A 143,358-nucleotide genomic window follows, 5' to 3' on the forward strand; every position below is an offset into this window, starting at 1 on the left:
CCTCCCACACCCACCCCCATCTCCCAAGTCAATTTGTGGGAAATATGGCTATGGTGTTGTCTATGAATGAATAAATTAATAACCTCTGCTTCCAACAATCAATTGTGCACAAATCACCAGCCCTAGCTAGTGGTTGGAGAGGTCAGCAGCAGATAAATCTCACACTGCAACTAAACAATGAAGGCTGCAAGCAAAGGCTTACATTAAGCGATTGTTTTATTTTTCACTCTCACCCTCCCCTCCCTCCCCTTCTCTTCCCTTTCCCACCACCACCACCACCACCCCCTGTTCAGGGTGGGGAGGGGGATGGAGGGAATAGAGAGATCGCTTTGCATTTAACACACACAGACACACACACACACACACAGAATCATCTTCATCATCAAATACAACTGTGCTTCAAAATAAAATGGTTCCAAACCTGTCTGTCCTTTCCCCAGAGTCTTTTCCAGCTGGTACGGTCCCACATATTGTGCGCAAACACCTTCTTTTGTGGATGTTGACATTGTCTTGATGTAAGATCCCTTTTTGCTTTCCGCCCAGAGATTTTAATTTGCGATTCGGTGTCACACACATAAATATATAAATATATATACACACACACACACATATATATATATATATATTTAAAATGCACCCCTCTTTTTTCCCCCCTCTTGCTGTGTTTCCCAAACCCCTTCCCCCCCCCCACCCCCCACCCCACACACCACCCTTCCTAAAGACCCTTGGGCTGGTGACACAAGTGATGGTGGATGCGTTATGACCCTGGGACCAGCATCATCCCTCTCTCTCTCTCTCTCCCTCTCCCTCTCTCCCCCTCCCTCCCTCTCTCTCTCTACCGGTACTGCAAGTACAGCCCTTGCTCTGGGATAATCACACAAACCAACCTGCTCTTTTTTTCCTTTCTAAACCTCCATCCGGGAACCCTCAGTGATACCCAGTCCCTCGTTAACCCCTTAGCGACCGAGCTGTGTTGAACATTGTGCCCAGAGTCCAGAGAGTTTCATTGTCATGTGTCCTGGACAGAACAATGAAACTCTTCCTTGCTGCAGACAACAGAATATGTAAACATGGTGCACTGTAAACAACATCATAAACGAGGGAAACTAAATGTTCAGTGTGTATATACACAATATACACACACACACACAGATATATATATTCACACACACACACACATATATATATATATATTCACACACACATACACACACACACATATATATATATATTCACACACACATACACACACACATATATATATTCACACACTCAAATATTCACACTCATATTCACACACACACACATATATATATTCACACACACATATATTCACACACACACACATATATATATATTCACACACTCACTCACACACACACACACACACACACACACACACACACATATATATATATATATTCACACACACATACACACACATATATATATTCACACACACTCAAATATTCACACACACTCATATTCACACACACACACACACACACATACATATATTCACGCACACATATATTCACACACACACATATATTCACACACACACACACATATATTCACACACACACATATATATTCACACACACATATATATTCACACACACACATATATATTCACACACACACACATATATTCACACACACACATATATATTCACACACACACACATATATTCACACACACATATATATTCACACACACACATATATATTCACACACACACACATACGTATATATTCACACACACACACACACACACATATATATTCACACACACACATATATATTCACACACATATATATTCACACACACATATATACACACACACACACGTATATATTCACACACACACATATATATTCACACACACACACATATATTCACACACATATATATTCACACACACACATATATATTCATACACACACACATATATATTCATACACACACACACATATATATTCACACACACACACATATATATTCACACACACACACATACGTATATATTCACACACACACACACACATATATTCACACACACATATATTCACACACACATATATATTCACACACGTATATATTCACACACACACACATATATATTCACACACACATACGTATATATTCACACACACACACATATATACCAGTTACGTGAGGTTTGTTTATTATTGCCGTGTGTACACTGTGAAAAGCTTTGTTTCCTATGCTATCCAATCTGATAAAACGCTTCATGAATATAATCGTCAAACAAGGGCAGCACGGTGGAGCAGCGGTAGAGTTGCTGCCTCACAGCGCCAGAGACCCGGGTTCCATCCTGGCCACGAGTGCTGTCTGTACAGAGTTTGTTCCCCCCGTGACCGAGTGGGTTTTCTCCGGGTGCTCTGGTTTCCAACCACATTCCAAAGTCGTGCGGGTTTGCAGGTTAATTGGCTTTGGCAAAATTGTAAATTGTCCCTAGTGTGTGTAGGATAGTTAGTGTACAGGATGGTCGCTGGTCAGCATGGACTCGGTGGGCCGAAGGGCCTGTTCCCACGCTGTATCTCTAAAATCTTTAATAGGTAGAATAAATGGAGAGAATCGGAGTGCAGAATATAGTTCTCAGCATTGTAACGCACCAGTTCCACAGACAAAGTCCAATGTCCACAATGGGGTAGAGGTGAATCGGACAGCACCCTAGCTTATGGAAGGGCCGTTCAGAAGCCTGATAACAGAGGGGAAGAAGCTGTTCCTGGGTCTGGTGGTGCGCGCTTTCAAGCTTCTGTACCTTCTGCCGGACGGGAGCGGGGAGAAGAAGGAATGACCGGGGTGGGACAGGGACAAGTCTTTGATGATGTCGGCTGCTTTCCCGAGGCAGCGTGAAGTGTAGATGGAGTCGATGGTGGGGAGTGTGGTCTGTGTGATGGACTGGGCTACATCTACAATGGTGGGGAGTGTGGTGTGTGTGGGACTGGGCTACATCTACAATGGTGGGGAGTGTGGTGTGTGTGGGACTGGGCTACATCTACAATGGTGGGGAGTGTGGTGTGTGTGATGGACTGGACTACATCTACAATGGTGGGGAGTGTGGTGTGTGTGGGACTGGGCTACATCTACAATGGTGGGGAGTGTGGTCTGTGTGATGGACTGGGCTACATCTACAATGGTGGGGAGTGTTCACCTGTCGACACCCACTTCCTTTTTCATGGCACCTTCCCTGGGAAACCGCAGGAAAAGCAACACCTGTCTTTTCACCTCTTCTCTCTCCGAAGCCTGAGACACAAACACAGCTTCCAGGTGACGTAGCAAATCACTTCCAATTCAGAGTGTTGCAATCAGGTGGCGCTGCAGTAGAGTTGCTGCCTCACAGCCCCACGGGTCTGGGGACCATCCTGACTGCGGGTGCTGTCTGTGCGGAGTTTGCACGTTCTCCCGGGGGTTTTCTCCGGGATCTTCGGTTTCCTCCCACACTCCAAAGACGTGCAGGATTGGTGTAAATGTAATTTGTCCCTGGTGCATTATAACAACACAAACCGTGTTTACGCTTCTAATTAAAATAAAACATTTTTTAAGTTTCCTCCGCCATTCAATCATGGCTGATCTATCTCTCCCTCCGAACCCCATCCTCCTGCCTTCTCCCCCTTAACCCCTGACACCTGGCCTAGTGCGCTAGTGAATGGCTGGGTAGACAATTGCGTCCAATCTTCCCCAACAGAATTGTTCACCCGATCAATAAAAATCCCAATCTGTGCGGCCATTCCACCTCTGCCCGCTGCAACCCAGTCATTTACCACCGCTCCTCAAAAGGTAATCACTGGGACTGGCAAGGGACCATTGTATCTGCCATGCAGCATGTTACTGAGGAACAGGGTGGGGTGAAGAACAAGTCTCGTAACGATGATCAACGTTTCACCGAGATTGCCCGCTCGCAACCCGGTGAACGGGACGTCGAGAACCAAGACGGACACGATGATGATGGCCGATGGCCGATGCTGACCGCCGATGGCATGAGGATTTGAGTATAGGAGCAGGGAGGTTCTACTGCAGTTGTACAGGGTCTTGGTGAGACCACACCTGGAGTATTGCGTACAGTTTTGGTCTCCAAATCTGAGGAAAGACATTCTTGCCATAGAGGGAGTGCAGAGAAGGTTCACCAGACTGATTCCTGGGATGTCAGGACTTTCATATGAAGAAAGACTGGATAGACTCGGCTTGTACTCGCTAGAATTTAAAAGATTGAGGGGGGATTTTATAGAAACTTACCAATGTCTAAGCCCTCTTGGTCCGAGGAACCCTAGGTTACGAGGAGTCATCCAGGGGTATTCTACCACCCCCTTCCACAAAGCAGGTCAGGGTGGCACATTGGTTAGACCTGTTCTCACAGCGCAGGAGACCCGGGTTTGATCCCCATCTCCAGTTTCCCCCAACATCCCAACGACGTGCGGGTTTGGAGGTTAACTGACCCTCTGTGAAACTGTCCCTAGTGTGTGGGGAGTGGATGAGAAAGTGGGATAACATAGAACTGGCGTGAACGTTACTGGGGAAAAAATTAATACTAAGATTTTGGAAAAATCCAACAACCCCCACAATTGAAATGTGGATTACAGAAATGTCAGAGACCTTACACTTGGAAAATATGAGATTTGTCTTAATTGACAAACCAGAATTATTTGTTAGAATATGGTCTCCATTTATTGATTTTTTAAAGAGGTAAACTGGTTCAACACAGAAACTGGACTGAAACTTGAGCTCAGGATTGGATGAATAACTACGCCTTATATCTCCAGACATATCTCCAAAACTGTTATTGGTCATTTTCTTTGTTTTCTTTGTTTTTCTTTCTCTCCTTTTTTTCTCTTTATCCCTTCCCTTCTATTAGTTTATAGGTCTTCCTTTTCAGTTCTATCTTTTAAAAAATTCTATAAAAAGAACAGAAGCTTTGAAGAAGAAAAGAACCAGACTGATTCCTGGGATGGCAGGACTTTCATATGAAGAAAGACTGGATAGACTCGGCTTGTACTCGCTGAAATTTAGAAGATTGAGGGGGGGATCTTATAGAAACTTACACAATTCTTAAGGGGTTGGACAGGCTAGATGCAAGAAGATTGTTCCCGATGTTGGGGAAGTCCAGAACAAGGGGTCACACATTTTAAGGATAAGGGGGAAGTCTTTTAGGACCGAGATGAGAATTTTATTTTTTTACACAGAGTGGTGAATCTGTGGAATTCTCTGCCACAGAAGGTAGTTGAGGCCACAGTTCATTGGCTATATTTAAGAAGGAGTTAGATGTTGCCCTTGTGGCTAAAGGGATCAGGGGGTATGGAGAGAAGGCAGGTACAGGATACTGAGTTAGATGATCAGCCATGATCATATTGAATGGCGGTGCAGGCTCGAAGGGCCGAATGGCCGACTCCTGCACCCATTTTCTGTTTCTAAGCTTTGTATGAATGTAATTGATAAACAAACTGTGTTGCTATTATGTGTTTACGCTTCTAATGAAGATATTTCTTTTTTAAAGAACTAGCGTGAACAGTTGACCGATGGTCGGTGTGGACTCAGTGTTGCCAAAGGGCCTGTTTCAACGCTGTACGTTTCAATTCTAAACCCCCGCTGTTACTTTGCTTCATTTAATATAACAGCAGGAATAATTTTCCTCAACACTCCGCGATCACCTGCAGCTGATGCCCTTTGCCACTGATCTCAGAGGGTGAATGAGAAAGACCCAATTCCTCATCACAATTTTGAGCTCCTTGATTAAATCTGCCGTGACTAGACAACACGCCAATCTTTCCTGAAAACTGCAATTCTCAAATCCTGTCAACATCCTCGTAAATTACCCCTTCCTCACTTTAAACTTCACAGGACCAGGGACTGACGTTACACATTCCAACAGTTACCCTGGCCCTTTGCACAGAGCTGGAGCTGCAGACAAGTCACAGCAGGCCATTCGGCCCATTGGAGGTGCCAGGGAAGAAACAGAGAGAAAGGCACAAGATGCTGGAGTAACCTAGTGGGACAGGCGGCATCTCTCGAGAGGAGGAATGGGTGACGCTTCGGGTCGAGACCCCTCTTCAGACACGGTCCTGAACTGAAACATCACCGGTCAATGTTCCCCAGAGATGTTGCCTGACCCTGAGTTACTCAAGCACTGATACTTTCAAGAGAGAGCAAGATGGGGCTCTTAAGGATAGAGAAGTCAGGGGATATGGTGAGAAGACAGGAACGGGGTACTGATTGGGGATGATCAGCCATGATCACATTGAATGGCGGCGCTGGCTCGAAGGGCCGAATGGCCTACTCCTGTACCTATTGTCTGTTGTGCCTTTTCTTTGTAAACCAGCATCTGCAGTTCGTTGTGGTTACATTGTGATGTGTTGACATCTTCTTTAGAAATTGGTGAAGCGACTTCAGCCTTGATCATCAACTTTTTTCCCTCCATGGATGCTGCCCAACATGCTGAGTGTTTCTGACATGTTCTGCTTTTTTTTACCAGGACAGCAACTACTTTTGTTTCTCCCCCGACTTTATTTTTAGATCATGCTGTGGGTGGACAAGAATAACCATTGGAAGAATTGATGCACAGAGAGATATAGCATGGAAACAGGCCGCTTGGTCCATCGAGCTCAAACCGAACATCAACCACCCACTAACACTAGCCGTATATTAATCTAACCCAATTTTATTCTCTCCATACTGTGATCAATTCCCCCTGGATTCTCTCATCGACACACAATGGACAATTTATACTGGCCAAAGTACCTACCCACTGTGTGTGTGTGTGTGTGTGTCTGTGAGTGTGTGTCTGTCTGTGTGTGTATGTCTGTGTGTGTGTGTCTGTCTGTGTGCGTCTGTGCGTGCGCCTGTTTGTCTGTCCGTGTGTGTGTCTGTGAGTGTGTGTCTGTGTGTGTGTGTATGTCTGTCCATGTGTGTCTGTGTACGTGCGCCTGTCTGTCCGTGTGCGCGGATAAACAGAAGAACTAATTGCAATGCTCTTCAATCAAGATACCATTCACCAAACACCATAGGCAGCTATCCAGTCCACCTGGGATGTGGAGAGGATGTTTCCACTAGTGGGAGAGTCTAGGAGCAGAGGCCACTACCTCAGAATTAAAGGATGTTTCTTTAGGAAGGAGATGAGGAGGGATTTCTTAATTCAGAGGGGTGGGGAATCTGCAGAATTCATTGCCACAGACGGCTGAGGAGGCCAAGTCAGTGGATATTTTAAGGCAGAGATAGATGGATTCTTGATTAGTACGGGTGCCATGGGTTATGGGGAGAAGGCAGGAGAATGGGGTTAGGAGGGAGAGATAGATCAGCCATGATTGAATGGTGGAGTAGACTTGATGGGCCAAATGGCCTTATTCTGCTCCAATCACTTAAGTTATGCATTCTAATTTGGCCTGTAACCTATTGATTGATTAATGGATTGAATTGATTTCAAGTTGCAGCCTGGAAACACATCCTTTGCCCACTGAGTCCATGCCAACTGCCTACCATGTTCACCCATGTTCCATCAATTTCAGCCATCAAGTGCTATTTACAGCAGCCTATATCCATCCCAACCCGCACACATTTAGTCTGAAGGGCCCCAACCTGAAATGTCACCTATCCATGTTCTCCAGCGAGGCTGCCTGACCCGCTGAGTTACTCCTGCGCCTTTTGTCTTTGTTTGCACACATTTAGGATGTGGGAGGAAACCATGCAACAACAGAGAAGGTGTAAACTCCATGCTTAAGAAGGAACTGCAGATGCTGGAAAATCGAAGGTAGACAAAAATGCTGGAGAAACTCAGCGGGTGAGGCAGCGTCTATGGAGCGAAGGAAATAGGCAACGTTTCGGGCCGAAACCCTCCTAGTAAACTCCAAGTGGATTGTGTTTTGAAGTTCAGGGTTCAACAAATTGAGAGGAGGAAGCTCTAGCAGATGTTATGTTTAGGAAGGAACTACAGGTGCTGGTTTCAACCAGAGATAGATACAAAAAGCTGGAGTAGCTATGCGGGAGAGGCAGCATCCCGAGAGGACATCTTCAAAGTAGAAAGACCATGAGGAGATTTTGCCACGGAATAGACAAAATGTGTAGGAAGGAACTACCAGATGCAATGGTGGCTTCCACAAGTCATTCATTCCTAACCAAAGTGAAGACAGAGCAGGTACTCACCTCAATGGTTACTCAGGAAACCAAGAACATGGCTCTCCAAAATAAGTGTAGGAAGGAACTGCAGATGCTGGTTTACACCGAAGAGAGACACAAAATGCTGGGGGAACTCAGCAGGTCAGGGCTGAGGTCTGAACACCTGAAACGCCATCTATTCCTTATCTCCAGAGACGCTGCCTGACCCGCTGAGTAAAAACTCCAGCATTCTGTGCCCATCTCCAACAGAGGTATTGCCCACCCCACCTCTCACCCTATGTTGGTAGCTCACAAAGAGCCAAGCCTTCCAGATGAAGGCCCATAAAGACCATTTTACCCCTCCTCAATTTCAACTGAATTTGTCAAAAAACAAAACTCAGCCAAGGGGGAAGGGCAGATTGAATAAAATAATTAAGCTGTAGATACTGGACTTCAGGGACGAGATTTATCGACCACCTCCAATTCTCATCTCCTCCTCCCTCTCGTCAACGGCATGTAATTATTTCACCCAAACGATTGACTCCAGTAAAACCGTGGGCCTTTTACATCTTGCAACAGAGTAAATATTCAATAGCCCTTTGAAATTGATAGAATATTTTATTACAACAATCAGGTTTGTACAGCCCTACTAACGTGTTCAAGTCTGTACAATGCCGGTATATAAACAATAACATTTCTCCTAGAATATGCGGTTACTTTTACAACAGAAGGGAAAAAAAAAATGCTTTGAATAGACTCTATCTCTCTCTCTCTCTCTCTCGATCGAGTGCTGTCTTCTTTTTTTTTTTTTTTTTTTCAGTGTTTGTTACCAAAAAAGACAGTAATCAGCCAGACAACTGCTGCAGTTTAAATTTTATTACAATTTGCTGCACACATCAAACAACAATCATCTTAAAAGAGACAGGGTTTGCCTTACTTCAGCCCATCCCCTGGCTGGATTTCAAACCATTATTCCGTGCCAATTAGATATGCCCACTGCCAGCCCCACCGCGTGTATTCAGCCAGTTCACACATTAATCCAGAACGAACACAGTCCAATTAGTTGTCCACCCTGGAAGTCACAAGCCCAAATGCCCTAGTGCCTTGCACTGTGCCAAAGGAGGAAGGGGGGGAAGAAAAAAGTGACTGACCTATTAACTTGTTTCTGAAACGTTCTCTTTGAAGGTGGAATTTTTTTTCTGAGAGGGCAAGGCTTTACAGTGGCTAAGCATTGAAAGGCTACCACGTTCTGGAGAGGGGGGGGGAGCGGGGAATCTGAGCAGGAACCGTCCCTCCCTCCACATTCCAGCAGCAAGGGCTACTTCCTTGAACAGCAGACAGAAGTGGGTGACCCGGGACTTGGGACACCTCCATGGTAACGCCACCTCGTGTGACAACACTGAAGACCCACCGAATCTCACCAGCCAACTACTGGAATAGAATAACCGCCAGGCTTCCCTCAGCTGCAACCTTACTTTGGCCACAAAACCCTGCTGAACCCTCGTCCTTATGGCTTAAGACATCGTTTGTAGATTTTGGGAGTATTCGTTATGCTGTTAATATTTGTTACAAGGAGGAAAAGCTTCCCAAAATAACAAAAAAACTGCTCCAAAGATTTAAAAAAAAACTTTTACGCGGTGAGGTGTTGGTGGCAGGAGAGATATCTGGTCTGGCATGATAACAATCTCTGGCAAACTGTTTGGATTCAGGGTCCTGCCTCTCACATAGCTCACTAGCAGCCTCTTCTGGAAGCGATGGGCGCCTGCATCAGCATAGCTAAATAACTCGCTCTCCCCGAGCCAGGTGGTGCTCAGGGCAATGAAGCTGGCACGTCTAACGACAGCACTTTGAACATCCAGCACCCAGGTGGTGGGTTGATTTGAGGGCCTTTTGCCCTCAAAGTTCTGGACACAACTTAAACCTGCAATCTTCCTGGGATTTCTCTGGCATTGGCCCAACTTAAAACTCAAAAACAAATGTTGTGAGCAAATTTTAACGAAAGAAAACCAAAAACATCCTCAATGCCGGCTTCAACCTTCTTGAAGTAAGAGAAATAGTCTAACGCAGTATGTCAGAGAGGAGAGCTTGCCTCTCACAGTCAATGGCAAAGGATGGTATGCAGCTCATCGCCGTTTCACGGAGTATGAGGGGGTGGCTGGGCTACCGAGGCTTTTTGGGAAGGCTACCAATAAAATACCACGATAAGCGAGACTCCAGTTGCCGAGCCAATCTGCCATTAGCTTCAGGTAACCTTCCACACCTGCCCAACACACCTGCCAGGTGCAGAACACAAGCTCGCAGTTATCTAGGAGGATAAGCCGCCTGTACTACCTAACACTGGCTGCGAGTTTAGACAAGAAAGTGCAATTTCTTCATGGTCCTATTGGGTTTAAGCCACTTCAGTACAAGAATAAAATAATGATCACCCCCCCCCCCTCCACAATTTCGCGTTTGAGATTTGCAGCTCACCTGACGTTTACGGGACATTTGTCCGCTGTTCGAGCAACCCCCCCCCCACACTGAACCCCCACCCTCAACAGCCCACAAACCCCATCTCCACATAGGCTATTCTCCCTCTCGCTAACACACCCTTCTCCCCCCCCCCCCCCCCCCCCCCCCCCCAAGATACTGAAGCATGTGGCAGGGACTCAAGTAATGGGACCCACTCCATTTGGCTTGCCAAAATGCACTAAAACCATCACCCTTCCAACCCGAGACCCAAGCAGGCAACCAACCAACCAACCGCGTCTACGAAGCGAATGGGCCGAATGGCCTTCTGTGCTGTAACGTGTCCCAGGCCCCACGAAGCACCAGCAACAATTTCGCCGCTCGCCTTTCAGATCTTTTTTTTGTTTTTTGGAATCCAGCCAATATTGGGCGTGGAAGATTAAGTCCACCTCTTCCTACAACATCATTTTGCACAAAAAAAAAAGTTTTCTCCATATGAAAATATAGATAGCTCACCATTTAATATTTAACACTGATCAGCTCATGGCATCAAAGACCCCAAAAAGTTTTGAAACAGTCGCGAGGAAGAAACCAAATGAATTAAGTGAAGCATTTTTTCTTAAATAAAAATAAGATGAACCGTAGCTTACAGCTACACTGGCACTGTGTTGAAGGAGCCTGCGTTGCTATAACTATCTTCAGGCCAGTGTCCAGACACTGGTTACATGCCTCTCGTCAAGGCAGAGGCACTTCCACAGCATTGGAAGAGTACAGGACTTCCCGGCCAAGTAAAGGATGACCTCCCAGACGCTCCTGTGATGGACGTTTACCTTGGCTTGCCCCCCAAAGACAACTCCAGTTGGAAGAGTTTGGAGTGAGCAGGATCTCCCCCCCCCTTTTTTTTTTTTTAAACCGTCACGGGTGGAACTATTAAGTCTCAAACGCGACGGAGGTCCAATTCCCTGAAGTGACCCTCATCGCTGAAGCTTACATGGGCAGAACAACATCATGTCTATAGCGTAGTGGTTGCAACTCCTTGCAATAAGCAGCTGCCTCTGTTCTGGCAGCGTACAAGCATGAGGGCGGAGAGGGGTGGTGTTGGTGTGTGAGCCGGCACGCTGACATTAAATACAAACGTTTCGGCGATTTGATTCAATCGCAACGTTGAGACGGTAGGGCAGAGAAAGTGACCTGTTGTAGGGGAGGGTGGGGGGGACAATCCTCCCCGGTCTTTCAGTTTTACTGGCTTTACACAAAAATGTACATCTACGGCAAGATTCAGCAGCCCCCCAGCCTTCACCCCCCCCCCCCCCCACCTCACCTGCAAACGCAGGTCATCCCTACTTCCGGGAGAACTTTCGAGAATTCTAGAAACGGTTTCATGTCACTCGTCCCACAACGGGGTCACTTTTAACAGCGAGCGGGTGAAAGAGCTGGGGTTTGTGGAGCGGTTATTGCTGAGCTACCACCGTCTGGGTATGTCTCAATGAATCAAAGAATGAAAGGTAAGAAATGCCAATAATCCCCGTGGTAAGAACCAACAGTTCCATGTACTTGGGGGGGCTTAGGGAGGAGGGGGGGGGGGCTTTAAGCAAATTATAAATCTCTACACTAAATTGTTCCTAACAGTCCAGGACCTGAAAGGACAGCATAAAAGATGCTGCTGGCCCCTCAGAACGTTTTTGTTTAATTCATTGTGTTTGTGGTATGAGGGGGAGATGGTGAGGGCCTATAAGGACTGGAGGCCAGCAGTTCACCTTTACCAAGTAAAATTTTTTTTTTTTAACCTACCATCCCAACCCCATGTCCTGTATTAGAGAGAGTACATTTATCCCATTTACAACCCTATCTGACTCATAACAGGGAACATCCCTCTGTCCACACACACACACACACACACACGTGCGCACGCACACACACACACACAGTTATAAACAAACATTTCCTTAGATTCCATGAGCTGAGTTATATATATTGTATTGCTGGTTTATAATAACTCTTTTCCCTCGCCCGCCTCCCCCCCCCTCCCCAAACCCCATTCTCCCCCCCCCCCCCCCCCCCACCCCACCCCACCCCTCCCCCTTGTTTGTTTTGTCGATTCAGTGCGGCCAAGAGGTTGTCCCGGGAAGGTGAAGTCTTGTCGGCTTTCGCTGCCGTTCTCCAGCGGGTGACAGAGTGTGAAGAGACCAGCTCCCAAACTGGAGTGGGGTTACGGTCCGGAAGGAGAGGGGGGGGGGCGAGGAGGGGAGGGGGGGGGGGGGGGGGGATAGATGGGGAGAAGGGGGGGGGCTTTCATTCAACGATGCACCGAGATGGACCTTCCTCGTCGCCCTCCGCAGTGCTACCTAGAAGGAGAGAGAAGAGAGGAAAGAAAGAAAATGAACAGACAGGTTCAAGTTCCACCTAACATTCAACCTGCATTGTTCCCTGCAAAGATAAATCTCCACACTAAATTGTTCCTAGCGGTCCATGATCAGAAAGGGCAACGTGAAAGATGCTGCTGGTCCCACAGAACGTTTTTGTTTAATTAATTGTGTTTGTGGTCTGAGGGGAGGTGATGAGAACATATAAATGTCTGGAGGCCAGCAGGGTCATCTTTACCGAGTAGATACATGAAAGAATTTTACTACCAGCCCAGCCCCATCGCCGGTATTAGAGAGAGTGCATTCATCCCTTTTACAATCCTATCGGACTCACAACAGGGAACATTCCTCTGTCCATACACACACACACTCACTCCGCAGTACTAACTACGAGGAGGAGAGAATATAACAACATCAACAGAAAGGTTTAAGTTGAACCTAACGTTTAACCTCTGGTGGTCCCTCCTGGACTCTTGCTGGGGTGAGGGTCTGCGAGTACGAGCTGCCTGTTAAAACACCACAGATTTCAGGGGAAGACACAGAATGCTGGAGTAACTCAGCGGGTCAGGCAGCATCTCTGGAGAACATGGATGGGTGATGTTTGGGGTCGGGACCCTTCTTCAGACTGATCAAAGTCTGATCTCAGGGATAGGCACAAAGTGCTGGAGTAACTCAACGGGTCAGGCAGCGTCTCTGGTGATGTTTCGGGTCGAGACCCTTCTTCAGACAGAGTCAGGGGAGAGGGAGGCCAGAGATATGGAAGGGTGAGGTGTGAAAAAGTCAGATCAAAGCAGATGATGATGATGAAGGATAGAATGATTCATTGTTGGCTGAGGGGATGGTGACATAAGTTTGAAGAAGGGTCTCGACCAGAAACGTCACCCATCCCTTCCCTCCAGACATGCTGCCTGTCCTGCTGAGTTACTCCAGCATTTTAGCGTCTGTCTTCGGTGTAACCCAGCATCTGCAGTTCCTTCCTACACAGTATTGAGGAGGAGTCAGGCGTTTTGATTAGAAACCTAACTTCAAGCGTAGGAACTTACCACATGCCATCACCAGTGCTTTGTGGATTAGATCTAGAGACAAGAGACATTTATTCATCACGTGTACCAATTGGTACAGTGAAATGTGTGGTCACTATAGGACTCAGTCACCCACCAAGCAAGCTCCACCACCTAAAGCTTCCACCACCAGGCAGATAAGGATCCAAGATGCAAGCGAACCTCACCTCCAGTACAGGGAAGCACCCACTGACGGAAATATTAAATGCTGTTTGTTAGATGTATGTGGATGTACATCCTGGAACCCCTCACCCAAAAGCATGGAGAAGCCCTTTCACCAGGAGGATTACAGTGGTTCAAGGTGGTTCATTACCACCTTATGCAGGTCAATAGGGAAAGGGTAATAGATACTCAATCTGCCAGCAATCTACATGCCCTGCCAACCATCTCTCCCCCCTACCCAAGTCACACCAGCTTCTCGTTTTCACCCAACAAACAGCTAACAATGGCCTGCTTCCTGCATCATCGTTACCTTTTTGCACATCTTTCATTCATTGTTCTTTATCTCTCTACATCATGGTCTATATCTCTCGTTTCCCAACTAGTCTGAAGTAGGGTCCCGACCTGAAGCGTCACCCATTCCTTCTCTCCACAGATGCTGACTGACCCCGCTGAGTTACTCCAGCATTTTGTGTCTATCTTTACAGGTCTCAATAAAAAATCAATTAAACAACTGCAGCTTATCCAAAATGCCGCTGCCAGAGTCTTGACCAACACCAAGAAAATGGACCACATTACACCTGTCCTTAAATCTATGCACTGGCTCCCTGTGTGTAAGAGGATAGATGTTAAAATTCTGTTACTGACCTACAAGGCACTGAATGGTCTAGGTCCAAAATACATCTCTGACCTACTTGTTGTATATGAGGCGCCTAGACTCCTCAGGTCTTCAGGGACAGGTTTACTCTGTGTTCCCAGGGTCAGAACTAAAAAGGCTGAAGCAGCATTGGGTTTTTATGCTCCACACCTGTGGAACAAGCTCCCTGAACACCTGAGGTGTGCACAGACTGTAAGCGCATTTAAATCAGGCCTAAAAACACTGTTTACTATAGCTTTTCCATAACCCGACATGCAGGTAATCTTAACCGTCTAATTTTAACCCTTTTATGTGCTTTTTAAAATCGTTTTATTGTTTCATTGACGTTGTTTTATTATTCATACATTTGTCGTATTGCTTATTTTGCAATTTTTAATTATTGACTATTTTATTTTTTCTTTCCTGTAAAGCACCTTGAATAGCTGTTTGCACCAATGGTGCTATACAAATACATTTGCCTTTGCCTTTTGCCTTCAGTTCAAACCAGCATCTGCAGTTCCTTCCTGCACATTCCCTCGAAACCCTCCCTGTCCGTGTACCTGCTCAAGTGTATTTTAAACTATGTTATTGCACCCGCCTCAACTACCTCCTCTGGCAGCTCGTTCCATGCACCCCCCACCCTCCGAGTTAGAACGTTTCCCCTCAGGTTCATATTAATCCTGGCCCATTTCACCTTAAACCTATGTCCTCCGATTTTGTAATTCCCTTACCATGGGAAAGACTCAAAGCAGATGTCAGTGAAAGGTCACAGGGATTAGGAGAGGTCAATTGAAAGCCTGAAAACTATGACTGATGGGTTCAGTCGGTAAGGACAAAGAAAGACAATAGGTGCAGGAGTAGGCCATTCGGCCCTTCAAGCCAGCACCGCCATTCAATGTGATCATGGCTGATCATCCCCAATCAGTACCCCGTTCCTGCCTTCTCCCCATATCCCCTGACTCCGCTATCTTTAAGAGCCCTATCTAGCTCTCTCTTGAAAGCATCCAGAGAACCTGCCTCCACCGCCCTCTGAGGCAGAGAATTCCACAGACTCACCACTCTCTGTGAGAAAAAGTGTTTCCTCGTCTACGTTCTAAATGGCTTACCCCTTATTCTTAAACTGTGTGTGGCCCCCGGTTCTGGACACCCCCAACATCGGGAACATGTTTCCTGCCTCTAGCGTATCCAAATCCTTTATAATCTTATATGATTCAACAAACCTTATATAGGGCAGAAGCAACTTCTACTTCATGGACCACCAACACCAATACTGGGGAAAGGGAGATCTGTATCTATAAAGGGGGGTCTTCCTCTGAACCACACAGGAACCACAACTTTAATAACTGGGTAACATTGTTAAGCAGAAAGGATTTAAAGCTAGGTACCGACGGGCAAGAGATCAAAACACCAAGATGGTAAATAGCAGAGAAAAAAAATAAACTAGAAGGCTGTCAATAGTAGACACAAAATGCTGGAGTAATTCAGCAGTTGGGAAAGATTAAAGCTATCAATATTGTGAATTGGAAACAGTCTGTGACAGGAAGGGACCGAGATATACCAATCTAAAAGTAATAGCCCTGCCCTACGGTACGAGTTCATTCCAAGAGCTCTCCCGAGTTTGCCCTGATTCAAACTTGGAGATTTACGGTAATGGCCGCTCGTCGGTACTCGGGGCTCTCGTGGACATTTTTCATCATGTTGAAAAATCTTCACGAGCTTACCTGCCGTTAGCGAGTCTTCCCGAGTACCTGCCTTTAGCGGCACGAGCCTCTAAGAGACGTCCCCGAGCTCCGACGTACCCGCTATGTTCATTCTCCGTGCTTACCACGAGCTTGATTTTTTTTAAACTCGGGAGAGCTCTTGGAATGAACTCGCACCGTGGGACAGGGCTATTAGTTGCAGGTGAGGTGAGTGATTACAAAAATAATAATCGATAAAGACTAGAGAAGACAACAGTGGCCTGGATAGAGTGAATGTGGAGAAGATGTTCCCACTGGTGGGAGAGTCTAGGACCAGAGGCCACAGCCTCAGAATAAAAGGACGTACCTATCAGAAAGGAGATGAGGAGGAATTTCTTTACTCAGAGGGCGGTGAATCTGTGGAATTCATTGCCACCGACGGCAATGGAGGCCAAGTAATTGGGTAATTTTAATTGATAAATGTGGAAACGATACCAATATTATAACCTTTTCTCTGAGGTGTCATTAGTATTGTTCAGAAGAGCAGCTGCCACAGGTTGACTGGTGCTAACTCCCCCTTCCATTCCCACACTGACCTTCCTGTCCTGGGCCTCCTCCACTGTCAGAGTGAGGCCCAGCGCAAATTGGAGGAACAGCACCTCATATTTGGCTTGGGCAGCTTACACCCCAGCGGTATGAACATTGACTTCTCTAACTTCAAGTAACCCTTGCTTTCCCTCTCTCTCCATCCCTCCGCCACCCTAGTCCTTAGACCAGTCTGCCCGTCTCCCTGGTTACATTTTATCTCTGCATACTTCGTAGTCACCTTCTCCCAGCTAACAATGATCTATTCTACATTTCCCTTGAACTGCATCCCCTTTGCTGCCCCGTTTTCACACCTTACACTTCCTTATCTCTGTGCCACCCTCTCCCCCGACTCTCAGTCTGAAGAAGGGTCTCGACTCGAAACGTCGCCCATTCCTTCTATCCAGAGATGCTGTCTATCCCACTGAGTTACTCTGGTATTTTGTGTCTATTTGTGATGTGTGATAAAATGGTGCCAAAATCTGTCAATTGTTGCATGTGGGCTGATTCTTTGCATGGAATCGATGATCTGGGATTTTCTTTGCCCACGGCAACAATGGTACTGATCTATTTGCGAAAAAAGTATTTGACTGAACCCTCGGTGCGGGTGACAATAGAACCATCGAACCATTGAAATCAAGGAATTAAAATTGCAGGGAAAAAGATCTTTGAAAAATACCCCAAGTTTGTTCAAAACAAGAGGACAAACTTGGACACGATCGGCGGGCCAATTGATCCACTAGTGCTGTGAAAGGCGCTACAATAGTCCAGGGCAACGTAAACAAGCTCTTGGCCCAGTAGAGACCAACAAATGAGATCCAGAACAGATTTAGAGGAGAATGGTAGGATACTGGTTTAGACCAAAGATAAACGCAAAGTGCTGGAGTAACTCAGCGGGTCGGACGGAATCACCGGAGAAAAGAAATAGATGACGTTTCGTGTCGCGTTTGAAGTCGACCCGAAATGTCACCTATTCCTTTTCTCCAGAGATGCTGTCTGATCCGCTGAGTTACTCCAGCATTTTGTGTCTATCTTGAGGAGAATGGTGTTTGATTAAAGTAATTATTTGATTGTAGGGTGTGGAGGGAAGGGACCATGGCAACACAAACATTGATGGAATAATTAAAGTCAATTGATAAAATGTCACACATTAGGCTCGCCAGCAACTAATTTAAATTGCAAGAGATTAAAGGGCCTGTCCAACGTAGGCGATTTTTTCGGCAACTTGCCGGCACCCGTCATAGTCACAGCAGGTTGCCGAAAATTTTCAACATGTTGAAAATCCAGCGGCGACCAGAAAAAGTACGACTCTTTGGGCGACTGATCACCATGTCGACACGTGAAGCCTGTATGGTCGTGAGTCGCCCAAAGAGTTGTACCTTGTTCTGGTCGCTGAGGGATTTTCAACATATTGAAAATTTTCGGCAACCTGCTACGACTATGAAGGGTGCCGGCAAGTCGACGAAAAAATCACGTAGGTGGGACACCTTTTAAGGGGCAGTGCCAGTGTGAAAACAAAACTGGTGGATTATTGTAAAACAGCTGTGGTGAATGAATGGCAGTCTCTCAGACTAGAGTGAAATACAAAGAAAAACTCAAAAACAACACCAGATTGTCTACAATCAGGGCATAATTTTACAAATGAAACAAAAACAGCGAGAAAGATAAAAGTAGACTTTGTCAAATTAGACCGTTAAACTGGTGGATAACCTGAAGCTTTGGAGATGGTACAATAACCTTGTACAAGGGAATGAAATATAGAACAATACAGCACAGGAACAGGCCCTTCAGCCCATAATGTCCATGCTGTACATGATGCCAGGTTAAACTGATCTTTAGCTGTAGGCAGGCAGTCCATATCCTCCTTATCCGTGTGCCTATCTTGTCATAGAGTGATACGGTGTAGAAACAGGCCAACTTGCCCACACCGGCCAACATGTCCCAGCTACACTAGTCCCACCTGCCCGCGTTTGGTCCATATTCCTCCAAACCTGTCCTATCCATGTACCTATCGAACTGTTTCTTAAACGTTGGGATAGTCCCAGCCTCAACTACCTCCTCTGGCAGCTCGTTCCTTACACCCACCACCCTTTGTGTGAAAAGGTTACCCCTCAGATTATTGTTCAATCTCTTCCCCTTCACCTTGAACCTGTGTTAAACTCCTCTGGCAGCTCGTTCCTTACACCCACCGCCCTTTGTGTGAAAAGGTTACCCCTCAGATTCTTGTTCAATCATTTCCCCTTCACCTTGAACCTGTGTCAAACTCCTCTATTTGTGAATGACTCCACCACCTCCACAGGCAGCGTGTTGCAGATGCCCACCACTCTATGAAAAAAAGGTGACCCGCATATTCTCCTTTAAACGTTTCACCTCTCACCTTGCCTGGGGTAATCAGACCACATGTTCTTCTGTGAGCTCTGGGCTGGCCTGTAAACAAACCCCTTGTTACTGCGAGTAATTCACCTGTGACATTGGCTCAGTTCTCGCTCCATCAACGCAGCATTACTTGCCAGGCGTGACCCACAGCAGACTTTAAAGACACTGCGCGGAAACAGGTCCTTTAGCCCACGCCGACCAACAATCACCCCGTAGACTGCCACTGACCTACACTCAAGGCACAATTTACATTTTTTTTAAAAACCAAAGCCAATGAACCTACAAACCTGCACGTCTCTGGAGTGTGGGAGGAAAACGAAGACCTCAGAGAAAACCCACGCAGGTCATGGGAAGAAAGGACAAATTCTGTGAAGACAGCTCCCGTGGTCAGGATGGAACCTGGGTCAGTGGCATAGTAATGCCCCTGTTCCACTTAGGAAACCTGAACGGAAACCTCTGGAGACTTTGCGCCCCACCCAAGGTTTCCGTGCGGTTCCCGGGGGTTTTTGTCAGTCTCCCTACCTGCTTCCACTACTTGCAACCTCCGGCAACCACCTGCAACCTCCGGGAACCGCACGGAAACCTTGGGTGGGGCACAAAGTCTCCAGAGGTTTGCGTTCAGGTTTCCTAAGTGGGACAGGGGCATTAGGCAGCAACTCTACTGCTGCACATCACATTGCTGCTGCCCCATTAACGTAGGTGATCCTTACAACACATGGCCTCACCCGATCAAAGATATTCAACCCAAAACGTCACCTATTCCTTTTCTCCCAAAATGAGTTACGCCAGCATTTTGTGTCCATCTTCAGATATACGCTATGCCACACCCACCCCTCCCAACACCTATTAGGCAACTTTAAACTATCCTTTTGTTTCATCTCTCACCCCTTCTGAACAATCAGTCGAAAGGTTTTACTATATTTTTCTTTCCAGGGAAACCGTCTGACCTGGCAAATGTATTCAGCATTTTCATTTATCAGCTCCAGCATCAGTTTTAAAAAATAAATTTGTCTATTTACTCCAGTTGCACAATATCTTGAAACCCCATCTAAATGCTTGGAATTTAAACTCCCATTGTGTGATCTCTGCCAATAATTGAACTATCATTGTGCAGGGACCATTGTGCAGTGACTCAGCGGTAGAGTTGCTCTCACTGGCAGCACCAGAGACCCGGGTTCCTTCCTGATTACAGGAGACCTGGGTTCCATCCTGACTACGGGTGCTGTCTGTGGGGAGTTAGTACGTTCTTCCCCCTGGGTTCTCCCCCACCCCCCCCACACTCCAAAGACGTGCAGGTTTGTAGGTCAGTCAGCTTGGTATAATTGTAAATTGTCCGTATGTTAGTGTGCGGGGATCGCTGGTCGGCGCGGATTCGGTGGGCCGAAGGGCCTGTCTCCGCGCTGTATCTCTAAACTAAACTTAAATTCAAATAAAGGGAAATGTCTCCTTTCCACGGGAACGCTCACAAAGCTTCCAGTGTGGCACCAACATGTAATGCACAGCTGCAGCAAAACAATTCCTCATTTGTTCTCTGCTTCTCCACGTATAAAGGCTAGCATTCCATTAGCTTTTCTGATTATATTTTCAATCTAGGCAAGCTCCTCTAATAAACAAGAGCACATCTCCACTATTTATTTTGGGGGGGGGGGGGGGGCTTCCAATGCTTCTAGCTTTTCACAATTTATACAATGATGGAACCTTTATTTTTCACCGGGTGATCTTACAATTGCTGACGCTGCAATTAATTCTGCAGAGCTAAGCACATTGGATCTTTCGACCTGCTATGTAAGGCTTCCATTTCGCCCTCTTACAATCTGCCTGGTTTTCTATCGCATCTTCGGAGTCATTTATAAATCTGATGATGAAATGGTTTCCCAAACACTGATCCTTGCACGATCAATGACCCCACCTAGCCAGTCACACACTACCAAATCGTGCATCTGCCCCAGGCTTGCGGGACAGCTGACGTTATCCAGCATGTTGTCAAGCTGGAAAGGGTACAGAGAATTGTTTAAGAAGGAACTGCAGTTGCTGGAAAATCGAAGGTACACAATAATGCTGGAGAAACTCAGCGGGTGCAGCAGCATCTATGGAGCGAAGGAAATAGGCAACGTTTCGGGCCGAAACCATTCTTTCGGGTACAGAGAAGATTTATGAGGATGTTGCCAGGATGAGAGGGTGTGAGACTTAGGGAGAGGTTGAGTAGACTGGGACTCTAGTCCTAGGAGCGCAGGAGGATGAGGGGTGATCTTATAGAGGTGTATAAAATCATGATTGGGAAAGTTTCTTTCCCAGAGTAGGGGAATCGAGGGCCAGAGGGCATAGGTTCGTGGTGAAGGGGAAAGGAGTTAATAGGAATCTGGGGAGTACCTTTTTCCACACAGAGGGCTGTGGGTGTATGGAACGTGCTGCCAGAGGAGGTAGTTGAGGCAGGGACAATCCCAACGTTTAAGGAACAGTGAGACAGATACATGGACATGGACAGGATTGGAGGGATAAGGGCCAAAGGCGGACAGGTGGGACTAATGTAGATGGGACATGTTGGCCGGCGTGGGCAAGTTGAGCCGAAGGGCCTGTTTCCACGCTGTATCACTGTATGACTCTATGAGATATATGGACCGAAGATAGACACAAAATGCTGTCGTAACTCAGCAGGACAGGCAGCATCTCTGGAGAGAAGGAATGGGTGACATTTCAGGTCGAGACCCTTCTTCAGACTGCTCACTGCAAAAGGATCTCGACCCGAAACGTCACCAGAGATGCTGCCTGACCCGCTGAGTTACTCCAGCATTTTGTATCTATCTTCGGTGCAAACCAGCATGTGCTGTCCAGTCCGACAGGTACATGGACTGAATGGGTGAGCTGAAATCCTCGTTTACATGAAAGAGAAAGTTAAAAGGAAAAACCTGAAAGACAAAGTAACTAATGCGAGTGAAGTGACGACAAGAACATCGCTTTAAATGTATGCAACCAGGAAATAAACAGAGGCAAGATAAGGAATAGCTTATGCAAATATTGATTATGACTTTCAATGCACTGATGATATAGGGTGATGGAAACAAATTCTAAAGTGGATTTGAAAACTATTTAATGGAAAATAATGATAAATGTGATAAGCTAGGGAGTAAAAATAATTGTACTTCCATTCAAAAGAAAATTTGGCACAGCTCAACGTGCAGAATGGCATTCTACGCTTTGCTTTTGGATCCAATTAAAACACTTCTTGAGTTCTGGGCAGCGGTAGAATTGCTGCTTTACAGCGCCAGAGACTCGTGTTTGATCCTGTCTTCGGGTGCTGTCTGTCCGGAGTTTGTACGCCCTCCCTGTGACCATGTGGGTTTTCTCCGGGTGCTCCTCTCACACTTCGAAGATGTACAGGTTTGTAGGTTAATTGGCTTCGGTAAAATTGTGTATGTAGGACAGTGTTAGAAAACGGGGGCTATCGCTGGTCAGCGCGGACTCGGTGGGCTGAAGGGCCTATTTCTGCGCTGGATCTCTAAAGACTATAGTACGGAAAAAGGCCCTCTAAAGTCTAAAGATGCACTCATAGGGTGCACAGAGATGAGCAGTTCAGGGCCAGGCAGTCTGTGGAATTCTCTGCCTCGGGTGGAGACCGGTTCTCTGAATCAGGGGCCACACAGTTTAAGAATAAGGGGTAAGCCATTTAGAACGGAGACGAGGAAACACTTTTTCACGCAGTGTTGTGAGTCTGTGGAATTCTCTGCCTCAGAGGGCGGTGGAGGCAGGTTCTCTGGATACTTTCAAGAGAGAGCTAGATAGGGCTCTTAAAGATAGCGGAGTCAGGGGATATGGGGAGAAGGCAGGAACGGGGTACTGATTGGGGATGATCAGCCATGATCTTATTGAATGGCGGTGCTGGCCCGAAGGGCCGAATGGCCTTTCCTGCACCTATTGCCTATTGACGTAATTTACGACCACGACTCTCATGAGAATCAGTTGATAACAAAATAATTAAATCACTATGCTGATTGGGGCAGGGCACCAGGGTCACCTTCTCACTCCAAACTCACTTGGTTTCCGTTTTTGCTGACGTTTCATCCACTGCACCATTTAAAACCGGAGAGAACGTCTTCTGACTCCTCGCCTCATCATCAGATGCCTTTGACGTGCTAATTGCAACAGAAACCAAGTCATTAGGGTGTGGGGTTAAAGGAACAGATCACCCACTAACTAAATGCACCCACCTCCCTGATCCTTGCCAAGCCAATGACCAGCCAGGTGGAAGGAATCTTCTATCGATAGACACAAACTGCTGGGGTAACTCAGCGGGACTGGCAGCATTTCTGGAGAGAAGGAATGGGTGAAGTTTCAGGTCGAGACCCTTCTTCAGCCTGAAGAATTAGGCCATTCGACCCATCAAGTCTACTCCACCATTCAATCAAGGCTGATCTATCTCTCCCTCCTAACCCCATTCTCCTGCCTTCTCCCCATAACCCCCGACACCCGCACTAATCAAGAATCTATCTATCTCTGCCTTAAAAATACCCATTGGCAGGCTCAGGGACTGAAAGATCTTCTCAGATTCCTTTGCATCAAACTCATCCATTTTCACAACTAGATGCAGAATAAATATTTTAACTTCCTACACAGATTGCAGATCTAAAAATTGTATTAGAAGTGTTTAATCTTAGAACAAGCCAGAAGTTGGCAGCAGAGTACTGTACATCTGTCTCAATTTCCAACATCACCTTCCAGAGTAAGTCAGTTAATGATATTCAGAAGTGATAGGAGTTAAGTCATAAGGAAAGAGTAGAATGAGACCATTCGGCCCATCCAGTCTACTCCTCCATTCAATCATGGCTGATCTATCTCTCCCTCCTAACCCCATTCTCCTGCCTTCTCCCCGTAACCCCTGCACTAATCAAGAATCTATCTATCTCTGCCTTAAAAATTTCCACTGACTTGGCCTCCACAGCCTTCTGTGGCAAATAATTCCACAGATTCACCACCCTCTGACTAAAGAATCCTCCTCATTTCCTTCCGAAAGGAACATCCTTTAATTCTGAGGCTGTGACCTCTAGTCCTAGACTCTCCCACTAGTGGAAACATCCTCTCCACATCCACTCTATCCACGCCTTTCACTATTCGGTAAGTTGTCCAAGCCTTTCACTATTCGATAAGTTTTAAAACACAAATAAATTCAACAAAGCGCCCGAAACAAAGTAAATAAACCACTCTCAGTTGAAGTGTCAAAGTGATGCTGTTTGAAGATTAAATGTTAGTAGGGAGAGTGGAAGAACTCCACCATGCCATAATTGGGTGGGACACAAAAAACTGGAGAAACTCAGCGGATCAGACAGCATCTCTGGAGAAAAGGAATAGGTGACATTTCGGGTCGCGACCTATCTTCAACCCTGTATACTTGTATACTCTGGAGTTTAGAAGGATGAGAGGGAATCTTATTGAGACATATAAGATTATTAATGGTTTGGGCACGCTAGAGGCAGGAAACATGTTCCCGATGTTGGGAGAGTCCAGAATCAGGGGCTACAGTTAAAGAATAAGGGGTAAGCCATTTAGAACGGAGACGAGGAAACACGTTTTCTCACAGAGAGTTGTGAGTCTGTGGAATTCTCTGCCTTAGGTGGAGGCCGGTTCTCCGGATACTTTCAAGAGAGAGTTAGATGAGGCTCATAAAGATAGCGGAGTCAAGGGGATATGGGGAGAAGGCAGGAACGGGGTACTGATTGGGGATGATCAGCCATGATCAAATTGAATGGCGGTGCTGGCTCGAAGGGCCTACTCCTGCACCTATCGTCTATTGACCCGAAACGTCACATTTTCCTTTTGTCCAGAGATGCTGTCTGACCCGCTGAGTTACTGACACCTTATTTGTGCCTATCTTCGGTTTGAACCAGCATCTGCAGTTCATTCCTACATAATTAGATGGGACCTTGGTGTCTCCCAGTGCAACACTGAAATGTAAGCGTAGATTGTGTTCACAAATCTCTTGGGTGGGGCTCAAACTCACTTATCCAATTTTCTCCAAATAACTACCTCAGCCACTTCCTTTGATAAAACATCCCCCAATGCCACGTGCGAAGTAACTGAACTCCTTGCTCTGTGTTGACATTACATTACAAATCTTTCGCCACTGATTCACCCTCAGAAGAAAATGCTTAGATCAAACCGAAACAGTGAACAAATGCATTTTAAACCTTCCAGTCAACTTAGCTACAGAATTTCAGGCCTTTCCTACCATTTTTCTTATTGTGAGTTCATTTATAGTTTCTTAGCCCAGTTCCAAATGATTCTTACATACAAGACATTCAAACTGACCTAATACTTACACCAACAGTATGTTTAAGAAGGAACTGCAGATGCTGGAAAATCGAAGGTAGACAAAAGTGCTGGAGAAACTCAGTGGGTGCAGCAGCATCTATGGAGCGAAGGAAATAGACGTTGCCTATTTCCTTCGCTCCATAGATGCTGCTGCACCCGCTGAGTTTCCCCAGCACTTTTGTCTACACCAACAGTGTACCTGGTCTAACCTTTCTCCAGTTATGAACAGCATTACCAGACGTATTTCTGCGTTAGGAAGTCAGGGTCACTTTCTATTAGTGCTGCTGCATTGTCTCACACCATGGCTGAATTTTTCTGACTCTCACGTGACACTGTACCAAATACCACCAGGAAATCTTGTATAAATTCTCTGTAATAGTCTGACAACCAATTACCTCTCCAGAAAGAAGTTTTAAAATGAGTTAAACATCACCTTAATCAGTGTTGGCATCAACCCGATTAACCTATACATTGCTGGACAATTGCAAACCGCATTCGGGAAACAATAGATTCCCAGAACTTCCCCACAACCAAATATTCAAAAACTTTTACTCGTATCCTGATGGAAGATTGTTAGTATCGGCTCCGACCTTCCTTCCATCGAGGGGATTTATCGCAGTCGCTGCCTCAAAAAGGCTGGCAGCATCATCAAAGACCCACACACCATCCTGGCCACACACTCATCTCCCTGCTACCTTCAAGTAGAAGGTACAGGAGCCTGAAGACTGCAACGACCAAGTTCAGGAATAGCTACTTCCCCACAGCCATCAGGCTATTAAACCTGGCTCGGACAACACTCTGAACATTAATAACCCATTTTCTGTTATTTGCACTTTATCAGTTTATTTATTCATGTGTGTATATATTTATATTATGGTATATGGACACACTGATCTGTTTTGTAGTAAATGCCTACTATGTTCTGTGTGCTGAAGCAAAGCAAGAATTTCATTGTCCAATACAGGGACACATGACAATAAACTCACTTGAACTTGAACTAGTAACTCGCTTAGATTACAGCGCGGAAACAAGCCTTTGGCCCACCAAGTCCGTGCCGACCAGCACCAACCGGCTCCTCTCCCTGCGCTGTAGAACGGAGCGGTTCAGGAGATCCTTCACCCCTGCAGCCATTAGATTTTATAATACGGCTGCTTTGCATTTTTTAAAATTGTTAATTATTGGTCTTTTTAAGTATTTATTGCTCTCAGGTAGTGTCCACATTGTATTTTATGTTTTTTCTGTCTGCGTTCGTTTTGAATGTGTGGGTTTGTTGGTTGGGGGCATCTGGACATCTGAATTTCCCTGAGGGGACCAATAAAGTATTTATTATTATTATTATTATCCCGTACACGAATACTATCCTACACACTAGGGACAATTTGCAGAGCCAATTAACCTACAAACCTGCACGTCTTCGGAGTGTGGGAGGGAACCGGAGCACCCGGGGTGAAAATCTACGTGGTCATGGGGAGAATGTACAAAATCCACACAAACAGCACCAGTGGTCGGGATGGAACCCATGTCTCTGGTGCTGCAAGGCAGCAACTCTACCACTGCGCCACTGTGAAAACCTCAACTCAACAGTCAATAGACAATAGGTGCATGAGTAGGCCATTCGGCCCTTCGAGCCATCACTGCCATTCAATGTGATCATGGCTGATCATCCCCAATCAGTACCCCGTTCCTGCCTTCTCCCCATATCCCCTGACTCTGCTATTTCTAAGAGCCCTATCTAGCTCTCTCTTGAAAGCATCCAGAGAACCGGCCTCCACCGCCCTCTGAGGCAGAGACTGAGGCAGTGCCGAGACTCAAAGAGTGCATAATAAGTAATAATCGAGTAGATAACGCCTGCCTCTAACACAAGCTTGCTGACTTTTCCCGAGTTCTTTCCACCTGATGTACCAAGTTCGTACCTCTGTTCGTGCCGTTCACATTCTGAAGCTTGGGGGGCAACTGGATTAGCTTTGGAGGCCTCACAGCTGTCCCGTACATTTCCTGCAGTAGGTCCATCTTCGGAGGTAGTTAAGAGTTCTTCCTCACTGCACAAGAGATTTAAACAAGTCAGCTTCCCTAAGGAACGGGAATGTCATCTTCCTAATCCCTTTTTCGGAAACCAAATAATTGTGACATTTGTTCAATAGTGATTAATAATAAAATATCACAAGTGCAGAGTAAGTGCTTGAGCAGTTAAAAGCAAAACAACATTGCACTGCGAATGTTTCAATTGGAAGTGTTCAAGTGGAACCTGCTTCTTCCATAAGTCCACAGGTTAAGTCCACAAGAGCAGAATTAGGCCAATCGCCCCATCAAGTCTACTCCGCCATTCAAGTCATGGCTGATCTTTCTCTCCCTCTCAACCCCATTCTCCTGCCTTCTCCCTATAACCCCCGACACCCGTACTCAAGATGTATTCAAGAGAGAGTTACATTTAGCTCTTAGGGCTAACGGAATGAGGAGATATGGGGAGAAGGAAGGAACGGGGTACTGATTCTGGATGATCAGCCATGATCATATTGAATGGCGGTGCTGGCTGGAAGGGCCAAATAGCCTACTCCTGCACTTATGTTCTATGTTTCTAATCAAGAATCTCTGCCTTAAAAATACCCAACAGCCGCCTGTGACAATGAATTCCACAGAATTCCCTTTCAAATAGTCAAAACTTCTTCCCAGTAGTTTTCTCTTTTCTTCCAAGTCTATTCTTTGTTAAACTTTTTGCACTCACTAAAGTTGCCCTTGCCTTAATTTGGAATTCAACTTTCTTTCTCCATAACTATCTTAAAGCCATGATACATGGATTTCAGTAACTCGCATTGTTTAATGCAATTAACCCAATATAACATTTCACAATTACCTTGTGCGTGTTTTAGCTTCTGCATTGTTCACCTCAGGGGGCAAGACTGCTTCCGGCACCGAGCCGTTGAGAATCGCCGCGTTTTCCGCTGCTGGTTTCTCCGTGTCGGCGTGTGACGTCATACCCGTTTTTGTGGCGTCTGGCACTTTAGCGTCTTCTCCGCTGCTCAGCCCGCCCATAGACTCTGCACAGTCAACGTGGGGACAAGATTGAACCATGTCAGTGCTGCCCTCTTGCTTGTGGACACTCTTCCCTTTCGACTTTAGACACACAGCGTGGAAACAGGCCCTCCGGCCCAGCGAGTCCGCGCCGACCAGCGATCACCCCGTACTATTCTACACACTAGCGACAATATACAATTTTGACGAACCTGCACGTCTTTGGAGTGCAGGAGGAAATTGGAGACGTTTTTACTGTAGTTAATTAACCTGCGATCTTTGGGGTGCGTGAGGAAACATAGAAAATAGGTGCAGGGGGAGGCCATTCGGCCCTTCGAGCCAGCACCGCCATTCATTGTGATCATGGCTGATCGTCCCCTATCAATAACCCGTGCCTGCCTTCTCCCCATATCCCTTGACTCCACTAGCCCCTAGAATCTGGAACACCCGGAGAAAACCCACACGGACACAGGGAGAAGGTACAACCTTCACACAGACAGCACCCGCAGTCAGGATCAAACCTAGGTCTCTGGCGCTGTGAGCCAGCAACTCTAACGCTGCGCCACCCCCTGAACCTCCATCACCTTGAGGGGGTCCGATACCAGAATCATCGGGTGCCGTCAGTGCCTCGAGCAGTGAGTGTTGGCAGCTCTGTACAAGAACAGACTGCATCACAGCTTTACTGCACTTCTTTTGGAAATGTCCCCGGGAGAGCACGTCGTATAGTCATTACATTTATGAATAATGCCTGATTTATCATCTCTCTGGCCCAGTCGGGTCTACAGTAATCTTTGCACGCTCTTATTATTCTAACCACGGTTATATAATTGGCCACAGACTGTGCATCAAATTTAGATTTTCCTGGGTTAGTGTCGGCAAGCTCTTAATCTCCTGAGTCAAGACAGCTCGGCTTAAATTAGTCAGGTGATGCATTTTTTTATTCCTTTGCCAAAATACTCTTGCCCCAGCTTCAATTATTAGTGTCCATTATCTTCATGGTTATAAGGTTATAGATATATCTGTCCACCCTCAATCAAAGAGCTACTATTTCACAGATGGCGCAGCGTTGTGGACAGTGACAGATACCAGGTCTTGGCATCAGCACCTGCACACGTGCGAGAGGGCAGTGAGGGGGCTGAGAGATCAAACTAAATCATCAACAACCCATCGTGTGTGTGTGTGTGCGTGCGCGCGCGTGTGTGTGCGTGTTTGGGTGTGTGTGTGTGTGTGTGTGTGTGTGTGTTTGGGTGTGTGTGTGCGTGTGTGTGTGGGGGTGTTATGTGTGTGTGTGTGTGTGTGTGGGTGTGGGTGTGGGTGTTGTGTGTGTATCTGTGTGCGTGCGCACGTGTGTGTGTGTGTGTGTGTGTGTGTGTGTGTGTGTGTGTGTGTGTGTGTGTGTGTGTGGGTGAGGGTGTGTGTTTGTGTGTGTGTGTATCTGTGTGCGTGCGCGTGCGTGCGTGCGTGTGTGCGCACCTGTGTAGATAGAAGAGAGGAGAGGTGGAAATGGACACAAAAAGCTGGAGTAACTCAGACAGCAGACAGCATCTCTGGAGTAAAGGAATAGATGACATTTTGGGTCGAGACCCTTCTTCAGACGGAGGGGAGGGGACAAAGGGGAGGGGGAAAAGTGGGTTCAATGACCTTGCAATGATTACCAATGCTCATTGTTTTGCAACCAGCATTGCCGGAGGCAACCACACAGCTTCAATACTGAATGGACGGAGCTTTGCATCTGCTCCAAGTACCCTCCCAGTCCCCTTTCAACCCAATAAATGACTCAGCATCCGGGTCTGATGCTCTGACGATAAGACCCAGGGGACTGTCCGCGTGCAACCTGCAAAGTTGCGGGTTGATTGAGCAACTGCAAAGGGGAAGTTACTGAACTCGTCAGCACAATCCACCTGGTCGCAGTTTTGCATCGTGCATTAGTCACACAAAGGACTCATAGTCCAAGGTGATCCTTCTTGACGACGCCTCTGCCCATAAGGAAGTACATGACACGAACATGGTCTTGTTCTTGGTTTCTTGGTCCTCCAAAATATTCCAAATGGAATTTAAACTGGAGGTGGTGGAGGGAGGACTTAAGCCAGAAAGGGTTTTTGGGAACAAAAAGAGCTTCCTTAAATTTAGTTGCATCTGGTTGGGTAACTATGGTAGGGTGGAGATTATTCCATGCTTTAATTGTGCGGAGGAAGAACGAATTGCTGTACACATCTGTCTTGGTAGCTGGGATCTCAAATTGGATCGAATGCCCTCGATGAATGGTGATTCATCTCAAAGTTCTGGATGGTGGGGCCTTTTCCACCGCCAGGTATGTTGGTTCCAAGTTCCTGGTTACACCAATCCCGATAACATGGCGCCTCGCGCACGCGGGCTCAGTGGACTATTTCTGTACACTTGCTAATCAAGGATGTGATTATGGATGGGAATACTGTGCCAGACTTTGTGTAGGGAAAGGATTTCACTGTGCGCGTTTGCATACGTGACAATGAAAGCACCATTGAATTAGGTCTAAAATTCTCATTTAGAAAATAGTACATTTTATTCAAGCTACTAAAAATAGGCTTCAGGCACAAAAGGAAATCAGTGTCGATGTTTCACCTTTGAGTAACGCAATTTAAAATTCAATTTAATCAGAAAGTAAGAAAAACTCCGGTTGAGGCACATCGGTAATTCCTTGGAATATTAAAGGGCCTGCCCCACTTACGCAATTTTTTCGGCGAGTCCTGCAGTAAAACGTAAAATCCACACTGACGTTTCAGAAAGTACTCTCATGAGAAGTGGATTCCTTGTGAATTGAAACCATGGAGCAAACTCATAAAGTCATCTATGTCCATTGTTCGAGCTCGTTTTTCACGGCACCCAACATAGTCGCAGCAGGCTTCTGAAAATTTTCAACGTGTTGAAAATCCAGCGGTGACCAGAAAAAGGTAGGACTCTTTGGGCGACTGCTCACGACCATGCAGGCGTCACCCCGCGACACGTCGACACATGATGCCTGTATGAGTACAGTAGTGAGTAGTCGTGAGTAGTCGCCCAAAGAGTCGTACATTTTTCTGGTCGCCGCTGGATTTTCAACACTTTTCAGAGACCTGACGGGTGCCGGCAAGTCGCCGAAAAAAAATCCCGTAAGTGGGACAGGTCCTTTAGGAACATGAAAGCAGCATGCAAACTCTCGGTAATCCCGAAATGTGCAACCGTGACAATGTCCTGTTGATACTCACTTTCTTCTGACGCTTTGCTATGTCCGTCACCACTACTCTGGAGCTCATCGGCTGGAGCGGAATTTGTTTCCATAGACACAGGAGAGTTTGTTCGCAAGCGTCCAGAGGGGCTGGAAGAAATTTAATTCCAATTAACTGAAGCTTGGATGGGTTCCACTCGCGCTTCTTCCCAGCAGAACCAATAAGCACTCCCACCGCTACTCTGTTCTGCCTCTGTTTGTCTGTATAAACATTCCCAAAAATACAAAAAGCGGCAGATGTTGTAAATCAAAATGGATAGTCATTCTGGCGGGCTTTAGACTATCAAGGTCGAACCACAATCTTTTACTTTAGTTTAGAGATGGAGCGCGGAAACAGGCCCTTCGACCCACCGAGTTCGCGCCAACCAGACATCATCCGTGCACGAATTCTATCCGACACACACACACACACACACACACGGAACAATTTCACCGAGCTAATTAGCCAACAAACCGGTGGTACGAGAGGGGTGACGCCTATTTGGTCGTGAGCAGTCGCCCAAATAGTCGTACCTTTTTCTGGTCACCGCTGGATTTTCAACATGTTGAAAATTTCCGGGAACCTGCTGCGACTATGACGGGTGCCGGTAAGTCGCCGAAAAAAAACGCATAAGTGGGACAGGCCCTTAAGGGGCAGTGCCAGTGTGAAATCTAAACGGGTGGATTATTGTAAAACAGCTGTGGTGAATGAATGGCAGTCATGTTAGGGGTGGAAGCAGATAGTGTTTGTGTTGGAGCATAGGTCAGGAGTTCAACCCAGTCACTTTAAACTGTACGATGAAATGTGCCATCTCATGCTCATACAAGAAAATGTTCTTCCTGGAAGCATAGCTACAAGTTTAAAGTGTGACGACATTGGAATGTGTTTTTACTCAGTGCCGGGTGTACTAATATTTGCAGCTGATGAAAGAATCAATAGTTGCGCTGAAATTTAACCCCGCTGAAACAAGGAGTTGCCACTGTTGGAATAACCTTCATAGGTGATAGGAGCACAATTAGGCCATTTGGCCCATCAAGTCTACTCCATCATTCAATCATGGCTGATCTATTTTCCCCTCTCAACCCCATTCTCCTGCCTTCTCCCCATAGCCCCTGACACCCGAACTAATCAATAATCTTTCAGTCTCTGCCTTAAAGAACATCCATTAACACTCCACAGTAGTCTGTGGCAAAGAATTCCACAGATTCACCAACCTCTGGCGAAAGAAACTCCTCCTCATCTCCTTTCCAAAGGCATGTCCTTTAATTAAGAGGCTATGGCCTTTGGTTTTAGACTCTCCCACCAGTGGAAACAACCTCTCCACATCCATTCTATCCAGGCCTTTCACTATTTGGTAAGATTCAATGAGGTCCCCCACCATCATCCTTTGGAACACCAGTGAGTACAGTGCCGCAATCGTGTGTTAACCCAATCAATAGACAATAGACAATAGGTGCAGGAGTAGGCCATTCGGCCCTTTGAGTCAGCCACGCCATTCAATGTGATCACGGCTGATCATCCCCAATCAGTACCCCGTTCCTGCCTTCTCCCCATATCCCCTGACTCCACTATCTTTAAGAGCCCTATCTAGCTCTCTCTTGAAAGCATCCAGAGAACCGGCCTCCACCGCCCTCTGAGGCAGAGAATTCCACAGACTCACCACTCTCTGTGAGAAAAAGCGTTTCCTCGTCTCTGTTCTAAATGGCTTACTCCTTATTCTTAAGCTGTGTGGCCCATGGTTCTGGACTCCCCCAACATCGAGAACATGGTTCCTGCATCTAGCGTGTCAAAGCCCTTAACAATCTTTCCTGGAAGAACCCTCTTGGTCAATCGGATCAATGCTACGATCTGAGCAGACACATGAAGCAAAACCACTGGGGGAAGGAACGGAGAAGACAAGTGGGGGGGGGGGGGGAATGCTTTCCTTGTGTAGTTGCAACACTTACCCAGCCTGAGAGGCAAAACTGGCAAACACCGCCCATCCTTCTATCGGAGGCAGGGAGGTTGTGGGTTCTGGGCTGTCCCACGCACTGAAGCCACCGTCCACCGCGCCCTGGCTCACACCACTGTTAGTCAAAGGTGCGTCGAAGTTGGCTGTCCACCCAGCCTCTGAAGATCAAACCAACACGTTACTGGTAACACATTAGATACGTATTTGGTAACACTGGTAACATTAGATAGGACTCCCCGAATGAAAAACAGTGCTCAGTGAACTAGAATATTCCCAGTGTAAGAAGGAACTCCAGACGCTGGTTTCAACCGAAGATAGACACAAAAGCCGGAGCAACTCAGCAGGACAGACACCTGGAGAAAAGGGATAGGTGATGATTGGCTCGACCCGAAACATCAGCTATTCCTTCTCTGCAGAGACGCTGTCTGAGCTGCTGAGGTACTCCAGCTTTTTATAAACAATAGACAATAGGTGCAGGAGTAGGCCATTCGGCCCTTCGAGCCAGCACCGCCATTCAATGTGATCATGGCTGATCATCCCCAATCAGTACCCCGTTCCTGCCTTCTCCCCATATCCCCTGACTCCGCTATCTTTAAGAGCCCTATCTAGCTCTCTCTTGAAAGTATCCAGAGAACCTGCCTCCACCGCCCTCTGAGGCAGAGAATTCCACGGACTCACCACTCTCTGTGAGAAAAAGTGTTTCCTCGTCACCGTTCTAAATGGCTTACTCCTTATTCTTAAACTGTGGCTTTTTTGTGTCTATCTTTAGAATATCCCAAGCTTGGTTCCATGACCAACAGTCTGTCATGCTCCAGTATAACATCAAGGGCTCGCGATCTCGGGAGAGACCGAGTCGGGAGCTCCAGCGACACAGGTTTGACCAGCCCCGAGGCGGCTTGAGGGAGCTGAGATTCCCCCACCCCCCCACCCGGTGGGCCCAACCGCCGGCTACAGGAGTAAGATCGCCCCGTCCACAGAAGGCTCGAGGCCTCTGACTGCGGGAGAACAAGGAAGGGAAGAGATTGAACTTTTGTTTCTCGCCTTCCATCACAGTGAGGAATGTGGAGGAGTCACTGTGTTGGATGCTTATGTTAAAATGTATTTTGTGTTGCTTTTTATTTGTGTGACTGACTTGGCAAATGAAATTCCTCGTACGTTTCATACTTGGCTAATAAAGTACGATTGAGTGAATGAATGAAAAAGTTTATTGGCCAAGTATGTGGGACGACAGATGGCACAATGGGCTAAGTGTTCGGCTGGCGACCGGAAGGTGGCCGGTTCGAATCCCGCTTGGAGTGCATACTGTCGTTGTGTCCTTGGGCAAGACACTTCACCCACCTTTGCCTGTGTGTGAATGTGTGTGAATGTGTGTGAGTGATTGGTGGTGGTCGGAGGGGCCGTAGGCGCAGAATGGCAGCCACGCTTCCGTCAGTCTGCCCCAGGGCAGCTGTGGCTACAGAAGTAGCTTACCACCACCGAGTGTGACTGAGGAGTGAATGAATAATGCGATGTAAAGCGCCTTGAGTATTAGAAAGGCGCTATATAAATCCCATCCATTATTATTATTATTATTATGTACACATACAAGGAATTTGCCTTGGTGCTCCGCCCGCAAGTAACAACACGACATACAGTAACAATTAAGAATGACACATAAAACATTAAATATTAATAGTAAAACATTATAGTTTAAACGTGAATGAAATAAAATACCAGAGCAAAAGTATTGTATTGTAAATCGTATTGTATAAAATGTATTGTATTGTAAATCAACTACAAGCCCCATTATTCAAGTACCTTTGTTTGGGTCTATTTCCATCCTGGAGTCCGTGGGCTTTATGGCAGTCTGTCCCCCTTCTTCATCTTCATCCTCTTCGGAGTCTCTGCTTCCTTCACTGTCCGTACTCCCTGAACTCCTGCAACAACATTATGTTTCATGATTCTGGCAGAAGTAAAATGAAATGCTGGGAGAAATTCTTCAACCAGCGACGGTGGTCTCAGCTAAGATGTCACTTGCTGGGAGAAATCGCTGCCCGGTCAGCACCTGCCATGATTGAACAGCACAGGGACAGGCCTCTCAGCCCACAATGTCTGTGCCAAAGCCTGATGCCAAACGCCTTGCTAAATTAAACCAGTTCCCTCTGCCTGCACGTGATCCATATCCCTCCATTCCCTGCAAATCCATGTCTCTTCTAAAAGTCTCTCAAATAATAATCATAATAATATCTTTTATTGTCATTGCACATAGGTGCAACGAGATTTGGAATGCAGCTTCCATCCGATGTCACAACTTAAACAACTAAAATTTAGATACTCCGAGAAACATGATTTATAAAAGAACAGTAAAACAGTAAATGCCACTACTGTATCTACCTTAACCAGACTCTGTGTTAAAAACGTTGCCCAGCCATCTTAGCCCAAACGTTGCCCCTTTCTCAGCGGGACAGGTAGCATCTCTGGAGAGAAGGAATGGGCGACGTTTCGGGTCGAGACCCTTTTCAGACTGATGTCAGGGGAGGGGGGCGGGACAGAGATAGTAAATTATGTTGTGTCTTGGGTCTATTTGTTTGTAATGTATGGCTGCAGAAACGTCATTTCGTTTGGACCTCAAGGGGTCCAAATGACAATAAATTGTATTGTATTGTATTGTATTGTAGTCGGAGACAGTAAGACTAGTGGGAGAACTGGGAAGGGGATGGAGAGTTGACTTCAGGTTTGGTACGAACATTGTGGGCCGAAGGGCCCGTTCCTGTGCTGTGTTGTTCTATGTGCTCAACCAAAAGTCTTACACAGCCGCATCGCGACTTGCTGACTCTCACACTCGATGCCCCAACAGACTGTGAATGAGGGAATATCAGGCTTGTCAAATGGACAACCTCTGAGCCTAAGCTTGTGCAGGCGGCTTTATGTGTGTTTACAGAATGGTCGTTGGAGCTCACAGAATGGCTCAGAAATGGAAGGTGAGAGAGCTAGGGATAAAGAACCAGAGGACATAGGTTTAAGGTGAAGGGGGGGGGGGTGGGGGGGGGGGAGATTTAATGGTAAAACTGAGGGAGAACTTTTTTTTCCCTACACAAAGGGAGGTGGGTGTATGGAACGAGCTGCCAGAGGAGGCAGGTACTGTCGCAACTTCTTTACAGGTACATAGATAAGGTAGGTTTAGTGGGATCTGGGCCAAAAGCAGACAGGTGGGACAAGTGTAGATGGGGCATGTTGGTCGGCTTTGGGGCGAAGTATCTACGCTGCACGACTCTAGCTCGGGCTCACAAACTCCCCACGATACCTGGGAACGCGCTGGGCATCTGCGGCGAAGTGCAGGTCCTTTTCCTGCCACACTTCATCCTCGTCGGAGCCTTCGTCGTCATTGAACGGCCTTATCCGCTCCTTCCAACACTCCTCAAACAGACTGGTGTTTGGCTGAGAAGCAAAACGGAGAAAACCGTTGGAAAAAAGGGAACCGCAGATGCTAGTTAACACACGAAAGGACACAAAGAGTTCATAAGTGATAGGAGCAGAATTAGGCCATTCGGCCCATCAGGTCTGCTCCACCATTCAAACATGGTAATCTATCCCTCCCTCCCAAACCCCATTCTCCTGCCTTCTCCCCATAATCCCTGACATCAAGAGGCCTTTCAGAGTAAATCAGCGGGTCAGGCAGCATCTCTGGAGAATGTGGAATGTGGGCGGCTGTTGGGAATAGGTTTTCAGTGACAGCAAGAGGAAAAAAGGGGGGGGGGAGTGATTCGGAACTTGTCACATTGGCTAGCATATTAGCATATATAGCAAAGATGGCGGACTGCAGGAGTGGGGCGCCGTTGTGTATGGCTGCTCTGCCTGCAGTCCGTCCTTTCACCCTTTTTTATTTTTATTTTTAGTCCTGTTACTACAAAATGTTTGTTGGAGGTCTTCTTTTATGTGGTGGGTGGGGGGAGGGGAAGGGGGAAACTTTTCCTGGTCCCTACCTGGTCGGAGAGGCGGTTTCCCTTCCTCGCGGCCTACCATCAGACTGTTGCAGCGTTTCCTGTCGGGATCGGCCGGGACTACAGCTTCGGCGGCGGTGCAGCGCTGGGACACCAACACGGAGCGGGCGATGCCTTACCGGGTCACCGTGCGGTAAGCTCCGGAGTACTGTGACCGCCGACCAACATCCGACGAGCTGTGGCTGCGGAGCGTCCAGTCGCAGGCGGCGCTGGATTTAAACACCGCGGAGCCTGGGATTCGAGATCACCAGAGTCGGATCTCCAACCAGCGCGGTCTGAAGGCTTCGGGTGCCGCGGTCTCCGGGGAGGAAGCGGCCGCTCCAGACAAGCCGCCGAGGAGTGTTCACCCGATGCCGGCATTCCAGCTTTCTGGCAAGAGGGCCTGAAAACATCGGACTGGCTGCGGAGGCCACAAATAGGCCCCGACCTCGGGTGATCACAGAGGGAGAGGACTGAACTTTCTGATGCCTTTCCCCACAGTGGAAATTTTTTATTCTGTTGCGGGGGGACGTTTGTGTTGAATTATACAATATGTTGTGTCATTTTTCTTAATTTTAATTTTTCTATGGATGTACGGAAGCTTAATTATTTTTTTTCTATGTAAAGCACTTTGGTCTCAACGCGAGTTGATTTAAACGTGCTATATAAATAAATTTACTTTACTTTACTTTATATTATGCAAAATAAAGGTAATATTGAGTGAATGGATTATCTTAATTAGTTGAGACACAAAGTGCTGGAGTAACTCAGAGTAGGTTCATTGGCTTCTGTAAATTGGGTATGATGGAGTAACACACAACTTGTGTACGGGTGATCTATGATAGGCGTGGACTCAGTGGGCCGAAGGGCCTGTTTCCGCACTGTATCTCTCAACGAAACTCTGTAAACTCAGCGGATCGGGTAGCATCTCTGGAGAACATGAATAGGTGATGTTTCAGATTGGCCAGAGATGCTGCCTGCCCCGTTGAGTTACTCCAGCACTTTGTGCTCTGTTGTAAAGGTAATCGTTCCTGCATTCCAGTATTACTTTGCAAAAGTATTTTAATGAAGCAGTGAGGCTGTTGTTTATTACTTGGATAAACGCTATCACTTGCTAATTGATTTCAGACTACATCATCCTCACTGATGAATCAACGCACCAACATGCCCCCAGTAACTAATTAAGCTTCTGCTGTAATTTCCACTACCTAACAGCACAGGCGAGATGCTGGAACTAAATTGAAAGCTACATCTTGGTTAATGAGGGTAGGAGACAAATGACTTTGAGGTTTATCCTCTTGATTGCTATGGAGACATCATCAAAGCTTAACGAAAGCCTCTGTGGTTGGACGACTTGAAGCCTTTCATCATCCGGGGCTTGCAGTCATGCAGTGATCATTTACAAAGCACTTGCAGCTGAGTCTCTTCAGCCACAAGCAACTGCATTGGTCTCTTCAGCATCAAGCGACGCAGCTCCAGCCGAGGTTTGGAGCAAGCAGCCAACAACTAGGATGCATGGGGTGGAAGATTGCAACCTTCACGTGGTCCGCCCTGTTTCGACTAATGTAATCAACTCGACGTGCACAAACGGAAGATCAAGTAGAACAAGTTGTCCAACAACTTTAGGCTGTGCACGCCACACGAAAGAAGAAGTTCTAGGATGCATCACCCATGGTCAGTCATGACCGAGGGGGGCCTACGATGCAACTGAGGAAATATACCCTTGCATTGATCAGAGTGGACGTCACCTTGCAAAAATGTTATCATGTAGCTGAATCATCTTACCAGAACTAGAGACCAATCCTGAACTACTATCTACCTCATTGGTGACCCTCAGATTATCCTTGATCAGACTTTGCTGGCTTTACCTTGCACTAAACGTTATTCCCTTAACAAGTATCTGTACACTGTAAATGGCTCGATTGTAATCATGCATTGGCTCTCCGCTGACTGGATAGCACGCAACAAAAGCTTTTCACTGTACCTCGGTACACGTGACAATGAACTAAACTGTAGACATGTTCATTAGTTCTAGGAGCAGAATTAGGCTATTTGGCCCATCAATAGACAATAGGTGCAGGAGTAGGCCACTCGGCCCTTCGAGCCAGCACCACCATTCAATGTGATCATGGCTGATCATCCACAATCAGTACCCCGTTCCTGTCTTCTTCCCATATCCCTTGACTCCGCTACCTTTAAGAGCTCTGTCTAGCTCTCTCTTGAAAGCATCCAGAAAACTCGCCTCCACCGCCCTCTGAGGCAGAGAATTCCACAGGGTCACCACTCTCTGTGAGAAAAAGTGTTTCCTCGTCTACGTTCTAAATGGCTTTCGTTCTAAATGGTCACAACTCTCTAGGTGAAAAAGTTTTTCCTCATCTCCGTTCTAAATGGCTTACCCCTTATTCTTAAATTGTGGCCCCTGGTTCTGGACTCCCCCAACATCGGGACCATGTTTCCTGCCTCTAGCGTGTCCAAACCCTTAATAATCTTATATGTTTCAATAAGATTCACTCTCATCCTTCTAAATTCCAGTGAAGGCCAATTCTCTGGATGTTTTCAAGAGAGAGCTAGATAGGGCTCTTAAAGATAGCGGAGTCAGGGGATATGGGGAGAAGGCAGGAACGGGGTACTGATTGTGGATGATCAGCCATGATTACTGTGAATGGCGGTGCTGGCTCGAAGGGCCGAATTGGCCTACTCCTGCACCTATTGTCTATCTAAAAGATATTAAGACGCGTCGTCATATATATTAGTCGTCATATTATCCACTGCACATGTAAGTAAGTGTACATTATATAAGGGCATTATCGACAGCATTAACAGGCGATACTCACACTGTCACTGTTGGCATCGAACACAAAGCTGATGTTAGCTGCTCTCTCAAATGGGGAGCTGTTGATCAAATAGAAAACAAATCATCAATTAAACACCATCTACCACCTTCTGCTTCCATAAGATTCCAACTGGCTACTTGCACAGTGTCATAGATATAGACGTACTATTTAACACCTGCTTCCCGACGTCATTCTACGTTCCACCAACCTCCAACACCTCTTAATCACCTGCCAATGCCCCACTGGTAAATGCCAGGACTTTATCTCGACCTGTCCATTTGGGGTGGTAGAGCTGCTGCCTCACAGCGCCAGAGGCCAGAGTATGATCCTGACTACAGGTTCCGTCTGTACGGAGTTCGTACGTTCTCCCTGTGACCGCGCGGATTTCCCCCACACACACGCCAAAGACGTGTAGAACAGCCGGTTGCCTGTCCCAATTGGCGATTTTTCCGGCTACTGCCGACGTCAGTGACTGGCATATCAGGGTCGCCGAAAGATTTTGTACAATTCAAAATCCAGCGGCGACAAGAAAAATGTTGCGACGCCTGAGGAAACGCCGCGCGTCAATTTCGTCGTCACGCCGCAACTTTTCCGGTGACCTGATACGCCAGTCAATTATGCCGGCAGTCGCCGAAAAAAATCACCAAGTGGGACAGGCCCTTTAATTGACTTCAGTAAAATTGTAAATGATCTATAGTGTGTAGGGTAGTGCCAGTGTAAGGGGTGATCACTGGTCGGCACAGACTCGGTGGGGCCGTAGGGTCTGTTTCTAAAGTGCTGGATATCATGTGCGTTTCTTCTAATAATTTCCTGCCCGGGTTATTCTTCTGTGAGAGTAGTCACAGCAAAGAATAAAACTCACTTGACACTTTCTTCCTGCTCGGCAAATTCCTCATCATTGAAGCCAAACTGGTCGATGAAGTTTGAGGTCATCTGTTGAATCTGGTAGTCGGAGAACGCCTGAAAGGTCAGAATAGGGAGACGGGGTCATAAGGTCATGAGTGTTAGCATGCAGAAATAGGCCATTCGGCCCATCAATGATGGCTGAACTATCTCGCCCACCCAACCCCATTCTCCTGCCTTCTCCCCACAACCCCCGACACCCATCACGCAAATGTTTAAGAAAGAACTGCAGATGCTGGAAAAATCGCTGTGTGATTTCTGTTCTGGTGGTCTGGCGATCATTTGTGTAATGGGAGGTAGACAAAAATGCTGGAGAAACTCGGCGGGTGAGGCAGCATCTATGGAGCGAAGGAATAGGTGACGTTTCGGGTCAAGACCCGAAACGTCACCTATTCCTTCGCTCCATAGATGCTGCCTCACCCGCCCAGTTTCTCCAGCATTTTTGTCTACCTCCCATTACACAAATGATTGCCAAACCACCAGAACAGAAATCACACAGCGAATATGACAGCACTGAGATAGCACGAGAAAGCCTACTTTTTGTATAATTGGCCTCAAGAGGCTGGTGGAATGGAGAATCTTAGGAGATGAAGTTTCACGAGGGGGAACTTTCTTGGCACATTATACGAGGAAGAATGAAGAGACGCAATACAAACTTCGTAAAAAGAATACAAAACTTAGGGAGGCAAATCTCTGAAGGTGGCAAATCTGTGATAGGGTAATGAGGCTGCACAAAGCACAAGAGATCACAGGTTGAGTAAACAGAGGGACAAAGTAAATTAAAAAAAGGCAGAAATTTATTAAAAAACGACACACAATAAAACACCGCTCCAGTTGGGACTGTGCTAACATGTCCAATTCTTGGCATAACTTTAAGAATAAGGAGTAAGCCATTTAGAACGGAGACGAGGAAACACTTTTTCTCACAGAGAGTGGTGAGTCTGGAATTCTCTGCCTCAGAGGGCGGTGGAGGCAGGTGCTCTGGATGCTTTCAAGAGAGAGCTAGATAGGGCTCTTAGAAATAGCGGAGTCAGGGGGTATGGGGAGAAGGGAGGAACGAGGTACTGATTGGGGATGATCAGCCATGATCACATTGAATGGCGGTGCTGGCTCGAAGAGCCAAATGGCCTACTCCTGCACCTATTGTCTATAACTCTTGATGAATGAATACGTTTATTTCCAAGTATTCACATACAAGGAATTTGCCTTGGTGCTCCATCCGCAAGTGACAACGTGATATACAATGACAGTTAGGAATGGCACATAAAACATTATTAATAAAACATTATTGATTAAACATGTGAATTAAATAAAATACCATAGCAATAGGAGGCTACAGATTTTTGGTTATTGAGCAGAGCAATAAATAAAGAAAATACAGGGCAAAGAAAAGAGAATTGGTAAGGGAATCGGAAAAGATATGAACTGATAAAAGGACATAATATTTCTCTCTCCAAAGATGCTCTCGAACCTACAGACTTCATGTGTTAATAGGATGAGATGCAGCCCATTCTGCCCCTGGATCTTACCTGCTGCAGGACAGCCTCCTGAGGGAAGCTGAATTCTTTCAGATCATTCTCATCGTCATCGCTCGAGGAGTGTAGGTTCCGCATATTCACCTGAATAATAAACACCAGACGCTATTCACAGTGAAACTAACGAGCCAAACCCTTTCAGTAAACCAAAAAATATATTCCAGAAATATTAGAGCACTAAATATATGTGTTTGTTCTAGAATCACAATGCTGTCAATGTTGGTGACTCACAGCAACAGAGCTCCGAATGGCTGAAGCTACTCTCAATGTCAGAGAGGACAGTTTATCCTGGCAAAGCTGAAAATAGAAGGAAACGTTGCTGACAACATTGGAGGGGGAGTAACGCCTCCTAATTGTGTAGTCGGAAGTAAGGACCAGCTTCAAATAGGTCCACGCAGAAGTACATGGACAAGGTTTACGAGGATGTTGCCAGGACTAGAGGGTGTGAGCTACAGGGAGAGGTTGAGTAGGCTGGGTCTCTATTCCTCAGAGCGCAGGAGGATGAGGGGTGGTCTTATAGAGATGTACAAAATCATGAGAGGAATAGATCGGGTAGAGTCTCTTGCCCAGAGTAGGGGAATCGAGGACCAGAGGACATAGGTTTAAGGTGAAGGGGAAAAGATTTAATAGAAATCTGAGGGGTAACTTTTTCACACAAAGGGTGGTGGGGGTATGGAACGAGCTGCCAGAGGAGATAGTTGAGGCAGGGACTATCCCAACATTTAAGAAACAGTTAGACAGGTACATGGATAGGCCAGGTTTGGAGGGATACGGGCCAAACGTGGGCAGGTGGGAATAATGTAGCTGGGACATGTTGGCAGGTGTGGGCAAGTTGGGCTGAAGGGCCTGTTTCTACGCTGTGTGACTCCAGGTGCACAAGGTTCCATCTGCACGGCATGTCCCCAACAACTCTCACCAGCTTCTACAGATGCACCGCAGAAAGCATTTTATCGGGATGCATCAGGACACGGTTTGGGAACAGCTCCATCCAAGACCGCAACAAATTGCAGAGAATTGTGGACGCAACCAGCTCAGACCATCGCCCAAACCAACCTCCCTTCCATTGACATCCATCTACACTTCACGCTGCCTCGGCAAGGCCAGCAGCACAATCAAGGACCCTGGTTACTTCCTCTTCTTCCCACTCCGATCAGGCAAGAGGCACAGAAGTGTGAAAACACACACACACACACACACACATCCAGATTCAGGGACAGTTTCCTCCCAGCTGCGATCAGGCAACTGAACCGTCCTACCACCAACGAGAGCGCGATCCTGATTAACCTCAACGGAAACCCTTGGGCTATCTTTAATTGGACTTGACTGGACTTTATTGCGCACTAAACCACATTCCCTGTATCTTGTGCCTGTACATGTACTATGTTCTGATGTTTGGCGAGGTGGTGGACTGTACCCTGTCGAGTTAGCACTTTGTGGAGCAATTGGTCAAAACAAATTCATCTTGTGGCACACAGAATCTCCAGCGAGAAGTTAAATGGACAATGTTGATCAGCCACAAGAGGTGGCATTGACTGTCCAGGCACCGGCACCTCCCAGTCACACAGTCAAACTCACCAAATCAACAGTGTTCTTCTTGTTCATGTCAGTCAGTGACCCCAGCACAAACTTATCCCACCGCTCCCGATCTTCCTCAGGCAACTCTGAAAATGATAAGCGTCAGTGATGTGAACCATGAAAGTGGCGTATAGTGTACATCCATATATTGTGGCAGCAATGTCATCCCATTGTCCATAAACTCTTCTTCCTGCCAACACTCATTAATATCAGGAGCAAGCCATTTAAGAATAAGGAGCAAGCCATTTACAACGCAGACGAGGAAACACTTCTTCTCACAGAGAGCACCTATGGCTGGCATAACGAGCCGTTACGATATATCTACGGCCTCCTTACGGACATTCTCCGAGTTTGAATCAAGGGGAAAACTCGGGAGAATTCGTGAATAACTTGGGAAAGTGGGACAGGCCGTTAAGTCGCACTTTCAGGGAAATCTGCCCGTTCTTATTTCCAGCCTCTATGGATATTGTCACCCTTGACCATTTGCAACCATACTGAGAAATTTAGCCACTCAAGAAAACAATGATAACAATTTTGTTTTACAGCTTCCAGCTTTTTTTTAACTGCTGTGCTAACAAAGAAGAGATGCTGGTTTATACCAAAGATAAGACATAAAGTGCTGGAGTAACTCAGCGGGACAGGCAGCATCTGGGGAGAAAAAGGACTGGTGACGTTTCGGATCGGACCCTTCTTCAGTCTGACAGAGGGTCCCGACCCGAAACATCACCCGTCCTTTTTCTCCAGAGATGCTGCTTGACCCGCTGAGGCACTTTATGCCTATCTTTCTTTTAAACTGCTATTGTGCTTGCAGTTCGCTTTTCTCTTTTATTTCTGAATTAACGAGTCCCATTTGCTACGCTCCAATCTTCAAGAACGGTTCGAGAGTGTATAGAAAGCATGTCATTTCTTGATCATCCTTGGCCAAATTCTAAAATACCCCATCCTCAGACTTTTTCAGCTACTTTAGGCATTTTGTTAGATATAATACTTAACCTCCTCCCCTAAATCAGTGGTTCTTAAGCTTTTTGGCACCAGTATGCGAACAAAATACTGTATGTGGTATGTACCTTTGTTAGGTACTTAAACATGGGCTCAACAAATTGATATGTTATTTGTATCCTCTTCATGCTCTTCCAGGGAGATGCTAACTGCATTTTGTTGTCTCTGTACTGTACACTGACAATGAAAGTTGAATCTGAATCTGATCTGAATGCACCCTGGCAAAGCCCAAAACGACCCCCAGGTTAAGAACCACTGCCCTAAATCCATTTTTGAACGAGTTTTTTTGGTTGAGCTTTGTGTGCCTCCCCATAAACTCTCTGTCACCTGCAGCCTCATAGATGCCCAATGTTTAATTATAAACTAATTTTAGACCATGTAACATTGTCTATTAGGAATACAATCTGTCGGGGGGACGACGACAGATGGCACAATGGGCTAAGTGTTCGGCTGGCAACCGGAAGGTAGCCGGTTCGAATCCCGCTTGGAGTGCATACTGTCGTTGTGTCCTTGGGCAAGACACTTCACCCACCTTTGCCTGTGTGTGAATGTGTGTGAGTGATTGGTGGTGGTCGGAGGGGCCGTAGGCGCAGATTGGCAGCCACGCTTCCGTCAGTCTGCCCCAGGGCAGCTGTGGCTACAGAAGTAGCTTACCACCACCGAGTGTGACTGAGGAGTGAATGAATAATGCGATGTATAGCGCCTTGAGTATTAGAAAGGCGCTATATAAATCCCATCCATTATTATTATTATTACAATGTGATAGCAAGGTTTCCCTTTCAGTAACTTCTCCAAGAGGTGGTAGCATTGTCAACATTCAGCAATGGACAATAGAAATAACCATTCACCTTCAATTAATAAGTGCTCTAGAATTAAAGTAGTTAGTGTTGAGGCAAGGAGCTGATGAACTCAAGTATAGAACAGGTGGAAGGAGCAACAGATTAACGAGACAGTCAGAAGAAGAGTCTCGACCCGAAACGTCGCCTATATCTTTTCTCCAGAGATGCTGTCTAACCCGCTGAGTTCCTCCAGCACTCTGTGTCTATCAACAGATTATCAGTTTGGATATTGATCTCTGCTGTCAGACGGCCGAATATGAATTACCTTTGATCAGCTGTGCTATCGAAGTTTGGTTAGGACCATTTTCCGAGTTCTGTGCCATGGCATTTGCTATTCTTGTTAAATGACCCATGTACCCTTTCCGCCTACCACCTTCTGACCTAAAGAGCAAAGACAAGCAGAATACAAATGAGACAGATTATTAACTCAAATACTTCTATGAAGCAACTCGAGTTCTTGCTTCCTCCCACGCTAATGCGAATGGGGATGAGAACAAATCTTCGACATTGCAACATGTGTTGCTCTTCCCGAAAGGACAGAGGAAGTGGATTTAATGACAACATTCAAAAGGGAATTTTAGTTTAGTTTAGAGGTACAGCATGGAACAGGCCCTTCGGCCCACCGGGTCCGCGCCGACCAGCGATCCCCGCACATTAACACCATCCTACACCCACCAGGGCCAATTTTTACATTTATCAAGCCAATTAACCTACAAGCCTGTATATCTTTGGCGTGTGGGAGGAAACCGAAGATCTCGGAGAAAACCCACGCAGGTCACGGGGAGAACCTACAAACTCCGTGCAGACAGCACCCGTAGTCAGGATCGAACCCGGGTCTCCGGCGCTGCATTTGCTGTAAGGCAGCAACTCTACCGCTGCGCCACTGTGACTGCCCTGTGCCCCCCAAAATTAAAGAGATGGCCAAAATCTTTCCAGGAGGGGGAGGCAAGGTCGTGCATTAACAAGGCAGCCCCTTCAAATAGTGGCTATGGACCAGAATGGCACCTTGAATGTTTCAGATTTCAGTTTCAGTTTAGTTCATTGTCAAGTTTACCGAGGTACAGTGAAAAGCGCTTGTCGGGTGCTATCCAGTCAACGGCAAGACAATACATGATTACAATCGAGCTATTACCGTGTATACATAAGGGAATAACGTTTAGTGCACGGCAAAGCCAGCAAAGTCCGACCAAGGATAGTCTGCTGAGGTAGATAGTAGTTTAGGGCTGCTCTCTGGTTGTGGTAGGATGATTCAGTTGCCAGATGCTACAGAGAGCCCACAGTCCTTGGGGCAGTTCTGAGTGGATGGAGCTATTCAGATTAACCATCTGTCATAGGGTTCAACATACCCAAGTCCTCTTTGCAATTTATGCCATGGATCTAAATTAGCCACTTCCACGTGATCCTATTTTTAGATTTCCATATATAACAGATGCAAAGGCAATTTTTATTTCTTCCCAGAACGTGCGTCATTGCAAGTGGTTTTACTTAATTGATCCATTTTAAGTACACTGTAATTTTCTGCTTTCTGCGTTCTTCATTTCGCCCGTACACCACTCCCAGCGTGATGTTGGCAATGCAACCAAAAGCCTGAGCGGGAACAAATGGAAACAACTTTGGGTGGCACAGCGGCCGCTGCCTTACAGCGCCAGAGACCCGGGTTCCATCCTGACTACACGTGCTGCCTGTACAGAGTTCTCCCCGTGACCTGCGTGGGTTTTCTCCGGGTGCTCCGGTTTCCTCCCACACTATAAATAAGTGCAGGTTTGTCGGTTTACAAAAGCGCTGGAGAAACTCAGCGGGTGCAGCAGCATCTATGGAGCGAAGGAAATAGGCAACGTTTCGGGCCGAAACCCTTGGGTTTCGGCCCGAAACGTTGCCTATTTCCTTCGCTCCATAGATGCTGCTGCACCCGCTGAGTTTCTCCAGCACTTTTGTCTACCTTCGATTTTCCAGCTTCTGCAGTTCCTTCTTAAACAAAAGGTTTGTAGGTTTATTGGCTTCGGTAAAAATAGTTTTGTTTTTTTAAAGTCCTCAGCGTGTACGATAGTGTTAGTGTAAAGCGGTGATCGATGGTTGGCATGGACTCGTTGGGCCGAATGGCCCGTTGCTGGATACTTACTGGATTTTTTCATTTTCCTCCCAGGCAGACACTACTCTGTGCATCAATTGGCACTTCTCGAAGAGCTGACGAGGAAAAGAAAAAAAATGGATTAAAGATTAGAAACTCGAGGTGCGCATGTACGCTGAGAACACCCAACTTCACTTCACCACCTGCTCACCTGATCCTGTTGCTGCCTCTGGGGTATCTGCCTGGCCTTTCTGACATACCCACGTGGGCCACACATGCCTCGTGAAACGTCACACAAAGACCTTGGTTCTCCCACGAAAACATATCCTTGCCACCAATGCCCGGCCTGCCCCATCCCGAGCCACCATCTCTGGTTAATCCCCACTGTAAATCTCCATCCCTTCCCAGTTCTCCGACCAGTCTGACTGTTCACCTGATTACATTTTATCCGTTTGCTTTGTTGTCACCTTCTCCTAGTTAACAGTAGACAATAGGTGCAGGAGTAGAGGCCATTCAGCCCTTCGAGCCAGCACCGCCATTCAATGTGATCATGGCTGATCATCCCCAATTAGTACCCCGTTCCTGCCTTCTCCCCATATCCCCTGACTCCGCTATTTTTAAGCCCTATCTATCTCTCTCTTGAAAGCATCCAGAGAACCTGCCTCCACCGCCCTCTGAGGCAGAGAATTCCACAGACAGGCAGAGAATTCCACAATGATCTACATTTTCCTAGAACTTCATCGCCTTTGATGTCTCATTCTCACACCTTAAACTTCCTTATCTCTGTCTCCCTCTCTCCTGACTCTCAGTCTGGAGAAGGGTCTCGACCATTCCTTCTGTCCAGAGATGCTGCCTGTCCCACTGAGTTACTCCATCATTTTTGTGTCCATCTTCAGCATCTGCAGTCCCTTCCCACACAAGCTTCGCAGCAGTCTGATTATTATGCATTTAATAAACGCACGCCTCTTTGTTAATCACGGTCTACATACATGTCTGATGAGTGTGTTATCTTGAGTGGACTCAGAGTTGTTCTCAGTGTGCTTTTCCATGTTGCTTTCAGTGCTGTCTTCTGCTGGAGGGTTGCCCAGTGCCGTGCTGATACACAGCTCCACTTGCAAGTGAAGGAAGTTATTCCACACGTATTTGAAGAAGAGATCCTGGTGACAGAAAAATAACAAATATGGGTGTGGAGTGAAAAGAAAACACACAAAGGTAGGATTATGACAACCGGTCAACTGGTCAAGAAATTGTGGAGTGTTGTGGACGCAGTCCGGACCGTCGCACGAACCAACCTCCCTTCCATTGACCACATCTACACTTCACGCTGCCTCGGCAAGGCCAGCAGCATAATCAAGGTCCAGTCGCACCCCTGGTAACTCTCGCTTCTCCTCTCTCCCAATAGGCAAGAGATACAGAAGTTTGAAAACGCACGCCTTTCAGATTCAGGAACAGTTTCGTCCCAGCTGTTATCAGACATCAGAACGGTCCTGTGATCAGTGGAGAGCAGTCCTGACCTCCCACCTAACTCATTGGAGACCTTTGAACCATCTTTAATCAGACTTCATTGGACTTCAATGTTATATCTTACACTGGGTGTTACCCTTTATCCTCTATCCGTGCACTGTGGACAGCTTGATTATATAGTCTTCTCTTTGACTGGATAGCATTCAAACAAAAGCTTCTCTTTGTGTCTCAGTACACGTGACAATGATAAACTAAATTACACTAAACTTGCTCTGAGCTATAAGGGGGGGTTGGGCAGGCTGCTCCTTCATTCCTTAAGGGCCTATCCCACTTAGGCGACTGCAGGAGACTATGCGGTCGCCACATGTTCGCGGGTGGTTGCCGGGGAGTCGCCTTCATGGTCGTGAGGAGTTCCTGCATTCTGGGAACTAGTTGCGGCCTCATTATAGTCGCCATGAATTTTTCAACCTGACAAATCGCCTAAGTGGGACAGGCCCATTAGACTGACACAGGGTGGGGGGTGGGTTGATCTCATAGAGGTGTATAAAATCTTGAGGGGAATAGATAGGTGAATGCAGTCTTTAACCAGGGTAGGAGGATCAAGAACTAGAGGGCATAATTTTAACATAAGAGGGGAAAGTTTTATAATGAACCTGAGGGATAACTTTTTCACACAGTAAAAGTAAAAGTCAAGGTAAATGGAGCGAGTTGCCAGAGGAGGCGATTGAGGCAGGTACTATAACAACATTTAAAAGATATTTGGACAGGTACATGTATAAGAAAGGTTTAGAAGTATATGGCCAAATACAGGAAAATAGTATAAGCTTAGATGGGGCAACTCAGGCAGCATCTGTAATAATAATAATAATACATTTTATTTAATGGGCGCCTTTCAGACATCTCAAGGACACCTTACATAGTAATCGGAATAAAAACATATAATCGGAACATAACAAGTAATAAAGACATCACAGAGACACAAATTAAAAACAGAATTCAACCCAAAAACAGAAAATCAAAAACACAGTGTGAAGACACTGTACCTGTCTAACTGTTTCTTAAACGATGGGATAGTCCCAGCCCCAAATCCCTCCTCTGGCAGCTTGTTCCATACACCCACCACCCTTTGGTGTGAAAATGTTACCCCTTGGATTCCTATTAAATCTTTTCCCCTTCACCTTGAACCCATGTCCTCTGGTCCTCGATTCACCTGTTGTGGGCAAGAGACTCTACCCGATCTATTCCTCTCATGATTATGTACACTATGAGAACGACACTAGTGCCACTGTATTATTCATCAGTTTCTTGTGCCTCGAATAGATAATACTTATCATGGCTTTGCAATGTTCTCCTTTTCAAGAAATCATCCAGCTTTTTTTGAAAATGCTACACGAGTCCTTCTTCGACAAGGAAATTGATTTTATTCAGTCCAAAGATACGGTATTTTATGGAACTTATGCAGTACACTCTCTGCATATGTTAGAACATGGATTAGTTTCATTCGATTACTTGTTTCTGCACTGGGCAGTACAGGAGAGACCACCTCATACTCACCAGAAGAACGTCCAGTGTGTTTAAATCCATCAACTCTTGATTCACAGTGCCGTTGTTCACCTGCAAGATGCTAGTGACGAGTTTGACCACATGAAGCCGTGTGTTTCCCAGTGGTGGATCCAGGGTGCCCCAGGTCGTCACCATTTTATTTTTCTACGAAAAGAAATAGAAAAAAAAAATTTAAGCGGAGGCAAGAATGAGGCCACAAAATCAAACGTGCGTTGTCTCCATTCAGAAGCTGTTTTTTTTTTCAAGTGTCCTGTAGTAATTAGAGGAATCCTGGTCCTCACCTACAAAGCCCTCCACCATCTGGCCCCCCCATATCTCACTGACCTCCTCTCCCCCTACCAACCCTTCACGGTCCCTCAGATCCACATCAGCCGGTCTCCTCTCCATCCACAAGTCCAACCTCCGCAGTTTTGGGGACAGAGCCTTCTCCAGGGCAGCTCCTAGGCTCTGGAACTCCCTCCCCCAACTGATCCGCATTTCCGTGTCCCTCACCATCTTCCAGTCCCGCCTCAAGACCCATCTCTTCACCTCTGCCTATCCTTAGCCCCACGTCCCCGTCCCTTTTCATCTGTGCATTAATTGCCTCATACTGTGTTTTGTATTGAATTCTGTCTTTACTTTGAGTACTAGTCATGTCTCTACTATTTATTTCGTTCCCCTTACATGTTTTTCCTCTACATGCTCAATTTTTGTAAGGTGTCCTTGAGACTCTTGAAAGGCGCCCATAAATAAAATGTATTATTATTATTATTATAGAGAGATACAGCATGGAAACAAGCCCTTCGGCCCAACTTGTCCACACCAGCCAACATGTCCCAGCTGCATTAGTCCCACCTGCCCGCGCTTGGTCCATATCCCTCCAAACCTGTCCTATCCATGTACCTGTCTAATTGTATCTTAAACGTTGGGATTGTCCATGCCTCAACTACCTCCTCTGGCAGCTCGTTCCAAACACCCACCATCCTTTAGAGTCCAATTCTGAGTCTTTTTCATGCCCTCTGCATGAAAGGGAGAGGAGTGAGCCCATTGCTCTCAAACTGTTATTAGTCTATAAGTCCTGTTGAAATGACAGAGTTTGAGGGGAAATCTGATAGAAGTACATACTGTCACTGCATGTCATGTTGTCACTTGCGGGCGGAGCACCAAGGCAAATTCCTTGTATGTGAATATACTTGGCCATTAAACTTATTCATTCATTCAAGAGGGAGAAACATGGTAGACAGTCAGAGCTGATTGGGGATGATCAGCCATGATCACATGAATGGCGGTGCTGGCCCAAAGGGCCAAATGGCCTACTCCTGCACCAATTGTCTATTGTCTATGACCTTGTTATAAAATGATCTTCCGGCTTACCTTTGGTGGGTCAAGGAGGAGCTGATGGAAGTCTCGCAGCCTCAGCTTGATGGCCTGGAGGGTTCCCGTGCTAACCTGGCTACAGGCATGGTCCATTCCTGGGGGGCACAGATCCATCTGCCCATCGATGTTGCAGAAAAGCCCACTCATACCACCCAGATCAGACCTAAGGGAAGACACATTGACACTTTTAAAACACACTGAAAAAAAAAAGACGAAAAGACAGACACACTGTTGTCGAGGCAGCCATCGCTCGGCGCCCCCTGGTGGTATAATGACTGGCTTCCCTTAGGTGGTCAAACTTCAACTTTGTTCATCTAAAATTCACGGGACGGGCGACACTAACGACCCACTGCTTCTGTCCACGCGCGTAGTTTTATATGTTAAAAATCACAACATTTGAAACATCAAAAATCACGGAAGCGGCAGGAGTTTGAGCGATGAGAATTTACGGGCCGCGCCTGGTTTTCAACATACGTACCGGGGTCTGCGTGTCTCCAACAGCGTCAGCAATACCTGGATCCCGTTAACAATCACCGACTCATTCTTCTCGCCCTCAAACATGTTGCCTAGCAGCTGCTTGATAGTCTCCTGCCTGAGGAAGCAAATCAAATAGAGGTTGTGACATTTAAAAAAAAATCTAACACTGTAGAAACAAACCAGCTAGGTCTGAAAAACACTGCTCCAAATTTGCAGCACTCGTGCCCAATTCTCAGTTGGGACACGAGGAACTGCAGCTCCACCACTAGACCATCCATGAAAGTATTTACAGTTTCTTATCTCGGCTTCTTTCAGAGGCTCCCAAACCCGTGGTTTCACTCCAAACTGGAACATATACATCCATTTCTTCAGTGTCATTTGATCGAGATCCAAGAGCTCCATCCAACTTCTAACACATAGATTGCAGCAGTTCAGGAAAGCTACAGCACCACCATCGTAAAGGTGGACAAAGCTCGTGACATCCCATCAACGAAAGCAAAATGAAGACCCTGTTTGCTGAGATTTTATGTTCAGCAACAATGCTGTTCATTAAGGATAGAGCAGGCATACTAACCCAGTGAAGCATACTAACCCAGTGAAGAACACAACCTCAAAAGTGATACCACCGCCTCAAATTGAAACAAAAATCATGAAGCTTACTTCTCAAGTGTAGCGAGCAGCTGGTCTGGTTCGGGACTGTCCTGAATTTGGATCATTTGCTCTCGGCTTAGTCGGATGATGTCACAGAGAGACTGGGACGCGTTAGAGTGTTGCTGAGTAGAGGGAGGCAGAGACAGAGAAATTAGGAGGTGCAATTTCACTGATTCACACCGTACTGCTAACGAGGTCACACTTCTACAATGCCCTGCCTGGACCTCTGATTCAGTGGCAAGTGTTCGGATCCCTTTAACAGCAGCTGGGGAATGTAAATCCATGTTAAAAAAATGTTTCAGTAACAGGGACAATAGAAAAAAATCAATCAGATTGTTCACCTGCTTCATGAGAAGGAAGTCTGCTGTTTTTAGCTTATATCTGACTAGATTTACCAATGAGTTTTGAGTTTAGTTTATTGTCAGCAATGATCACATTGAATGGCGGTGCTGGCTCGAAGGGCCGAATGGCTTACTCCTGCACCTATTGTCTATTGTTATAAGGAATAGGAGTAGAATTAGGCCACCCGGCCCATCAAGTCTACTCCACCATTCAATCATGGCTGATCTATCTCTCCCTCCTAACCCCATTCTCCTGACTTCTGCCCATAAACCTCTGACACTTGGTACTAATCAAGAACCTATCTATCTCTGCCTCTGTTCTCAGCAGCAATTCATGCCAGCAGTGACCACATGCCATGAACAAATAAATAACTGCAAAGGATATTCGAAAGCTTCATGAACAATGAATGATTTTAAAGTGCACTCATTAGGTGATTAGGAGTAAATATAGCGACTAGTTTGCAGATAACTGAAATGTGCCTGGGCTCTGAGAAATGAGGTCGGTATTTGAGCCAGGGAAAGGGGCTCATTTTCTGCTTCCTCTTTTAGTACAGCATATAATTCAATGTTCACCTAAATAGACAGCTGGAGCCTTAAAGATGCAAGTTAACATCTGTCAAAGCAATATTAGTTCAGAAGGTTCAAATGATTAACTCAAATCTGTAGAGGGATCTTGAAGCTATGGCCCAGTTCAATGGGACAGCTCCAATGGGGCCTTACGCTACAGACCTCGAATCATTTTTCTCCAAACACCAAAATCAAAGATCCCCCCCCCCCCCCCCCAAATAAACAAAATATATAGGTATGATAATTAAGCTTTAACATCAATAATGGAAAGGGAAAAAAAAAATCAAAACCGATCAGGAGACACCATTTACAATATAATACACTACAGTTTTATTCGTCACATTGCACATAAAGTGCAAGTGAAATGAATTAATGATCATGAATTAATGGATCATGAAAATATAAAGATAACACACAGAATGGTCGAAGGCAGACAAAAATGCTGGAGAAACTCAGCGGGTGAGGCAGCATCTATGGAGCGAAGGGAGAGGCGACATTTCGGGACCCGAAATGTCGCCTATCCTTTCGCTCCATAGATGCTGCCTCACCCGCTGAGTTTCTCCAGCATTTTTACTTGCCTTCGATTTTCCCAGCAGCTGCAGTTCTTTCTTAAACACAAAATGCTGGAGTAACTCAGCGGGTCAGGCAGCATCTCTGGGAGAAAGGAATAGTTGACGTTTCGAGTCGAGACCTTCTTCAGAAAATTGTTCCACAATGAAAACGGGACCAATGCAGAATATGGGACTAGAGATACACATATGCTGGCAAGATGAACCCCCCACATTGATGTTCGCACATGGGGTCTCTGAACAGACCGTCCACACACACGCGGTGAATACCCAATTTTGCCTGGACCGTGGGAAGAAGATTTGGCTGGAGCTAGTGAAGCTACAGAGAAGAAAGGGTAGATCCAGTCAAGCAACTTCAGGATTCAAAAAAACACACAAACAGGTCTCAGTTATCTTGTGGAATTGTGGATATTTCTTGACAAATGAGCAATGCAGCAACACATCCTTAGTCATGAAAATCTCTGCAAAAGATTCATTTAATCACAAGCAAGTCTCCTGACTGATAGTGTACAAATTCAACACTTGAATTTTGTTTGTGTTGAATTGGTTAAAATCATATTAAAGAATGTAAAGGCTAGCATTTAACTTAATGTCATTAAGTGCGGAGCATTTTTCTATCTAATTAAGAACCCCCGTGGTGTCACTGATCTAACGACACAAGCACACCAGCTGGTTTGCAAAGCAAGCTCCCATAAACAATAATATCATAATGACTAAATAACATGTTTGGTGATGTTGCCAGAAAAAAAAAATATTGCCTAGGACTCCAGTGATCAGTAGAAAAATATAGATTGTTACACTGTCGTAGTACTGTGGGCGTCCTGTATTGTGGAGATCCTATCATCCAATTCGGACAAGTCTCATCTACTCACTCTGCAGCACAAACTTGCTGCTGCAAGTAAGAATGTCATTGTTCTACCTGGGACATATGACAATAAAACACTCTTGACATAATTGATCCCAAGTTGTCATTTTTTAAATCAGTTAGTTCTGACCATCTGGAAAATATTAATTTCTCAATATTACAGGAAGTTGGGCTACATACACACATCATTCATACACACACATATACATGCATACACCACACATATATACATACACCACACATACATACACCACATATATATACATATTATATATACATATACATACGCACGCATACATGCATATATATATACACACGCGCACACACGTGTTAAGAAACATTTAGGTACACGGATAGGACAGGTTTCGAGGGACATGGGCCAAACATAGGCATGTGGGACTAGTGTAGATGGGATGCATTGGTCGATGTGGGCAGGTTGGAACGAGGGGCTTGTTTCCACACTGTATAACTCTATCTGATCCTGCTTGTCTGAAGAAAGTAGCATTCTGCCACACCTCAACCATGTTGCAATCTTGCATCAGCGGGCATGGATATTGGGTGTGGGATTTTCAAAAATAGCACACAGTAGTTTGAAAGTAGCACACAGATGTCTGCCTTGGCATGATGACATCAGCACTAACATCATTCCCTTCAGTTAAACAATAGCCTGCTTAAAAGCTTTAAATTGTGCCGCATCCCGGCATGTATAAGCATGGATTCTTAATGGTGCAGAATAAACTGATATCTGCTACTAAAATATTGTAATCAATTCCTTTACCCAAGGAGGATTGAGCATGTGAACTTTTTACCTTCATAAAATTTCACACTGGTGGCTTTATTTTAGAATTATTGTTAAATATTTTTATCTTTTATTTTTGAATGATTTGCATGTTCAGAGAACCTTCTCGGATTGCCAAAAACACGTAGAAAACGCATAAGGAGGGCTTAATTTGAATAATTTGTAAATATTTGTTATTAAAAAAGGGGGGATTTATCGACAGAGCTAAGTTAGTTTAATGATCATCCTCGGCCTTGGGACAATGCCAGTGTCTCTGAGACAAGCAGCACCCTGTGCTGGATCAATTTCTAGTCAAACAGGAAGCCAATTACAGTGTGATATATCAACGATCTGATTCCCAGCAAAAATATTGACATGATAATGGGCTGAGCAGTAAAACGGCTCTGCACAATTTAGCAGTAACTCAACACCAGTTAGGTCACTTGAATGAATTAGCTGGTCAGCTTATTCTACATTTCCTGGGCTTTATGGGATGCTGGCACTTACATCCTCATCTTTGGAATGGTAGATCATCTCGATGAGTCTCTGGATAATTTTCTCCTCGTTTAGCCACTGTGGGAACACAGAAGTGGTTAGAGATGAAGAATAAATGCAGCTCTTGGCACAGAGTCAAAGCGAATTCATCCCAGCAGGCAACCCATGGGAAAACTGGAATCACAGTCTGGGCACCAAGCTGTGCATTTTCCACATTGGCAACTTCTATTTAGAGGATCAAAGCATTAGACGGTGCCATTCATCCCACCATGCTAACTCTCTGGATGACCCATAAAATGAATCACAATCCACAGAAAGTCACCAAAACCCCGCACAACTGCGATCTTCCCCACAAATATTAACCTTCTGTTATCAAAAGAGGGAGCAGGGATGCTAGGATTGCACAGCTTAAAAAAAACCAATTTGAGTCAATGTTTGTTATTATAATAATAAAACTAGTGGGGGGGGGGGGGGGGGGGGGAAGAGCATAAAACAACTCTCTCTTAAGCAAGCAGAAAATGCTGGAAACACTCAAGATCAGGCAGCACCTGAGGTGAGAAAAATACTTAGCATTGAATCGTCTTCAATCAGAATTAGGAAAAGTTGGAAATAAAAGAACGGTGAAATTGCAGGGAAGAGTGAAGGGTGGAGAGAACCCTTGCCTTTTGTTCTGTCCTTCCCTTCCCTGTCCGCTATCTGCTTAACACCCGTTCCATCTGGCAATTTCCAGTCGCAATGAAGGATAGCAACCCGAAGTCTTAAAAATCTGACTGTTTTTTTTGTTTTTTTTAAGCTTACCTGCTGAACATTCTTCAAATTTGTGCAATTTTAAATTATGCCTGCCTAGCGCACGCTGCATTTTACTTTTCTCGAGGACCGAGACACCCCATGTAGAAATATCACAGGTGGCTGCAAGGGGGCTTGCCATCATGAAGAAGGTACAGGAGCCTGAAAACTGTAACGCCCAGGTTCAGGAACAGCTTATTCCCTACAGCCATCAGGCTATTAAACACGACAACAAATAAGCTCTGAGCTGCGAACTGCAAAAGACTATATTATTATTTGTTATTTGCACTATATTTGTTATTTATTGAACTTTTTCTTTTTTTCCCTGTTATGTACTATGTGTACATATTCACATATTCTGTTGCGCTGCAGCAAGTAAGAATTTCATTGTCCCGTCCGGGACATATGACAATAAAACACTCTTGACTCTGGAAGGCAAAGTTTCCAATTCCACATGCCAACTCAGGACACGTTCTTCGCAAGCGCTGGGTCCCACAAGCAACTGGAGATGGCTGAAGGCAGCATAAAATACCTGAATTCAACTTACATTCAAAACATCCTGCCTGAGATGAGGCTGCTCCACACACGTCAGAAGCCGCAGTAGGAGGTCCATAATGGCCGAAGTCCCTATATGTTTCAACAGCAAGCCTACAAAATCATCCTTCTTCCGTAGAAAATCCACTATCTGTCAAGTAGAAGAAATTACAGAAGGTAATGCATTATAATTTTTGTTAGGGTTTATACTTAAAAATCATTTATACTTCCAGGAAGGCAATAACCAATAACAGAACGCAACTCCCATTTCTTTTTGCTACACAATCCAATTATCGGCACTGCCTCCAGATTTGAACCTAACCCTGTCTGGCGTTTCGAATTTTGTTTTATTTAATACTAAAATCAAATATTAGGACTAGATTTCAAAAGATAACAATTGGAGATAATTGAAAGCTCGAAACATTATGCTGATATAGTGTTTAGGAAGGAAGTGCAGATGCTGGTTTAAACCGAAGATAGACACAAAATGCTGGAGTAACTCAGCGGGACAGGCAGCAGCATCTCTGGAGAGAAGGAATGGGTGACGTTTCCGGTCGAGACCCTTCTTCAGACGGAAGAACTTCTTCAGACTTCGACAGACTGAAGAAGGGTCTCGACCCGAAACGTCACCCATTCCTCCTCTCCAGAGATGCTGCTGCCTGTCCCGCTGAGTTACTCCAGCAATTTGTGTCTATGATGTGGCTTGTCTGCAGCGTTAAAAATAATGTTAATGATCACATTTTACAAAAGGTTCACAATTCACTCCCAGCAATTAACTGAAAATCCCTCAAGAAACAAAACCAGAAGCAAACTTAATGTCTTTTATGTTTATGTATATTTTATATGTATTTTATGGTGTTATTATATGCAACGTATTTTATGTAATGTTGTCTCTTGTCTGGACCATTAGTCTGAAATAAAGTTTAATAATAATAATAATAATAATAATAATAATTTACTGTACAAACTATTTTAAAATCTTTTTTTTCTGGTGCCTTTAATAAAAAACAGTGTCTCCATCAGAAACAACAGTCTGGTGCAGTAATGGGATGACATGCACCTTAAACAATGAGCACCCCCATCAGAAAACACAATAATAAACAGACTATTTTTCTTCAGTAGACACAAGGAACTGCAGATGCTGGAGTCTTGAGCAAAACACAAAGTGCTGGAGGAACTCGGTGGGTCAGGCAGCATCTGTGGCGGGAATGAATAGGCACCTTCTTAAAACGTAACCACAAACTCCTGGTTTGAAGAAGAAGGGGCTCGGCCCGAAACGTCGCCTATTTCCTTTGCTCCATAGATGCTGCCTCACCTGCTGAGTTTCTCCAGCATTTTTGTCTACCACAAACTCCTGATTGCTTTTATTGACAAGCAAATTGTGACAGGACTCTCATCTTCTTGCCATAGACCAGGGTTTAATACAATTCTAATAACAAGGAATTGAAGATGTTAAAGAAGGAACTGCAGATGCTGGAAAATTGAAGGTACAAAAAATGCTGGAGAAACTCAGCGGGTGCAGCAGCATCTATGGAGCGAAGGAAATAGGCAACGTTTCGGGCCGAAGCCCTTCTTCAGTCTGAAGAAGGGCTTCGGGCCGAAACGTTGCCTATTTCCTTCACCCCATAGATGCTGCTGCACCCGCTGAGTTTCTCCAGCATTTTTGTGTACCAAACATTTATACCAAAGATAGACTCAAAATGCTGACGTAACTCAGCAAGTCAGGCAGCATCTCTGGAGAACATGGATGGACAACATTACGAGTCAGACTAATTTAGGGGGCAGGAAAGAAAGCTAGGAGAGGGGGGACAGGACAGAGCATAATGTTTCCAATATAATAACATAATATATGCTCTGTCCTGCCCCTACATACTCTCAGCTTTCTTTCCCAACCCCCCGACAATCAGCCTGAAGAAGGGACCCGACCTGAAATGTCACTTATTCTCCAAGGATGCTGCCTGACCCACTGAGTTGCTCCAGCATTTTGTGTCCATCTAATCACAGTTCTGTTGCTTGCATTGACACTCGCATGGTCCCTCTCACCATCTCTCCTGTGCTTGGTGACCTGCACAGGTGAACTTTCCCAACGCACAGTACTAAAAGGACAATGCCAAAAAATGTTTGCCCACCAACGATAGACTCAAAGTGCTGGAGTCACTCAGCGGGTCAGGCAGCATCTCTGGAGAACATTGATAAGTTGAGGTTTCAGGTCCGAAGTGAACCCTTCTTCAGACCAGACCCGAAACATCACCCATCCTTTTTCTCCAGAGATGCTGCCTGACCTGTTACTCTGTATCTATCTTCAGTATAAACCAGCACCAACAGTTCCCTCCTACACAATGTTTGCTCACCTATCTTAACATCCATTTCCTTGCCTCTGTACAAATTCCAGGTGAATTACAGCCTAAACATGCTATTAGTTGATGCTATTAGTTGAAAACGCACTATTAAACACAGACACTGGTACATCCAACCCGGCAGCTTTCAGCACATGAGAGGAACATTCAGATGATGAAAGAGAATCCAGCGACCTACCTGTTCGCTCTTCCTGTTGATGAGGATGCCCATGACTTTACTGAAGAAGCTTGCCAACAACGGATTAAGAACATTGTCATTCTGCAGAAAGGCATAGAGGCGGCTCAGCAGCGACTCGTCCTCGCCCAACGCATCGTTAACCTGAGTCACGTCGGCTGTCAGGATCTCACAGGATATATTCGGGTACCTGGGGCAAGATAAGTTTTAAACAGTGAGTGGAAGTCATTCACCTGGAAATAATGTGCTCCCGTCTGCTAACCATATCTACTGTCCCGATGAATTTGAAACTTTACAAAGGTTTCAACATCCTCATTCATGCCCTTCAGAAAGACAATACTAACAACGCTCGGTGCAATCAAGATAGCAGTAGTGTGGGAGGGCCAGCATCCTCTCACTAGAAGTATGCTGAGAGATAGTAAGAGTGAGCATACAGCTCTGTTTAGGAAGGGACTGCAGATGCTGGTTTAAACAGGAGATAGACTGGAGTAACTCGGCGGAACAGGCAGCATCTCTGGAGAGAAAGAATGGGTGGCGTTTGAGGACGGGTCTCGATTCGAAACATCACCCGTTCCTTCTCTCCAGAGATGCTGCCTGTCCCGCTGAGTTACTCCAGCATTGTGTGTCTATCTTCTGTTTAACTCACTAGTGAGATGAAATTATAGCATTTTGTTTGTGGCAAATGGAAGAGGAATAGTTCCTAATTTATTTAGTGTCAGCACCAGGTACTTCCACTTTGGCTGACCGCACAATATTACGTAAAGCACACCAACAGTGCAGGCATGGGTGGCCATGCATCAAGGGGGCTTCGTGGGCTGCAGAGGACGGGGTGTGCATATTTTAAAATACAGTTTTCATTGCACTGCTGCGACAGACATTCTCGGGCATGTTGCGAATTACTTGATGAGTAGACTTTGCTCTCATGCTCAATAAGCACTCAAAGGTCAGAGCCAATGTAGCTCAAATGTGGTGAGCAGCTTCTCCACCGATTCACAGACTGCCTTAACCATACTACAAGGTAGACAAAATTGCTGGAGAAACTCAGAGGGTGAGGCAGCATCTATGGAGCGAAGGAAATAGGTAACGTTTCTGGCCGAAACCCTTCTTCAGACCATACCTTAACCATACTACACCCAATTGAAAAATGAAGAAAGGCTGTGTTGGTTAACGATGTATCCACCAGACTCCAACAAGATTCCCACTCTAGGTTCGAGGAGCGAGTTGCCTCCTTCCAGCCTGAGGGTTCAACGAGTAGTGGATTCTACCCGCTATGTTAGTCACACGATACAGCAAACCTCAACTGTTGTCGTTCATTGCAGAGCTTCCTCCATCTGACGAAGCCCAGGTATGGAGAGAGGGTAGATATCCCTCTGCAATTGAAGCAGTCAAACTACTCAACTCAGTGCGATTCCCTGTCATGTGGCGCAGCAGTAGAGTTGCTGCCTTACAGCACATGCAGCGCCAGAGATCTGGGTTCGCTCCCGACTACGGGTGCTGTCTGTATGGAGTTTGTACGTTGTTCTCCCCGTGACCTGCGTAGGTTTTTCTCCGAGATCTTCGGTTTCCTCCCACACTCCAAAGACGTACAGGTTTGTAGGTTAATTGACGTATAAATGTAAAAATTGCCCCTAGTGTGTATGTGATAGTGTTAATGTGCGGTGATCGCTGATCAGTGTGGACTCGGTGGGCCGAAGGTCCTGCTTCGGGCTGTATCTCTAAACTAAACTAAATGTAACCTGCTAGAGTCACACAGCAGAAGGGGTGGCCATTCAGCCCATCAAGTCTGTGCAGATTCTTTGGAGTAGATCTATCCAGTGTTCCACTTCAACATAGGACGAGTGTTTGACGGCGCTGGACCTGTGCTCGCTGGAGATTACAAGGGTGAGGGGGGGGGCCTCATTGAAACTCACCGAATGGTGAAAACCCTGGATAGAGTGGATGTGGAGAGGATGTTTCCACTAGAGAGAGTCAAGGACTATTGCGTGCAGCCTTAGAATAAAAGGACGTACATTTAGAAAGGAGATGAGGAGGAATTTCTTTAGTCAAAGGGTGGTGAATTGGTGGAATTCATTGCCACAGACGTCTGTGGAGGCCAAGTCAATAGATATTTCTAAGGCGGAGATTGACAGATTTGTGATTAGTTGGGTGTCAGGGATTATGGGGAGAAGGCAGGAGAATGGAGCTGAGAGGGAGAGATAGATCAGCCATGATTGAATGACGGAGTAGACTTGATAGACGAATGGCCTCATTCTGCTCCGATAACTTATGAACTTTACTGTTATTTATCAGTTGACTGGTAAATATTCCTTTTGAAGAATGAAACCCCCCCCCCCCCCCTTGTCACTCAAGTATCACTAAACGTTCCCACATTTAATCATTATCAATATCAATTTTATTCGTCACTTGCACATAAAGTGCAAGTGAAATGAATTTGTCAGCAGCGTTACAATGAAAAAAGAACACACAAACACACGATAAAAATGTAGCATAAACATCCACCACAGCATTCATCACTGTGGTGGGAGGCACACAACATTTGGCCAGTCAATGGATCGCAATTCATAGCTAACGTGAAGATTATCACTAGCTGTTCATCAAACAGTTATATCTGGTAAATGTAAATGTCAATTAATAACTAATGTTCCACGACTACATGGCCTCCTTCCTCATTAAAAATACAACTGTTAATTTGGCACTATGCTACATTTTTCCATAGCGAGAGATGCAACAAGTCAGAAGAAGGTCAATGATTGTGAAATGCTTTATTGAACCACTGCTGTGTCTGACGCTCTGTGATATTGGCATGGCTCCACACTCTCTAGATCTGCACTACGTTTTCATCAGCAGCAGACCTTTGCTGCTTCGGATGTATTTGTATGGGGAAGGTAAACAACTTTTCTATTTTCTGCCCGGGTCTATCACTTCTCCCAGTTAAAAGGAAACATTTATTTTCTTTGCTACCTCCTCCTCCAACCCTGAAGTAGGAATGTGACCAGGAATTGAATAGCCAGTTCCAAAGCCTGTGTAACAGTCCTAATGAAAAGCTCCAGCTCAGCGGTAGAGACTTATAACGCCAGAGATCCGGGTTCAAACCTCGCTAGGGGTGCTGTCTGCACGGAGTTTGTACATTCTCCCTGTGACCGCGTAGCTTTTCTCCAGATGCTCCGGTTTCCTCCCACACGCCAAAGACGTGCAGGTTCATTGGGTTAATTGGCTTTGGTAAAATTGTAAATTGGCCCAAGTGGGTGGGATATTGTCAATGTACGGGGTGATCGCTGGTCAGCGTGGACTCAGTGGGCTGAAGGGCCTGTTTCCATGCTGTATCTCTAAAGTCTGACAATTTCAATACAACTTAATTTCAAAATGTATTTGTTTGACTATAAGCAAGGAGTAAAGTCCCAGGTTGCATAATTCAGGGAGGGGGGGGGGGGGGTTGCCAAGAAGGAAGAGGGACCCGACATGGGGGGTCTGAGATCTAAAGGGAACAAGCCGTGGCGGGGGGGGAGGGGGGGTCCTGCCGAGACGTCAGGGGGACCAGGATGGGTGGGGGCACCAAAATCTACAGGGAGCCAGCATGGGGGAGGGGACCAACAAGACAAAGGGGCATCTGTAGAAGGGATGAGTACTTTTGTGACTTTGTCAGCACCTTTGTGGCAGCTCTTTTGTGTGCTTTTGTACGCAAAAAACAAAGAATTTTACTGCATCTAGCTTGGTACAAGTGACAATAAAGTATCATCTTCATCATCATCATCAACCTCTCGCTGCAGCCCAGGCATTCGAACCCCAATCTGCTTGAAAACCCAACAATCGCCACTGGAAGGACCCGCTTACATTTCTATTTGGTGGGAAATAGTGGAGGAGGAATGGCCGATATGCCACAAGAACTCTCGGCTCCATCATTTGAGGCATAAATGTCAAACTGATTCACATGAACATGCATGCAAATGGGACTCGTAACAAATGCAGCTTCCCCTCAGTGTGGTTCCCTACAGATTATGGGCTGAATCCTTGGTATACTGCTCAAAATGCATAATCATCTGACCTAGATAGAAAATTGCTCACAAATGAAATATTACGATTGCTATAACGTCAACTCCAGAAGCATCATTCTTGTCTGTTGTAACATTAATACACAAATTGAAATCTCCTGTGGAGGGGGAACTGACATGCGGTAAATAAAATCAAATTGTAATTTCTTTCTCTGTAAATCTAAAACTCAATCTTTTGTTACAGAATTTTTAACTAGCTTTTTGGGATCACATTCTATAATCCTGCCCATCTATAATTAAGTTTCTATCATTCAAGTTATTTAGATGAACAGTTTTAATGCCTGGGATTTAATTGTTTGTTGTTTCGCCGAAGATTATACAATGCAATTTTACTCTGCTGTAATTTCTACATGGTGAAAGCAAAATGTATAAAAATGGCCTTTATTAAAATCTGACAATGTGCACCTTAACCATATGTGATTTTTTTCTATTACAAATCTCAAATTGTGGCGTACAGAGGTAAATAAATAAATGGGTGCAGCAGCATCTATGGAGTGAAGGAAATAGGCAAAGTTTCGGGCCGAAACGTTGCCTATTTCCTTCGCTCCATAGATGCTGCTGCACCCGCTGAGTTTCTCCAGCTTTTTTGAGTACCTTCGATTTTCCAGCATCTGCAGTTCCTTCTTAAGCAAATAAATAAATGACGAGTCTTTGTCCCAAACATTATGGAGAGCACTGTGAAAAGCTGCCAATTCTAAATTTTAATTAGTCTCATCAGAAAAGATGAAAGATTTTTTTTAATGTAGTAAAGCATTTTAGTGAGCAAAATCTAGCAACACGATATCCTCAATTCAAACGTTCAGTTCAAGTTAATCAGATCAGATATCCCAAGCATTAAATCTCATTTTGCTCCTCAGATTATTGGAGATTAATGTCCTAAATTTGCTTTGATATCTGAAGATACTTTGGATAACTGGCAAACAACTTGTTTAGTTTAGTTTAATTTAGAGATACAGCATGGAAACAGGGCCTTCGGCCCACCGAGTCCGCACTGACCAGCGATCCCAAAGGTTTAGGTTCATTATTGGGACGACAGATGGCACAATGGGCTAAGTGTTCGGCTGGCAACCGGAAGGTAGCCGGTTCGAATCCTGCTTGGAGTGCATACTGTCGATGTGTCCTTGGGCAAGACACTTCACCCACCTTTGCCTGTGTGTGAGTGATTGGTGGTGGTCGGAGGGGCCGTAGGCGCAGATTGGCAGCCACGCTTCCGTCAGTCTGCCCCAGGGCAGCTGTGGCTACAGAAGTAGCTTACCACCACCGAGTGTGACTGAGGAGTGAGTGAATAATGCGATGTAAAGCGCCTTGAGTATTAGAAAGGCGCTATATAAATCCCATCCATTATTATTATTATTATTATCATCACGTATATCGAGGTATTGGAAATTGTTTTGCAAGCCTTCCAATCAAATACACCGTACATAAATACAATACAAATACAATCAAACCAAACTCCAGTCCAATAGGTAGAGCAAAGGGGAAGATACAGAGTGCAGAATATAGTTCTCAGCATTGTAACGCATCCGTTCCAGAGACAAAGTCCAATGTCCGCAATGGGGTAGAGGTGCATCGGACAGTACCCTAGCTTATGGAAGGATTGTTCAGAAGCCGGATAACAGAGGGGAAGAAGCTATTCAGCTATTCAGCTGGTGCACACTTTCAAGTTTTTTTTATCATTCTCCCTAAGGGAGTGGGCAGAAGAAAGATTGCGAGCTCCAGACTATTGTTTCAATCTCCTACCTGACACTCTCTGTAAACAACCTGGCGCGGAATACTTTGGAACTTTCTCAGCGCCCGTTATGTGGCGAATATTTACATACCTTGGGTGTGCAAGCAAAGAATTTCACTGTGAATGGTCATTCATTCGTCAAAACAAAGTTAACCAAAAAAGTGCCCCACTTTCCTAACTTGAACTACATCCCACTAACCAGGTTCTGGTTTACACAAGCTCTTAGTTTAGAAACACTGAATTTAATATTCTTATCCACGTGCTCATATCCTCACAGGCATTTGGCTCACTCTCTTTATCATACATCTCCTTATTCCCAAAAATCCATCCATCCATTCAGACTGGATAGACTCGGTTTGTACTCGCTAGAATTTAGAAGATTGAGGGGGGATCTTATAGAAACTTACAAAATTCTTAAGGGGTTGGACAGGCTAGATGCAGGAAGATTGTTTCCGATGTTGGGGAAGTCCAGAACAAGGGGTCACAGTTTAAGGATAAGGGGGAAATCTTTTAGGACCGAGATGAGGAAAACATTTTTCACACAGAGAGTGGTGAATCTCTGGAATTCTCTGCCACAGAAGGTAGCTGAGGCCAGTTCGTTGGCTATATTTAAGAGGGAGTTAGATGTGGCCCTTGTGGCTAAAGGGATCATGGGGTATGGAGAGAAGGCAGGTACAGGATACTGAGTTGGATGATCAGCCATGATCATATTGAATGGCGGTGCAGGCTCGAAGGGCCGAATGGCCTACTCCTGCACCTATTTTCTATGTTTCTATGTTTCGATTCAGCCTTTGTTTACAAGTGCATCACTGATGTCCATCAATTGCTTAATCTTGATTCATTAGCATTATCTTACTAAATCCCCCCTCTCCAGTTTAGAAACTACCTCCGACGATCTTTCTGGCCACCTGTCTTATCATCTACTCCATGTGCTAAGTGTCCAATACTGCAAAATCACTCTCCCATGAAGCAGGTTGAATCCTGATGCAATGATTTTTTAATTATTTTTACTTGCTTCTCTAGTTCAGGGGCAAAGAGGGTTGGATAATAAATGACAGCATTGCCAGAAAAATCCCTGACCTGGAATTGTGCTTAATATTTATTCAAATAATGAACACAATGCCGCACAAAGGCAGGGACAGCCCTCTGGTGAACTTTGATTATCAAAGCCTCAACTTGCTTGGTTAAGTATAGGCTTGTTGTTTATAATATCCTGTTGCATATAAAAAGGCTTCTCTATTTGTCAACATGACCAGGTAGCAAGCATACCCGAAAGGTATCACATAAGGGTAGATTTTCTGCATTGGAAGTTCGAGTTATGAAAACTAGGACAAGGATGTCAAAGAGATGTAACAAAATTTCTCCTTTTAAAAGTTTGTTAAGACATAGGAGCAGAATTAGGCCATTCAGCCCATCGTGTCTACTCCGCCATTCAATGATGACCGATCTATTTTTCCTTCAACCCTATTCACTTGCCTTCTACCCTTAACCTTTGACGCCTTTTCTAATCAAGAACCTAACGACCTGTGCCTTAAAAATGTCTTGGCCTCCACAATGAAGTCTGTGGCAATGAATTCCACATTTTAGTGTATTAATCAACAACAAACAAGATGTGTAGGAAGAAACTGCAGATGCTGGTTTAAACCGAAGATAGACACAAAATGCTGGAGTAAGTAACTCAGCGGGACAGGCAACAACTCGGGAGAGAAGGAATGGGTGACGTTTTGGGTCGGGACCCTTCTTCAGACTTGAAGGATCTGGAACAAACAAGATGTGCTATTCCCGATATGTCTAAATGCTCAATGTGAACAAGTGACCTTGGCTCTGGTAACCCCTAAAGTGAATTGGTGGCAACCTAAAGTCAGGGTGCACATGTACTACAGGTGCACAACCTTTTATCCGAAAGCCTTGGGACCAGACACTTTTCGTAATTCGGAATTTTTCGGCTTTCGGAATGGAAGATTTTTAGCGAAGATTTTAACGGCTGGCTCAGTGGTAGAGTGCTCGGCTCATATCCGCAAGGTCGCGAGTTTGCGCCTCGATCCCGGCAGTTACTCGATCGCGAGTTTGAGTCTTCAATGTAGTTTTTTTTTGCAGAATAGGAGAATACGGAGGGTTAGGCTGGGATCATTCTCTGCGAGATGATCTTAGTGCGGGAGACAAGTGTAGGAGAGGTGTACTGACTGTGTGGGCAGAACTTTGGAAGTGATTGCCCACCATTCTCAAAAGCCACTGTCTCCCTGTCCCTGGGGTAGCAGGGGGCGATTAAACAGCACAATACCCCCCTCCCGCTCCAACTCCAGAGGAATCCGCTCCCCAATGGGCCGCTACGGCGACAAGTGGCAGTTCGCCCACAGCCCGAGCTGCGCCACCCCAAGAACAGGACGTACCTTGCACACCATCAGCTTCTGCCCCTACGGGGAGCATGTTCCTCTGGAGTTGGAGCGGGGCTGGGCTGGAGTTGCTGATCTGGGATCTCCGTGCTTGCAGTGCGCCTGGGGGTTGGTGTCCCGATGAGGGGGCGCAGCTCGGGCTGTGGGCGAACTGTCACTTGTCGCCGTAGCGGCCCATCGGGGAGCGGCTTCTGGTGGTCCTGACGTCTCCGGCCAGTTTGCAGTTTTCCTCTGGAGTTGGAACAGGGCTGGGCTGCTGCTGGCTGTGGGTCTCTGGGATCTCCGTGCTTGCAGTGGGCCTGGGGGTCGGTGTCCCGTTGGTCCTGACGTCTCCGGTGACTGGCACTGACCTGCTGGCATCGCCGACGTGAAGACAGTGCAAAGCCACCGCGCCCGTGCAATGGGCGGGGAGCTGGAGAGGGGAGGGAAGGGGTCACACACATGGCCGGGAAGCAGAGGGGTGTAGGTGGGGTGAAACTGAAGGGAGCGACAATCTGCTGCTGCCTGCCCGCTGAGTTAAAAAGTTCCCACGCAAGACTCACGATACACTGTATATCGCGAGTCTACCGTGGGAACTTTTTAACTCAGCGGGCAGGCAGCAGCAGATTGTCAATTATTAACCCTCCCGCGCAATATACCCTCACCTTCTCTTTTATGAATGGGGATTTAGTTCCCCTTTCTTCGAGGACCGACCGGAGGTTCCGCTGTCACCTCTGCGGGCCGCCCTCGGTGAACGTCTTCACGGACCTTTCTTCAAGGACCGAAAAAATGTCCACTATTCGGAGCTTTTCGTTATTTGGAATTTCGGATAAAAGCTTGTGCACCTGTATACTGTTGACTCAGGGCAAGTAGCACCCAAATTGTCATATTCCTCCACTCGGGCATGGGAACAGAAGACAGTTTGTGATTACAAACATGGAGACAAAATAATAAAATATGGGAAATTGGAGCATATAATAATTATTCATTACACGTACAAAATAGAACACAATGATTCAGATTAATCTATTTAATGGTGTCCAACCAGGGAATAAATAGCAAATCCAATATGCATCATTTTTGATTATTCAGATCGAAACCAAGGAAAACAAAGTCTTATTTATAGCATCTTTCCACATTGAAATGAAAATAAGTCACTCCTCCAATTGCTTCATTTCATAATTGAAGGATGACGAGATGGGGAGATGAGGGGGAGAGCAGCATCGGCAAGTAAAGAGGCAGGGAAGTAAACATATTATTAAAGCTGTTCCAAAACAAATCTATTGCCAGCCTAATATCGTCAACATAAGCCAGAAATATCATCAATTTAGTTTCCATCTTAAGATGAATTAGTTATTACACACAAGTTTTATAATTAAGCAGCGCCTTGATCCGTAAGCAGATGGGAAATAGACCACATTCCAAAGTAGATCCCGATCCTAAAAGCCACCCGTCCGTTTCCTCCACAGTTGCTGCCCGACCCACCGAGTTCCTCCAGCATTTTTTGTTTACCTCGGATATCCCATTGCTGACATAATAAAAAGCTGATAATTTAATGTCAGTGAAATCTTACCTGGCAATAACGGAGAAAAAGGAGGATTGAAATTCAGTGAGAGAAGAAATCAAAATCACATAAATGATTTCAAATTATAAAGACAAGGTGACCATGAAGACAGTTTTTATGTTTATTCCAGAGTGTGACTATTTCTGCCAGCATTCCATGTGTGCCACTAATTGCACCAGAGAAGGTTGCGATGAAGGCTATCCCACAGTTCTTTAGGTAGGGAGTTCCAGAATTTAAGCCCGGCGATCCATTCCTAAATCAGAATAGTGGACACCATGGAGATGAACCTGCAGGTGCTGGTATTTATCGACCATAGAACAGTACAGGTACAGGCCCTTCAGCCCACAATTTGTGTGCCAAACATATATGCAGTTAAATTAATCTTCTCTGCCTGCCTGTATCCATACCCCCTCAATATCCACATGCCTGTCCAAAAGCTTCTTAAATGCCTCTAATGTGTCTGTCTCCACCCAAAGGAAATTCCAGCAAGCTTGGGGAAAATATAAACAATCTCAAGCAATCAGCAAGTTCCAAGGGAGATAAAAAGGAAGTGGGTATGGAGAAAATTGATGGTCAAAAGAAAAACATTCAAACAAATGTAAGCGATACAAAGTGCTGGAGCGAGTCAACAAGTCAGGCTGCATCTCAGGGAACAAGGTGACGTTTTGTGCCAGGACCGTACTTCGCCCGAGCCAAAACGTTGCCCATACACGTTCTCCGGAGATGAGTTACTCCAGCACTTTGTGTCTTTTTTTGGTAAGTGAGCATCCGCCGTTCCTTGTATCCAAATGCAAGTGATAATTTGAAGTTAGGCATAAAGGGCAAAGAAGTTGCAGCGGGATAACTTCATGAAGCCTGTACGGAAATTAGAGTTTACAGATAAAAATGTTTTATGAAGATTAATTTGCAGAGAGCCACAATTCCACAATCTTCCCTGTCGTCCCAGTTCAAGTGGCAAATAAATCTTGCAAACTAGGAAGAAAAATTATTGTGCTCATCATCTTAGTGCTCAGGATTGCCTCCAGTGCATCTGAGAGAAATAGACTAAGGAAGCTCAAGATATGATCTTTCTCTGTGGTATTAACAAAGCATACTTAAAACAGCGGTGAAAGTCCCGGCTGGAGATGAAACATCTTATTCATTGTTATGCTGTTTATCAGCACATCTTTAACGTACTCTAACTCATCAACAGTGATGAGGAGCAGAGATTGAGGTTAATGATAACACAATTATACAACTTACAAATTACATTGAAAAATAGTCACCGAACGTGTTGAGTACTTCACTTCTAAACGTCTCAGGAAATACAGTACAAGAGGGATTAAATAAAGGCAAGAAGGAACTGCAGATGCTGGTATATGCCGAAGATAGATTAAAAAGTGCTGTCGTAACTCAGCAGGTCAGGCAGCATCTCTGGGGAAAAGGAATAGGTTACGTTTTGGGTCAGAACCCTTCTACAAACTTAAAGGAGTACAACTTGCAGCATCTCTGGAAAAAAAGGAACAGGTGACGTATCGGGTCCAAACCGTTCTTCAATCTCAAATAAAGGAACACAACTTATAAACCAACGTTAAACAGTCTGAAGAAGGTTCTCGATCCGAAATGTCACCTATTCCTTCGCTCCATAGATGCTGCCTCACCCGCTGAGTTTTCCAGCATTTTTATCTACCTTAAATATTACAAGATCACTGGAGAAATGTTGCACAAAACATCTGAAGTGTAACCATGTATAATAAACCCTTACTTGTATCGAACTTTCTCATCCATATCTTCTGATGGTTCCACCGTGATGCAGGTGACAAGTGCCTCCATGTTTTGCAGCCGTGTTAGAAACTCCACCAGTTTGCGGTTATTGGCCTTGCACTCCTGAAGGATGTCCTCCTCTTCCATGAGCTCGAAAAGCGTGACATCCTCACGTTCTAAAAGCGTGTCAATGTGCGATGTTGTGTGAAGGTCAAACTTCCAAAACATGATGTGCTGCAGAACACCAAGAATAAAGCACCGTTATAACTGGCCACATAACACAATGCAAATGTGTGCGTGCGTGTGTCATACACAGGCTGCACCTCCAACATTATATCGTGGTAATGCTCACAGCACCACCCAAATCTATCATCTTCACAACGAGCAAAAACACAAAGTGCTGGAGTAACTCAGCGGGTTGGGCTGCATCTGTGGAGGGAATGGATAGGCGACGTTTTGGGTCGGAATCCTTCCTCAGACTAATCCCAACTTGAAACATCACCTATCCATTTCCTCCATAGATGCTGCCTGACCCGCTGAGTTTCTTCAGCACCTTGTGTTTTGCTCCAGATTTCAGCATTTGCAGTTCCCTGATCTCCTACCTTCAATACTACATGGCCATCTCCTACACTGCCACATGCTGCTGTTCATTCATTCTCAGAGTCAAGTCTTGTAACAATACCCCAACCATACTTTGGGGTATTGTTGGGGTATTGTTACAACACCTCAACAAGGGCTGTAATTGTTCAAGTTGGTGGCTCACCCTCATCTTCATTGTTGTTATGAGATGGGCAATAGATAATGGTCATATCCCGAGAATGATTAAAAGGATCAATTAAAGGCAGAATATTCAAATAGTTAAACAGCTGTATGCAGAATCTTGACCTCTATCCAAATTAGGATTAGAGAATGGGCAGAGAAAATAATCTGGAGTGAGATACTATCTTGGTAAATGGAGATGTTCCCTGGTTCATTCAAACTGGTGAACCATGCCATACACATATTCAGAAAAGAAATCTGCATTTGTATCTACTGAAGATGACAGATTATTTAATCGTCACCACCTCAAAAGACCAGTCTGAACTCACCCCTAACAGAGATGTTTGGGGCAAGGTACTCAAAATTGGTATCAGTGGAAGTACGAGGCAAGATCTTTGGATGAGCTGTGGGGAACCAAACGAAACAATAACTTATCATTTACTGATAAATAATATTACATCATTTAAAAAGAGGTCCGTGAATGAAGACGGGAGTGTGAAAGACCTATCCAAGAATGATGAGTTTGTCTAAATGGGAAGATACCGTCAGCAAGTCGAATGCGACAACCCAAGGCAAACAATTAACAAAGATCAATATTCACATCTCGAAGATAGACATAAAAAGCTGGAGTAACTCAGCAAGTCAGACAGCATCTCTGGAGAAAATGAATAATCCTTTTCTCCACAGATGCTGTCTGACCCGCTGAGTTAATCCAGCTTTTTGTGTCTAACTTTGGTTTAAACCAGCATCTGCAGTTCCTTCCTACACAATATTCACATCTCAATCAGTTGTTTATGCATGCCGAATATATAAAAGGCTAACATTCAGCTTATATATATATGTGTGTGTGTGTGTGTGTGTGTGTGTGTGTGTGTGTGTGTGTGTGTGTGTGTGTGTGTGTGTGTGTGTGTGTGTGTGTGTGTGTGTGTGTGTGTGTGTGTGTACACACACCCACACATATTTATATATATGAATATATATCATAGTTTTATACCTGAAAAATCAGACCACCTAGGTAGAGACAGGAATACCAAGAGGAAGTGTAGGCCATTAAATTTCAATTTAAAATAAGCGAGAGAAGAAACAAAACCTCCATGTGGATCATCTCCCAATGTAGCAATACTTCTCTCAACAAACATCAGTTTTAGATTATCAGCATTTGATTTATGCACCTTCTATAATGGCACCATCTGCACGGGTAAACAATATTTGATTTATGAAGCCATTTCTCGCTACAATGAACTGCACGAACTCTGTGCTATCGAAATTCCCTTAATGCATTTCACTCACCCTTTTTGATTTCTAAATTTTTGTTCAGTGGTTTCTTGAAATGCACCACTTTCCTGAGGAATCAGTGCATACAAGAACATGCAAAATAACAGGGCAAGACCATTCGGCCCATGTTCGGCATTCAACAAGAACATGCTGCTTATCTACTTCAGAAAAAAAAATAACACTCCGACCTTATCTCCCAATTCCTTTAACATTCAGACATCTATCAATATCTATTTTGAACTAATCCATGACAGAGCTTCCAATCCTCCAAGGAAATTTCTCCTCCAGATCTAAATGGTCTATCCCGTAATGACACTGTAACCTGCAGTTACAAACTTCTGCCCTCATCAAGCCTGCTAAAAATTGGGCGACACAGTGGAGCAGCAGACAAGTTGCTGCCTTACATCGCCAAAATTAGTTTCGGTCCTGACTACGAAGTGCTATCTATAGAGTTTGTACGTTCTCCCCGTGACCACTTGAGTTTTCCCTGGGTGCTCCGGTTTCCTCCCACACTCCAAAGCGTACAGGTTTGTAGGTTAATTGGCATTGGCAAGTTGTAAAATTGTCCACAATGTGTAGGATAGTGTTAGCGTACAGGATGATCGTTGGTCGGTGCGGACTACGTGGGCCGAAGTGCCTATTTCCGCACTGTATCACTAAAATCTAAAAGATTCCTTAGGTTTCAACAGTAACCTCTCTTTTTTTAAATCCAGGCCTACTCATTTTTACCTCCATACCAGAAACTAGTTTGGGTGAAACTTTGCTGCATTTGTTTTCTGCAGCTTGTGTATCATATCGATTTTGGTTTGTGGTCTCACCAGGGCCCTTTGCAACGTTAAGATGTCTTCACCACCGCACTCAAATATTCCATCCATAAAGGAAAAAAAACGATTTTCTTCCAAAAGCAGCAAGTTAGCTTTCGGGGGCGTTAGCTTTCTGCGACATGTGCAAGGACACCAAAGTCTTGTTGAAAAATCAACATCTTCCCATTTATATTATCAGTGTTTCTGCTTTTATTCGACTCGTATCATTTGAGGGAGCTGGTTATATGCAAGTTGACAGCCATGCATCAACTACAAAGTCACCATCGGTAGCTCTGGAGTTATGACTGACTGGAGATTGGGAAGTGCAATGCAGAGATGAATCAACTTTTCTTTTTCTTATTGTAAAGTGCATATACCCTGTTAATATGTCATGCATAAATTCTGCTGTAAATCCCCCAGACCTGATATCCACAGCGTGCCCATGTTCAGTCACACACATTATCTATGAAGATGTTAATCGAGCTACATATTGCTTGATGGGGATCACTACCACAAGGAAAAAGGAGGGGTAAAACAGTCCAGTATTTCTGAACACAGATGAGACAAGCATCAATAAAACTAAAGGGAACTATGATCGTTAGCAATTTAAAAATACGCTCGTGATTCTGCACACACATGCCCACAATGAAAACTGGAATCTGTTTCAGTTTGATCGAATCACCATCTGCCTTTTCCAATAAGGGCAGCCAACTGACCAGAGCTACCTGCAGCTGGCAACATCCCACGTAAAATGGAGGCGGGGGGGTCAGAGTTTTAGGGTTTATAACAGAGTGCCAAGACTGCACGAGCGCCTTGAAATTTATTCCACCAGCACTATAAAAAGGAAGTCATAAACAGGCAACCCTGCAATATTGGTTTTGAAATAAATAGCTACGCTGAGGTTGCACGAAGATTGATTACAGTTAGGGATGTATTTGCTGGAGTTTAAAAAGATTGTGCTCTCCAGTTTCAGAGAGCTGTGGTGGATCAAATAGCCCACTGGAATAGGTCCGAAATCCAAAACTAAAAATTGCAACACAGTGCCTTCATTTAGAGTCCTGCGGTATCTTTGAAATAACACTGTTCTTGCTCCAACTTTTTTTTTTCCAGTGATAATTTATTGTCAAATGTACCTCTAGGTACAGCGAAATGCAACCCGATAAAATCAAACAGCTGATCTCACCTAGGCAGTACACCAGTCGCCACTTTTCTGGTGCTGACAAAGTTACAAATGTTCACCGAACAGTCCTATCTTCTACCTCAAACCCCCTGCCATGATGGGTCTCCCCCCTTCAATAGATTCAAGAGTGTTTTATTGTGATATGTCCCAGATAGAACAATGAAATTCTTCCTTGCTGCAGCATAACAGAATATGTAAACATAGTACACTGTAAGCAATACCCTTTATACCCAAAATAGATAAGGTTTGACTTCAAACGTACATTTAACAAATATATTTTCTTCCTCTCAACTTCAATTATACTCACTGTGAAACATTTGGCTGTCAGTTTAAGGCAATGACTAAGTTCTTACTGAATAGGGTTTCCATTTGCACCTTGTACCACAGAGATGTGGCTACTGACATGAAAATAAATTCAACCAGGGTCAGGAGCACACTGAAATTAACAGTAATCAAATGTAATCTTCTCATCGGTTGTGCAGCCTTCACTGAATTTCTGTTCGACCAAGAGATTCATCATCTCAACTCAAACACCTACGCACCCAAACTCACTCTAACCTTCTCACCTGTTTGCCCTGTGCGTTTCATTCAATTTAGAGATACAGCATGGGAACAGGCCCTTCGGCCCACTGTGTCCATGCTGACCATCGATCACCCCTCCGTGCTAGTTCTATGTTACCCCACTTTCTCACACACTAAGGGCAATTCACAGACGACCAATTAACCGACAACCCCACATGTCTTTGGGATGCGGGAGGAAACCGTAGAACTTGAAGAAAACCCGCGGTGAGCGTGCAAACTCCACACAGACAGGAACGGAGGCCAGGATCGAACCCGGGTCTCCGGCGCTGAGAGGCAGCAGATCTACCAGCTGTACCAGTGTGCCACTCCCATTCATAGCCACAAGAGAGTAAACTCGATGTTCTCTGCCCCAATTCTCACAGCTTCCTCAGCTGATGGTCAATTTGAGGCTCAATTTTACACCCCTTAAAATGGTTTACTCTTTTGACGTCTGGTTGTCTATTGCAACATAGATATATCCTTCAACTTGGGTCCCATGCCTTTTTAAAGATGCATGCTCCCTTTACTCCCCAAGATTGTAATAACTGATCATCAAAAAGGAATGAAACAGCAACTAAGGCAATTTCACTCTTCAATCCTAAGTTCCTCACCACTGCCCGGCTCAATGTTTTACATTTAATATCAAAAACTAGCCTCACACAAGTACAAAAAGCAGTCTTATAAATTGTGGGAGACTTTTTATTCAGCAAACGCTGTCCTGCTAAGTGAATGATCAAAAGCAGACATTTCCCACGTTCATTCTCAATTTGCTACAGAACTTACTGAACTTAACTATATATATGCTCAATCATATTGCATTTAAGCACAAATGATAGCCATATAACAGAAATTCTCCACAAATGAAATACAATACTGCCGTATAAATTTGTTTGCACAAATAGTCAGAAAGAGATGAAACAAGAGTTACGGTAAAGGAATTAAATTCTAATATTCTGGTAATACTCTTATATTTTTGACTAATACTGCACTGATGATGTCACCAGCATTTTATTCGAGCTAAAAATACCCTGCAGATCAAATCCAAGTTTGGAAGTGCACAGCTCTATAAACAAATGGTACAGCTGGATAGTGTTTGCACTTTATATGTGGACGAATGACCATCAATACACCCTGTAAAAGAGAATCCAGTGAATATCAGCCCATCTCACCTGCTATTCCATTGGATAGGGGCATGGTTGGTGTTATATTTCTGCACATTTCTCCTGTGTTAACCCCTATATATCTCGATTTCTCTGAATAACCAAAAAGCTGCCGCACACTCGCACCCTCTTAAACATGTTGCACCTCCATAGGTCAAAGGTTTAAGGAGAAGGGGAAAAGATTTACTGGGAATCTGGGAGTAACCTTTGCCACACAAAGGGTGGTGGGTGTATGAAACAAGCTGCCAGAGGAGGTAGTTGAGGCTGGGACTATCCCAAATTTTAAGAGGGATATGGACCAAATGCAGGCAGGTGGACTAGCGTAGCCAGGACATGTTGGCCTGTGTGGGCAGGTTGGGCTGAAGGGCCTGTTTCCACGCTGTATCACTCTATGCCTATGACTCCACAGTCCTCTTAGGTAGAGAAGTCTACAAAATGGCCACATTTTGGGTGAAGACATTTCTTCTTATCCCCACCCGTAAATGGTCTATCCCCAAGTTTGGACTGGGTCCCTGGTTCTAAACTCCCCAACCAGAGAGAAGAGTGGTCAAAGAAAGACGCAAAATGCTGCTGGAGTAACTCAGCAGGTTAGGCAACATTGCTGGAGAATATGGATAGGTGACATTTAGGGTCAGGACCTTTCTTCAGACTGAGTGATGGAGAGGGTGTGGGAAAGAAAGCTGGAAGAGAGGAGGGGCAGGACAGAGTATGGCTACTAATGGGTGAACACAGGAGAGGTTTTTTTTTAATGATAGATCATCCCTGTATCTATCCGATCAAGTCTTCCCTCCTCCTGTATCTATCCGATCAAGAGGAGGGAAGAGACATGAACTTTAAGACTTTTGCCTTCCATCACAGTGAGGAGGTGCCTGGTAGACTCACTGTGGTTGATGTTAAACTGTGTTAAGTGTGTGTTTTGTTATTTTATTCTATGTTATAACTGCAAGGTATGCAATTTCGTTCAGACTGAAATGTCTGAATGACAATAAAGGATACTTTACTTTACTCTTAGAGTCTATAGGCGACAGTGATCTGATTCAGTCCATCTAACAGGTGGATCCCTTCCTTCCACAGTGCCTTCACCTGCCAGGCCAAATTCCAGAGGCTAATTGTGTAATCATCTTTATAATATAATCCACTATTCTTGTCAGTATTCAGCAGAACTCTGAAGCGTTCTCTGTATTCTTTCACAATCTAAAAAGTTAGTAAATAGAAAACTAAAATACTGGCAATTCCCTCCAGAGCTAGTGCTCAAAGATCTGATGTAGATCCAGTCTAGTACACCTGCACATAAGGCCTTGGCTAGAGTATTCAAAAGAAGTCACAAACTAAGGTGTAGGAGCAAATTCAATAATTAATTTCATATCCTATTGTGGAAAGTGACAGGTATGCTAAAAAAAGCTTCATCTGCCATCTTAAACAGAATGCATTATATTAATTCCCTTTAAAAACAAATAAACACACACACACACCATCAGGTTTTGGGGTGATTAACTACATTCCAGGGATTTCACACAAGAAGCTTTTGTTCACAAATAATCTAGAGAGCAAATAGGCAGCCACTTCCGTGACAAGAGCCAATGCTTCCATCACCAGCCCTTTTGCAACTGGGTGCTTATCTGCATATTTGCACGTATTAAACGTCATGATCTGTCACTTTCCCAACAGTGAGCTCACTTCACGCAGCAATACAAAGCATGATTATCAGCGGGCCACTGAGGTGGGTGCGTGATTTTTACAGTGGCACAAACAACTCGCCTCATGACTCAAAGTGTAGTTTTGAACCACGCTGATCGTAAGGTCCAACATTCCACCCCTAATATGTGGCAACTCAGCTGATCTGCCAAAGACATTCATTAGGGGTGGTCAGTAAGTAAAACAAATTATGGTTATGGAGTACTTTTATCTGCCCAATGGAAAAAGATAAACTCATCACAACATGTCAATGCTTACCATTTTTTCTAATGAACGAAGGACGACCTTCACAACAAAACACTCATGATCGTCTACAAAGGATATAAAAACTGAGACAGCCAATGTACATATACCGATTGGTCCTTTCTTCTGGCATTCACGAGGTGCGGTGTGTTGTAAAAGAAGTGTGACATCAGTGGCTCCCTCGTGGATCAAACATCAACCCATTCCTGGAGCTACTGTTTGGTGGCACTGTGTTTTATTGACTGGAACCTAAGCCCTTGCTTTCTCCCATCCCATTCCTCCCCCTATTCCTCTGGTCCCTGCAATTCCCAAGTTTGAATCCACTCATCTTATGCTCAACTAGCTGCCCCCTTGATTCATAACTTTTTTTGATGTATCTAATTGAGGAAAGGAACATCTAGCTTAATATTTCTTACCTCAGTCAGACACCTCAGAAAAATACACAAAGTGTTGGAGTAACTCAGCAGGTCAGGCAGCATCTCTGCAGAACATGGAGGGGTGACGTTTCAGATCAGACCCTTCTTCAGATGCTGAAGAAAGGTCCCAACCCGCTGAGGAAGGGTCCCAACCCAAAACATCACCTATCTATGTTCTCCAGAAATGCTGCCTGACCCACTGAGTTACTGGAGCATTTTGTACTTTCCTCAAGATTCTAGCATCAGCAGTTCTTTGTCTCTACCTAAAAAAAAATGGACTTGGTCATGTGTGAACTGTAACCTATCTGTATTTATCATCAGTGAAGACTCAACAAATGGATATGATAACCATACAATTTTTGATTTTTTAGAGTTACAACGCAGAAACAGGGCCTTTGGCCCACCGTGTCCACACCGACTAGCGATCCCCACAAATTAACACTATCCTACACCTGGGACATTTTTACATTTAGACCAAGCCAATTAACCTACAAACCTGTACTTCTTATGGAGTGTGGGAGGAAATCGAAGTTCTCGGAGAAAACCCATGCAGGTTATGGGGAGAACGTACAAACTCCGTACATACAAGCACCCATAGCCAGGATCGAACCCGGGTCTCCGGTGCTGCAAGCAGTGAAAGGCAACAACTCTACCGCTGCACCACCGTGCCGCTTGTTAATCCAACACTATTAGACAAGGCGCTTTAGATGGAGCCACAAAATACGAAAAAAATTGGTTGACAAAAATGCTGGAGAAACTCAGCGGGTGCGGCAGCATCTATGGAGCGAAGGAATAGGTGACGTCAATCTGCAGTTCTTTCTAAAACATTTGTTTGAGTCATTTGGTTGGTATTCTACTCGCACTAATAACCAAGCACATGCATGTTCCAAAACCCACACTTGCACTACCAATACAAATACCTCAGTCTAGCATTGTCTCAAACACCATCTGCAAAAGAGAAGAGAAACTGGCAACTTTGCTGCATTGCCAAATTTCCCTTCTGATCCTCCCTTTCATCATGTTATTTTTCCTCCCGTAACCACATCTCACAAAGTTGATGTTCTCCAGAAATGCTGCCTGTCCCAGTGAGTTATTGGGGCATTAAGATAGAAACAACGTTCTTCTCCCAAAATGTCACGCTACTGATTATTCAGGAGGTGAGCCGAGCAAAGAGTAAGGAAGATTAACTAGAGCAGCAATTATAATCCCAATTTCATCCTGTGCCTATTCCCATCAATTGCAGCAGTCAGAGCTGCTGAATGTTTTTCCTCCACCCTGTATTCAAGCAAGCAATGCCTTTGACACCCATAACTACAGATAAGCTGTAGATATTTGACTAGTCAATGAGAAATGTGACCAGTCAAGGCCTAACCCTACTGCTTCAACCTCAACCATATTAGGCAGGGTTCTAAGATTGAACCACAAGCTTGGAAGGAAAACTCATTCAAATAGTTTCGTGATGGTGCAGACAACACGCAAATCATTTAACTTTCCTTAAAGCCAATGAATAGGAAAACCTTTGGAAGCCATTTTGTTACAATCATTTTACTCTTTACTGTTAACTCAATCACATTTTATATTCATTTTTTTTTGCAGAGCATTGCAATTTAACTGAAGCTAGCAGCATGCAAAATATCCAGAAATGTTACCAACATTAAGCTTAACTTGGTGCATACATTTGTTCAGCATCTTCATTCTGTCACCTTTATAAACTCTCCCCCACATCCTGCTTTGAAAATGTTTTGAGTTACTTTACAACCTCAGCCACCCACATAACATAACACTGGCTCATGTACTTCAACTAAACTTTTCAGCCCAATTGCACCTTCTATCCCAGCAACATTGCAGAAAACACCAAGTCAAGCAGGAGTTACTGATTATCATGTCCACAACGGCAACTAATGCTGCTGAGCATTTCAATATGAATAGTAGGTAGACAAAAATGCTGGAGAAACGCAGCGGGTGAGGCAGCATCTATGAAGCGAAGGAATAGGTGACGTTTCGGGTCGACACCCTTGTTCAGATTGTGTAGTGCACAATGGCCCACAATGTCACCTAATCCTTCTCTCCACAGATGCTGCCTCACCCGCTGAGTTTCTCCAGCATTTTTGTCTAACTTCGATTTTTCCAGCATCTGCAGTTCTTTCTTAAACATCAATATGAATCATAGTCAGTGATAATCCAGTTGAATGCAGAAACATGGAAATTAAGCCAATTTCAAGCAGGAATAGGGCTGAAGGCATCTCAGGGGTTTAAATTGGTGATGAAAATCGACACGGCATGCGGATTATGCTCCAAATTATCAATAATTATAGCTGGATAGTATTTCAGAAAACTACAATATATTTCTGTCATCCTGAATTAAGAGCCATGCCCACAAGAGGAAAGTTTAGATATTGAGGTTTCAACATGGTAAGGATGGAACAGACAGCACCATGCAGCCAACTCAGCAGGTGCCACTATCCAGACACAGTGGTGCAACTCATGGACCCTGCATTTCCTGAGACCCAGGTTGAATCCTGGCCTGCATGGAATTTGCATCCACTCCCTGTGGTTACATAGGTTCCGTTTGGGTGCTGCAGTTTCCTCCCAGCAAGGTAAATTGCTCCTAGAGTGTAGATGAGTGGGTGAACGTGGGGAGAGCTGAGGAGAACATGGTGAGAATGGTCAGTGCGAGCAAGCTGTTACTGTGCTGTATGACTATAAAGACTAAACAGGAGAACAACTCCGGGCTTTGTATTAGTGAACTTTGCTGAGAGGAGATCAGAGCTTTAGATCAAGTGGAAAGACGTATAGGGGGGGGGGGGGGTTGTTGGGGCTGGAGTTCTGACCTTGAACTGGAAATTTTAATTCATCTTAGAGTTGGAAAGAACAGTTGGAGCTGAGCATATCTTGGTTTGAAGATGGAGCAGGAAGGCAAGCTGGGTGTCAGCGAGACGTAGGCAAACTCCAAGCTTCCACATCCAGTCAATACAGCCTTTACTTTCGACTTTCCAGATATAGTGTGGAAACAGGCCCTTCAGCCCACGCTGACCAGCGACCACGAGGGAAAATGTACAATTTACTAGCCAATTAACCTACAAACTAGTACGTTTTTGGAGTGGGAGGAAACCGGAGCACACTGGTCACAGGGAGCACGTACGGACAGCACCCCAGGTCAGGATCGAACGCAGGTCTCTGGCACTGTAAGGAAGTAACTCTACCGCTGCACCACTGTCGCAGTTATTGCTTTTAATATTTAATCTTAAAATTGAAAATGAAAGATCACATATTTGCAGCCACAAGAGGAAGAAAATCTTTCAGGGGCCAATGGCATGACGGCACAGAGCAACAGTTTAAATTCATTAAACATTAAACCTCCAGTTTAAATTCCATTTGGAATATTTTGGAGGACCAAGAAACCAAGAAGAAACAATTGTGCTAAAGCATAGAAAAGGCAGATTATATGGAGCATTAAGAAAGCAAGGTTCACGATTATTTAGAGTTGTTGTATTTTTATGTTGGTAGAGATTTTATCAAAGATAGCTGATAATGTCACCAGCCACACTCAGAAGGGAAACTTGGGCCGGAAGGAACAGGGGGAGCAGATAAAGGCCCCAGGCAACAACGTCAGATTTTGAATGAGCGAACAGGAAATGATGATGGAAGCAACACGGCAAGCAGGAAGAAGAAAGCACAATCATGACTGACGCAATTTTGGATACGAAAATCTTTTCGGGCTCCCATTTGGAATGGCACAGCAAAAAATGCAAAGTACAGAGTATGGTGGAGGAGGGTTAATGGTGCAGAATACAGCCTCCGAACTGGAAGCACAAGGATAAAGCAGGGGAAGTGACAGCACAACATCCTTAACAAAGAGGAAGTAGGTGTCACATACAAGTCTCTGCAAGACTGACTACCTCTCTGGTGATGCAGCTAAGAAAGGAAATGCTCTAATTTCAAGGGGAATCCAAAGTGGGGCGTCGCACTCGATTTGTGCAAGAGACAAGATGAGCTCAAGAGTCATGAGAATGTCGAACATTGCTACCACAGGGCAGCAAAGTTTGGATGCATTTAAAAGGGAGGATGAATAAACTAATTAAGGACTATTATGCTGAAAGATTTCAATGCAGAAAGACAGGAAGCAGCTGAAGCAAAACATAAATGCCAATAAGACTGGTCCGGCTGAGTGGTTCGTTTCTGTGTCATGTATGTAATGCTATGAGACTTGGGAACACTGGCTCTAGGGCAGAAATTGAAAAAAAAACATTTCCTCATGGCAGAACAACTGTTTAAAGTCAATTCTGCTGGGTCAGTGTGGGCAGTTATGGGGAGGGTGAAAGTTTTCACCACAGGTTTAAACCAATTAATCCAGGCTTATTAACAGGACTTTGGCATCATGAGCTTGATGAAATTTGACTACAGTAACCATAGCGCGAGCATAGCGCATTTGTGAATGTCACATATACAAGCAACCAGATTTTTTTGGATACTCAGGCAAATATTTTCCTGCTACCACCATACCACACCCTTACCCAACCACAAATCCCTAGATAGAACGGCAACCACATGGTTCCCACCTCCAATCCCATTAGTTTCTGCGGCTGATTAACAAAAGAGGTCAGATTCCATTCAACGGGATGCTCCTAACATATTAACTCTCCTATTCTACATCGGTGAGACCAAGCGCAGGCTTGCCAATCGTTTCGCCGAACACTTCCACTCGGTCCACATTAACCAATCTGATCTCCCGGTGGCTCAGCACTTCAACTCTCCCTCCCATTCCGAATCCGACCTTTCTGTCCTGGGTCTCCTCCATGGCCAAGAGTGAGCACCACTGGAAATTGAAGGTGCAGCACCTCATATTCCGCTTGGGCAGTTTGCACCCTAGAGGCATGTACATTGACCTCTCCAATTTCCGGTAGCCCTTATTGACTCCTCCCCTTCTCAGCTCTCCCTCAGTCCTCTGGCACCTCCTCTTCCTTTCTTCTTCCCCCCCCCCTCCCCCCCCCCCCCCCCCTCCCCCACCACCCCTCCCCTCCCTCCACCCTACATCAGGCTGAAGAAGGGTTTCGGCCCAAAACGTTGCCTATTTCCTTCACTCCATAGATGCTGCCTCACCCGCTGAGTTTCTCCAGCACTTTTGTCTACCTTCGATTTTCCAGCATCTGCAGTTCCTTCTTGAACATATTAACTCTCCTAAAGGGAGTGTGAATTTTGAATATTTAACTCCAATTTAGATTATTCTAACTGCACATTACGATGGAGGCATTTTTCCTGTCACATCTTTTACAATCCACGCCTCCCCCTCCCCAAATCGACACTTCATGCTGCCTAGGGAAAGTGGCCCACATAATCAAGGACCATTCAGAATAGACTTGATGAGGTGAACAGCCCAATTCTACTCACGTGTCTTATGGACATTTTCTCCTCCTCCTCCCTTTCCCATTGGGCAGAAGATGCAAATGTTTGAAAGCACGTCCCACTTGATTCAGAAACAACATTTCTCCCCACTATTATCAGGCTATGTAACGGACCTCTCTTACACTACGGGTATATTCCCGATCATCCAACACACCTCATTGCAGCCATTGTATTTTCGTTTTTAATTTGAACTCTCTCCGTAGCTGCAACATCATATTCTGCACTATTTATTTTTCTCTGTGCACTACTTGTCATACATGTGTATGATTGGATTGCACTCATGTATGGCATGATTTGACCAGATAGCACACAAAGCATTTTTTTTTTGCAGCATAGTTCTGAAGCAATACTCTGGCTTAATCTATAACCAGTCTTTATTTCACTGTGCATTAACTTAGGGTTTCTAGATGCCATTCTTCTTCCTTGTGTCCGGACATCTTCTATATCAATATCTATATCAATATCATCTAGATGCCATTGATTCGGCCACATTGAAAACAATACAATACAATACAATACAATTTATTTGTCATTTGGACCCCGTTGAGGTCCAAACGAAATGTCGTTTCTGCAGTCATACATACAAAACGAAAAAGACCCAAGACACAACACAATTTACACAAACATCCTTCACAGCGCATCTTCTCCTCGCTGTGAAGGAAGGCAAAAAAAAACATATCTCTCCCCTGCACTCCCCTCTCCCCCCATGTCAGTCAAAGACAGAGTCAAAGCCCCCGACGGGCGATGTTAAATGTCCCGCAGCCATTAAAGCAACGCCGGGTGATGCAAGGCCACGCACCGGGTCTTGGTGTTGGAGCCCCGGCAGGCTCTTGGTGTTGGAGCCCCGGCGGGCGCTCACAAAGTCCCGCGGCCATTCCAAACAAAACAACAAGCATCTTAAACATATTGCTTTTAGGATCTCGAGTTTCCATCTCAACTATATTTTTAAAGCATAATTCTAAGCATGGTTCATCAAAGCATTGCGAAGTCAAAGCATAGCCACCACTTAAAACTGTTAACACTCCATAAACTGGCAGCTTCTAGGTTTCTCTCCACATTCTTTTCAAATAACGAGATTATATTTGCTAACTTTGTACTTGAAAAATAGTTTCGGAAATTGATTTTCAGTGCATTCTGTATTTCTGAAGATAGCTTTTTCAGAACCTTGGGATACAAGTTATCAGGTCTTGAGATTTAATTGGGGAAATTAATTGGACCAAAATTAAAAAAAGTAAATGCTAATTTCTTTTACCACCTTATTTTAGCTTCATTGAAGGCTGGTTATAAATTATTTATTTGATTTTTCTGCCATATCTTTATTCATCAATAAGCCTTCCTGAATTAATTTGTATCAACTTTAGCTAATCTTTCCTTTTCACATTTTGAAGCTTTCATGGTCTTTATGTTTCCCACTAGATTACTCACATTCCACTTTCGCTTATCAATCTTTTACCCTTTCTTTATTGTGGCCTGAAATCCTGTAATCCTCAGATTTACTGCACATTTTGGCAGCGTTAAAAAAAACTTTATTTTGATCTAATACTGATTTTATCTTGGGCTCACAAGCCTCTTGCCAACAATCAGCCTATCAGGGAACCTCCTTGCCTGAAGTCATCGGCCGGCCCCAATTTGTCCTGTTTTTTGCCCCTCTCATGCAGTCCTGACCCCACCTCCAATCCCACCCCACTACAATCAGACTAAAGTAGGGTCCTAACCCGAAACATCACCTGTCCATTTCCTCCAGATACTCCTGACCTGTTGAGTTACTCCAGCATTTTGCTGTGTCTATCTTTGGTTGAAACCAGCAACTGTAGTTCCTTTTTATGACATTTTAATACTTTCATTGTTTGCCATAACCAGATCATTTCTCCTGTTGGATTTTTGTTGCTTAAATGACTATAACTTTGTTGTAACCGAAGATAGACACAAAATGCTGGAGTAACTCAGCGGACAGTCAGCATCTCTGGAGAGAAGGAATGGATGACATTTCAGGTCGAGACCAGTCTTCAGGCTGAGATAGTTACTCCAGCATTTTGTGTCTATCACTGATCCTTCTTGTTGGCCAGAGTGAGGGACATTATCTCCAATAACATGGTTGAAGTTCCAAAAATTATGAACATTTGGTTGGGCGGTATCCATAACTGCGAGATTCGACTATGAGACATAGGAGTATAAATAGGCTATTCCGCCTGAAGAAGGGTCTCGACCCGAAACGTCACCCATTCCTTCTCTCCAGAGATGCTGCCTGTCCCGCTGAGTAACTCCAGCATTTTGTGTATCTTCGGTTTAAACCAACATCTGCAGTTCCCTTCGTAACCAACTTTGTTGTAAACTATATATTCATCCTTCAAAGGTTAGTCACTACTTCTTTACTGACATTTACATACAATTTCCCAATTGACCATTGGCAATTATTTGCACCATTATATTTCTGTTTACATTTGAGATTCTGGTTTCAATGTTTATGAAATTCTACCACATTGTCATCACTTTTCCCTAAAACTCCTTAACAAAGAACCCATTCAAAAGAAAAATGTTTGTTCTCTGGATGAGTTTACCGATCTAGAAAAAACATATCTAATGCATTCGACAAACCCATTCTCCTCATATTATATTTAATTTGGTTTGCTCGGTCTATGAGTAAATTAAATCTCCTGATGTTGTTTTATCCTTACCTCATTCACCTCTAATTTTCAAAATTTATGATGTGCCTTACATTGGCATTGTATCGAACTAAACCCCAGTATCAAACTCAGTTTTGAGTTCTTGCTGCTCCATTCAAACTGATACTACTTCTATTTCCAAGCTAAGATCCTTTTTCACTCCTGCCTTTATTCCATTCGTTATTATCGGAGCTCCTATTTCCAATCTTGCCTCTATTGCGCAACATCCAGTTATTTTGACTTTTTGCAGCAACTTATATTCACAGCCTCATAAACTCTACCTATATTCATCTACAAGACTTTAACAGCTTATGAATCCCCAACGTGTGGACAGCTGCGCAGATGTCTGAGTGCTTGGCAGGCCGACGGTATCGATTCGTTAGCTGTTGTGGGGCCGCAGAAGTCTTCTGCTGCACGGGAGCTCAATTTGCAGCAGCATTTCCCACTTGGAAACTGTCCGGGTTACGAATAGTTCACAGGACGGATCTGGCTATAACTGGGGAGGACCTGTACCTCAGTATCAACGCCACATGGAGGTGGGAGATTGAAACCTTCACGTGGTCCGCCCTGTTTCGACGAATGCAATCAACCCGGCATGCACAATCAAATAAGATCAAATATAACAAGTTGTCCTACAACTTTAGGCAGTGCACGCCAAACGCAAGAAGAAGAACGCCACATGCATTTGAAAAAAAAATCATGTTTTGCCTCTTTCCTATTTATCCCTGGTGCTCTTTGCCAAAATACTTGTTACCAATTTCCACTTTGCTAATTTATACGCTCACCTAGTCTTCTTTTAATTTTCTAATTTCCCATTGAGATAACCCTTTACCACTTCCCATTTGAAACTTTTATCCACAGCCACAATCATTCATTTTGCTAAGACACTACCCCCCACCAACCTGATTCACACAAAGCCCACCCCAATGGAACAGCCCTTTTCCAGTACTGAAGTCCCCAGGACAGCAAAAATATAAATGGAAAATGCTGAAATTATTCGGCTCAGGAAACATTTGAGATGGAGTTAAATTTTAAGGTTGATAATTGGTCATCGGATCTGCTGAGTATTTCTGGCATTTGGTTAAGAAGGAACTGCAGATGCTGGAAAAACCGAGGTAGATAAAAATGCTGGAGAAACTCAACGGGTGAGGCAGCATCAATGGAGTGAAGGAAGAGGTGATGTTTCGGGTCGAGACTCTTCTTCAGACCCGAAACGTCACTGATTCCTTCACTCCATAGATGCTGCCTCACCCGCTGAGTTTCTCCTGAATTTTGATCTACCTTCAGGCATTTGGTGTTTTCATTTCAGGTTTCTAAATCTACAGCTTTTCTTCCCCCACGCCAATCTTTGAGGCACACTTTCACACCCTGGCTGTTCTTCACCCTGTGCCAGTTTGGTGCGGCTCATGCTCAATCTAATACAGTTCTGTTTTTTTATTTAAACCATAGCTGCTTTTACTCCGCCTTTCTTCTACCTGTGTTGCTGTTTCACAAATGGACAACTATGTCTTTCACTCATCCCTCTGATACAGTCTCAAGAAGCTGCCCTTAACTCTGGCACTGGACAAGCCTTGCGTTCCTGGGGTTTTATCAGTGTAGCTGTAGAGAACAAGATGGTCTGACCATCTTGTTACTCCCCAATATGAATGACTTCATTTACCACAAAGGTGTGATGACAATGTTCATTCTCCCTGAGGTTCCACTCTCATCCACGCATGTTGCAAGGACGTGTACCTGCAGGGCAGGTATGAGGGCCGAGGCTGCTCCAATATCATTTCCAAACCCTCCTACAGGCCTCATAGTCACGCTCTGGCCCCTCTTGACTGACCAGTCTGTAACAAAGCATCCAGACAACTACACACTCCAAGCTCAGTTTCCAATCTGAGACTCAAGCTACACAAGTATGAGCTAGTGTTCCACAATATACCTCTAACAACCCACCTCTCCTTTCCCTCCCACCACACTTCCCTCTTCTCCAACACCTCCAACACCCTCCCCCGCCATCTGCCTATCAAAAAAAACACATGCCATGCTTTGTCCTGCCCCAGCTCTCTTCCCCCCACACGATCAGTCTGAAGAAGGGTGCCGAACCAACGCGTCACCTATCCATGATCTCCAGGGATGCTGCCTGAGCCGCTGAGTTACTCCAGCACTTTGTGTCCTTTTCCCCCCACCATGTGCAGATGTTTACTGCAGGTATGGTCATATGGATTTCATTGCTTTACATCAATTCTCACTTCCATCACACTGCAGCTGCAAGACATCACCCGCCCCGTAAAGGTCCTCTAATTAGCTTAGTTTTTTAATATGCACGGCCTATATTCTTTCCATCTATCTGCACTTCTAAGCATTGTGCAGTGTTCAGTTCAATAACTAATCTGATTTCATTTGCAACTCTATGCTGCATCATTCTTCTGACCTACTTGGCTCATTGATAAGTAATTCGTGAATTTAACACAATTATAACTCTGAACCAACGTGCCCACCCGGTTCTACTTGAGACAGGGGGGTGCAAGAAAGGTCATTGCCTAGAATGGGAGAACTGACCAGTGAAGGAAAATTGAGCAGACTTGCATCATATGCTTCAGTTCTGAAGAATATGATCACATTGAAGCAACATAATTATAGCCAGAATGAAAGCAAAGATGATGTTTCCCCTGCCTGCGGTGTCTAGAACCAGAAGTTGCAGTTGCATAATAATCTGGAAATGGCGGCGCTGTTAACAGCTGCGGCTCGCCTGCAGTCCGTCTGTCTTTACTTTTTTCTGTTGTTTTTTTTGTCTTGTTTTGGTTAAGTTTTAGTTTGTTGGGTTGTGTTAGAGGGGGTGAAACATGTTCTCTGTCTCTTCCTTCGGGGGAATGCGACTTTTTCGTGTCGTATCCCCCTTCTCTGCCTCCGTCTGCGCTGAGGCCTAATGGCGGAGCTGGTGGCCTCCAGCCTGCGACTGACCCCGAGGCTCCGGAGGCAGAGCCAGCCAGGACTCACCAACGAGACACTGGCCGTCTTCGGGGCTGAGGCAGCGGTGGCCCGACTTGCTGGTGCGGCGTTCTGGCTTTCGGCGGCGGCCTGGAGCTGATGCAGCGGGGCTCGGAGCTGAGACTGCGGGACCCGGAGCTGGGGCAGCGGCCTGGAGCTGGGGCGGCTGCCCGGAGCTGGGGCAGCGACCCGGAGCGGAGACTGCGGGACCCGGAGCTGGGGCAGCGGCCTGGAGCGGAGACTGCGGGACCTGGAGCTGGGGCGGCGGCCTGGAGCTGGGGCGGCTGCCCGGAGCGGAGACTGCGGGACCTGGAGCTGGGGCGGCGGCCTGGAGCTGGGGCAGCGGCCTGGAGCGGAGACTGCGGGACCTGGAGCTGGGGCGGCTGCCCGGAGCTGATGCTGTGGCGGGCCGTCTCGGAGCGGAGACGGCGTTCCGGCTTTCGGCGGCGGCGACATCACCACGGAGGTCCGCTGGACTGGAGAGCGGCATCTCCAGCCTGGATCAATCGCCTCAGCGCAGAGGGAGAACAAGGACGGAAGAGACGTAGACTAAGACTTTGCCTCCATCATAGTGAGGATGTGCTTGGTGAACTCACTGTGGTGGATGTTTAATTTGTGTTTATTGTATGTTTTGTTATTATTGATTCTGTGTATGACTGCAGGCAACATAATTTTGTTCAGACCGAAAGGTCTGAATGACAATAAAGGAATCTAATTCTAATTCCAAGATGTCAGCCGTTATTTAGATGGAGGGGAAATCCTTTCCTCGGAGTGTAGCGATCATTGAAATATTCTTCCCAGGAAAGGCACGGAGGCCCAGTCACCAAGCATATTCAAGGCAACTTGATTGATCCCCTCAACATCCAAGTAGCTAAAAAAAAAACACTTCCTGCTTTTGCCCCATTTCCCCCCCCCCCCCCCCGCCCGCTATTATCAGTCTGAAGTGGGGCTCCAGCCGGAAACATCAGCTGTCCACTTTCTCCACATATGGCAGAAGGGGATGACAGTGGCGCAGCTGGTAGAACTGTTGCCTTGCACTGCCAAAGATCTGGGTTCGATCCCAACCTCGTGTGCTGTCCGTGTGGAGTTTGCACGTTCTCCCTGTGACTGTGTGGGTTTCTTCTGGGTGCTCTGGTTCCCACATCCCAAAGATGTTCGGCAGCATCTCATGAGAAAAACAAAAATCCTATTTCTTATCTCCAAAGATGCTGCCCGACCTACTGAGTTACTCCAGTAATTTGTGTCTATCTTCGGTGCAAAACTAGCATCTGCAGTCCCTTACTACACGTCCCAAAGACATACTGGTTTGTAGGTTTAGTTTAGTTTAGAGATACAGCGCAGAAACAGGCCCTTCAGCCCACCGGGTCGGCAACGCCCAGCGATCCCCGCACACTAACACTATTCTACACACACTAGGGACAATTTACATTTATACCAAGCCAATTAACCTATAAACCTGTACGTCTTTGGAGTGTGGGAGGCACGAAGATCTCGGAGAAAATCCATGCGGTCACGGTGAGAACGTACAAACTCTGGACAAACAGCACCCGTAGTCGGGATCGAACCCGGGTCTCCGATGCTGCAAGCACTGTAAGGCAGCAACTCTACCGCTGCGCCACGGTGGCAGCCCTGTGAAATTGTACCCAGTGTATATGGAGTGGATGCTAAAGTGGAATAACATAGAAATAGTGTGAACAGGTGAACGAAGGTCGGTATGGACTTGGTGGGTTGAGGGTGGTACATCTTTCAATCAAAGTTGCCTGATCCACTGGGTTACTCCAGCACTTTGTATTTTGCTCAAGTATCTAATTAGATATTAGATTAGATATAATTTATTGCCACACAGCCAGGCTGGTGGAAATTTGGGTTGTCTGCAGCGATACAATAATAAAGAACACACAACCACAATAAAACTGTAACACAAACATCCACCACAGCATTCATCACTGTGGTGGAAGGCACAACATTTGGCCAGTCCTCCTCCATTTCCCCCCCCGTGGTCAGGACCAGAGTCCAGAGTCAGTCCAGGATCGGCTCTTCCTCACCGGAGACCGCGGCTTTAAGTTGTTGTAGGCCGCAGGCCGGCGGTCAAAATTTAAAGATTTAAAATAATGATGACAATACAGAAAAGTGGTTTCAGCATTAATGTTCAACCATGATGTTATTTATCATGGCAGAAAGAACTTAATAACCTGGTCATTCGTGCCTTTATGCCAAAATTACTCACGCAGCACTCCCAGCTTGGGCAAATTAGACCAAAATACCTGAACAGATCAGGCAACATCCCGCATACACTACATAGTTACCAAGTTTGGCAAAGTGCCATGGAAGAGGAGTGCACTGTGCCAAGAACATTCTACTTTAGATAGAGTGGATGCTGCAAGTGTGCGATTACATGGTTACCAAGGTTTTTTTGGTAACATTTCACAAATAAAACATGGGGGGAGGGGGGGGGGGACAGAGAAAGATTTCCATCAGCCATCCCGAGAAGCTGATGTGGGATTTTATTTCAGCGCTATCTCTGCCCTGCAATTATTGGAGCCTGCCCAAGTGCAGTCACCTAGTCACCTCCTTGATTCAGACATTCCTTATGCATAGGCCTCGACAGTAAGTGGCAGTTAAGCACATCGCCCAGCCAGTGCCAAAATATTCTGGTTAAACAACAATTAGTAGTAAAAACCATTCTAGAGAGTAACAGAGTCAGACAGCACAGAAACACGCCCTTCGGCCCAACTCATCCATGCCAACCAGCTTTTATAGAAACATGGAAAATAGGTGCAGGAGTAGGCCATTCGGCCCTTCGAGCCTGCACCGCCATTCCATATGATCATGGCTGATCATCCAACTCAGTATCCTGTACCTGCCTTCTCTCCATACCCCCTGATCCCTTTAGCCACAAGGGCCACATCTAACTCCCTCTTAAATATAGCCAATGAACTGGCCTCAACTACTTTCTGTGGCAGAGAGTTCCACAGACATAAGAAAGTTACATTCAGATTAGAGAATCTGACAGAATAAACAGTACTAACACAATGAATACGAGTGCAAAACAGCAGAAAGGTGCAAGTTTGTAATGCAAGCTGTGCAAAAAATACTAAAGTACAACAATAGAATAGCAGAATGAGGTAGAGTTAGAGTAGAGCATGTGGCAGCACCTCTGAGAAGCGAGTGAGAAAGTGTTTGAGAGCTGTGGGGAAGAAGCTATTCTTGAGCCTGGACACACACGCTTTCAAACTCCAGAAGGTGGAAGGAAGGAAGGAAGGAAGGAAGAATGGACAGGGAAGCAGCATCCTCCAGCCTTGCTGATACGATGCACCGTGAAGACAGACTAGATAGAAGCAAGTGGCCACGGGTTTGGACACGCTAGAGGCAGGAAACATGCTCCCGATGTTGGGGGAGTCCAGAACCAGGGGCCACAGTTTAAGAATAAGGAGAAAGCCATTTAGAACGGAGACGAGGAAACACTTTTTCTCACAGAGAGTTGTGAGTGTGGAATTCTCTGCCTCAGAGGGCGGTGGAGGCAGGTTCTCTGGATGCTTTCAAGAGAGAGCTAGATAGGGCTCTTAAAAATAGCAGAGTCAGGGGATATGGGGAGAAGGCAGGAACGGGGTACTGATTGGGGATGCTCAGCCATGATCACATTGAATGGCGGTGTTGGCTCGAAGGGCCGAATGACCTACTCCTGTACCTATTGTCTATTGTCAATCTGTGACAGACTGGGCTGTCTTCACCGCTCTCTGCAGGTCCCATTTGCCCACGTACCGCTCAAACTTTCCTATCCATAAACTGTCTAAATCACATTTGCACCCATCTCTACGACGCATTCCATATACCCACCACCCTGTGAAGAACTTGCTCTTCTGAACTCTTTTAAATCTTTCCCCTCTCATCTTAAACCCATGCCCTTTAGTTCTGGTTTCCCACCCTGGGAAAAAGACTGTCTATTCACCTTATCTAGGCCTCTCATGATTTTCTATACCTCTACAAGGTCACCCTTCAGCCTATGCTCCAGAGCAAAAAAAAAATCCCATTATAAATCAAGCCCTCGAGTCCTGGTGAATCTTTTCTACTCCCTTTCCAGGTTAATGACATTCAGATTTTGTTTTTCTCGACACCGAGGCTCGTTAAGCTACCCAAACAATAAGGGATAATTTTAACTCAAAAGAAAATCAAAATGATTAAAATCAACTTGATTAACCATCACTAAGGGAATGTGAAGTGCAGATGCTGGTTTAAACCGAAGATAGACACAAAATGTTGGAGTAACTCAGTAACATTCCCGTAGTGATGATAGACATATAATGCTGGAGTAGCTCGGCAGAACAGGCAGCATTTCTGGAGAGAAGGAATGGGTGACATTTCAGGTTGAGTAGAGGGGTTTCAACCCGAAACGTCACCCAATCCTTCTCTCTAGAGATGCTGCCTGTCCTGCCGAGCTACTCCAGCATTATATGTCTATCATCACTACGGGAACACAGTTTTAGACACATCCATCACCTAAAGAACTGCCAATTTTTTTTCTTGAGCAAACTTATTTCCAGTAATGACTAAAATGGAATATATTTTCTTCCAGAAGTGCCAAATACAGACACCTTGAAAATCCCAAGGTGTGCTGAGTTCCTAATCTTGGCTAGACTGTCATGAGGCACAGCAAGTATAAATCACTTCTACACAAGCAAGTGCAAAAATTAAAGAAAAAGTATAGATGAGATCCTAATATCAGAACTCGGGAGGGCGGGGCAAAATAATATGCAATACATGAACAAACACACACACAAACGTATAAGAAATCTCAAAGACATGTAAACTTGACATGTTCTCCATGTTTCTCCACCCACAGATGTTGACCTACTTAGCATTTCAGTTACTGTGTTTTTATGTCAGATTTCCAGCATTTTTCTTTGTATTACTGAGATATGTAAACAGATCCGGTAGACATTCAGAAGAGGAATTAAAGGTAACCTAGATACATCAGGTGGAGGTGACATCATTTCAAATGAGCTTAGAAGGGTTAACCTTTTCCGAAAAGATGCTGTCATGTAACAATCATAGTAGGTTATATAATTGTACGAGGCACTTGCCTGAGGTGCAGAGGGAGAAAGGCAATATTTGTAATATATATACCTTACAGTTCAGAATATTATGCTAACTCCTGACACCTCTAAATATAAAAAGGATACACAGTATTATTAAATTCAAATATCCAACAGACATACACATTTGATCCTACAAATTGTAGAACTATCTTCCTCTCTCCACTTTTAGTAAATATTCATTCATTCTTATCTGTGTGTACTTTTCATGCTATTTATTACAATACTGTGGAGATCTTGTTAGCATAGAGATTTTTTAATGTATTTTCCAATATGGACAATCGACTTATGGACGTCTGTACACGTTCATAACCTGTGTAGCTAAAATTGGAACACTGCAAATTAATCAAACTGCAGCAATACATCTTAGTTCAAGGAAGCTACTATGCAATAAATGAGAGGTGATAACATGCAATATATCCAGCTTCCCACAACAAAGAGGATGCAGAAACATGGTGGGTTGAGGTTCCATGTGAGATTAGATAGACACAAAATGCTGGAGTAACTCAGCAGGACAGGCAGCATCTCTGGAGAGAAGGAATGGGTGACATTTCGGCTCGAGACCATTCTTCAGAAGTAAGCTTAGTTTAGTTTATTGATACAGCACGGAAACAGGCCCTTCAGCCCGCCGAGTCTGCACTGACTAACGATTAACACAAGCACTGCACATTAACACAAGCCTACACACACACACACACACATGGGACAATTTACACTTATACCAAGTATACAAACCAAAGCCAATTAACCTACAAACCTGTACGTCTTTGGAGTGTGGGAGGAAACCAAAGAACTCAAGAGAAAACCCACGCAGGTCACGGGGAGGATGTACAAACTCCATACAGACAGCACCTGTACTCAGGATTGAGCTTGGGTCTGTGGCGCTGCAAGGCAGCAACTCTACCGCTGCACCACCGTACCGCCCCTTACAATTGTTCAATTGGCCATTCATTTCATATTTATCTGTTCAGATGGGACAGCATAGTATACAGTTACACAGCATCGCAATCAAACTCAAATAAGCCCTTTGGATACCTAGATCTGCATTTTGTACACAGATAGTCAGCAAGAGTTTCTCTTGCCATGAGCTGATCAGACTCAAGTTCAGCTTCCTGAATATTGTCTTTGTCAGAAGATCTGGATACTCTTTACCTGTTACCTGGACAATCAAGCAAGCACAAGATTTCCAAACACACCATTAGACCATAAAGACACGGCTAACCACCACATAATGAAATTCTGCCACATAAAATAGAACTTTATTTCGTTAAAATCTTTTCTTAGTAAATCGGACCCATGTAATACAGCAGGAAGAACATTTTTCTCAAAAGCTGCTTTGTGCTAATACACACGATTTGCAGAGGCTATTAAAATTGGTGTTGGAATCTAATTATTGGTGATCCAATGCAAGTCCCTGGAATAGTCAAGACTCATGGACTTAGAAGCACATATTAAGACAGGTATTTTTATATTTCAACAGACAATAGACAATAGGTGCAGGAGTAGGCCATTCGAGCCAGCACTGCCATTCAATGTGATCATGGCTGATCATCCCCAATCAGTACCCCATTCCTGCCTTCTCCCCTTATCCCCTGACCGCTATTTTTAAGAGCCCTATCTAGCTCTCTCTTGAAAGCATCCAGAGAACCTGCCTCCACCGCCCTCTGAGGCAGAGAATTCCACAGACTCACCACTCTCTGTGAGAAAAAGTGTTTCCTCGTCTCCGTTCTAAATGGCTTACTCCTTATTCTTAAACTGTGGCCCCTGGTTCTATTTCAATCTAAAGATAGCAATTTGAACTTTAAATAATCATTTAGGCCGAACCGTTCTTTTAATAAAACCATATTTTTTTCTCATAATCACTTACCAATTAAATGCTTGATTTACAACAACCTGGCCAATCATTAATAACTGCATTTCCTTCCCAGCATCTAATAAAAACCCAGCAGACCCAAAAAGTGTTTTTTATTTCATATTCTCCTATTTAAAAAAAAATACAGAACATCTTAAATATATTTATGCACGATTCCCATCACAGTTGAATCAAGCAACACACTTTCCCGCCCAGTGGCACACGGTGCTGGAGTAACTCAGCAGGTCAGGCAGCATCTCTGGCCTGACCAGCCGAGTACTCCAGAGATGCTGCTGATTTACTCCAGCACTGTGTTTAAGAAAGAACTGCAGATGCTGAAAAAATTAAAGGTAGACAAAAAATGCTGGACAAACTCAGCGGGTGAGGCAGCATCTATGGACAGAAGGAATAGGCGATGTTTCGGGTCGAGACCCAAAAAGTCACCTATTCCTTCTCTCCTTAGAAGCTGCCTCACCCGCTGAGTTCCTCCAGCATTTTTTGTCTACTCCAGCACTGTGTGTCCTTTTGTGTATTAATTTGCATCTGCAGTTCTTTGTTTCTACATTTTACCATCTACTAACCCTTGCTGACTAATACAGATTTGAATCTTTCCAGCAAAACCAGGCAAATATGTCACGGGTCTTCAACATATTCTTTACAATTACTAAAACTGTAGCAATGTCAATAAAATATCTAGACAATCAAGTTTCACACAAGATAAAGTCAGCGGTAACATCCCATCAATTGCAAAAGAGTGAATGATCAGTTTTAGAGACAGAGTGATACAGCGTGGAAACAGCCCCTTCGCCCCAACATGTCCCAGCTACACTAGTCCCACCTGCCCGTGTTTGGTTCATATCCTTCCAAACCTGTCCTGTTCATGTACCTGTCTAACTGTTTCTTAAATGTTGGGATAGTCCCAGCCTCAACTACCTCCTCTGGCAGCTTGTTCCATACACCCACCACCCTTTGTGTGAAAAGGTTACTCATCAGATTCCTATTAAATCTTTTCCCCGTCACCTTAAACCTATGTCCTCTGGACGTTGTTCACACACTCTTATTAATTAAGCACCCAAACTCGGACGGAAGGTGTAACATCAAATGGTAAAATGTGATGGGGATTCAAATTGAGCTGAAGTGATGCACCAAACAGTGCAGCACTCCCTGTGTGGGCAGCTCCTGGTGCTGGAATGTCTAATATTTCCCTCCGTTGGATCAACGTTAAAAAGACACACATGAAAGTTAAGAAATACTATACCGCAAGTTTCTACAGTTGCCAATGGTCAAGTAATATGTCTTCCTGGCCCAGGGCCCAGAACTAACTTTACATGTCACCTGCTCTTAACATCAAATTCTTTATGTGGAGCACAAAGTGAGAAGTGGACACAGTCTGAAATGCTTCATATTCATTCATATCCAAATAAACTGCCATCATTTCAAAACCTTCACGTTACTTTGTATTATACCTTTTCTTCGCCCTCTCAAGTTATTTATCCACTTCTTTTCAGACATTTTCTCGCCTTTATCCGATAATGAATTATCTATATATACACCCAATTACCCTCCAGTTCCTTAAGCTCTATTACCTTTCAATCAGCTAAAGAAACAAGTCTTATACCATCAACTGGCCAGAGAAAGTCCACGACGTAACATATTAATTGAGTCCACCTCAGTCTAATTAATTTTTTGATGATCCAAGCGCCTCACTAGATAAAAGCTCTGAGGGCTCAAACCTGTCCCTTTCTCTCTAGATTCAGGGCCTTGCTGAAGAAACAAACTGAGTTTTATTATTGTGAATGTTGAACCTATTTCTTGCACAAGTTGGAAACTTACCAGTAGAGATCACTGGATTCTGGATGTTAAAAGAGAACATGTAACATATGCCTGCAATAGCACTCAGCTTTGCTGCTTTTCCTCGTAACACTGACGTTTGAAAGAAGACAGATTCTATTCCATTAAACACAGCCCGAGCACTCAAGAAATGTGTACCTTAAAAATCTATGCATTTGTAAATAACCGCACAGAAATACTTTTATCGCGACTGAATGAATACGAGGAAAATCTTTTGGGCTCGTAAAAATAAGTGTCTGGAATGAACTGCGACACAACAGGTTATCGAAAATGCAACTTGATGTAGTACATACTAGAGCTTTGAAGGACTCAAGGGCAGTACTAATTTTTCATATGTTTAGTTTCCCCATAAATAAACCAAATTCTCCCTCAGTGCAACTCAACAGAAATAAAACAGTAAATGTCTGCAACATTCAGATCAAAAGGAATTTGTGGAGAGAGATAGATTGAAAGTTTAAACTCCATCATCTTTGACCAGAATCATTGAAGATAAACCTGAAACTCCATAAATGCTGCTGACCTGTGAATATTTCTAGCATATTAAATTCGAATTTCAGACCTTCAGACTAACGTGTTTTTTTTTTTTTAATCTCAGCACCACAGACTCCAGTCATCTCTCCTAGCTCATCCATACAATTATCTTCTTATGTCTGTCCACACACTTAAGTAGTGGCCAAATCAAAAAGCAAGACAATGCAGATGTTGGAAATCAGAAGTAAAAACAGAAAACTCTGGAAGGGTTGGAAAGGCCAGGCAGCATCTGTGGACAGAGATACAGATGTCAACTTTTCAAGTTAGTGAGTTTTCATCTGAATTTTCCAAAGGTAAGTGAACAGTATTGTTAAATCAGCTTCTCTCTCCACAGATGCAATACATAGCTACGAGTTCTTAGAAGCAACTTATCCTGGACCAGCCATATCGAAGCAATGGCCAAGAAAGCACACCAATGCCCTTGTTTACTCTCCCCAACTTCTACAGATGCACTGAAAAATACATTTGATGAGGATGCATCAGAGCATGGTTCGGGGACAGTTCCATTCAAGACCACAAGTTGCAGAGTGTTCTGGATGTAGCCCACACCATCACGCACAACAACCTCCCTTCCATTGACTCCATCTACATGATGCTGCCTTGGCAAGGCCAGCACCATAATCAAGAACCAGTCTCACTCTGGTCACTCCCTTTTCACCCCTCTTCCATCAGGCAAGAGGTACAGAAGTGTAAAAACGCACACATTCCAGATTCATGGACAGTTTCTTCCCAGCTGTCATCAGGCAACTGACCATCGTATCACCAACTAGATTGTGATTCTGACCTCCCATCTACCTCATTGGAGAATCTCAGACTATCTCTAATCTGACTTTAGCTTGCACTAAAAGTTATTCCATTTATCCTGCATCTGTACACTGAAGATAGCTTGATTATAATCATGTATAGTCTTCCACTGACTGGATAGCACACAACAAAATTATTTTCGCTGAAAATTGGTCTACATGACAAAAACTAAACTAAACTAAACAAACAGTATTAAATCTTACCTAAACAAGGAGGTCAGGCTACCAAAGAATCATAATGGGTCTGAGACCATTTGGCACATGATGTTGCAAAGCCCGCTGTAGAACAATTTGCAGAAATTCCCATGTGTTGTCCCTCTATCCCTGCAAGTTTATTTTTTCTGAACTCAGAACTCAATTTGGTTTTCAGATTAAGATTAGTTTATCATATATACCAGGGTGCAATGATATTCTTTGTTCACATAAAGCGCATACAGTAGAGTATATATAATTATGCAACAATGACTTGGACAAATTCAAAACAGAACAAAGATTGTCGTGCGATCTGAAGTTGTGCAAAATAAACTCCCGCTTAAACTGAATTACCGAATGAGGTAGAATTAAGGGTAAGAGTGTAAAAGAGGAGATTGGTTCAGGAGTCTGAAAGCAGTGGGGAAGAAGTTGTTCTTGAGCCTGGCTGCCTGGGCTTTCAAGCTTTAGTATCTTCACCCAGAAAATAGAAGGCAGAAAAACTAGATCAACGCCTCTCTGCCTTCTAGCATTTTCATAGGCACCAGTTCCACACTATCACTACTCAAAGAATAAGAAAGTTCTTTCCCACACCCACCTATATATGTTGTCCAAAGTCTCAGTTCTACACCCATTCCTTGCACGGCTTGCTCATGGGAACAGTCCACATTTAAAAGACTTGCCAGTTTTACACCTTTCAAATCTCTCATTGCTTCGAGTAGGACATGGTTGGCATCAAAGAGGAGTCTGACCCCACGTTCCAACAGAGTAAACGCGCATTAGACCCAGAACCTCAACTGATTGTTCTCCTTGAGCCGCGACAGTCTGAAGAAGGGTCTCGGCCCGAAGCGTTACCCATTCCTTCTCTCCAGAGTTGCTGTCTGACCCGCTGAGTTACTCCAGCTTTTTGTGCCTATCTGCACTTTCCACAATCACTCGGCAATAGTTTAATCACCCAATCATCACAACAGATAATCCAATTATTATAAAAGTAAAAGTTTATAGATGTTGAAAATCTGACATAAATCAAAAAAATGTTGGAAATTTGAAGAAAGGACAGCAAGAGGAAAGGAGTTACAGATTCAGGTTGACGACCTCCCATTGAGAGCATTGACCTGAATCATGGACCGCTTTTCCCTCCACAGATGCTGGCGGAGATGCTGTTTTATTTCAGTCATTCTCACATGGTATCAGAGGCAGCTTGCTGTACACAGCTGACTGTTTCATCTCCCGTCTCAAAGTGGCTGCATTTCAACACTTCATTTGCTGGAACACAATTTGGGTTTCCCTTACGGAGAGGCGAAAGATGCCACGCAAATTCAAACCTTGTCCTCTTCCTTCTCACCAGCAGAATAGCCTTGAGATCAAACCAACAGCAGACACCAACGTTTGTGTAGGGCAGTGTTACAACTTCCTTCAAGTTACTTCTAAAGTACGAGCATTTTTACAGCAACTTTTCCAATCCTGACAGCTTCCCAAAGTGAGCAAATGGGACTAGAAACCCATGGTTCTAGTTCCTGATCCCTTAAACTTTTCCTCTTTCACTTTAAACCTGTGGCCTCTAGTTCCCGATCCCTTACACCTTTCGCCTCACCGTAAACCTTTCCTCTTTCACTTTAAACCTATGAGACTGAGATGGGGCGTGGATCAGTAGTCCAAAGGTCCCATTTCTGTGCCCAACTTGATCTTGTGCGAAACCTAGCAATATTTGATTCAGTCTAGCAATTTCATTTACATTTCTACAGTTTCATTCACACTAATGTCTGTGTATCTATATATTTATAGTATCTTATTATGAGGCAGCAGCTTTTCCATTCAAGTAAACCTACTGCCTCACAGCGCCAGAGACCCGGGTTTGATTCGGACCTCGGGTCCCGATTGTGTGGAGCTTGGGTATCCTCCGGGTGCTCCGGTTTCCTCCCACATCCCAAAGACAATCAGATTTGTTGGTTAATTGGCCTCTGTCAAATTGCCCCTAGTGTGTAGGGAATGGATGAGAAAGTATGATGACATAGAACTAATGTGAACGGGTGATCGATAGTCAGTGTGGACTCAGTGGGCTGAAGGGCCTGTTTCCATTGTAAACTGAATCAAGGCATAAATAAACACTGCAATAAATTACTTTTATATCATACTTATATTACTATCACAACTATAGACCAGATCTGCCATCTGTATTTAGTCAAGACGGCAGAGCTGAGTCATAGAGGACAGAATCAGGCCCTTCGGCCCAACTCACCTATGCCAACCATCTACGCTAGTCCAATTTCCTTGCATTTGATCTACATCCCTCCAAACTTGTCCGAGTGTCTTGCAAATGTTGTTACTGAATGTGCTTCAACTACTTCCTCTGGCAGCTTGTTCCTCAAACCCACATAAATAAATATGTACATATATGCTTTGTCATACATAATCATATGTGTGTGGAAAAAGTTGCCCTTTGGGTTCCTATTAAATCTTCCCCCCCTCACATTAAACCAATTACCTCTAGTTTCTGATCCTTTAAACCTCTCTGCTCTTAACTTAAAATTACAGACTCTAATTTCTGGTGCCTTAAGTCTTTCCCCTCTCACGCAAAGCCCATGGTTCTAGTTCCTGATCCCTAGTTAAACCTTTCCCCTTTCACTTTAAACCTATGGACTCTAGTTCACGATCCCTTAAACATTTCCCCTCTCACCGTAAACCTTTCCTCATTCATTTTAAACCTATGGCCTCTAGTTCCTGATACACTGTCTTTCCCTCTCAACTAACTAGGCCTATAGTTTACGGATGCTGTCTTCCCCACATATCACCTTAAACCTATCGGGCCTCTAGTTCTGATCCGCTGTCTTTCCAAATCTCACCTTAACCTATGGCCTCTAGTTCCTGATTCACCTAACGCCTTTCTTCTCTCATAACTTTAACCTACAGGCTTCTAGTCCCTGAACCCTTACATCTCCCATCCTCTCACCATTAACCCGTGGCCTCTAGTTCCTGATCCCTTAAATCTTTCTCATCTCAACTTAACCCTTTTTCTCCCCACCACAACCCCCGTCACCTAAAACCTCCATGGTCACCAGTCTAATGATGTCCTTTAACCTTTCTCCTCTCAACATAAACCTGTTGTCCTCGTAGTTCCTGAACCCCTTAAACCTTCTCTCCCACCTTTAAACCTTCTCTCCCCTCCTCACACTAAATCTACATCCTCTCGTTTCCTGATCCCTAGAGACTCGGAGATTGCTGGGGAGGAGACTCACACTTTGTTCCGGGGAGGGGGGTAGAGACAGAGAGAGCCGGGGGGGGAGGGGGATGGGAGGGGGTTGAACTCACCGGGAGTCACCGTGAGCGGGGTGGGGGGGGAAGAGTCCCCACCGCCGGCCGGGAATGAAGCTGCTTCTCGCCCAGTGGAGAGCTGGTGAAATGCAAAGTTAACCGGCCGCCGAGAAGCTGCATTGGGCGCCGGTCCGGTGTGGTGTGGTCTGGTCCGGCCCGGCCTCGGGGGTCTGGTCTGTTGGGCCGCGGCCTCCACAAGCCCTGGGTCCCGGGCCGCTGCTCCAGGACAGTCCGCGGCCTCGGCCTCTCTCTCTCTCCGAGTCTCTCTCCCCGCTGGGCCTCGAGGTGGTGGTGGTGGAGGGGAGAGGAGGGAGGGAGGCAAACAAACAAAGGAGGGGAACGTGAAGAGGCCGCTGAGGACAAGACCCGCCGCCGCCGCTCCTCACTTCACTTCACTCGCTCCCGATCCCGCCCGCCCGCACAACATGTCCGCCCCGCCGCGGTCCTCCCGCCCCGGTCCTCCAGTATCCCACACCGCCCCGCGCCATCGGCGGACAGCGGCCATCCTGCTGCTGCCGCCTCCGCAGCCCAGCCTGACTTCCGCTTCCGCTTCCTGGATTAAGATGCAGCATACACACACAGTATAGATCATATATATATATATATACACACAGTATAGATCATGTACACAGTGTAGATCATATACACTTGTATACACACACGCAGTGTATATCATATACACACAGTATAGATCATATACGCACACAGTATAGATCATACATACACACACACAGTATAGATCATATATACACACACAGTATGGATCATATACACGCGGTATAGATCATATATACACACACAGTATAGATCATATACACAATATAGATCATATACACACTATAGATCATATACACTTATATACACGCAGTATAGATCATATACACACGGTATAGATCATATACACACACAGTATAGATCATATATACACAGTATATATCATATACACACAGTATAGATCATATATACACACACACACAGTATATATCATATACACACAGTATAGACCATATACACAACACATCAAATTTTATATATTTGCACTATTTACTGTAATGTACTATATAAAGTACATTAAGGTGCTATTCATATATAGATTAAATATACACACATATATAGATGATATATACATATATATAGGGAGAGATTCCTAGATCATGTTATATACATTACATTCATTTACTATTTAATATGCACATTAATGTGCTATAAATATGGCATTTCAAGATATTTCATATATTTGGCATTTCAAGATAATGTTATATATTTGGCAATTCTGGAAAATATTTTATATATTTTCACTACATTACATTAATTGACTATAAAGTACATTAAGGTGATATAAATATATAAATATGGCATTTCAAGATATTTTATATATTTGGCATTTCTAGATAATATTTAATAGATTACTGTGGCGGGCCGAGCCATTTTGGTCTCGAACTATAAAGCTATATAAAGATGCACATTAAGGTGCTATAAATATATAGATATGTGGCATTTCTAGATAATATTTAATACATTAATTTACTATATAAAGATAGAAATTAAGGTGCTATAAATATGGCATTTCAAGCTAATACTTTATATATCTGGCATTTCAGGATAATATTTTATATATTTGAACTAAGGACTGTATATTCACCCTGTCTATTCCCCCGTTTCCATGCTGTGTGAGTCTGTGACACTGTCTTTTAAAAAAATCTTTCAATGCATCTCAGTGGGCAGACGAGGGTTTGGTTTAATATCTCGTGTGAAAGATCAATCGTCGAGCAGTGGAGTGCTGCCTCTTAACCTTTGTGTGAACATCTTTAGATCTTCGGAGATATGCGTGCCACTGAATAAGCCACAGGTGACACATGAAACCACAAATGTCAACTTTTCAGAACTACCCTAAAATCGTCAAAGAATTTAGTTTAATTTAGTTTACAGGAGGGAGATTATCTTGGAACATAGAACAGCACTGCAGAGGAGCAGGCCCCTGCGGCCCACAATGTCCATACCTCCTCATCTCCTTCCTAAAGGAACGTCCTTTAATTCTGAGGCTATGACCTCTGATCCTGGACTCTCCCTCTAGTGGAAACATCCTCCACATCCACTCTATCCAAGTCTTTCACTATTTGTGATACTCCTGTTTCTAACCAGATACAGAGCTTTTCCTTGTTCCCTTCATTTTCAAATCAATTCACGCAAAGGTTTACGAGAGATTTCTGTAACAGAGGAAGTCCATTCAGCCCATTGTGCCTGTGGCAGTTGAGGCTGAGGTGCCATGGCTGGCGCCACCTTCCACCCCTAGGTCCATAGCCCTGCAGGTCACAGCTCATGTCCATAACCATGTTCTGTCAAGGTGATAAGGCTTTAGTGGCTCCACGAGAATGATTCCAGAGAATATATGGTTAACGTACAAGGTGCATTTGAAAGCTCTGGCACTGTACTCGCTAGAACTTAGAAGGATGAAACGGTGAATCTCATCGATACCTGCCAGATAATGAAAGGCCTGGAGAGAGTGGGCATGGAGAGGATGTTTCCAGCAGTGGGAACATCTGGGACCAGAGAGCACAGCCTCAGAGTAGAAGGACGTACCTTTGGAATGGAGACGAGGAATTTCTTTAGTCAGTGGGTGGTAAATCTGTGGAACTCATAGTTACAGACGGCTGTGGAGGCCAAGTCATTGGGGGTTTTTTTAAGGCAGAGATTGATTGCTCGGTTCTTGTTCAGGAAGGATGTTAAAGGATTGGGGAAGAAGGCTGGAGAATGGGATTGAGAGGGAAAGAAAGATCAGTCTTGATTGAATGGCAAGTAGACTCGATGGGCTGAACGGCCTAATTCTACACCTACAACTTATGAACTTATTGGAAGGATGTCAAAGGTTATGGGAAGAAGGCAGGAGAATGGGATTGAGAAGAAAAATAGATCAGCCATGATTGAATGGCAAGTAGACTCGATGGGCTGAACGGCCTAATTCTGCTTGAATGTCTTATGGTCCACATGCCTGTAAAGTAATGAAGGCCCTGGCACCAAAACAATAGGCAAGAGAGGTCCACAGAGTCAAATGTCACTTTAATGTTTTCACAGAAACTGAAATAACACTTTGCAGCAGGAACAAAGAATTCACAAAACGATACCGGCTTGTTACAGTCACAGGGCAATCATCTCTTCAGGTTCTTTACGATATGTTCAAATGACAGCGTGTCGATCACACAGGCACACTGCAGGAACACACACACTGCACAGGGACCCACACTGCATGGAGCAGGATCAACACTGTGGGGGTGGTAGATTCATCCACATACACAGTTACTGCTCCACTCCCCCTCCGTAAAGTGATGGCCTTTGTGACGTCACTGTCCCAAGCAGTACTTCCCGAGTCTTGCCCCCCACACACACATACACACAGTTGCCTCCGGTGATCCGACGGCAATCCAATCTAACCACGTGACTGCAGAAGGCATCATGTTCCAGTCCAACAACACCAATCCCGACTTGTGATGGAGGAGGCCCTGCAGCAGCCTGGGGCTTGCCTGAATCGGGGGCCGCCCCAGTACGTTGGACTCTTTCTGTGCCTAAATAGCGGCAGCCAAAGTATGGTGACGTGCATGTGTAAGCGATGCGATAAGAATCTGACTGTGCAGTTGCATCAGGAACCATTGAAGAAACTCTCTAATGACCTGCATGGTCACACACTAGTCAGGTCTCCTCCCACCTCTCTCTCTTCACATTAACGTTCCCAGTTTTACATATCACCGTGAAGATTTAACATGCTCGATAGTTCTCCACTCCTCCTACCCAAAGTTAATTTTCTTTGGACTAATTGCTTCCCTGCCTTGGACCAGCCACCCAGGTTGGTATCTTAGTTTGGGAAGCAGGGGGGGATTAGCACAGGTTGTTACTTGGGAATAAACTGCGTGGGGATATTGAGCTGGGGCTGTTGAGACTGATACAGCAGTGGGTTCAATTTTAATCGAGCGGGTGGGTGTGTGACATTAAAGGCCACGTCCCAATACAAATCTCTGCTTCCACTTCTGGGGCTTAATCCAGAAAAGCTAACGGAAGCACAGAGAAAGAGATGGAGAACAGCGAGTGACAAATTGCTAACTGCGCGTGGCCCAGATTGTTGACTGTATTCACCTCGCCATTAGAATGAATCCACTGGAACCAGTCCAGAGGACACAGGTTCAAGGTGACGGGGAAAAGATTGAATCGGAATCTGAGGGGTAACTTTTTCCACACAAAGGGTGGCGGGTGTACGGAACGAATTGCCAGAGGAGGTCATCGAGGCTGGGACTATCCCAACGTTTAAGAAATAGTTAAAACAGGTACATGAATAGGACAGGTTTGGAGGGATATGGGCCAAACACAGGTGGGACTAATGCAGCTGGGACATGTGGGCAGGAAGGGCCGAAGGACCTGTTTCCACAATGTATCACTCCATGACTCTACAACTGTACATGGAGTATGTGACTGGATGGGATGTCAGGGTCAAGATTAAAAGATTGAAATAAATGTTTGATAAACAGTCTTTTTTTCCAATAAGTGCAATATATAAGCTGATTCAAAATGCACCGAGCTTCCAAAGCCTTGCAATTGGCAATAGTGGGAATCCGCCTGACAGAGAGAGAGACAGAGAGAGAAAAATTGGGTAAATTCTTTCCGACATGGCGACGTAAGCAATCTTCGCAGGGACAACTCGTTGAATCACCGATCCATCCCGCTCTCGTCTGGCTGGCTGAAGCAAGCACGCAGTAGCTGCTCACAGAACTCCAACTCCTCCTGAAATTCATCAACAGCAAAATTAGATGGGATTCGTTACTTGTTAATTTTCCTCACTGCTAGATCTCTCCCCTCCTCTCCACACGGTGGCGCAGCGGGTTGAGTTGCTGCCTCACAGCGCCAGAGACCCGGGTTCCATCCTGACTACAGGTGCCGTCTGTGAGGAGTTCTCTCCCTGTGACCTGCGTGGGTTTTCCCCGGGTGCTCCGGTTTCCTCCCACATTTCAAATATGTACAGATTTGTAGGTTAATTGGCTTCGGTAAAATTGTAAATTGTCCCCAGTGCTCTGGTATTTTATTTAATTCACAAGTTTAATCAATAATGTTTCATTATTAATGTTTTATGTGTCATTCCTAACTGTCACTGTATGTCATGTTGTCACTTGCGGGCGGAGCACCAAGGCAAATTCCTTGTATGTGAATACTTGGCCAATAAACTTATACATTCATTCATTCAGTGTGCGTTTAGTTTAAATATACAGAGCAAAGGGCCCGTTTCAGTGCTGTATATTTAAACTAAACACTCCCTCTCCTTCTGCAGAAGGTGATGGGTTTCACGACACTGCTGTTTCACACAGTACCTCCACAATACTGGAGTAACTCAGCGGGTCAGGTAGTATCTCTGGATAACGTGGATAGGTGACGTTTTGGGTCAGGACCCTTCAGACTGATGGGGGGGGGGGGGCGGGGGGGGAGGGGAGGAATGTTGGAAGAGAGGAGAGTCAGATCAAAGCGCGGCAGGTAATAGATTGGTACAGGTGAGGTGGAGGGAGGGTGGGGGAAGTTGATAAGGCTGATGGTTGGACAAAGGCCAGAGATGAAAAGGCTGAAGGTATGAGATAAGAGGATTGAAGTGTGAAGCCAGAGGAACGAATGTAGAGGTGGAAGGGGAGAAATAGGGTGAAGTCCGGGGAGGGGGGGGGGGGGGGGGTTTTAGAAAGGGAGAGGAGTCGGCTTCTACATTTCTGTGGCTACTTAGTGGATGAAAGATATTCAAGGTGAACAAATGTGGGAAACTGGCAGTCCAGGTGGGAAAGTAGACAGGTTAAAGAATCAGCCATGTTCTTTCTTACTGTGATAGAAGGATCTCAACCCGAAACGTCACCTATTCCTTTTCACCAGAGATGCTGCTGCGACTCGACTCCTGGTGCTCGGAGGCTCCAGCAACGCAGCCGCAGGTCCGGTGGACTTGGACATCGGGAGCTCGCGGGTCCGGGGGGAGAGAGAGACCGCTTCCCGGAGCTCCCGCAACGCGACTTCTCCAGCCCGTGTCGCCCGGCACGGCTTCATGGCCGTGGGACATTCCAGCGCCCGCCGGGGGCTCCAACTTTGTGACATTTAGACCGGGAGCGGGGCCGTAAATCGCCCGGCATGGCCTAAAATGGCCGTGGGACTTATCATCGCCCGCCTGGGGCTTGGACATCAGGAGAGACATGGAGAACAGGGGAGAGAAAAGACTTTTGCCTTCATTGGGTTCACTGTGATGGATGTTTATGTGAACTAAATTGTGTGTATGTCTAGAAATTGTCTTTGTTTGTATGGCTGTGGAAACGAAATTTCGTTTGAGCCTCACTGAGGCTCAAATGACAATAAAATTGTATTGTATTGTATGCTGCCTGTCCCGCCAAGTTACTTCAGGCGTTTGTGTCTATCTATGGTATAATCCAGCATCTGCAATTCCTTCCGACGCACTGTGGTGGCAAGGGGGCTTAACACTGTTGTTTATGGTCACATAAATGTCTTCGATAGAGCACAGTGGATGGGTGCCAGAAGACTAAAGCTAATTCAGTTTCGTTTTTTTAGCTTACGGAAGCAATGCGGAAACGGGCCCTTCGACCCACCCTGTCCGCACACGGCCAGCGATCCCCTCACAATAACACTAGACTACTCATTTATACTTACACCAAGCCAATTTACCTACAAACCTGTACGCCTTTGGAGTGTGGGAGGAAACTGAAGATCTCGGAGAAAACCCACGCAGGTCACGGGGAGAACGTGCAAACTCCGCACAGACAGCACCCGTAGTCGGGATCGAACCATTGAAATGTTGTAGATGTGCGGCATGAGTCATCAAACAACCTCAAACAGTAACATGCACGTCCACTTTACAGAGGGAGATGGAACTGTCGTGCCAAGGAAGACTTATAGTCCATGTTGTGTGCACAGCAGCACCATCATCAGGCGCTTTGATGTACTGCAGGTGCTCGCAAAGAGAAAATTCCCTTTAAATACAAACATGGCCAGAAGTGCTACTTTTTTTTTGATTGGAAGATACAGCACGGAAACAGGCCCTTCGGCCCATCAAGTCCATGCTGTCCCATCGGTCACCCTTTCACATTAGTTCCATGTCATTCCACTTTTGCTCCCCCTCCCGACACACAAGGCCTATTAACCTAAACCCACATGTCTTTGGGGTGTGGGGGGAAACCCATGGGCTCAACGGGAAAACCTTTTGTGTCCCGGCTGGACAGGCAGCATTGCTGGAAAGAAGGATTGGGTGACGTTTCGGGTCGAGACCCTTCTTCAGACTAGGACTTGGTTTCGAAATGTCGCGTCTAGTGTTCTTGAGACTGAAGAAGGGTTCCGACCCGTAACGTCACCCATTCCTTCTCGCCAGAGATGCTGCCTGACCCACTGAGTTACTCCAGCTTTTTGTGTCTACGGTCTAAACCAGCATCTACAGTTCCTTCCTACACATGGCTGATTGGCTTGGTATAAGTGTAAATTGTCCCCAGTGTGTATAGGGGTTGGCACGGGTACGATGGGCCGAAGAGCCTGTTTCCACGCTGTTTCGCTAAACCGAACAAATGAAGCACCTGAAATTCCTCTTGGTCTTTCAACATCCTCGATCTCTCATTTAGAATATCCTCCAGACCCAGCTCGGGTTCTTGACACTGTTTCACTCCACGAGGGAAATTGGTCACCAAGCTGCGGGGGAAAAGGCACGCGTCATGATTCCAGACTGGCGGCATTGGTCTCGGATTGTACACGGGCCAACCCTGCCCACTGCCGGCACAGCACCACAAAATTACAGCAATGGAGCGCACTGTGGGGAACGCATCACTGCTTGGTTTGGGAACAGCTCTGCCCAAAACCCCGAGACAATGCAGAGAAACTCAGCGTCTCTGGAGAGAAGGAATGGGTGACGTTTCGGGTCGAGACCCTTCTTCAGACTGGTTTAGGGATAAGGGAGACGACAGATATAGACGATGATGTAGAGAGATAAAGAACAATGAATGAAAGATTTGCAAAAAAGTAACGATGATGAAGGAAACGGGCCCTGGTTAACTGTTTGTTGGGTGAAAATCGGAAGAAGGGTCTTGAGCCGAAACGTCACCCATTCCTTCTCTCCAGAGATGGATATCTTGTATATCTTTCATTCAATTGTTCTATATCTCTCTCTCTACATCACTGTCTATGCCTCTTGTTTCCCTTTCCCGACTGGTCTGATGAAGGGTCTCGACCCGAAACGTCACCCGCTCCTTCTCTCCAGAGATGCCGCTTGTCCCGCTGAGTTACTCTGGCATTTTGTGTCTATCTTGGGTGTAAACCGGCATCTATCTGCAGTTCCTCCCCACGCGTGTATTTCACTGTAGCTGCTGCGGGCGACGATAAACAAACAATTGCACGCACCTGCAGAGCGCTCCCAGGACATGCTCGTGAAAGGGATCGTGCTCCGTCTGTAGCAGTGCCACCAACTGCTGGACCATTCCCATGGAGCACAGGACGTCTGCGGAAGGGGAGAGAAAGCAAGCTCTTCATTGTTGGGACTACCGATCTCAGGCAAGCCAAGGTCTTCAATAACACCCATTTACAAGCAGTGCTCGTCAAGCGGAACGCCTCGCACGCTTCCCAGCACGGCTCTGTCTCTGCCCGACAGTCAACTGTACAAACAAGGAACTGCAGATGCCGGTTTACAAAAAAAAAGTGCCGGAGTAACTCAGCGGGTCAGGCAGCATCTCTGTAGAATGTGGATAGATGTCTACGTTTTGGGTCGGGACCCTCTTTGAGTTCTGAAGATCTTCCAAGAGTCCCGACCCGAAATGTCACCTGTCCGTGTTCTCCAGAGACGCTGCCTGAGCCGCTGAGTTACTGCGGCACTTCCCTCCAGTGGCCGTCATCTGGCCTGTTTGGAGCAGGGAGAATTTGACCTGGCAGCGGCATTCTGCTTCAATGTTCCTCACTGTTTTATTCTCAACTGCTTTCCTCGCCCCTCTCATTATGGACGTTGGCTGGGCTGCAGTTCCACACAGCTTCCCCCCCCCCCAACTCCACCCATATCTCTTTATCCCAGACCAAGCATTGGCAGGCTATTCTACAACCACAGACCCAACATTGCCTTTACCCCGAGACCCCAAGTGAACTTCTAACCATAGAGGGGCGGGGTTGAGAGGAAAGAAAAGCCTTGCTTAATCCTGGTCGGTGCTGACTCGGCCGGACGAAGGGCCAGTTTCCGCGCTGCATCTCTGAACAAAACTAGATTTCTCAAACCTAATCCAATCTAAGCTGACCTGCGTTGAGGAACTCTGTTGCAAAGTGAACATAGATGACAAATAAGGGCAGAAGCAAGCTGAGGTACAAAGCCCCCTGTGATAGAATAGCCTGCCAATACTTACTGGGGATATTCAGCTTGTGTGGAACTGCATCCGTGCACGAGTCCTCACCTTCAGCAGAGACGGGGAATAGAACGGGAGAAGGAAAAGCAGTTAAAACTCAATCACAGCACATTGGCACAGGCTCGGAGAACATCATCCCATCCCCTGCTCATGTGGCGGTGTCTTACTGCCACATTTGGAGCACACTGGGCTCCGTTTTGGACGAATGTCATTAATCTGGAAAGATCGCGGAGAAGATTTACCAGGACGTTGCCCGGAATCAAGGGCCTGAGCTACGAGGAGAGGTTGGGCAGGCTAGGAATTTATTCCTTGGAGCGCAGGAGGCTGCAGGGTAATGTTATAGAGGTGTAGACAATCGTGAGGGGAATAGACAGGGTGAATGCAGTCTTTTACTCCAGGTAGGAGAATCAAGGACGAGAGACATTGGTTTAAGGTGAGAGAGAACAGAGATAATAGGACACTGAGGGGCAACATCTTCACTCAGGAGGTGGGAAGAATATGGAATGAGCTACCAGAGGATGTAGTTGAGGCAAGTACATTAACAACATTTGAAAGGAACAGAGATAGGAAAGGTTTAGGGGGATATGAGCCAAACGTGGGCAAATGGGATGAGCTTAGATGGGGCAGTTTAGTCAGTTGGGCCGTAGGGCCTGTTTCGTTTGACACTGACTCTATCTAGTCTGCATAACTCCCCAGGGTGGAGAATCACAGATGTTCAACACTATCGAGCCTGCTCTGCTATTCAATCACGGCTGATCTATCTTTTCTCTCTCAACCCCATTCTCCTGCCTTTTCCCCCCATAACCTTTAATGCCCTTTATTAATCAAGAACCTTGCAACCCAGCGGTATGGATATTGATTTCTCAAACTTCACCCTCTCTCTCCGTCCCTCCCCCACCAAAGTCCTTGTACCAGTTTCAAAGTCGTCTTGTTGAGTCTCATTGTCTGTAACTCGTTCTCACCGAGCCCTGTTGGCCTGTTTCGTTTATCATCGTTACATTTTTGCTTATTTTTCACTCGTATCTCTCTGCATAACCGTTTATATCTCTCGTTTCCCTTTCCCCTGACTCGCAGACTGAAGAAGGCTCTCGACCCGAAACGTCACTTCTTCCTTTTCTCCAGAGATGTTGTCGGTCCCGCTGAGTTACTCCAGCTTTTTGTGTCTATCTTTGGTTTAAACCAGCATAGAAACATAGAAAGCAGGTGCAGGAGTAGGCCATTCAGCCCTTCGAGCCAGCACCACCATTCAATATGATCATGGCTGATCATCCAGAACCAGTACCTCGTTCTGTTTTCTCTCCATATCCCTTGATTCAGTTAGCCCTTAGAGCTAAATCCAACTCTCTCTTGAATACATCAGTATTCAAGAGGCATCTGCAGTTCCTTCCTACACAAGAACCAGTCAAAAATAAATCCCTGCTTCTGAATCGGACTCTCTCCTTTATGTGGCCTCTCTCATGCCCCCGCCCCTGCACGGTCTCCGTCACCCCTGCCCACCGCTGCCGCCCCTGCACGATCTCCACCACCCCCGCCCAGCGCTGCTGCAGCAGAGTCTAACCTTTGTGCTCGGGGCTGCTGATCAGCAGGTTCTGCAGCAGGAATGCAGCCTTCACCTTCAGCTTCTCCACGCCGCTCTGCATGGCCCGCATCAGCACCGAGAAGCCGTCGTGGTGGATAAACTCCTGCAGCCCGGCCTCCTGCTCGCGTACCAGGCCTGCGGGGCAGAGAGGTGGGTCGGTTAACATCAACCCCGCAGTGCACACATACCCACACCCTTTACAGCAGCTGCACAGCACAGGTTGTATATATTATTGCCACCAGTACCCAGGTTCAGCGAGAAGCTTTTAGTTTAGTGATACAGCGTGGGAACAGGACCTTCCGGCCCACTAAGTCCGCGTCGACCAGCGATCCCCGCAGGTTAACACTACCCTACACACGCTAAGGACAAATTTAAACATTTATACCAAGCCAATTAACCTACAAACCTGTACGTCTTTGAAGTGTGTTCGGATACCGGAGCACCCGGAGAAAACCCACGCAGGTCACGGGGAGAATGTACAAACTCCGTACAGACAGCACCCGTAGTCAGGATCGAACCCAAGTCTCTGGCGCTGTGAGGCAGCAACTCTACCGCTGGGCCGCTTTGCTTTTGATGCCATTCGGTACAATCCCACGGAGATATGGTTAGGATATGAGGACTGAACTTTGGTGCCTTCCATCACAGTGGGAAACGTTGATTCAGCTGTGTGGGGATGTTTTTTATGTTTTAAGTTAAATTCTAAAGCGTTGTGTTTATCTTATTTGTGTGCTGCATGGTAACTCAAATTTCACTGCACCAATTGGTGTATGTGATAATAAATGTCCTTTGTCCCTTTGATAGAGTGATGTTTGTGCATTTTCCGAGTTACAGTAGGGTGGCACTATGGCGCGGCCTTTAGAGTTGCTGCCTCACAGTACCAGAGACGCGGGTTCCATCCCAACTACGGGTGCTGTCTGTACGGAGTTTGTACGTTCTCCCCATGACCTGCGTGGGTTTGCTCCGGGCGCTCCGGTTCCCTCCCACACTCCAAAGATGTACAGGTTTGTACATTAATTGGCTTGGTATGAATGTAGAATTGTCCCCAGTGTGTGTAGGATAGTGTTAGTGTGCGGGGATCGCTGGTCGGCGTGGACTTGGTGGGCCGAAGGGCCTGTTTCCGCGCTGTATCTCTAAACTTATCGTGTGGCGTGCACAGCCTAAAGTTGTTGGACAACTTGTTCTATTTGATCTTCCGTTTGTGCACGTCGAGTTGATTGCATTAGTCGAAACAGGGCGGACCACGTGAAGGTTGCAATCTTCCACCCCCTGTATCTCTAAACTAAACTACAGTCAAATCGACTTAAAGATGCCTGTATAAACGGAGTCCGTTCCTTACCCGGGATCAACCTCTGATACTGGGGGCAACATTTTCTTGCACAAGTAGGTCTCTGTCCCCATCTTACACTCCCCCCCCCCCCCCCCCCCCCCCCCGTGGTGCGTGGGCAGTGGTACTCACACGATACGGCGAAGAGCGCCTTGATTCGCACCAGGTCGCTGTTGTCGTTGTTGAGCATATCCAGCAGTTTGGGCAGGATCCCCAGCTGCAACACGTGCTCCTGCACAAAGGGGTTGTTTTGGCTGCACGTCCCGATCAGGTGTGCTGTGCGCCAGCGCAGGCCAGCGTCGGCGCACTCCAGGAAGCTGTCCACCACTACCCGCATGCCCGACAGCTTGCAGAAATCTAAGTAAAAAGCACAGAGCACATCAACGAGACGCGAGGGACTGCAGATTCAGGGTGGCAATGGTGGCTGTCTTACAGCGCTGGACACCCAGGTTCTATCCCATCTACGGCTGCTGTCTATACGGAGTTTGCTTGTTCTCCCCGTGACCTGCGTGGCTTTTCTCCGAGATCTTCGGCTTCCTCCCACACTCCAAAGACGTACAGATTTGTAGGTAAATTGTCCCGAGTGTGTGAAGGATAGTGTTAATGTGCAGGGATAGCTGATCGGTGCAGATTCAGTGAGCCGGAGAGCCTGTTTCTGTGGTATATCACATTGAATGGCGGTGCTGGCTCGAAGGGCCTACTCCTGCACCTATTGTCTATTGTCTATCTCTAAACTAAACTAAAGATGCTGGAGTCATGAGCAAAACACAAGAACCAAATGGAAACATCTCCAAACCAAAATCCAAGGAAATCCAACCAAGTAGAAGCTGTCCCCCACAGGATGTGCTTGGTGTCGCTCCACAAGGGCATTCACCGGAACCCCCAAGAACTGAGATGCAAGTTGGCCAGTTTTACAAGTTCATTTACAAGCTTCATTGAAACTTACCGAACAGTGAAAGACAGGATACAGTGGATGTGGAGAGAATGTTTCCACTAGTGGGAAAGTCTAGGACCAGAGATCCTAGATAAAGGACCTACGATCCTAGGACCAGCCTTAAGATAAAAGGACGTACCTTTAGAAAGGAGGAATTTATTTAGTCGGAGGGTGGTAAATCTGTGCAATTCATTGCAAGAGAAAGCTGTGGAGGCCAAGTCAATGGATAGATTTTAACGGTGGTGATTGATAAGATTGTTGAATAGTTTGGGTTGGGGGAGAATGGCCTGATTCTGCTCCCATGTCTTATGGCTAATATATGCTCCAAAAGTAACAGCGCTAGAAGCTCAGGAAGGAACTGCAGATGCTGGTTTATACTGAAGATAGACACAAAGTGCTGGAGTAACTCAGCAGGTCAGGCAGCATCTCTGGAGAAAAAAAGGACGGCTGACGTTCTTTCAAACTCACGAACATGAGAAGCGACCACTTCAAAGAATTGCACCCACTTCAAAATGCTTTCAATTGTCCTGAAGTTGTAAAAATGTGAGTTAAAAAAAAAATTACATGATAAAAAAAAAAGGAGAAATGACACTGGAGAAAAAGCCTGACAGAAAATATCCATTACCTCTCGCATTGTCAAGGTTTTCACACAAATCCGACACCATGTCAAGGGCGTTCCAGCGCCTCTCCTCCTCGACTGCATCATCCCCGGGAGTTTCATTCAAGATCTGGAGACAATCTTTGAGTTGTTTAACTTCATCCACCTGTCCATTAAATACATCCGACAGTGCATCCTGCAGCCACTGCCTGCGCTGAGGGAACACAGAGAGAAACGTTCATTAAACTGCAGTGAATCACACATGAAGTGGAGCGTTTGTCGGCACTGGGCCTGTACTCGCTGGAGGTTAGAAGAATGAGGAGGGAACAATAGACAATAGGTGCAGGAGTGGGCCATTCGGCCCTTAGAGCCAGCACCGCCATTCAATGTGATCATGGCTGATCACAAGACAGTTTTTTTGGATCTATGTAGCTTTGCAATGCATTTGAAGACTGGGCCGTTGAGAGGAGCCACGATGAGTGATACTTGCCTCTTCCGGCATGGGATGATGTTCTGGAGCCGTGTCCCCCACTGATCCTGCCTCCACTGCCAGCCTCAGCAGCCCCTGCAGGTTATTCGAATGTTGCCTGTTTCTATCAGGCCCTCCTTCTGCCATTTTAAGCGATCTACAATCTGGAAAAGACAGAAAAATAATATATATTTTATTCATCAAGTAACAAGTAAGGGGAGCACAGTGAGGCAGTGGCAGTTGCTGCCTCACTACGCCAGAGACCAGGTTTGATCCTGACCTCGGGTGCTGTCAGTGCAGAGCTGGTACTTTCGCCGAGACCGTGTGGGTTTTCTCTGGGTGCTCTGGTTTCGCTGGTCCTCCAACCTCCCTCCACCTCCTCCTCCAACTTCCCCCTTCCTCCTCCTCCAACCTTCCCCCCCACCTCCTCCTCCAACCTCCCCCCTTCCCCCCCCCCACCTCCTCCAACCTCCCCCCTCCTCCAACCTCCCTCCTCCCCCCTTCCCCCCCACCTCCTCCAACCTCCCCCCACCTCCAACCTCCCTCCTCCTCCAATCTCCCCCACCCACCTCCTCTAACCTCCTCCTCCCTCTCCCCCCCCCCGCATCCAACCTCCCCCCTCTAACCTCCTCCTCCAACGTCCCCCCCACCTCCTCCAACCCCCCCCCTTCAACCCTCCCCCTCGCACCTCCCCCCTACCTCCTCCTCCAACCCTCCCCCTCCCCCCTTCCTCCTCCCCCCTTCCTCCTCCCCTTCCCCCACCTCCTCCAACCCTCCCCCTCCCCCTTGCACCTCCCCCTTCCTCCTCCCCCCTTCCCCCCCACCTCCAACCTCCCTCCTCCAAACCCCCCCCCCTCCTCCAATCTCCCCCACCACCTCCTCTAACCTCCTCCTCCCTCTCCCCCCCCCCCGCATCCAACCTCCCCCCTCTAACCACCTCCTCCAACCTCCCCCTTCCCCTCCACCTCCTCCAACCCCCCCCCCCCTTCAACCCTCCCTCCCCCCCCTCCCCCCCCCCTTTCCTCTCTAACCACCTCCTCCAACCTCCCCCTTCCCCTCCACCTCCTCCAACCCCCCCCCCCTTCAAACCCTCCCTCCCCCCCCCTCCTCCTCTCCTCTCTAACCACCTCCTCCAACCTGTCCCTTCCACCTCCTCCAACTTCATCCCTCGCACATGTTCTCCTTCTCCACCCTCCCCTCGTGCCCCCCGCTGAGTCCCCCCCCCCCCCTTCACCTCGCATGGCCCTTCTCCACCCCACTCCGCCTGCTCACCCTCCGCCCTCCCGCTGCCGGCGCGCAGAAGCTTCTCGGCGTTTCCAGATTCTTCCAGCGTTTCACCTCAGCCCCTGGGCGCCACCATCTTGCCGGACGTCGCGTCACAGGCCGCTTGTGACGCGCGGCGGGGCGGACGTGACGCCAGTGCGGGGCACCCGGGCCCTGACGGGTGCCTGCCGCGCATGCGCGGTGTGCAAGCAGACTGTGGTCCCAGCCTTCTCTATCTCCAAAGATCTCAAGTGATGCACAAGATGCTCATGGATACAAAATGCTGGAGTAACTCAGTGGGACAGGCAGCATCTCTGGATAGAAGTCTCCCATTCCTTCTCTCTGGAGATGTTGCCTTTACCACTGAGTTACTCCAGCTTTTTGAATTGATTTGAATTAAATACATTTTATTAGCCAAGTATGTATACATACAAGGAATTTGCCTTGGTGCTTTGCTCGCAAGTAACAACACGATATACGGTAGAGAATTACAAATAAAACATTATAATTTAAACATGTGAAGAATTAAATAAAATATCAGAGCAAAAGGAGGCTACAGACTTTTGGCTGCTGTGTCTATAAAAGACGTTTTGGCTGTTGCGTTTAAGAAGGAACTGCAGATGCTGGAAAATCGAAGGTAGACAAAAGTGCTGGTGAAACTCAGCGGGTGAGGCAGCATCTATAGAACAAAGGAAATATACGATGTTTCGGGTGGAGACTTCTTCAGACCCAGAAGGGTCTTGACCTGAAACGTCACCTATTTCCTTTGCTCCATAGATGCTGCCTCGCCTGCTGAGTTTTGGCTGTTGTGGTTCGGGTCGAGATCCTTCTTCAGACTGAAAGTCAGGGGAAGAGAGAAACGAGAGATATAGGTGATGATGTAAAGAGAGATATAGAACAAATGAATGAAAGATATGCTCAGATTCATTAAACAGGTATTTATTTGCACCTGTAAAACATTTGTTGAAAAGTGATACTGATGATTTAACTTCAACAGTCAATGCCATTCCTCTGTAACTTTGGCTGCTATTTACAAACTTTTAAATTACTGTCCTCAACTGAACAAAGAGATAACATACATACTGTGCCCTCCATAATGTTTGGGACAAAGACCCATCATTTATTTATTTGCCTCTGTACTCCACAATTTGAGATTTGTAATAGAAAAAATCACATGTGATTAAAGCGCACATTGTCAGATTTTATTAAAGGCCAATGTTATATATTTTGGTTTTACAATGTAGAAATCACAGCTGTGTTTATACATAGTCCATGCATTTCAGGGCACCATAATGTTTGGGACACATGGCTTCACAGGAGCTTGTAATTGCTCAGGTGTGCTTAATTGCCTCCTTAATGCAGGTATTAGAGAGCTCTCAGCACCAAGACTTTCCTCCAGTCTTTCCATCACCTTTGAAAACTTTTAATGCTGTTTATCAACATGAGGACCAAAGTGGTTCCAATGAAAGTCTAAGAAATCATTATGAGACTGAAAAACAAAAATAAAACTGTTAGATACATCAACCAAACATTAGGAACATCATTAAGAAGAAAGAGAGCACTGCTGAGCATATTAATTGCAGAGACTGGCAGGCCAAGGAAGACCTCCACAGCTGATGACAGAAGCATTCTCTCTATAATAAAGAAAAAACCCCAAACACCTGTCCGAAAGATCAGAAACACTCTTCAGGAGTCAGGAGTGGATTTGTCAATGACCACTGTCCACAGAATACTTCATGAACAGAGGCTACACTGCAAGATGCAAACCACTGGCTAGCCACAAAAATAGGATGGCCGGATTAGTTTGCCAAGATGTACTTAAAAATGCAACCACAGTTCTGGAAAACAGTCTTGTGGACAGATGAGACGAAGATTAACTTATATCAGTGCGATGGCAAGAGCAAAGTGTGGAGGAGAGAAGCAACTGCCCAAGAGCCAAAGCATACCACCTCATCTGTGAAACACGGTGGCGGGGGTGTTATGGCCTGGGCATGTATGGCTGCTGAAGGTACTGGCTCACTTATCTTCATTGATGATAAAACTGCTGATGGTAGTAGCATAATGAATTCTGAAATGTATAATAATAATAATAATAATAATGGATGGGATTTATATAGCGCCTTTCTAATACTCAAGGCGCTTTACATCGCATTATTCATTCACTCCTATAGACACATCCTATCTGCTCAAGTTCAAACAAATGCCTCAAAACTCATTGGCCGGCGGTTCATTCTACAGCAAGACAATGATCCCAAACATACTGATGAAGCAACAAAGGAGCTTTTCAAAGCTAAAAAATTGTTAATTCTTGAGTGGCCAAGTCAATCACCCGATCTGAACCCAATTGAGCATGCCTTTTATATGCTGAAGAGAAAACTGAAGGGTACTAGCCCCCAAAACAAGCATAAGCTAAAGATGGCTGCAATACAGTCCTGGCAGAGCATCACCAGAGAAGACACCCAGTAACTGGTGATGTTCATGAATCGCAGACTTCAAGCAGTCATTGCATGCAAAAGATATGCAACAAAATACTAAACATGACTACTTTCATTTACATGACATTGCTGTGTCCCAAACATTATGGTGCCCCAAAATGGGGGGGGACTATGTATAAACGCTGCAGTAATTTCTACATGGTGAAACCAAAATGTATAAAAATGGCCTTTATTAAAATCTGACAATGTGCACTTTAATCACATGTGATTTTTTATATTACAAATCTCAAATTGTGGAGTACAGAGGAAATAAATAAATGATGGGCCTTTGGCCCAAACATTATGGAGGGCACTGTATGTAGTGATTGTACATTGCACCTCTGCACAATAACAAAGTGCATTTATAAAAACACCTTAAAATAAAATACCACAAATTGGTTAGCACAAGACAAACTATGTAAAGAACAGTGAGGATAAAAAAACCATCAGGCAATTAACTAATGCTGTGCTTGCTTGCTCGTCCTTGTTACTTTGATGTCAGGTAGGTTGTAAAGGAGGGCAGGTAGAGGATGTCAGAGTCCACGCCAAGACGTACAATGAACTATTTTTACCATAGTTTTGTTTAGTTTATAGATACAGCGCGGAAACAGGCCCTTCGGCCCACCGAGTCCGCACCAACCCGTGATCCCCGCACTCCAACACTATCCTACACACACACACGCGCAGTTGGGACAATTTACAATTGTGCCAAGCCAATTAGCCTACTAACCTGTACGTCTTTGGAGTGTGGGAGGAAACGGAGCACCCGGAGAAAATCCATGCAGGTCACGGTAAGGAGGTACAAACTCCGTACAGATAGCACCCGTAGTCAGGATCGAACCCGGGCCTCTGGCGCTGTGAGGCAGCAACTTTACCGCTGCGCCACGGTGCCGCCCGATAAACTCTTGTTTATAAGGATTCGCCCTTGGTTGTACAAGGAAATCAAGGAACCTACAACTTAACACTTATTCCAGAAAAGAAAAAAACTTTTTTTTTTTTTTTTTTTTAATCCACTCCAGCCTTGGAGAGATAGCATGCAGAGTTGCGCATATGCAGATCCCATGTTCCACCAAACCAGAGCCAATATTGTCATGGGAATATAGACTGCTCTGATTCTATGAAAGAAAGAAACACCTTCAAACCTGCGATTTGCAACTCCATTCCTTCCAACAGCACCCGCCCAGATATCGGCTTAACCACACACGAGACAGACAACGTTGAGGACACTGTGTATGCAAAGTCTTTACACTTTATAATTGACAATTTAAAAAATTGTAAGAGACAGGTGGGGGGGGGGGGGGGGCAAGGAGAATTATTCTCCCAAGATGTGATGATATGAAATGCATTGTCCGAGGTGACGCAAAAAGCAAATTGAAGGATAAATGCAAGAAATGGAAAAACAAAATGCTGCCAATCCTGGAGGCAAGGTCACGGAATTGTAATTAATTATACAGCTCTTTCAAAAAGGGACAGGAGGCGTGATGCACCAAATAAACTCCATGTGCACTGCATGAGCTGATAAAATCCTAACAACAGCACTTTCCACATTAATAGATCCAAGGCGTATGTAATTTTCAGATCTGGTTAGAATCTGTAGAGAGTAAGAAACCTCCATGTGGATATCACAGTCATGGGGGGAGGGGGAATCTCTTGTAAAAAAAAAAAGTGAACACCTTTCTTGTACGAGGGAAAAATATCAAGCACATCAGCCAATCGATAAGCACCAAGAGTTGTTATCCTGAGGTTATATTTATAAGAAGCTTTACATATTGTCCCTGGGATACAGTCAAGGTGTGAAAGTGTATTTCAATGGATACTCCAAGGAATACTGTCCGTTTGCAAGCTGACATGAGCCGCCACCTCATGAGGTACTTGCTTTATTAACACTGTTCAAACACACAAGCTGGGTAGTCACAACTGCTCCCTGGTTCACACAGCAATTTATGCTCGTCTGTCGAAACCACCCCCCCTGCTCTCTGCCCTCTCCTGATCCGTGCTACGGTGTCAATCCAGTTCACAACTAGACATCTCACCCCTGCCAAGTTCACCAAGACTGGCAAACGCATTGGAGGGCAGCTCAGACAGCACCAGTAGTCAGGATTGAACCCAGGTCACTGGCGCTGTGAGGCAGCAACTCTACCGCTGCGCCACCATGCGGCCCCATAGAGAAATCCTCCTGGGGTTTGTTTATGAACACATTTTAATCAATCACCAATATTTTGTGGAGGGGGGGGGGGGGAGGGGGGGAGGAGAGTGTGTAAAGACACCAATCTCCAGCATCAGAGAGCAGCAGAATTGTTGTTCAAACTGGAGTGATCGCCAGCCACTGAGCTGAACAAGAGTCGGAGGGCGTTTTGGTTGTGAGGAAACCTTGCCCTCTCCACAGAAAACTCCTTCAGGAGGCACCAGGGTGACCCTCAGACAGAGTTCTCGCTGGCCGAGGATGAGATGTCGAAGTCTATGGAGCCATGGCTGACCACCAGACGCAGGTGCTTGGAGCGAGCAAAGGGAGTGAAAACACTGGGTCTTTTCTCCTGGCCCACCGAGGAGGCAAAGCAGCTGTGGGAGAGCAAGCCCTCGTCGCACTCCCCGCCCGGCGATGTTCCCAGCCCCATCGTCTCCGGAGAGCTCGCCAGGCACCTGGTCCGCTTGTGGCGTGTTGAGTTCTGCCTCGAGCCGTCGGGATCCGTCCCCGCTCTCTCGCCGTCCAGCTGCTTCCGTTTGACGGCCGACTTCGGGGAGGGCCGGGCTCCTCTCCTCTGGCCGCCGCTTGCCCGCTTGTGCCGCCTGGCGCGGGAGCACGGCTGAGCGGTCCTGGCCGTGCCGCCGCTCGCTGCTCCGGGATCAGGCGGACCACCCCCCTCTGCCCCCGCCTCCATGTTCAGCCTGGCCGCCAGCTTGCGGCTGTCATACCAGGTGCGGGTGGCGCTCTGGCAGACCTTGGAGATGTCCTCCAGAATGACGCGGACACGTTGCAATCCCAAGCGGCTCGCGCCGTCGCCTGGGTCTTGGCCACAGTTGGGGGGAGGTGTCGGGTTGCCTTGCACTTCGTTCTCAACACTGGTGACAAGGACCATGTCCTTGCTCAGATCAATCTTCACAAAATGGGTCAAACCAAAAGATCTTCTTGGTAACATCTCCGGGCTTTGTGAGGTCCTTCTCTTTTGACCCGTCCTTTCTTTCGATCCCTGTTTTCTTCGACGCAACCACCACCACCTCGTCCTCCTCTTTCTTCTCAAGGAGCTACCAGACACTCTCTCCGGTTTAGTGGGTGAAGCAACAGGAGGCTTTTCTGCGGAGAAGTTGACGTTCGCACCAGATGCCAACCCAAAAACCTTTGAATTCTCCAAAGTGGACTTTGACTCTCTGGAGTTGGGCCTAGATGCTGGGACTCTGCCAGTGCTTCCAGGGGGGTTTAGATTGGTCACACTTGCTCGTTGCTGAGAGGTTGCTAGGTTTTGGCCCCGTTCCGATTCTTCCCGGAATCTGCCCCCGCCTTTTGTTGCAGTGATTCCAGTCGGATGGGTCAAGTTTCCAGCCAGATTCCCGCAGTCGTACAGGTCTACTCGCAGTCCCTTCAGGACCACACCTTCGGGCACCAGGGACATTGCCGACGTTCCAGGGTCGGTTAGCCGAGCGGCAGGTGGTGACTCCGGCGTTGACGGCGGGCACCTGGGAGGTGTCCCCGCCATCGGCTTCTGCAACCCAGCCTCGCCACGGCGACAGTCAGTCCTGCCCTCATTCGGCAAACACTCCGCTGGACCGGGCCGCCTCACTGCCACCTCTGCTCTGCCAGCTGGAAAGGTCAACGGCCGCAAGGCCAGCGCTGGAGCTGCAGACGGCGACCTGGAGTGGGCGTTTTTTGACAGCTGCCTTCTCCATTTCTTCCGTTGGTTCCTTCTCGAACTCAAGGAGAGCCTTCTGGTTGAATCTGAAACCAAAACAAAACACACAAATGTGTTAGCCTTCGTCAGTCCCATCAATTGTCATCCAAAACTCGGTTCTTTTCCTTCAGCTTTGCGAGCCTTGAACTGGTTACATAGAAAACATAGAAACATAGAAAATAGGTGCAGGAGTAGGCCATTCGGCCCTTCGAGCCTGCACCGCCATTCAATATGACCATGGCTGATCATCCAACTCAGTATCCTATCCCTGCCTTCTCTCCATACCCCCTGATCCCTTTAGCCACAAGGGCCACATCTAACTCCCTCTTAAATATAGCCAATGAACTGGCCTCAACTACCTTCTGAGGCAGAGAATTCCACAGATTCACCACTCTCTGTGTAAAAAATGATTTTCTCATCTCGGTCTTAAAAGACTTCCCTCGTATCCTTAAACTGTGACCCCTAGTTCTGGACTTCCCCAACATCGGGAACAATCTTCCTGCATCTAGCCTGTCCAACCCCTTAAGAATTTTGTAAGTTTCTATAAGATCCCCCCTGAATCTTCTAAATTCTAGCGAGTACAAGCCAGCCGAAGTTGGTATCCCCTTGGCTGTATTTCCACTGTTTAGAGATCAATTAAGTTGGCGATAATTGACTAGGTGTCTGATCGAGGGAGGAGTTCATGATTTCCACTCGTACACAATCAAAAAGGGGACGCCCCAAAGTAATTAAGAAAGATTCATTACCCCGGCCTCTCCATTTCACGTGATTATTACAGTGCTTCCACCGCTGTCTTACAACCTATTGTGTTAACACCAAGTCAGGGTGGCACAGTGGTGCAGAGGTAGAGTTGCTGCCTCACGGCGCCAGAGACCCGGGTTCCATCCCGACCCACGGGTGCTGTCTGTACGGAGTTTGCTCCAGTTTCCTCCCACACTCCAAAGACATGCAGGTTTGTAGGTTAATTGGATTTGGTAAAATTCTAAAGTCCCGAGCGTTTTACGTGAGTGATTTATGTGTTCTTGAAATAATGCGCCTATTTAACTAATACCAAAACCCAAATTAGGCACAGTATTTATGAAATAACATGCTCAAATGTTCACCTTTTTAAATGTATATGTTTAATTGACGTGTTTTTGAACGACATGCTGCTATTCAGGAACATTAGCCCCATGTGAAAGGCTGGGTGCCCCTAGTTTGTTTTGAAAAGCCTGCAGTATATTTAGAGAACGGGCTCTTTAACCTGTATCTGTACACTGAAGACGGTTTGATTGGAACATGTATTGTCTTTCCGCTGACTGGATAGCACGCAACAAGAAAGCTTTCACTGAACCTCGGCACACGTGATAATAAACTAAACTAAACTGAGATCTCTGGAACACAGAATTTACCAACTGAGGTGTAAATACATTTCTTCTCATTTCAGTCCCTTATTGAGAAAAGTGCCCCCTAGATCTGGAATCTCAGCTCAATGAAATGGAGGTAGCAACAGCGGAGGTTGAAAACCCTGGAAGAAGTTGGATGGACGAGCTAAGGTGAGCCATTAAACTTTCTTCATTTGTGAATACTGTTCGCAAGTTCGTAATGAGTTTTAACCTGATCAACAGAATCCGTTTGGATGTTTCACAAGCCATTTCCACCCAGAGTCATAGACTCAGAGAGTGACACAGTGTGGAAACAGGCCCTTCAGCCCAACTTGATGTATTCAAGAGAGAGTTAGATATAGCTTGTGGTGCTAATAGAATCAAGGGATATGGGGAGAAAGCAGGAACGGGGAACTGGTTGTGGATGATCAGCCATGATCATATTGAATGGCGGTGGTGCTGGCTCGAAGGGCAGAATGAATGGCCTACTCCTGCTCCTATTTTCTATGTTTCTAACTTGCCCGCACCGGCCAACATGTCTCAACAACAACAGAACCTGCCAAGCCCCAGCAGTAGCCGCATACAGCGGTGATATTACTCACCCTGCCACATTGCCCTATCCACCGTTTTCTGGCAACGGGAAGCACGTGTTGCCATCAACCATCTTCCTTTGCTTTTCTCTTTCATTCGACTCAGGCGACTGTCCGTCTCTCTTAGTCTGTAATTGCAGAGAGCATCCATTTCAACATCTCGTTTCTTCATCCTGAAGGCTCCTTCACCTCTCCTGGAAGAATTTAAAGATCAACTCTTTTTTTTTTTTGTTCATGATACGAACAGCGAAATAACAAATCTTCATTAATGGAGTTAATGGAGTTCATTAATTTCTTGCCACTGGCTTCTTTGTGAGTCTTTCCAAAGCTGCCAGTGCCCGTACTGAACTACCACAGTGCTGAGCCATTTAAAAGTCACCTTCACTGTTGTGGGCCTGTGGTCAGGCGTAAATCAGACCAGCCATGGATGGTGGAGTTTCTCCGCAAAAGGACAATAGTGAACATGATGGATTTTAAACAACTCAGTCATTTCTAATCAACCGTTCTCGACCCGAAACGTCACCTTTTCCTTCGCTCCACAGATGCTGCCTCACCCGCTCAGTTTCTCCAGCATTTTTATCTACCTTCAGTCAATTCTAATGGTCACCATTACCAAGACCAGCACTTAATTGCAGATTAGTTGAATTTTTGAATGTGTTTTTTTCTATCTGTGATGGTTGGTTTTCAGTTCAATTGACCAGGCCTCTGGATACGAGCCCAATCATTTAATTACACCAACTGTTGAACTCAATGTTGACTGAGACCATTGCAAGGCTTAGTTGACTTGTCTCTGACTCACTTCACCTAAGTGAGCGATGTAGTCCCTCAACCCCTACACTACCTTCCCCCATATTAGGTCTGGGAGTGATCTGATCTCTCACCTCTCACACGTGTAGCATTCGCACAGCTCGTTGTTTTCACCAAAAAAGCTGTTGCCGTAGTAGCAGGTGATTTCGTCTCCAGGCTCAGTCTCGCGAAGAACTTTGACGCATGCACGGCCACCCTCAGTTGGAACAAACTGCGTGAGTAAAACACAAGAGGAATGCATTTACAGGAGGCCAGTTGTGCCATGATACAGTGTCGAACAACAGACCACAACATCACACTTGCAATCAGAGTGAAACAGCGTGGAAACAGGCCCTTCGGCCCAACTTGCCCACACCAGCCAACATGCCCCAGCTACGCTAGTCCCACCTGCCTGCATTTGGCCCATATCCCTCCAAACTGTCCTATCCATGTACCTGTCTAACTGTTTCTTAAGCGTTGGGATAATCCCAGCCTCGACTATTTCCTCTGGCAGCTTGTTCCATACACCCACCACCCTTTGTGTAAAAAAGTTACCCCTCAGATTCCTATTAAATCTTTTCCCCCTCACCTTCAACCTATGACCTCTGGTCCTCGATTCTCCTACTCTGGGCAAGAGACTCTGTGCATTTACCCGATCTATTCCACTCATGATTTTATACACGATCCTCGATGCTGCAGGTTTCTATGCACAGCAATCTTATCTCTAGCATTCCTGAACCCTTCACTCCTCTCTCTTCACTTTAGATGCTTCTTAAAACCAATCTCCAACCACACCTATGATCAACAGGGACGACAGATGGCACAATGGGCTAAGTGTTCGGCTGGCAACCGGAAGGTAGCTGGTTCGAATCCCGCTTGGAGTGCATACTGCCGTTGTGTCCTTGGGCAAGACACTTCACCCACCTTTGCCTGTGTGTGTCCTTGGGCAAGATACTTCACCCACCTTTGCCTGTGTGTGTGGATGTAATTATGTGAAGCACTTTGGGGTCAATGCAAGTTGACTAAAAATGTGCTATATAAATAAAGAAATTTAAATTTAACAGTCCCAATTTCTGCTGGTGTGGCTTGGTGTCGTATTTTGATTGCTAATGCTGATGCGAATTGGGCGGCTATGTTAAAGCCGCTGTACAAATGCACGTCATTGCTACTGTGAGGAAGAATGAACACGCCATTTTCCCCACAGAAAGGGAAGGGGTTGACCCAGATCGGTTGGGACAACGCCCATTTTCTGTTCCTAATTTCCCCCAAAGACAGCAAGCACTGTAAATACCCAAGTATTGGTTTTGGTTGGTGACAAATGCTGACGAGCAGAACACTGGCGAACATTTACGCCCAATTGAGAAGGCAGACTTATTCTCCCCATGATGTATCAAGTCTCCAAGTACTACACCAAGATATCAAAACGATGGATTCTTTTGAACTTGAAATCTGTTAAGATTCATAAACTAGCTGATACATTTCATAGTAGGAAAAGCAGAAGACTGTAAAGGGCCTGTCCCACGACGATTATTTCGGCGACTGCCGGCATCACCGACTGGCGTATCATTTTGCGGCGTGATGACGTATTGACGCGCGGTGTTTATTCACGTGTCGCAGCATTTTTTTTGTCGCCGCTGGATTTTGAAATGTTCAAAATCTTTTGGCGACACTGATATGGCACCGGCAGTCGCCAAAAAAAATCGCCAAGTGGGACAGGCCCTTAAAATTTAAAGTCAATACAAATCGAGGAATTGTTTTCCTTGTATGGTACCAAGGAGAAGACAGATACAAAAGGCTGGAGTAACTGAGCAGGTCAGGCAGCATCTCTGCAGAAAAGGTAATAGGTGATGTTTCGGGTCAGAAAGTTCCTTCAGACTTTAGCTGTTACTGTCTTGGTTGTACAAGGGACTACGGCTTTGGTTTTGTTTTCCACTAATCTTGCTTTTTTTTTTGTGGAACTTTTATTATTAATTATGCTTTGTATTGAGTACTGTATTTACAGACCTGTTAAGCTACTGCAAGTAAGAATTTCATTGTTCCATCTTGGTACATACAACAAATAAACACTTGACTAATACAATACAATTTGACTAATGTGATCGAGATCTCTTACCTTACAGTTTGGTCTGCAGTCTTCAGGACATGGAGAGAAAAGAAGAATACCATTATTACATTTATTTAATTGTGCATTTTTCTTAAAATAGAAATGTAGCCATTTGAGCTGTGGCCTCCATGAGAATTTGTCCTGCAGGGCACTGTCATACAGCAGTAAGGTTAATGGAGCAGCAACCAAAGTTCAGGACCGTTGCTTTTTAGTTTAATTTATTGTCACGTGTGCCAAAGTATAGTGAAGAGGTCTTCTTGCGTGCTAGCCAGTCAGCAGACAGATAATACCTGATTACGATCAGGCCATTTACAGTGTATAGCTACATGATAAGAGAATAATGTTTAGTGCAAGGTAAAGACAGCAAAGTTCGATCAAGTCCCATTCCTTCTCTCCAGAGATGCTGCCTGTCCTGCTGAGTTACTCCAGCAGAACTGCCCATAGATACGTTAAGGGAATAACGTTTGAGTTTAGCTTATTGTCATGTGTACCGAGGTACAGTGAAAAGCTTTTGTGTGCTATCCAGTCAGCTGAAATCAATGCATGATTACAGTCGAGCCATCCACAGTGTATAGATACATGAGAAAGGGAATAATGTGAATAACGTTTAGTGCAAGGTAAAGCCAGCAAAGTTCAATCAAAGATAGTCCGAGGGTCACCAAAGAGGTAGATAGTAGTTCAGCACCGCTCTCTGGTTGTGGTAGCATGATTCAGTTGCCTCATAACAGCTTGCATGTCCAGGATTACATGTTTGAATCTCATTATGTGTAAGAAGGAATTGCAGACGCCGGTTTAAACCGAAGATAGACACAAAAAGCTGGAGTAACTCAGCGGGACAAGCCGCATCTCTGGAGGGAAGGAATGGGTGACGTTTCGGGACGAGACACGATGGCAGCTGGAATATTTAAATTCAAGTAATTCAATAAATTTGGGATGAAACCTCATCTCAGTAACTGTAACCATGAAACTACCAGGTCGTCGTAGAAACCCATCTGGTCGACTAATTCTTGCAGAAATGAAAATCTGCCATCCGTTCTCATCTGGCTGCAAATTCACCATCGTTAATGCCTGCCACTCAGTGCAATTAATGCTGGCATTACCAGCAACGCCCCTATTCCATGAATGGATACATAAAGATATATTTACAGTGACCTTTGCACGTACTCGCGCACGTTAACATCCACCGAGAATCATAACAGTAAGAAAACTATTTTAATTTAACGACGCCCTCACTTGTGTGCAGTTAATGCCAACATTGCTAGCAACACCCAATTCCGTGAGTGAAAAAATAAATAAAGATGTTTTTACGGTGACCTTCGTACGCAGGCACGGTTTAATATCCATCTGGGATCATAACCGCAAAAGAACCATTATAACTCAGCTAAGATTGGCTCAGAACAGTGTTGGCTATAAAATCGACTGCTGGTTCAAGGGTTTTTGCTAGAATAAGCCCACACAATGGAAGGCAGATGAATCGTGCAGGAAGGAACTGCAGATGCTGGTTTACACCGAAGATAGACACAAAATGCTGGAGTAACTCAACGGGACAGGCAGCATCTCTGGAGAGAAGGAATGGGTGACTTTTCAGGTCGAGACCCTTCTTCAGACTCGATCAGTCTGAAGAAGGGCCTCGACCCGAAACGTCACCCATTCCTTCTCTCTAGAGATGCTGCCTGTCCCACTGAGTTACTCCAGCTTTTTGTATCTACCTGCAATGTATATGTTCTTCTTATTATTATTCTTGCGTGTGGCGTGCACAGCCTAAAGATGTAGGACAACTTGTTCTATTTGATCTTATTTGATTGTGCACGCCGGGTTGATTGCATTTGTCGAAACAGGGCGGACCACGTGAAGGTTGCAATCTCCCACCCCTATATGTTCTTGAAGCGTGCGATTGTAGAAAGAGAATTGAAAGATTATTTGCAACAATGGCACGGTCTCTGATAGTTTTCCTTCACTGTTACAGAAGGGCCAAGTGTGGACGTACCGTGGTTGATGAAGGACGCAGGCCCCAGCCACAGCTGAGCACATTTCTTTCGGGTCGAGTACATTACGCTGAAGTCGTTCTCTCCTGGGCGCAAGAGGGACTCCTCCTCCTCGGAGAGTTCCGCCAAGCAGCCGACAAGCAGCTCGATCTTATCATTCTCCTTCCTGTTGAGCAGGAGCAAAGAACGTCGATTAAACTGACGAGGAAAGGAGAAAGGCGCGACTGTTGCATGGAAGTGAAGCAAAACGAACTGGACAATATCAATGTGTAGGAAGGATGCTGGTTTATATCGTAGACACAAAGTGCTGGAGTAACTCAGCGGGTCAGGCAGCATCTCTGGAGAAAAAGGATGGGTCGGAACCCTTCTTCAGACTTTTTCTCCGGAGATGCTGCTTGACCCGCTGAGTTACTCCAGCACATTGTGTCTCGAACAATATCAAGTTGCTGATGGTGGAATCTTGAGTATAAAACAATGTGCTGGCCTCTTACTAGGTTTAGGATTATTATTACCATGTGTTAGAAGGAGATAGAAAGGATCAGTACAGGGTTGGGAAACATTCTATGGTTGGAGGCTGTGAAGGGGAAATTGCCAGAGGTGAGGGAGATAGAAATGGGCAGTACGAGGTTTAGAATAGTTTAGTTTAGAAATACAGCACGGATACAGGCCATTCGGCCCACCGGGTCCACACTGACCGTCATTCCCGCACACTAACACTATCCTATACATACTGAGGACAATTTACTTATACCAAGCCTACAAAACTCTGCTTCTTTGGAGTGTGGGAGGAAACTGAAGGTCTCGGAAAAAAAAGATGTGGTCATGGGGATAACGTACAAACTCTGTACATACAGCACCCGTGGTCAGGATCGAACCCAGGTCTCTGGCGTTGTAAGGCAGCAACTTTACAGCTGTGCCACTGCGCAGCCCACGGTCAGGGAACGATAAAAGGATGATGAAACAAAGAAGGATCGTGACCCAAAATGTCGCCTATGCATGTTCTTCAGAGTTGCTGCCTGATCCGCTGAGTTACTCCAGCGCTTTGTGATGTGCCACAAGATGACATGATTATCACATTACTCTGGCTGGAACCTTGTCTGAAGTGAAAGGCCATGTCACTACTCACTCAGATCACATGAAAGGCAAGGAAACATACCACTTTCTCAAGGACACAATCTTGGCTCCGTTAGATTCTGAAGAATATCGATTACACGGGAGGATTTCAAAGCCACTTATAGGCAGGAATATTCGAAGGTAGCGGAAAACCTAAATTAGAGACAAAATTCCAAACATTTTCCAAATAAACAAATGACTGAAAGAGAATCCTTGGAGTATATTTAACTTACACATGTGCCTGCCTGCATGTTTGCTTATTTTTACTACATGTATATTTTTGCATATACAGAGCATATTAAGTAGATGACAAAATTAAAGGTACGTTACTTAAAAGTACAAATTCTACTTGAATAATTTGCAAAATAATTTCTTTGAAATAGGCAATATCAATTGTTTCAATCAACTGCCCCCCACATTGGTACTTATTTTAAAGATGGGACTGTTACGAGTGGTTTCCGTGTCACAGGCTGGTGAAATAAGAGAAGATATGCATGAAGTGACATGTAACTGATGCCTGACCAATGAATCTGTTTGTTTAGTAAGGAATAGACTAGGATCTGGTGATGTTACTTTCTCGACATGCAGTTATAAATGGCCACTTGGATATTGAGCACATGATTGTTGCCAGTGCTTACGGAATCTACAGTACATTGCTTCATTATGGAGAGCAAATGCGGGAATAAAATAAAACCATTCAGAAGAGCTGTACTTTGGGTAAATAAGCTGCAGCCCCGTGGTTTATGTCTGTTTCTTCAAGTTGTAGAAAACACAAATCAGTACATAGGCGTGTCGCACAAACTGTCCCTGAAAGCTTAGCAGGGGAGAGTTGAACTGAGGCACACACATGCCCCGAGGCGATGGCAGAGGCCTCACAGCCAGCCTTAGAACTCCCTGGCAAGGGTGGAACATGACTGGGGGGGTGGGAGCATTAAAACCAACAGAGGAGCATTCCTGATTGTTCACAACGTATGACAAAGTGGAAGTGTGGACGCTGATGAGGACGCTAAGGAGCATATTTAGTTTAGTTTAGAGTCATAGTGTTACAGTGTGGAAACAGGCCCTTCGGCCCAACTTGTCCACACCGGCCAACATGTCCCAGCTACACTAGTCCCACCTGCCCGTGTTTAGTCCCTCCAAACCAGTCCTATCCATGTACCTGTCCAGCTGTTTCTTAAACGTTGGGACAGTCCTTGCTTCAACTACCTCCTCTGGCAGCTCGTTCCATACACCCACCACCCTTTGTGTGAAAAAGTCACACATATTCTTATTAAATCTTTTCCACCTTCACCTTAAACCTATGTCCTCTGGTCCTCGATTCACCTACTATGGGCAAGACATTCTGTGCAACTCTGCGATCTATTCCTCCCATGATTTTACACACCTCTATAAGATCACCCCTCATCTTCCTGCGGTCCACGGAATGGAGTCCCAGCCTACTCAACCTCTCCCTGTAGCTCAGGCCCTCTTGCCTTGGCAACAGCCTCGTAAATCTTCTCTGTACCCTTTCCAGCTTGACAGTTTAGCAACAGACCCTTCAGTCCATGGTGCCCACTCTGCCACCTGTTCACGCTGGTTCTATGTTATCCCACTTTGCCATCCACTCCTTACACACTTGGGGCAATTTACAGAGGTAAATTAACCTACACACCTGCACGTCTTTGGGATGTGGGAGGAAACCGAAGCACCTGGGCGAAACCCACATGGTCAAAGGGAGAACGTGCAAACTCCACACAGGCAGCACCAGAAGTCAGGATCAAACCTGGGCCCCTGGCGCTGTGAGACAGCAGCTCTACCCGCTACACCGCTCCTTTGTTGCAATGATTCCCACAGCTGGGCTGGACTCGCGCAGAAAGGCTGGAATGTCAATCGGGTATTTATGGAGCTGTAGGAAGCATGGCAACGCTTTTAAGAAAGGTGGAGAGAAGAAATAAAGATTTGCTCGCTCACTCACCTGAGATTTGAATATTTCTTCTTCGAGAGGTGTCTTGTGTAGGAAGTAATGCCAGGCCCAGTCGCCCAACGTCAGCGCCCGATACACAGTCTCCAAGTCTTGAGACTGAAGAAACCTTTGAAGAGTATCCCTGAGGTATTGGTGTCTCCTTACAACAGGTCGATGGCTAGAGTTAAATAAAACACACAGTGTCATTGAGAGTTTCGGGTTGCTTCAGTCCCAAACAGGAGAGTAAAGTCAAGAGAGAATCAAGAGTTTTTAAGTGCCACATGTACCAAAAACAGGACAATTAAATGAAAGGGAGAAAACAAATAAGAAGACCTTTGCAGATCAGATACTAAAACATACAAAGTCAGCAATCAGCCGTAAAACTCCTTTGCACAATAGCTTCCACCATCTGGATTTTGCCAAGAACACTACATGAAGATTACAGTGCAGCACAGCGAATAGGTCCGCTGCCTCACGCCGACAGAGACGCAGGTTCAATCCTGACCTCGGGTGCTGTCTGTGTGTGGAGTTTGCACGTTCTCCACGTAACGGCAAGGGTTTCCTCCTGGTGCACCAGTTTCCTCCCACATCCAAAAGGCATGCTGGCCTCTGTGAAGATGCCCCGAGAGTGTGGGGAGTGGATGAGAAAATGGGATAACATGGAAACTAATGTGAATGGGTGATCAATGCTTGGCCAATGCTCGGTGGGCTGAAGGGTCTGTTTCCATGCTGTATCTCTAAACTAATTAGTAAATGGTAAATACAAAGGACATTTTAGCTATTATAAATCTTAATGTTAGGGTGGTGGCCATGTCGTAAAAGTGTTGGGATCAATGGAGTAAGGAAAGGTTACGTATTATAGTAAGCATATGGAATCCCTTGCTTACTTTCAGACAGTATTACAAGGGGTAAGGTAGCACACTCATCGAGGAGTAGGAATGAGTAGGAATGATCAAGGCTTAGCTGGTGCAATCAGTTCAAGGAACAGAACATACAACAGCACAGCACAGGAACAGGCCCTTCATCCCACAATGTCTGTGTCGAACATGATGCCAAGATAGACTAATCTCATCTGCCTGCACGTGATCCACATCCATCCATCCATCCATTCCCTCCTAAATGGAACAACAGGATGAAACTGTGGCACAATTTACAGAACATGAGTAGGGCCTCAATTAAGAAGAGGCAGAATGTCAGGTCGGGGGGAGCTCCCCCCCCCCCCCCCCCCCACCATAGGTACCATGTCACCCCGTGCTACCTGCTCCATGGTCGGATGGTCGGCGACTAAACCGTCTCCCCCACCTGGTTTGCCAGGTGAGGAGGGGGCTGTGGACCCCAAGCAGGATCATAAACAAAACCTGTCAAAGGGCGGATGAGCTTCTAGCGAGCCAACGGCCATCCACACTTCAGTAGAAGTTGCGATCGCTGTCGTACATGGCATTGTAAGGCACCGTACCCGTTGATGTTTTTAACGATGATGGTGATGATGATGTTGAGAAAGGCTCAGAATGGAGGGGAGATCCTGCCCTGGGGCAGCTCAGAGGTGGAGGATAGCAGGAGAGATGCAGCAACCTGCTCTATGCTCACCTGATGTTCATCTTGTGGGTTTGAAACCCCAGGTAAGGATCCAGTACGAGGCTTGTAGCAAGATCATCATACTCGCATAAGTCTCTAGCTGTTACACGTTTGGATTCCATGTCCTGCAATCACCATACTAGCGTTTACAGGATTTAAAAAGAAAGAACGCATTAGAATGAACAATGCACAAAGTAACAATTTTTAGTTTAGTTTAGTTTATTGTCACGTGTACCAAGTGTACAATGAAAAGCTTTTGTTGCGTGCTAACCAGTCAGTGGAAAGACAATACATGATTACAATCGAGCCGTCCACAGTGTACAGATACACGATAAGGGAATAACGTTTAGTGCAAGAAAAAGTCCAGTAAAGTCCGATTAAAGATAGTCCGACGGGTCTCCAATGAGGTATATAGTAGCCCAGGACCACTCTCCGGCTGTTGATAGAATGGTTCAGTTGTCTGATAACAGCTGGGAATGTTAACTTGCTACAGCTGTGATGACGTGTTGAGCCGGCGCAGTGGTTGGGTTGCTGCCATAATACGCCAGAGAACCGGGTTAGTTCCTGACCTACGGAGTTTGTACGTTCTCCCTGTGACCGCGTGGGTTTTCTCCGGGATCTCCGGTTTTCTCCCACGTGCCAAAGATGTACAGTTTAGCGTATGGGGTTCGCTGGTCGTCGCAGACTCAGTGAGCCGAAGGGCCTGTTTCTACGCTGTATCTCTGAACTAAACTAAAAGATAGCCAACAATAAATGTGAGAAGATTTCTTGATTCCTTATCTTAAAACAGCATCCTAGATTGTGTAGTGCACAATGACCCACAAGTATTTCAAAACATTTCAGCCAACTTAGGTCAGATAATAGTAAGGTTTCGTAGTCTTATTCTTGGGTTAAGGAGGGTGTGGTGCTTCAGTTCCAGTTCTTGCCTCATTACTGTGTGAACTAGTTTTGGTAAACTTCACTGAATGAACCTCAGAGCCAGATTAGGGTTAGTTGTGAAGCTCCAAGCGATCATTGAGCTGATCCAAATATCAAAACACAAACATAAAGAATTGTAGATCAAAGAACTGCAGATGCTGGTTAATACACAAAAAGGACACAAAAAGTGCTGGAGTGACTCAGAAGGGTAGGCAGTATCTCTGGAGAACATGGACAGGTGACCTTTCGGGTGGGGACCATTTCTTCCTGTCGGGTTTTCACCATCTTGCCCTGACCTCCCCTTTTCTGATGCAAAATGGTCAGTCCTCAGCAGAAGCCTTACCTTTGTACCCCGACACCCACTTCTGAGACCACCTTATGATCTCTTCTACTGTCGCCTCTGTCTCCAGGCCTTCTCTCTGGAATGAAATCCTCGCCTCCTAGAAGGAGGAAGGGTCCCAACCTGAAAGTCACCTATCCATAATGTTCTCCAGAGTTGCTGCTTAACCTGCTGAGTTACTCCAGCACCATGTGTCCTTCTGTGTACATGAATAATTGTGCTGCCATTTATCTCACTCCATAAGTCAACCCACCTCACTACCTCTCCTCTCCTCTCCCCTTCCCATCCCACTTCTCTTCGCACCCCTACTCACTCCATCCCTCTCCCCTTCCCACGTACCCTCCTCTCTTCCCCTCCTCTTCCCTTCCCTCCACCTTCCATCTTCCCCATCCTAGTCCACCGCCTCTCCATATCCCACGCAACCCTACCACACTCATGCCCAACCACGCTATCCCACCATCTTTCCCACTCCTCTTTCCCACCCTCCCCCCACCCCTCATAGCAGGAGAGGGCGAGGGAGGAAGAAGTGAATGAGAGAGGGAGGGAGGGGGAGGGAGAGAGAGAGGGGGAGAGAAGGAGAGAAAGAGAGGAGTGGGGGAGTGAGGGAGAGAATGAGGGGTGAATTGAGGGGGAGGGGATGAGGGGGAGGGGATGAGGGGGAGGGGGAGAATGAGGGGGTGAATGAGAGGGAGCATGAGGGGGAGAATGAGGGGGAGAATGAGGGGGTGAATGAGGGGGTGAATGAGGGGGAGAGTGAGGGGGAGAGTGAGGGGAAGAGTGAGGGTGAATGAGGGGGTGAATGAGGGGGGGGGGGATGAGGGGGGAGGGGAATGAGGGGGAGGGGGAGAATGAGGGGGAAGAGTGAGGGGGAGAGTGAGGGGAGAATGAGGGGAAGAATGAGAGTGAGGGGAAGAATGAGGGGAAGAAAGGGGGTGAATGAGGGGGAGAATGAGAATGAGGGGGAGATTGAGGGGGTGAATGAGGGGAGATTGAGGGGGTGAATGAGGGGGAGATTGAGGGGGTGAATGAGGGGGTGAATGAGGGGGGTGCATCAGGGGGAGAATGAGGAGGTGAATGAAAGGGAGAGTGAGGGGGTGAATGAGGGGGTGAATGAGGGGGAGAGTGAGGGGGTGAATGAGGGGGAGAGTCAGGGGGTGAATGAGGGAGTGAATGAGGGGGAGAGTGAGGGGGTGAATGAGGGGGAGAGTGAGGGGTGAATGAGGGGGAGAGTGAGGGGGTGAATGAGGGGGTGAATGAGGGGGAGAGTGAGGGGGGGAATGAGGGGGAGAGTGAGGGTTGAATGAGGGGGTGAATTAGGGGGAGAATGAGGGGGTGAATGAGGGGGTGAATGAGGGGGAGAATGAGTGGGTGAATGAGGGGGAGAATGAGAATGAGGGGGTGAATGAGGGAGAGAATGAGGGGTGAATGAGGGGGTGAATGAGGGGGAGAATGAGTGGGTGAATGAGGGGGAGAATGAGGGGGTGAATGAGGGGGAGAATGAGAATGAGAATGAGGGGGTGAATGAGGGGGTGAATGAGGGGGAGACTGAGGGGGTGAATGAGGGGGAGACTGAGGGGGTGAATGAGGGGGAGAATGAGGGGGAGAATGAGGGGGTGAATGAAAATGAGGGGGTGAATGAAAATGAGGGGGGTGATTGAGGGGGTGAATGAAAATGAGGGGGTGAATGAGGGGGTGAATGAAAATGAGGGGGTGAATGAGGGGGAGAATGAGGGGGTGAATGAAAATGAGGGGGTGAATGAGAATGAGGGGGAGAATAAGAATGAGGGGGTGAATGAAAATGAGGGGGTGAATGAAAATGAGGGGGTGAATGAAAATGAGGGGGTGAATGAGAATGAGGGGGTGAATGAGAATGAGGGGGTGAATGAGAATGAGGGGGTGAATGAAAATGAGGGTGAGAATGAGAATGAGGGGGTGAATGAGGGGGAGATTGAGGGGGTGAATGAGAATGAGGGGGTGAATGAGAATGAGGGGGTGAATGAGAATGAGGGGGTGAATGAGAATGAGGGGGTGAATGAGAATGAGGGGGTGAATGAGAATGAGAGGGTGAATGAAGGGGAGATCCCCAGGTCTGTGCAGCCGGACATTCCCACTCAGGTATTAAACAAAGGACAGGGGCGTGCACTCCAGTCTCAGCCACTGAATCGCTTTTATTTTAATACATCCCACCCCTCCGTCTGGCACTGTTACCGGTGCAACGTTAATTAAAACATATAACTATCTAGATAAAACTTACCGCTGGCGCGCTTACCTTTAAACGGCGGAGACAATCCCGGGTCCACGCGTCACACAAACCCGCTGCCCGGCCATTCCCCGCCCTCCCCCCGCTCGTCCATTGGTCCAGATCCGCGCATTACGTCACCATTCCGTATTCCGATTGGTCGCCCCCCCGTCGATCAGCGTCCGTTTCCGCTTGGCAGCAGGTTAGGGTGTGGCGGAAGTGGAGGCCGCACTGAAGCCTGCCTTGCGTTGCTAGGCGACTTTCTCACCCACCCCCAGACCAATATAAAATATCACCTGGATTCTTTTGTTGTTGTAAAGAATAACTTTAAATCCGAGTTTCACTGCAATCACCAAACACTACAATGACGGAGGCTGAAGGGTTTGGACACAAAACATTCCCTGGCCATTCCCCTCCACAGATGCTGACTGACCCAATGAGTTCCTCCAGCACTTTGTGTTTTGCTCAACATTCCAGCATCTGCAGTTCCTACAGTCTCCAATTAACATTTAGACTCTTAGCAACAAACGCAAGATGCTCCTTGCATAAAAATAATTTGGACATTGAGATATCTGAAAACATATGGATTTTTAACAGGGTTTGTAATCAGAGTACAAATGATGGTCCAGATCCATAACACCAAAAAACTACATATTTTATCGTTCAATGGTGCTTT

At 45.7% G+C, this 143,358-nt stretch overlaps 3 protein-coding genes across 9 annotated transcripts; all 3 read right to left on the minus strand.

The window, feature by feature from the left end:
• Window positions 1-11,466: 11,466 nt before the first annotated feature.
• LOC116966973 (serine/threonine-protein phosphatase 6 regulatory subunit 3-like) lies at window positions 11,467-106,129 on the minus strand. Of its 3 annotated transcripts, none has more exons than XM_033013380.1 (24): window positions 105,816-106,129; window positions 73,055-73,287; window positions 61,600-61,786; window positions 59,078-59,215; window positions 57,757-57,822; window positions 54,139-54,251; window positions 53,480-53,593; window positions 52,999-53,164; window positions 51,637-51,789; window positions 49,608-49,775; window positions 48,670-48,734; window positions 46,816-46,931; window positions 44,713-44,798; window positions 43,132-43,221; window positions 41,562-41,659; window positions 40,700-40,757; window positions 37,190-37,323; window positions 35,704-35,822; window positions 33,902-34,064; window positions 31,956-32,065; window positions 28,574-28,757; window positions 27,636-27,761; window positions 23,451-23,549; window positions 12,836-12,904 (listed from the first exon to the last, which is right to left on the minus strand). In XM_033013380.1, exons 2-24 carry the CDS (start codon window positions 73,279-73,281, stop codon window positions 12,901-12,903), a joined length of 2,784 nt encoding a protein of 927 aa, XP_032869271.1. In that variant the 5' UTR covers window positions 73,282-73,287; window positions 105,816-106,129; the 3' UTR covers window positions 12,836-12,900. The 3 variants fall into 3 exon arrangements, with proteins under 3 accessions (XP_032869273.1, XP_032869271.1, XP_032869272.1); XM_033013381.1 differs by lacking the exon at window positions 105,816-106,129 and adding an exon at window positions 74,142-74,165; XM_033013382.1 differs by lacking the exon at window positions 23,451-23,549 and having other exon boundaries at window positions 11,467-12,904.
• Window positions 106,130-108,854: 2,725 nt separating this feature from the next.
• On the minus strand, window positions 108,855-121,502 carry hspbp1 (HSPA (Hsp70) binding protein 1). 2 transcript variants are annotated; one of them, XM_033013469.1, is made up of 9 exons: window positions 121,378-121,502; window positions 120,127-120,269; window positions 119,664-119,850; window positions 118,237-118,461; window positions 116,760-116,915; window positions 115,202-115,249; window positions 114,219-114,315; window positions 113,402-113,513; window positions 108,855-110,585 (listed from the first exon to the last, which is right to left on the minus strand). In XM_033013469.1, exons 2-9 carry the CDS (start codon window positions 120,250-120,252, stop codon window positions 110,511-110,513), a joined length of 1,026 nt encoding a protein of 341 aa, XP_032869360.1. In that variant the 5' UTR covers window positions 120,253-120,269; window positions 121,378-121,502; the 3' UTR covers window positions 108,855-110,510. The 2 variants fall into 2 exon arrangements, with proteins under 2 accessions (XP_032869360.1, XP_032869361.1); XM_033013470.1 differs by lacking the exon at window positions 115,202-115,249.
• A 4,424-nt stretch (window positions 121,503-125,926) lies between these two features.
• On the minus strand, window positions 125,927-142,780 carry LOC116967028 (histone-lysine N-methyltransferase KMT5C-like). 4 transcript variants are annotated; one of them, XM_033013466.1, is made up of 10 exons: window positions 142,713-142,770; window positions 140,447-140,543; window positions 139,198-139,324; window positions 137,623-137,788; window positions 135,712-135,821; window positions 134,558-134,721; window positions 132,580-132,599; window positions 130,562-130,698; window positions 129,693-129,874; window positions 125,927-127,773 (listed from the first exon to the last, which is right to left on the minus strand). In XM_033013466.1, exons 3-10 carry the CDS (start codon window positions 139,305-139,307, stop codon window positions 126,260-126,262), a joined length of 2,403 nt encoding a protein of 800 aa, XP_032869357.1. In that variant the 5' UTR covers window positions 139,308-139,324; window positions 140,447-140,543; window positions 142,713-142,770; the 3' UTR covers window positions 125,927-126,259. The 4 variants fall into 4 exon arrangements, with proteins under 4 accessions (XP_032869357.1, XP_032869358.1, XP_032869355.1 ...); XM_033013467.1 differs by lacking the exon at window positions 140,447-140,543 and having other exon boundaries at window positions 129,693-129,808; window positions 142,713-142,780; XM_033013464.1 differs by lacking the exon at window positions 140,447-140,543 and having other exon boundaries at window positions 142,713-142,780.
• Between the last annotated feature and the right edge of the window lie 578 nt (window positions 142,781-143,358).

This window comes from Amblyraja radiata, chromosome 38 (genome assembly GCF_010909765.2).
Source record: "Amblyraja radiata isolate CabotCenter1 chromosome 38, sAmbRad1.1.pri, whole genome shotgun sequence".
Classification (NCBI taxonomy): Eukaryota; Metazoa; Chordata; class Chondrichthyes; order Rajiformes; family Rajidae; genus Amblyraja; species Amblyraja radiata.

What these genes read in the sequence shown, in the direction of transcription:
- LOC116966973 (XM_033013380.1), bottom strand. Translation starts at nt 73,281, where the DNA reads ATGTTTTGGAAGTTTGACCTTCACACAACATCGCACATTGACACGCTT. An exon ending in CTGCTCGCTACACTTGAGAA is followed by an intron (nt 53,594 to 54,138) that starts GTAAGCTTCATG and finishes TTGCTTCCTCAG; the next exon opens with GCAGGAGACTATCAAGCAGC. An exon ending in GAGGAAAATGAAAAAATCCA is followed by an intron (nt 46,932 to 48,669) that starts GTAAGTATCCAG and finishes TTTGCTCTTTAG; the next exon opens with GTCAGAAGGTGGTAGGCGGA.
- hspbp1 (XM_033013469.1), bottom strand. Translation starts at nt 120,252, where the DNA reads ATGGCAGAAGGAGGGCCTGATAGAAACAGGCAACATTCGAATAACCTG. An exon ending in ATCATCCCATGCCGGAAGAG is followed by an intron (nt 119,851 to 120,126) that starts GCAAGTATCACT and finishes GTGTTCCCTCAG; the next exon opens with CGCAGGCAGTGGCTGCAGGA. An exon ending in GGCGCTCTTCGCCGTATCGT is followed by an intron (nt 116,916 to 118,236) that starts GTGAGTACCACT and finishes TCTGCCCCGCAG; the next exon opens with GCCTGGTACGCGAGCAGGAG.
- LOC116967028 (XM_033013464.1), bottom strand. Translation starts at nt 139,307, where the DNA reads ATGGAATCCAAACGTGTAACAGCTAGAGACTTATGCGAGTATGATGAT. An exon ending in TGCGTCCTTCATCAACCACG is followed by an intron (nt 132,600 to 134,557) that starts GTACGTCCACAC and finishes CATGTCCTGAAG; the next exon opens with ACTGCAGACCAAACTGTAAG. An exon ending in GAATGCTACACGTGTGAGAG is followed by an intron (nt 129,875 to 130,561) that starts GTGAGAGATCAG and finishes AAATTCTTCCAG; the next exon opens with GAGAGGTGAAGGAGCCTTCA.